The 142,982-nt window shown below is 48.8% G+C and overlaps 1 protein-coding gene across 1 annotated transcript; it reads left to right on the top strand.

The window, feature by feature from the left end:
• Positions 1-32,817: 32,817 nt before the first annotated feature.
• LOC116737825 (glutamate receptor ionotropic, NMDA 2A-like) lies at positions 32,818-120,754 on the top strand. Its single transcript, XM_032591671.1, has 2 exons — positions 32,818-33,242; positions 120,647-120,754. Exons 1-2 carry the CDS (start codon positions 32,829-32,831, stop codon positions 120,752-120,754), a joined length of 522 nt encoding a protein of 173 aa, XP_032447562.1. The 5' UTR covers positions 32,818-32,828.
• Positions 120,755-142,982: the final 22,228 nt, after the last annotated feature.

The following is a 142,982-nucleotide window of genomic DNA, read 5'->3' as shown; positions in this document are numbered from 1 at the left end:
CTGGCTTTTCCAACATTCTTCCAGGTCTCTGATGACATCAATGGAGGAGCTTCAATTAAGTGCTTTCCGTAATCCTTCCCTTGAACATCCTGAAGCTTCTGGTATTTTTCAGCTACTATGGATGGGTTGTTAATTTTTCCAGAGGCTAAGATTGTAAATCCACTTATACGCAAAGGCTGGGGTGTTTTTTTTTTTGAAACCGGAAGTCAGGACCTCGGATCCGGTGGGGTGCTCATTTAAAGAGCCTGAGAGGCAGAGCACTTAAAATTGGACCCATTGACTGATGCATCTGATTTTATATTTGGAATTCTATATTCATTTTCTTCAGGAGGCCCTCCAAATTGTTTCTGCTTCCGGGTCCACCTGAACCTCTTCTTCCAAGATAGGCTGTGGGTTCTCCTGAGTCTCTGGGATTTCCCCACTAAGCTTTCTGAAGTATTAGGGACCCCGAGGTTTCCTGGCTCAACCAGGAATGTGGGATGGGATGTGGGGACAAGCCAACGGTAGCAACAGAGATGTTCAGAGTCATGTGTCCAAGGCCTTCTGGCTAAGAAGTGATGGAGACCCTCCCCAGACTCAGGCAGTCTGACCCAGAGCCTGAACTATTATTCCCCACTGTCACGCTTCTCAAACTTAGTGTACCAAGGACTCACGGGGACCTTGTTAGAATGCAGAGCCTGCTCCGACGGGTGTAAGCTTGTTAGAACGGAGATGCTTGTGTTGTTGATCTGTGACCCACTCTCCGAGAACCATTGATCTAGTGGGTCTTACCCCTGACTGCACACCGAAAGCTTTAAAACACCCGCCACATTGGCCCTGCCCCCCAAATTCTAATTTAACTGGTTTGGGGTGCCACAGCCTGGGCGTCATCCGTGTAAAAGCTCCCTGAGTGAATCTAGTGTGTAGCAGGGCCGGGAACCACTTTTCTAGTGCTTTTTGTTGAGACTTCGTCTGTTCCAGGATCCTCTTGGGACCCCCGTCCGTCTGCTTTTCTACAGAATGGTTCAGCACCCACCTCTGGGATAGAGACCAGACTGGGGAGGACTCAGGGTCTCCTCCTAACCCTGCCCTGGGCTGGTTGGCTGGACCAGAGATGCTGTGAGTAGCACGGCAGTGGGGAGCAGGCAGGTGTTAGGCTAAATCTGGCACGCATACCACACGGAGAGGAACAGTGGTCCCCCGGGGGGCCAAGAGACACTTCCAAGCTGCTCTTTGCTGAGATGCTCAACTACTGAGCTGAAAATAGCTTCCATTTTGCTGAGGGAGGCTATTGGGGATTCCCCTCCTGCCAGAGAAGGGGGCAGCGGGGTCCTGGAATCCCAGGGAAGTTGATACCACTAGACTAGGATGTGCCAGCAAGCCCTGGAAAACTGACTGCCTCGGAGGAGGCCGCATAGGGCAGGTTTGCGCATCTCAGCCCCACCGCGGATCCATGGGGGTGAAGGTCATCTGGTCCAGCCGTTTTCAGTGAGTTAGGATGTCACAGGAGATGCTGTTGGGGTGTATTAGTTTCCAGTTGCTGCTATAATAAAGTGACACAAGGTCTGACCGGCTTAACAAAAAAGCACATATTGATCTTATGGTTCTGGGGCTCAGAGCTCTGGTGTGGGTCTCACTTGGCTAAAATCAAGGTGCTCTTTTCTGGGAGCTTCAGGAGGAGAGACTGTCTCCTCATGCTGTCTTCCAGGGGCTACTTGTACTCCTTGACTCATGGCCCCTTCCATCTTCAAAGCCCCCAACAGTGGGGTGAGTTCTCACATATCATCTCTCTGACCTCTTCCAGTTTTAAGGACCTCCTTTGATTAATTGGGTCTACCCAAATCATCCAGAATAATCTTATTTTAGAGTTGGCTGATTAACAACCTTTAATTTCATCTGAAGTCTCATGTCCCTCTTTGCCACATAACAATATATTCATGGGTTCTAAGGATTAGGACATCTTTGGGGGACCGTGATTCTGCCTCATACAGGGAGTTGAGGTGAGATTGAGTTTGGGACCCCCGTGTCCAATCCCTTGCTTCAACTAGATGAGTTCTGTTAAATACGTTTCCATGTAAAATGTCCTCTGAAGAGAGTATTCCAAGGCTAACAGTTTTTTGGCCAGCGGTCTAGTCCCTTACGGCTCCAAAGCAGCACGAATATCCCCGGCAGTCTGCTAAAAATTCAGAATCTCAGCTCTAGCCCAGAACCTGCTGAACCAGAATCTACATTTTAGCATGGGCCTAGGACAATCTACACACACACTGAAGTTTGAGAAGGCCCTGGGGTGGTTCCCAGCAACCATGGCTGCTCATGGACATCACCTAGAGTGTTGGAAAAACATACTGATGCTGGGGCACCTGGGTGGCTCAGTCGGTTAGGCATCTGGCTCTTGGTTTTGGCTCAGGTCATGATCTCACGGTTTGTGGGTTTGAGCCCCACATCAGCCTCTGTGCTGGCAGTGCAGAACATGCTTGGGATTCTGTCTCCCCCTCTGTCGCTGTCCTTCCCCCACTCATGCTGTCTGTCTCTCTCAAAATAAATAAATAAATAACCACACTGATGCCTAGGCCCCACCTGACCCACTAGCCTGGGGTGCGGCCTCTGGGCGTTGGGATTGTTGTGCTCTCCCAGGTGATTTTATTATTTTTTTTTATTTTTTTTTTTTTTAAATTTTTTTTCTTTTTCAACGTTTATTTATTTTTTTGGGACAGAGAGAGACAGAGCATGAACGGGGGAGGGGCAGAGAGAGAGGGAGACACAGAATCGGAAACAGGCTCCAGGCTCCGAGCCATCAGCCCAGAGCCCGACGCGGGGCTCGAACTCACGGACCGCGAGATCGTGACCTGGCTGAAGTCGGACGCTTAACCGACTGCGCCACCCAGGCGCCCCTCCCAGGTGATTTTAACGTGCATCGCGGTTTGGGACTGCCGGGTCTAGTCTAGCTTCCTCCTGGTGCAATACAGGACGTTTCCTACAGAGCAAAACTGACTTGCGCAGGGTCGCCCAGAGGGTTGCTGGCCATCCCAGGAGAGGAGTCAGACACCTGATTTTCTGGATCGAGGACTCCTGCCCCTACCCAGGGAAGCAGAAAGAGTCGTAACAGTATCAGTGACAGTTTGCGGGGGAGGGGGGGAGGCGGAGCCCTTTTCTCCCCCTGCCTCTATCCTTCTTTAGTCTGAATTGTTTTTAATGTCAAGCGTGCTGTAGTTTTTATATACAAAAAATACTAGAGACTGGTCAAGAAACAAATAATAAAGGAAATAATGGCCATTTTTGAAAAACCCACCACGCGCCAGTAACTTCGCATTTTTTTCGGTCGGTCCACATTGGCTCTTGGCAAGGTGGGAGATGATGATTGCCGCATTCTGCACGTTTTGGGAAGGATCTCTGGAGTTCTGTGCTTGAGGCACTGGAGCCTGGGCGACAGCTGAAAACTTGAATGGCCTGGGCCCAGCTCTCGGCTCGGCCCCTGTTACAAGGTGGGAGGCGTGGGTGTGCGGCAGCCCCCAGAGATCTTGTCCCAATTCCCGTTTTCTACCAGCCCACCTGTCACATGCTGTGGCCATCAGCGTAGAACCAGAAACCAGTCACTGTGTATCCCCTGACCAATGTCCTTTCTTCCTTTTCTTTTTCCTCCGGCCTGGGCGGAGGCATGGAGAAACCACCTGCCTTTGCCTTGATTAATCTGGCTCCCGAATATCCTCGTGGCACAAACCGTACATCACAGAGGAAAGCATTGGGGAGCTTCATTATGATTATGAAGTTCTTGAAGTTCAAACCCCCTGCAGCGCACTTACCTGCATGATCGGGTCAGTGGTAAGGATGATCACAGTGATGGTAAGAAATAGCCACCGTGTCCTGAGGTTCACTCCTTGGTCGGCTTTCTTCTTCACCTGTTTGAACTCATTCAAATCTCACAAGTCTGGGGGTGGGGGGGAGCAGTGCAACGCTAGCTCCATTTCACAGATGAGAAAATTAAGGCTGAGAGATTAAGTGGGCTGATGCTTGGGAATGGTCCAGCATGTGGCCACGGGCAAGTGTGCAGTCACAGGTTTCCTCTCGAGCTCTCTCCCCTGTGGCTGTCCAGTCAAATCCCAGAGCTGCACCGGACGACACCTGTAAAGTCCCCTCCACCCAGGGTCCTTACTTGGGGACGCCTTACCCCCTCTGCTTCACCTCAGTTTCCCCTCCTAGGCTCTGTCTTTCTCTCTGAGGTGCTGGGAGGATTCTGTAAATAGTTCCCTCGAGGTGCTGGAGGCACTGGGTGGAGAAACTCACTATAAATATCCGGCATTTATAATTAGTCTTCCTGGCGGCACAGTTCTGCGCGTGGGGGAGGCAAACACCTGCAGGGGCAGAAAGTCAAGATGTGGGGCCCTGGGTGATCTGGAGAGCTGGCTTCTCGGTGCCACCTGGGCTGCAGAGAGCCCGTGGGGAGGGAAGCCCCTCAGAGGAGGACACAGTGGCAGAGGCCCCCTGGTCTTGCTGGAGGCTCAGACGAGAACAGTGGGGGCTGGGATGGGAGCTCCTTGCTCCTTTGCTCCTTGTCTGTGAGCCCTCCTGCAAATGAGTTCCTGTCTCTGAGCCTCAGTTTCCACATCTGTAAGATGGGGATAATATTCGTGCTGTGAAGAATTAAAGGTAACGTACGTGAAGGCCCCAGTACTGGTGCCTAGAGGACATGCTTAATACATTTGAGATTCTTCCTGATTCCTTTGTGTGCTTAGCTGGGCACATGACCCCTGCCTTGCAGATCCCATGGGCCTCTTCTGCTTAAAGACATATCTGAGACTCCCCATTGACAGCAGAGGTCCCCTGTGCCTGCTTCTTATCCAAGTGGTCCTCCTCTGAGCTGAGACTCTCTTGCTCACAGCTGTTCACCTCGAAAGTGTGTCCAGTGTCTTCTGTTTTCTGCCCCGGGGCCTGCTCAGATACTGCCAGTACCAGCTCAAGTTGTGCAAAAGTGCTGAGTAAACAGCCCAGGAGGCACCCATGAACCAGCAGGGAAAGGGAGCCTGTGGACAAACGCACTACCTTCCCTCCTTCGGGAGGAGATTTCTAGAAGGCTCCTTGCTCACTTCTCAGAGGTCCCAACAGCATTTTGAGCTTCTCTTATCCTCACTGATGAATGTGGATGGCTTTCCCTCCCAAATCTTTCCACAGCTTCATTCTTACTTCTTGAAATCACCTCCAAAATAAACCACCTGCACCAAACCCTCGTCTCAGGCTCTGCTTTTGGGCAACCCAATTCACGATATCATCAGGCCTGAAATAAGATCCAAACTCCTGACTGTGGCTGCAGGGCCAGGCATGATGGGATTTTGTCATTCCAATTTCACCCCTAGCACCCTCCCCAGCACCTGCTGCCTTTCAGCCACACTGCCCACGCCCCCCTCCCCCTTGTTAAGTTAATCTTCTTTTAACTTAACAAGTGTTCCCTCCACAGGGCCTTTGCACATGATGTCCCCTCCCACTGGAATGACCTTTCCTCATTCCTGTCTGTGTCAGTCCCTTAAAGAGTATCACTTCCCTTGGCCTCTGATCTCCTGCTGGCTTCAGCCCCCTTTATTCTCTTATGACAACCTGTTTCCTTTCCCTTGTATGGATTTGAACTTGTATATTTGAATGTTTGTTAAATATCCGTCTCCCCTATTAGGCTGCAAACCCCATGTAAATCGGGATGGCCTCTGCCTGGTTCCATACTCTACAGGATCTGGCACAGTTCTTGACGCACGGGAGTAGTTAATAGTTATTGAGTGGAGATGGAATTCGAGTTGGTTGGCTCCCACTCCATGCCAAGCTTTTCCTATTCTGCCAGAGGGCTTTTATGGGAGGGGGGAGGGAGAGGATGCAGGAGTGAGGAGGCAGGAAATTACGCTTTATCCCCATCTCCACTGCTGTCACTTTGCCAGATTCAGAGGATCAGCGGTGACTGAAAGAGACACTCCAGTCTGGACTCGGGCTCCAGGGGGACATATCTGAATGCTTTCCCCATGACCATATTTCCTGCATACTTGGCGCTGTTCTTATCTGAAGCGCGGCTGGGTGTAACTTCCAGGGGCCCAGGAAGACCAATCTTCAGCGTTGGCCTCTGTAAGAACAGGGCCAACTTGCAGCTGGTCTGTGTAACTCTGTGCTTGTCTCCGGAGCCACTGGAGCCATAGACGTGGCCAAGAAGGGATGGGATGTATTAATCAGTGATTTATAGCGCGCTGTCTGAAGTCCAAAACTGCCTGGAGGTGCCCCGGACTAACTTGCTACATAGTTTATTGTAAGAACATAGATGGTCTGCACCTGATTTCAGTTATTAGGCGGGGTAACTCAGCCAGTTTGGGGAGATAAAATGAACAAATGTCTCATTGAAAGTTATGCCTTGGCATCCCTGAGGCAGAGGCCCTCCATACCTGTTCAGGTGATAATGTTCCAGAGATCGAGCTAGGCCTGTGTGAACGAGAGGGGGAACTGCTCATGGATGTTGTGTATCTTCCTCAAGTTGCTCCAAGTTGCCTTACTCTGTCGCTCAGTGCACTTTGCCTACAACGAAACCTTCCATGACTCGTACTGGGTTTTGCGAATCGTTTGTAATTGCTGCAGCCTCTCTTATATGCTGGGTGTTGGCTCCTGGAAATTTCCTCTCTTTACATCGAAATTATAGAATCCTGACATAGCTAACCAAGGAGGGCCCTCAGGACTCTTGGCTCTGGCACCTGTTTCTTATGGAGGAGGAGAAAGAGTCGTGGGGACCCAGCCTGCATCTCAGCGAGGAGGAGAAGGAGCCGTGGGGACCCAGCCTGCATCTCAGGGAGGAGATGATGGAGCCCTGGGGACCCAGCCTGCATCTCAGGGAGAAGAAAGAGCCATGAGGACCCAGCCTGCATCTCAGGGAGGAGGAGAAGGAGCCGTGGGGACCCAGCCTGCATCTCAGGGAGGAGATGATGGAGCCGTGGGGACCCAGCCTGCATCTCAGGGAGGAGATGATGGAGCCGTGGGGACCCAGCCTGCATCTCAGGGAGGAGATGATGGAGCCGTGGGGACCCAGCCTGCATCTCAGGGAGGAGATGATGGAGCCGTGGGGACCCAGCCTGCATCTCAGGGAGGAGATGATGGAGCCGTGGGGACCCAGCCTGCATCTCAGGGAGGAGATGATGGAGCCGTGGGGACCCAGCCTGCATCTCAGGAAGGAGATGATGGAGCCGTGGGGACCCAGCCTGCATCTCAGGGAGGAGATGATGGAGCCGTGGGGACCCAGCCTGCATCTCAGGGAGGAGGAGAAGGAGCCGTGGGGACCTAGCCTGCATGTCAGGGAGAGGATGCCCTGGGGACCCCCCCCCCACCCCTGCCACGTGTTAATTGTATATAATCTCAATCACCAAGCTAGTATACTCTGAGGAAAGAAATGTTGTCTATAACCCCATTATCCAGAGACAATGGCTGACATTACCTTTTAGTCTTTTTTCCCCTCCACATATATATATTTAAACAGTTAACATATTGAATAAGCCATTTTATATCCTACTCTTTACCTCAGTAGTACACTATGAGCATGAGTTGATCTTATAAAAGACTCAGTTTCTTCATTTGTAACATGGAAATAACAGCAATGATAATAACGATAGTAATACCAGAACTTATACGATAGGTTATTGTGGGGGTTAAATGAGATAATGTGTGTAAAAGCCTTCAGCCCAGTGTGTGGTATATATTAAGGGCTCAGCAAAAATTATAATAAAACACTTTAAAATCATAAGTGGCTGCAGAGTAGTCTACTGAGTGAATATGTCATTTTTCATGTAACTACTCCTTTATTAAACCCACAGGTAATAGTTAAGAATCAGGCAATCAAGGTAACCGTCAACCCTGTTTTTCCCACATAGCACCCCGTTACCATCTAGGAAAGCAAAATGTCAGTGTGGAGGCCACCAGAGCCCCTGTGTTTGTTGATAACAATGATCACAACTGCAATACAGTAAGGGGTGTCTTGAGCCCCTTGACCTTATGGCGATGAGACTGTCCTGTCTGCCAGCATCTCGGAGCCCCACGGGGAGCGAGCTCACAAATGCACCGTGACTGTCGGATGTGATGGGGTGGGTCATGCAGGTGTCTGCACAGATGTCTGACAGAGCAGGAGACACAGGATCAAGTCGGCCTGGGGGAGAGGTCAGCAGGGGTGTCCTGGAGCAGGTGCAGAGGTGATGTCGCTCTAGGTTTACTCCTAGTTCAAGCTTCTCTGAAAGCAGAACCCAAGACAAGGATGTGGGTGCAGCTATTGCATTTGGGAGGGGACCCCAGGAGGCAGGAGCGAGGGAGAAGGCAGGGCATGTCTTGGAAGGGAGGAAGCCAGTAAAAAGTGTATCATTGACCTGTGGGCAACGGGGCCTCGGTTGTCTGGGACCCAGAATATACTTGAGGATTGTCCCTCCAGAGCATGGGAGCCTGGGCACTGACAGATGATGGCTGCCGGTTGCACCAGGATGTAACTCCTCTGAGAGTCCAGCCTGCCCTGTGTGCGGGCGGAGACCCAACGGAGTGAGCTTCTGTAGTTGTGGAAAAGTGGAGGGACATGGAGTCCTGAGGAGGTGCGGCTGCAGCCAGAGGTGGTGGTGGAGGGAGGCTGGAGTGGAGGAAGGATCCACGTCAGAGGGAGGAAGAGCCCCTGTGCTGGAGTCCCAAGCCTTTCCACTGCAGCCAGGAAGTTCTCCCTTGTGTCTCCCGTGACTCTGCATTTTCTTCTCGTTCCCCTTCGTGTCAGCCTAAAAGGAGATGCAGGGCAGCTGGGCACGGTCAGACGAAAATGCTAGAAAAGCTGCGGATTCTTGGCCGCCTGACCCCTCCAGGGTCACTTCAGGCTAGACCGGCGCTCAGAGGACCCCTCTCTTTTCTCCTGCTTCTTCTGAATCCAATTACCCATGCCGTGAGCCAAGAACGTGGCCAGATTATTTGCTCCATCGGGTGGCCTGGGGGCTAATGTCTCCCCTGTAATGGTGGCTACAGCTGACATTAATTGAGCCTGTAAATCAGGCTCTGGGCCAGGTGCTCACCTTGACTTAAGTCTAACGACCAGCCCCCTGCTAGATTCTGTTAGCGTTCTGTTTACGGGCGAGGCAGCCGGGACTCAGAGAGGTAGCCATAGTCAGGCACAAGGTGCAACTGGGCTTCAAGCCACAACCACGTCACCTGCCCCCTCCCCTCGAACAGGTACGCATTCATTCGCCTCTTTGGATCGTGTTGTGTGCTCAGTTGCTCAAGGGGGCAGCCCGGGGCCTCACTGGATGTTTGTTCCTTGTGGGCCCTTTGCTAACCTGCCTGATCTTGTGTAGGAAAACCTCTTAGCAAAAGAGTTAGCAAAAATGATAATCAGCAAAAACGGTTGAGGAAACATGATAGTCACAGTAACGTCTGCCTGTCATCCTTGCACCCGTCCAGTCCCCCTTGGACAGAAGAGGAAACTGAGGCTCTGGGAGGTGGAGATACTCCCTGAGCCACGCAGGTGGCAAGCGTGGGAATTGGTTTGGAGCTCAGCCTGTCTGAACGCAAAGCCCATGAGGTTCCCATTGTACATACAGCGTGCCTTCCGGAGCGTGGCCATGAAGTCCAGAAGCACAGGTGAGAATGCCTAACAGATGATTTATTGATGCTAAAATGCATGCCTGAATAACGTGTGCCGCCAGACCTTCTGGCCTCCCTGTGTGTGCCTGGGGGGGGACGGACTGGCAACGACCAAGGTCGCAGGCAACTCTGGGTGGTGAAAATGCTGAGGGCGGTACAGGGGCAGGTCTGCGCACCAAGGTGCTGGGCTTGATCCAAGCGGAGAGCGCGCGTGCGGGTGTGCGGGCAAAGCACATGTGTTTCCTGTGCAACCACAAACCGCCAGGTAGCGAACATTTGGCTCAGAGGACCTCTGAGATGATCCTGCTCCTATGCCATTTTCACGACGGGGCAGTGGAGGCCGGGGTGGCGGAAATGAACGGCGTAAGACCCCGTGCTTTTCTGGGGCGCCACAGGCCCCCCCCCCCGAGTCCTGGCTCTCTGCGCATGCTTGCCATGATGCCTGTGCCCCGTACTGTATCCGTAGAGGTTGCTGGGGGACTCGTGGTGACCTGTGGCTCCTTCTCCGTGGCATCCCTCCCCCACCCCAGGCTGCGGCTCTCTCTGGCTGGTGCCTCCCCCTCTCTGACTAAGAGAACCCCGGAGGCCCCTCTTCTGCCAACCCTCAGCCGCCTCCTCTCCTCTGGAGCCCCCCAGGCCGTGAGCGGTGGCTCCATGGAGAAGCAGGGCCGTGGGCGGGGCGAGCCAGATAATTATAATCTTGGAAGGTTTGAATCTCAGGCTGAGAAGCAGGGAGGCAGTTCTTCCTGCTGGGTTTGGGAGCTGGGTCTGAGTCAGAAACCATCTCCCACAGCCCAGCCTCCTAGAGAGGCTGATCCCAGCCTGCCCTTCCCGCTTCGAGCCCGAGTTGGATCCAATCCGTTTATTTATGTGTGCATGCATTCATTTATGAAACGCTGATTTTGCATTTACTGCATGAGGCCCGCTGTATGGAGCCCGGGGACTGTGGCGATGATGCATGGTGGTGAAGAGGGTCTCCTGTTACTCAGACTCGATGGGTTGGGGTCCAGCAGGACAATTTTTCATGCGTCGTTTAAGCTCTCGGTGCCTTTCTTTGCCCATCTGAGAAATGGGCATTATAAGTATCTCCCTGGTAAGGATTAAGGGAAAGGATACATATAAACCACTAAACACAGTGTCTGAAGCATATTACAAGCATCCAAAATGTTGCTGGTAGTATTTTTAAGAAATTGTATTAAAGAGTTGAATAATGGCCAGTTCCCGCCCTGGAAGCACTCACAGCCGAGAATAGAGATGGCCAAGAGGCTTCATCTCATCTGTCCTCTCTGACTGATAGAGGGTGCTTGGGGTACCGTATTAAAAGAGATGCTGAGAATCAGTTCGGACTCAATAGGAAAAAGAACATGATTGATTAGCAATGTCCATAGTGGGTTTTAGATAAGGGAGGGTTGGCATGTAAGGCTGGGGTCCGCTCTCTCTGTTACCGAGTCAGTCCTGGAGAGGAAAAGAGAAGGGAATGGCAGGGCTAGGAAGAAATTTAGAAGAGCGTATGTGCAGACCTTATCAGGTATTTGAATATTGGAGGGGTCAGGGCTGCCAAAGAGCTGTTCCTAGGCCCATGTTTTTAAACATCCACGAGAGACGGGGGTCCTCCCTGCTGCAGTGTGCCAAGAGCTTTTTGTCGGTTTATACAGGTTTGAATCCTGGCTCTGGTACTCACAGTCTGTGTGTGTGACCTTGGGCAAGCATCAGACGTACCCTAGGTTTCAGCTTCCCCATCTGGAAAATGGGGAGAATGAATGACCCACCTCTTCCAACCCATGCTGGATTCTGGTGAGGATTTAATGAGATAATACACGTTAAGAATTTAGAACAGCACCTGATACATAGTAAACACTCAAAACCTGCTGGTCAGCCATTAATATTTTGTCTGCCTTAAAGAACTAGGGGGTGGGGAGGGGCTTTTCTTCTTTTGTAAACCATTATCAATCAAATAGTTCCCCTCAGTGTGAGCGCTGGAAATAGTCAAGGATTAGGTGGCACAATCAAATTGTTCAAAAATAGAGGATTAGTAGGAAAAAGCTTAATACTTCAAACAATTGATTAATTGCTCAAATAAATTGTGCTAGGTTACACAACATTATATAAAAATGCAATTCCGCTTTTATGAGAAAGCATTAATTCATATACGACCAGAAAAAGATTTGGAAGTCTGGACCCCATGGAGTTAAATGGCAATCATCCCCAAGTAGGTGGGATTGTGGGCGTACCCATTAGAGTTCTTAATAGAAGCCAGCTTGGGCTGATTAAGCAGAAAAGAAGCCTGCAAAAAGTATGTTGGGGAGCCCCAGTCCTGCGGTGAATGTCTCAGCTCTTAGGAGCACGATCTCAACTTGTCTGGTGGCTGGCCCAGAGCCCGGTGCGTGCTGGGAACTCAACCCTGCAACCACCACGATTCCTGAATATAATTGACTCCGCTCTGCACCTGAGGGAGGGCCATGCTTAACAGTCTCTATGACTAAGTGTTCAGTAGAATGCACAACGAAGTCCTTCCGTTCAGGTCTGAGTCTGGTGTTCCAGCTCATGGAGTCCTCAGCTGGGCGGCTCTGCAACCCCGTGCCCTGGGCCCCTGCTCCCGGGCGGGCAGGCTCTTTGGGCCGAGTTCCTGCGGCTTCCCAGTTGGGTGCAGCCTCTCCATAGTCATTAGGGCGCAATGTCCCCCAGCCGTCACTGACCCTTTGGGCCCTTTCTCTCTTCTTGTTGGTTTAGGCTGGCTGTCTTTCGGATCCAATGAGTATCGACCGTCAGACCCCTGTCCTGTCACACAGCACCTTTTCATAGGAAAGTGTTTCGGGGAAAGGGTTTTATGGGGGGTGGTGTCCTATTTGGCACCAGGACGGATCTAGAAATCCTCATGGAGAAGAAGGAGGCTTCCGGCATGAACCTCAAAGGATAGTTGGGGTTTTCACAGACAGGCATGGTGTAGAGAAGAGGGAGGGCAGTGCAGGCCAGAAGAGGGAAGCATGTGATCTGGGGAAAAGGGGTTTTGTTGAAAACAGCTTGGCTGACACAATCACTGGTCTTTTTTTCTGTTCTATCAGCAATGCGCAGGCAAAGTGCCTGACACTCAGTAGGCCTTTAATAAATATTAGATAAAGTAATGAGCGCATGAATTAAGGAATCCATGATTATTCAGTCTGCAGGGCTGGGGCAGGGGAGATCTAAAGCCCAGCTGGGTGGTCCGTACTTACATTTCTAAGGTGGGTAGCCATTGACTTTGGACAACAACAGGCTCCCTGACTGAGTCCTAAATAATGCCAGCTCCTAGCAGTGGTGGGAGGGAAGGAAAGAGAGATCCCTTCTCTTCCTCAGTGAGCTCCTACCGGCCAGCCCTTGGCTCTTGAACAGCCCCCAAGCGGCCAGGTCTTGATGGGGAAGCCCCTAGGTAGCTGGCTGTTGCCTTCCTTTCTCAGTTTACCTTGTTGTGTTCCTCACTTTGAACCTTCCCAAGAGAGAGAAAAGTGGCCCCTGATGGCTGGGAGCAGGCCGGGCGCTCATAGCTGGGCCTTGGTGGGTGTCGAGCAGAAACGGTTTGACAAATCACCAACATCAGATGAGGCTGCTCTGTGGCCGTGATGGGTCAACACAGAGAAGCAATCACGTCTGAACACAGCCAAAACAGGAACGTTGTCCAAACCGTGGAAGTGGCCGAGCAGCCCCCATCCTGCCTAATATGTGTGACTGCCAGATCTTCCTCAAGGACAGCTGTAGCCTTACTTCCCTACTTCATAGATGACAGTAAGGTACCCAGTTATAGACACTGTATTCTAATGGTTAGAAGCAAGTCGCAGACCCTGGTCACACTCAGGTGAGGGACTGTATGGGGCGTAACACCGTGGGGTAGAGGTGCTGGGGGGCATCTGAAAATTCCACCTACCACAGCAGATCTGGGGTGGGCTTGTGAATCTGCATTTTAGTAATGCCCCCACCCACCATGCTCCCAGTGGTCCAGATACAGGCAGAAAGTGAGGACATGCACAAGAGAGCATACAATGTGGTGGAAAGTAGGTACACTCTGCCTGAGTCCAGATCTCTCCTATGGAACCTGAGGCAAGCTACCTCCACTTTTAAAGTTTCATTACCCCCACTAAAAAAAAAAAAAAAAAAAAAAAAAAAAGAACGGGGCACCTGGGTGGCTCAGTCGGTTAAGCGTCCGACTTCAGCTCAGGTCATGATCTCACAGTCTGGGAGTTTGAGCCCCACGTCGGGCTCTGTGCTGACAGCTCGGAGCCTGGAGCCTGCTTCAGATTCTGTGTCTCCGCCTCTCTCTGCCCCTCCCCTACTTGCGCCTCTGTCTCTCCTCTCTCAAAAGTAAATAAACATTAAAAAATTTTTAAAAAAGGATGCATCATAATAACAATAACTACTTCATAGGGCTGTTTTGAAGATTAAATGAGAGAACAGGTAAAGACTACCCTGGAGTGGAGAAAGCAATGGATAAAAGCACATAGTCCTGTGATGTAATTTTTATTCCCAGCTCAAATTGGCAAATTTGCAAAGGCTCATTTCTTCCCTACACTGCATATCCACTGTCGGTTGGCAGTGGCCTCTCTCCGTGTCCTCTTGACTCTGGGACCTGGCAGATGGAAGAACCTGTCTGTGGAACATTGCCAGTTTTGGGGCGGAGGGGAAAAAAAGACATAGTAAATAGCGTATTGGCTGTTAAATCTGCTGGGAAGTGACATGTCAGTTTCACCTGCCTATGAGTGGCCAAAACAAGTCACGTGGCCACTGCTGAGTTCTCTAGGTTGGAGATCTAAAACTCTTGTAAGAGGTAGTCCAGGATCTCTGGAAAACACCATTAAAATCAACCATGGAAACTTTATAAAATTCATTTTGTGAACAACAACAATATTAACAGTAGCACAGTACAGGCGTGGTTTCATAAGTTAACCCATTTAACCTTCATAACGACGTTGTGAGGGAGGTGCTGTTATCATTCCCATTTTACAGATGGGGCAATTGAGGCCCTGAGCAGTTAAAGTCCCATGCCCAACACTGCAGAACGAGGGGAGCCTCCAGGGCTCGATGGGGAGGGGCAGCGTAGCTGTGATGGAGATGAGGTGGAGGACTGAGATGGAGCCATGGGACAGAATTCCTGCAGAACCAGCTCTGGAGCCATGAGGCTCCTTGGCCCTCAGGCTGCTCCTTAGTGACCTTCCTTTGCACCAGGCTCCGCAGGGCCCCGTCCCTTCCCATAGTTCATAATCAGCTCCCCACTGAAAATCCTGCGTTTAGGGCCTGCTGAACACCATAAAAGTGTCAATTAAGTTGATTTAAAAATGCTTCAGTCTCATTAACAACAAACTGTTAGTGCCGGTGCAGGCAGGCAGGATGGAGAATAAATAAGAATATTAAAAGGCTTCAGGTGTCATTAATTATCAATAATAAATTATTCCCCACCCCTACCCTCTCTCTGGCTGTCAGGGATCCCTTCTTCCCTGGGCAGGAAGACTCATTACTACATGTGTGGGATTTGGCTACTTCACCTTTGGAGAAGGAATGCAAGTCTTGGAGACTCAGGAATCACGGCTCTTGAGACTGCTGTTCCCACGAATCTCAGTTGTTAGCGTTCCTGCCCCAGACTGTCACAGCGCGGGCCACCACCCCGCTGAGTACCTGCCCCTGTTCTGTTTGGTGAATAAATAAATGAGCGGAATTAAAGGTGTGAGCTTCTATCCGTACCTCTGAACAGGAGTCTGGCTCTGCTAATTGCTAGTTGTGCGACCCTGAATAAGTCACTGAACTTCTCTGAGTGTTTTTTCCTCCGTGAAATGGTAATGATACCAGCTGTAGCCACTTCACGGCTTACAAAGATGAAAAGAGGTGTTGTATGTTAGAGCGCTAGGAGACTATTAGTCGTTATCAGTTTCATCACGGCCATTTTCATTATCATAATTTACATCGCACCTTCCTTATCATGACAATTGCAACTTGGTATGCAGAGGAATGGAAAGGTTTTTCTGGTTCATCCCCTCAAAGGAATATTTCAGAGTCGTCAAAAAGGATATTTGCAAAGACATTTTTATAACAGGGGAAAGTGCTTATGTTCTGATAAGTTGAGGAAAAAAGCAGACTGGAGGGTTCTTGTGCTTTGTGACTGCAGTGATGTTAAAACAGAAGCAGGATGGAGATACAGCAAAACATTTTTGGTGATTGTTTTCTTCTAGATTGTAGAGCCATTATTTTCTTCAGTGTAGTTTCTGTAGCTTTTTTTTTTTTTTTACATAAGTATGTTTTGTTTATTATGAAAATTTCTCAGCCTACTCCTAAATAGATAAGTATTAGGAACATATGAACATAAACCCATCACTTAGATTTAGTGATTGTTAATGTTTTGCCATATTTGCTTCATCTTTTTTTTTCTTTGTGGGTGAAATATGTATTTTTTAATTTTTATTTTAATTTTTTATTTCAAGAGAGAGAGAGAGCATGTGCACATAAATAGGGGAGAGGGGCATGGGGCAGGGAGAGAGAGATAGAGAGATAGAGAGAGAGATAGAGAGAGAGAGAGAGAGAGAGAGAGAGAGAGAGAGAGAGAAAGAGAGAGAATAAATCTTAAGCAGGCTCTAAGCATGCTCAGCCTGACATGGAACTCTGTCTCATGACTGTGAGATCATGACCTGACCCCAATTAGGAGTCAGATGCTTAACCAGCTGAACCACCCAGGTGCCCCGGGTGAAATATTTTAAAGTTACTGTCATTATAATACTCTCTTCCTAAATATTTTAGTATGTATCTCTAAAAAAATAAGAATATTTTCCTACCTAACCGTGATAACATGATCACATGTGACAAATCTGATATATAGTCTATATTCAAATTTCCCCAATTGTACTTCACATTTTTTTTAAAGTAGGTTCGTTTGAGCCAGGATCCATTAAGCACTATGGTTTCATTTGGTTGTCCTGTGCCTTAACTCTGTTCAAATCAAGCATAGCACAGTTGTTGCCTTTTTTTTCCATCCCACTGACTGTTGAACAGACCTAGCCGTTTGTTCCCCTGAATGTCTCGACTTCTGCATTAGCTTTTCCATAGTGGTTGCATTGCTTTTCTAATATGAAAATGATATAATACAAAAAATACCCCCTCTGTCCTTCTCAGGCACTGTCCCAACTGTGTAAACAACTACACAGCAATGACATGTGCCCTGTGCACAGAACATGATAAGCCCAAGGCATAAATACTTTTTTCGTGTTAAATCAATCGTTATATAAACGATGAAGATGAGCACACAAGTGAAATAACTTGCCAGGGCCGGCTAGCTGGGCAGACCGGCCCTCCAGCCAGCATGCTTAACCGCCATGCTGCATTAAAAGAACTGAAAGCACTTTAAGCTGAGGAGGAAGGTAGGGAAGCCAACGCTGCCTTCCCTTGGGGATGCTCGGTGACATCTCCCAGGGGTGGACCGTGCCGTGATGCCCATGGAGGGGATGGCGTGCTGTCTGCAATGATTACATCTCTCCTTCAGCCGGAGCTTGGAGCTGTCCTGGACGTTCCCAGGGTTTCCTTCTGCTTCCTTTCCTTTTCTTCCATTCTTAGCAGATTGGAAGGGCTCTAAGAAGCTTGCGCTTTTCCTTGTCTGAGCTTGAGAGTTCCCGAGTCTGCTATTTATAGGCACAGAGACATCAGACCCAGAAAGCAGCCCTCAAGAGAGTCTCCGTAGCTGCCAGAGTAAGGGACACATGGGATTCACCAACTCTTCCATTCCTGGGTCTGCCTTCATGCTCATTCTGGAAAAATCAGGCACAGTGCACAGTGCCTTTTGGGAAAGAACAACCGTTCGGGCACCTGGGTTCTGGACGAGTCTTGCCTTTGCCGTGGACAGGCTGTGTGTCTTTGGCCGTGGCATACAGCTTCCGCACGTCCCGCTGTCCTCCTTCATTAGGTCAGATTTAAAGCTGTCAGTTCTATTTCCTCCGTGAGGTGGTTATAAGGATTATATGGGAATACAAGTGGGAGTACTTTGAAAAGTAATGGTGGAGACATAAGAGGTCCCCTCTAGGGTGCACTATAGGAGCTGCAAATTCAGAGGCACTACCCTGGCTAGCGAGGTGGCAGCGTGTGGTTTCCTGGAGAGCTGTCACCTTCTGACATGACCCTACCCCAGTGCCATGGTTGATTGGTCAAGGTGTTGATGACTTGAGCCAGGCTGGGCCAATGAATCATTGCCTTGGCCTGTTGGCGCTTGGGGAGGGAGCATGGTCAGTCATTCTTCCCTCTGGGTTTGGGTTTAATTTTTTTTTTTTTTAATTTTTTTTTTTTTCAACGCTTATTTATTTTGGGGACAGAGAGAGACAGAGCATGAACGGGGGAGGGGCAGAGAGAGAGGGAGACACAGAATCGGAAACAGGCTCCAGGCTCTGAGCCATCAGCCCAGAGCCCGACGCGGGGCTCGAACTCCCGGACCGCGAGATCGTGACCTGGCTGAAGTCGGACGCTTAACCGACTGCGCCACCCAGGCGCCCCTGGGTTTGGGTTTAAACTGAGGACAGGGACACTGATTCGCTCTCTGACTATAGAGGAAGGCAGGTTGGTGAGGGAGGGTGAATGCAGGGAGCAAGCGAGAGGGAGAGAGGCAGACATGTGAGAGCCAGGTTCTGGCTGTTCTTGGGATCAAGCTGCATTCCTGGGGTTTGATTGTTCAACCCGGTTTTGGCTTCTCCGAGCCAACCATTTCTCTCTCTCTCTCTGCTTAAGTGGTTTTGAAGTTGTCTAAAAGCGTGTCTGAGATACTAGGCAATAGGATCCTCTCAGCAGGCCAAAGAAGGAGAAAGCTAGAGTGTACCCAGAGCTCAGAGATCACCTCCCGGTCCCTCCACCTCATTTTACACCCACCGTCCAGCATTGTTAACCACCTTGGCCCGGGTACGCCAGCGAAGCAGCGAAACCAACACAAGAATCCGGGTCTCGTGACTTTGATCCCAGGGTCTCCTCTGCCTACTTTTTATTTGGACAGCATCTTATCATAAAACATGTGAAAAAATGGCAACTCTTACTATCTACTGAGTATGTACTAAGTTCCTCCCCGTGTTCGGTGGTTCTCACACATTATCTTAATAGCAACCCAGTGAAGAAAATGCCGTTTTTCCCATTTTGCACAGTGGACAACTGATGTCTGCAAAAGTTCAGCAGCTTGCCTGAAGTCACACAGCTAATGAGTCCCAGAGTCAGAACACACACCCGAGTCCTCGTGGATGATCATGGCCCTCTGCCTTGTCTTTGGCTTCCTCCTCTACTGAGAGTGGCAGTGGCCACACACTCCTTGGAGCCTGTGCCTTGCTGAGTCTGTGAGTGAGCTTGAGCAGTCCCAAGAGGTCTGTAATTTCCAGTGTCTCGTGGCTACTGGCATGGGAGTATTGTTCTTGGACTTGTGTTATTTACCCAAGAATCTGCAAGGCTGCTTCTTGCTTAGGTAACAAATGCTTCTGTAAATACGGATGGAAAATTGGCTTTGCTTATTCACAAGTGGGCGAGAGCTGCAGACATTCTTGGGAAAGCCATTGGTGCAAACACATATGGGTGCAAAAGCGGCCCAGGTTTTGCCCATCAAAACCGAGGTAGGAAAAACAAGAACAAAAACCAACTGATATAGAGAAAGGGATTCTTGAAGTTTCTCTGTGAAGGTGGGCTTGGTGTTTATAAACCCTATGGTGGGTGCACTAAGGTGCCTCCCGGGTTCACAGAGGTTGGCCCAGGGCAGTCTGTCCCAAAATATTAACTTCTGATCACCTGTGACAGAACCATCTGGGAGACTAGTTAGAAATGCAGTGTGAGGGGCGCCTGGGTGGCTCAGTCGGTTAGGCGGCCGACTTCGGCTCAGGTCATGATCTTGCGGTCCGTGAGTTCTAGCCCTGCGTCGGGCTCTGGGCTGACGGCTCAGAGCCTGGAGCCTGCTTCATATTCTGTGTCTCCCTCTCTCTGACCCTCCCCTGTTCATGCTCTGTCTCTCCCTGTCTCAAAAGTAAATGTTAAAAAAAAAAAATGCAGTGGGATACACTGCCCCAAATCTGAGCGGCTTAAAACAACATTTTGCCGATGAATCTGCAACTCAAGCGAGGGTCACCACAGTAACCCCTTATCTTTGCTGGGACAGCTCATCTGGGACCTGGAGGGTCCACTTTGGATGTGAATCACTCATACGGCTGGCAGGTTTGTGTGCTGTATCCTTCCAGGGCGGTGGGCTGTGGGCGGTGGTCCGCGGTTCCTCCACGTGGAAGTCTCTCCATTGGATGCTAGGCTTCCTCATAGCATGGAAGGCGTGCTTTACGATAGCGAATGTCCCAAGAGAACTTTGGTTGTGGGACTCCAGTCTTGCCTCCTCTCCCCATGGCCTGGATCCCTCGGCAGCTTTGCCTAATGGACAGAAATGTTCTTTATGCAACTTGGACCCGACCGCTGGACTTGGCGACAATTTATTTTGTGACTTCCCAGTAAAAATGGAGTTCTTTTTTAGGAACAGTGACTCTCGGAAGGCAGAGCTGGGAACTTCATCTGGGGGAGAGGCAGCAGCAAGTAGCAGAGTGAGCACCGAATGGGGAGGCCGGAGACTCCGATTCCAGTCCTAACTGGCTGTGTGACATTGGGCAATAATATTAAGCTCATCCATAATAGTGATAGCCTCTACCTATCGGTCTCTTATTATGTAGCAGGTGCTGTGCTAAAGATATTATGTGTATCACCTGACTTCATCTCAGAAATCCTGCCAGGGAGAGAGGTAAAAATATCCTTCCCATTTTGAGGATGGGGAAACTGAGGCCTCAGGTATGGAGCCACTTGCCCACAGCCAGACAAGTAGAAGGAGATACATCCAAGATTTGGGCCTGGGCAGAGGGGTTCCAGGTCCGTGCTGTTATCACTGTGCTACAGTATGTCGATACTGTATGAATGTCATACAGACATTCATACAAATATGAATGTCATACAGACATTCATACAAATATGAATGCCATACAGACACAGACAGTGGCTACCATTTATTGGACATTTTTTATGTGGCATATACTGTTCCAGCCGCTGTATCCAATATGGCACTTAATCCCCTCAGTGACTCTATGTAGTAGCTATCATATGTCCATTTTCAGTTGAAGAAATCGACCTCTCATATATGTTTTTTTAAGTCTACTCATTTTGGGGGTGGGGGGGAGAGAGAGAGAGAGAGAGAGAGAGAGAGAGAGAGAGAGAGAAAACGAACAAGTGGGGGAGGGGCAGAGAGAGACAGGGGAGAGAGAGGATCCCAAGCAGGCTCTGCACTGCCAGCACAGAGCCCGGCATGGGGCTCGAACTCACAAACTGTGAGGTCATGACCTGAGCCGAAGTCAGATACTTAACCCCCTGAACCACCCAGGCGCCCCGACCTCTCATTCTTTAAATGAGTTATTGTTATCTCTTTCCTCTGCACGGCTGTTTTCTAAGAGCTACCACTTTGAGAAAAAGAGTAAAGGTAGATAGCGGCCCATGGACTCCAGTCATGTGGAGCGGGGGCTGGCCTCTGTCTGTGTCCCTCCCTGTCCCGCCCAGAGAGAAGCTGGGGAGGAGGTGCGGGAGGTGGCCGCACTAGTGTCCCACCTGTACCTTCCCCAGAGGCTGCAGGCACAGGCTGCTTCCTGGGGCTCACCACGCCTGTCTTCCATCGGGCCGGGCCGGGCAGCCTGCCTCCTTGGCACAGTGGGCTCCGGCCTGAGGCTCCTGGGCCCCGTGTGGCTCGGTGAACTGTGTAAGGAAGGGAGACTCTGCCAGCGTGTCCCTGGCCAGCTCCCCTGCGGGCGCCATCTGGGATGCACTGAGCCTGGGAGCCAGGGCCGGCCAATGGCTGCCTCCCCCGCCCTGCGGGCCTCACCTCCCTGAGCACCCACCAGGAGTGTTGAGCTGAGGGAGGGATCTGTCAGAGGACAGATCATCCCAGGGGAACCTCTTCTTTAGGCCCCACAGGGCCCTATCAGGCAATAATAAGCAAGCTAATAACTGACGTTTGTTAAACCCTATGCTAAGTGCGGTGTGTGTGTTGTCTCACTTAATTTACTCCTTACACACACCTACATTTAAGTACTATTATGATCCCCATTTTATACATGAGGAAACTGAGGCACAGAGAGGCTAAGGGACCTACCCATGCTCATGCAGCTTCTAAGTTACAAGAGCCAGACTTCAGATTCTGTTTTTAATGCCTGGCTCACTCATGAGTTCCAGATTCTGATCTTTGCTCGGTCTGTCACTGATGAGTAACATCTTTGCGGTCCCTTACAGTTCTTCTGTGCAATGTGGGGGTAGGACCACGTTTTCAAAATGCATTCATCAGGGGGCGCCTGGGAGGCTCAGTTGGTTAAATGTCTGACTTTGGCTCAGGTCACGATCTCACGGTTCGTGAGTTCGAGCCCCGCATCAGGCTCTGTGCTGACAGCTCAGAGCCTGGAGCCTGCCTTGGACTCTGTGTCTCCCTGTCTCTCTGCCCCTTTCCCTACTTGCACCCTCTCTCTCTCTCTGAAAAATAAATGAAACATTAAAAAAATAATAAAGTTTTGAATTGCATTCATTAGAATGCTGGCATTCTATCAGTAGCTATTTTGGTTGGGGTGGAGTTGGGGCAGGGGCGAGGGAAAGCTGAGGATGAGGACCCGACACCCCCCCCCCCAGCCTCCTACCCCTTTGCATCTTGGGATTGAAGTGCCTCTTTTCCCTGCTTCCTGTAGGAGGGTTATGCATGAGGAATGGCGTGCAGAAGGGGTTCTGCTGCTTAGGATAAGTTTGAGCATTAGCGTTTGCCGATCCAACATTCTTGTCCCCAAAGAGAGGAGGAAAGTAAGCCTCTGAGAGGGGAAGAGACCCATCCGAAGAGGTCCAGCAAATTGGTGATTCAGGCAGAAAATGGAGTGCTTCAAAGTGCAGGTTCTGGGACCTGATGCAGGTGGGTGCAAGCCCTACCTCTGCCTGGCCCTAGAGGTGTCCCTGGCCCTAGGGCAGCTCTCGACTACTACATAACCCCTGTTTTACTACCACTCAGTGCTCCAAGTGGGGTAGTGAGGCCCCAAGTCACTTCTCTGATGAAAGAACTCGGTAACTGGGTCGTCTTTGCTTCCCTTGCTCACCCCCAACCCCAGGCCTTTGGATTTGCCCAGTTAGGTGCAGATGCCAGGGGTACCCAAAGACCATCCCCACCTCCAGGAGTAATTTGTAGTGACTTTCCGTGTGGCAGCCTCTCCTGGAACTCATGCCCCACAGAGACTGTGTTCTTGGGTAGGGAAAGGGCCGTCCCTGTGACAAGAAGACACAGGTAAGAGACTGTGTGTGTCCCGTCATAACTGACCTTCAGCAGTGTGCTTCACGTCTCTAGGCTTCGCGGCCTCACCTTTAAAGAGCAGTGTAGGAGGTTTGATGATCCCCATGGCCCCTGAAGCTTCAAGATGGCATGCTTCAGTGATCCTAGGCACCAGGAAATATGACCTCTCTCCCTGGCATCCAGACTTTTCTCTGAGAAGTCTCCTCCCTACGTGCAGACTCATGAATCAGGCAGAGTCATAATAGACTGAGTCTCCCTCTGTATCTGTGGGGTGAGTGATGAGACTTTTTGAGTATTCCTGGCCTTGGGAAATTGGCCTCAAATGGTGTGGCTGCAGGGTTTTCAAAGCGCTATCCTGAGTGACTGCTCTGGACAACCCAGCCACAGCCAGGTTGAGAGACCTTTAGGTCAGGCCAGAGTCTCCACACAAGGAGGTGGGAGCCTGTAAGGGAAGAGATTTTCTAAAGGAGAGGCCTGCCTTCCGCTGGGCACAGAAAGTGCCCTGTGTGGCTGAGTAGGGAAGGTGTACCCAGGGCAGTTCCTCAGGGGTACGACAGTATGACCTGCGTGGGCACTGCAGGGGTTTGTTCTCATTCCTTCCCTCGGACAGGATGCTGCTGATCTGGCTGGTCAGATTCCGGAACACTCCGGAGCCATATCTTCTAGTGAGCAGCATGTCTGGTTGTTGAGAGATGATGCACGTGTTGGGCTCCTTCTCTCTGAAGCCAAGTAGTTAAAAGGCTCAGATCGTTTCACGATGGAGGACGCCTGACCTTCTCTCTCCCTGTGTCCCGCTCACTTAGGTGCCTTCACCTGCTCGAGGTGAAGACAGTGTGCTCCTCGCTGCCCTTGCACCTCCCTGGCCCACCCTGTCTATGAGGTCACTTGTAGCAAGTCTGTGTGCAGCCCCAGTTAACAGCTCCAACCAATGAAGGAGGAGGGGGTGGATTAATCCCACCCACCCTTCCTCATTCTTTGCCGCCAAGCGGGATAGTCCTGAGGCGTATCTGTGCACTGTCTCCTAGCCGGTCTTCAGCTGGATTGCGACTGAAGTGCCGTATTGGCCACACGCCTTTTATTGGCTTCCTCTTTGCCCACTTCCTCTTTCTGGATCACCTCCCAAATAGACTAAGGTTCTCAAATCCTGGTCTCAGGGTCTGCTTGTGGTATTGTGATTTATAATAAGAAATCTATATTTGGTCTTTGTTCCTGTTTCTGGCACAGAACTCCTAAAACCCTTGGAATTTCCTAAGAGATGAGAGCACCAAGGTGTCTTTTGTTATGCTAATGAGGTGAATTTTGGCTTGCACCTAAGGATGGGGGCTGGTTGTCCAGCCAGTGGAGCCAACCTTGTGATTAGAAGGTTGGAATTTTCAGCCCCATCCCTGCATCTCCGGGGAGGGGAGAGGGAGTGGAAATGTGAACTCAGTCACCAATGGTCAGTGATTTAATCAATCATCCTGTGTAATGAAGAACCCAAAGGACATGTTTGGAGAGTTTCCAGGTGAACCTGTGGAGATGCTGGGAGAGACGGGCATCTGGGGAGGGTGTGGAGGTTTTAGCACCCTTTCCCCATACCTTGCCCTATATATATAATAATCTATATTCCATGTATCTGTATTATGTATGTAATACTATATATGATCTCTTCATCTGATTTGTATCCTTTAATATCCATTGTAGAGGCACCTGGGTAGCTCGGTCGGTTAAGCATCTGCTTTGACTCAGGTCATGATCTCGTGGTTCATGAGTTCAAGCCCTGCATCTGGCTCCGTGCTGACAATTCTCTCTCCCTGTCTGCCACTCCCCCACCTGCACGCTCACGCTCTGCGTGCACTCTTACGCTCTCTCTCTCAAAATAAATAAACTTAAAAAAAATAGTATCCATTGTAATAAGCCAGCAATCTAGTCATTAAACTGGTTTCCTAACTTCTGTAAGCTCCTCTAGCAAATTAATCAACCCCAAGGAAGGCATTGTGGGAACTTCTGATTTATAACCAGTCGGAAGCACAGGAAACAACCTGGACTTCAAACGGGCATCTGAAGTGGAAGGTGGTCTTGTGGGACTGAGCCCTTAACCTGTGGAGTCTGACGGTATCTCCATGTAGGGTCAGATTTGAGTTGAATTTTGGGACACCCACTGGTGTCTAAGAGTTGCTTGCTGATGTGGGCGAAGCCACCCCTTCTCCAACTTTGGAACTGGGTGCATAACCCCTACCGTTCGTGGAAGGATTCACACTAAGACGTCTAACTTATGTGACCTTCACTACAGTGCTGGGGGAGGCAGGGTGATTTTACTCCCATTTTCCTGATGAAGGAACTGAGGCCTTTTCAAAATGTCAAAAATGACTTCTCCCAAAGTGCTAGAATGTACCGTTATTCTCTCCCCAATGGTATGTGTAGGCTCCTGCCTGATACAAGGGCGGACAGTGGGTTGCATTGGGTGAAAACCAGTAAGGTACTAAATCTTTTGTTGCTGTCTTAATTTTAGTTCTCAAGACTAACTGTGGATTTGTTTAGAAAAAGCCTTCCTCCCTGATTAGAACTACTGATATCTGAATGGCTAATGGGAGCAGGAAGGGATTTTTAACCTTTTGGATAAGATATAGGAGAGTTAACTAGCACCTTGGTTGATCCCAAGGTCAAGACCTTCAAAAAAAGTTACAGAATCATTCAACATCAGATATGGAAGGCAGCTCATCATGGCTAGTGTCAGCCTTTATTTAGCAAATGGATAAACTGAGGTCTAAAGAGGAGGCGGTTTTAAATGGAAGTTGGGATCCAAGTAAAGGAGATACATGTCATCAGAGTCAGGTTATGCTAAACTCAGGAATCTATGAGGACTTATTTAGGAATATCACATTGGAACCAACTGTAATCAATGGATGGGGCTACCCAGAACCTAGAACTGAGCAAGCTTAGAATGTTCCACCTAAACTTTGAGAGAAATAGTTCATGAATTGATTAATGACGTCTGCCTTGGCACAGGACAGATGAGTACTGTTTATCTGCTACTATGTAAAATAGGACATCAATAAGTCTGGGACTGTGGATAGCCAAAGAGGTAGAACTCACAGGCTGGAATTTGGAGGGACAGTGAAGCTAGATCACCAGTGACAATCCAAGGACTACCAGTGGTGGCTAGGCTGGTGTTTAGGCTTCTTGGCCACCCTAAATTACTTTTTTACTCTTTCTCTCTCAGGATTGTATTATACTGCTTTGGAATCCCCGTAACCTTGTAGAATGAGAATGCACATGTACTTTGTTTTATACAGTAGACCTATAAAACAAAAATTTTGGATACTACAAATTTTGCCTTCGGTTTAGCTTCATATAGTACTAAAGTTAGTCTCACTTTCTCCATATGCAAAATAAAGGTTTTGGTCAAGGTCTGAAATTCTCATAGGATTTTAACAGCTATTATGTGGAATAACGTAAGTTTCCATGATCAATTTCTTTTGGAATATTGCTGGATTAATTAAAAAAAAAAAAAACATTGTTTTAACCCATGGGACTTCTCAGACCTATAATGTCAGAATTCACGCTAAAGTGACTCGGTACTGGGCGCCTGGGTGGCTCAGTCGGTTAAGCGTCTGACTTTGGCTCAGGTCATGATCTCACAGTTCATGGGTTCGAGCCCCACATTGGGCTCAAAGTGACAGTGCAGAGAATGCTTGAGATTCACTCCCTCCTCTGTCTCTGCCCTTCCCCTCTCATGCTTTCTCTCTCTCTCAAAGTAATAAATAAACTTAAAAAAAATAGCTCCCCAAACTTATTTGAAAACAGAATGCACAATACAGTAGAGTCTCTAAAGGTCTTTCAGCTTCAAAATGCTCCCATTCTTTGCTCCTTTCCCTTGAGAATAGAGGTAGCACTAGAAGCACCATCAGTGATCGGCTTATTTTGCTTCTCTGCTATAGACAAGATTTGGTGGTTGGTTTTTAACCACAGAGTTCAAGTGGCTCAAAGCAAGTGGCAACCAGGGGGGCTCATTTCTTTAGTAAAGCTTTTGAAGATAAATCGATGAGATTGAAAAGAGCGGAAACAATTTGTTCCTTAAGACTAGACTAGGTAATTTCTGTTACTTTGATGTGACTGGCAATAAAACCAATTGGCAAAATTGACTGCAGAACAGTGTGACTAGGGGGCTTTCCCCTCCCCCCCCCCACATAGTCTTTGTCAGCATAGCTGCTATGGAGATTTTTCATCTGAAAGTCGAGTAGCAAAATCCTGCTCAGTGTCCTAACTTCTGTGGAGGGTTTAGCTTTTGCAGTACAGCATCGGGCAAATTGTCATGATCACATGCACACTATATTACAGTTTCCACCTGTATGGTGGGGTTCCAGATGTCTGACCCTAAGTAGTTCTCAACACTGGGGAGATGTCCACCCTGGGGCAGCTGTAGCTGCCTGTGTCTGCAGAGACAGACTATTCCTTCAAATGGGGGACTGCGTTCTTTCTCTATTCAAAAGAGACCATATCAGTTTGATCTACCTTTCTGCAAGTCTGGTCACAAATGACTTCAAAGTCTCCCATACCAATAGTTTTTATCAAAGACTATTTCACGGTCAGCATTGATAGGCAAACATGGAAAGTATGGTGGATTATTAACCAGGGCACCATCAGAATCACCTATGGAATTAAAACAAATAAACATGTCACCCCTGAAGATTTTTTTTTCTTTTTTTTTTCAACGTTTTTTTTTTTTTTATTTTTGGGACAGAGAGAGACAGAGCATGAACAGGGGAGGGGCAGAGAATCGGAAACAGGCTCCAGGCTCTGAGCCATCAGCCCAGAGCCCGACGTGGGGCTCGAACTCACGGACCACGAGATCGTGACCTGGCTGAAGTCGGACGCTTTAACCGACTGCGCCACCCAGGCGCCCCAACCCCCTGAAGATTTTGATGGAGAAGTTATAAAGTGGGCACAACCGCTTGTATTTTAAAAGGCTCCACAGAGGGGCACCTAGGTGGCTCAGTCAGTTAAGGGTGTGACTTCAGCTCAGGTCATGATCTCATGGTTCGTGGGTTTGAGCCCCACATTGGGCTCTGTGCTGACAGCTCAGAGCCTGGAACCTGCTTTGGATTCTTTGTCTCCTCTCTCTCCCCCTCCCCAACTCATGCTCCGTCTCTGAAAAATAAATAAACATTAAAAAATTTTTAAATAAAAAATTTAAAAAAAGCTCCACAGATATAATCCACATGTCCAGCCATCAGAGATGGATACACAAAGTGTGGTTTATTCATACAATGGAAAGCTGCTCACCAACAGCAAAGAAAAAGCTGTTGTTACATGCAGCAACATCAATGAATCTCCCAGACATTAGGTTAAGTGAAAAAAGCCAGTCACCAAAAAATGTACAATGTAGAATCTCTTTGTACGAAGTTTGAAAATAAGCAAAGCTGATAAATGGTGTTAGAAAGAAAAATTGTGGTTTCTAAAAGGGGGATGTGGGATTAACAACAGAGGGCCACAAGGACACTTTCTGAAGGTGATGAAAATATTTTATATCTTGTTTTGGGTGATGGTCTACCCAGATGTGTGTAATTTCAAAACTTGAACTGAATTTTTTAGAGATTTTTTTTCAATTTTTAATTTTTTATTTAATTTTTATTTTTTAATGTTTATTTTTGAGAGAGAGAGAGAGAGAGAGAGAGAGAGAGAGAGAGAGAGAACGAGCAGGGGAAGGGCAGAGAGGGAGACATGACCTGAGCTGAAGTCAGATGCTTAACCGACTGAGCCACCCAGGTGCCCTAAGAGATGTATGTTTTATTGTATATAATTTCCACATCGTTTAAATCAAAGAGCCTAATTTCCCTGTAAGTCTCCAAACCGGGGTTTTGCACCTGTGCCAAAATCCAAGGAATGATCATCTTCACTCAATCTAGCTCAGCCCAGTTACTGCCTCAAGAAATGAAACACTTTTCTATTCTTTGCTGTATGTCATACAACCCACCATTTTCATTTACCTTTCAGAATTTCTTCCGTTCTGTCTTTTGAATAATAAAACTCTAGAGAACTTAACGTACACAGTCCGCTTACTAATGCACCCATAGGTCTCCAGGAACTGTGTACCTTTACTGTTTCCATTTCAGTATTCAGCCTTCTTGGAAAGAGGCCCTTCCTTCCTAGACCACCTTGTAGGGACCTCATGTTTAATGAGCACCTACTGTGTGCTGGACTTTGTTGGCTACTTTACCAAAGCTATCTCGTTTTCTTTTCCAAATAACCCTAAGAAATAGATACTTTTACTGTTCTTCTCTGCTTTTCAGATTAGCGGTTGATAAGGAAAGATAAATATATAGCAAGCCCAAAGGTGATATCAGACTGATAAGTGGAGGATACAGGGTTAGAAAAAACTGTGATTGCAAAACCTCTTATAATTTAAGGCCTCTTTGATTCCAAGGCCTGAGGTAAGGAAAGCAGGGACCTGGGAGTTGGAAGGAGAGATACAGCTGAGTGTAAAAGGGGCAAAGGTGCTCATTTGACAATGTTTTTCATGCTCAGTTGCCAGAATTCAAGCCAGCCAGGCCCCACACACCCAGGCAGTCCCGTGCTCTCTGGCTCACCCCTGCTGGTAGCTTAGAAGTGGCAGCCTCAGGGCGACTTTTGTTATAACTTAGAAAACAAGAAGGAAGCAAGTGGGGGATGTAGAGATGTCTTTACTTTTAGGATTCTGGCTCCCTGAGATCAGAGGAGTGGGTTCCCTTACGGGGGTGGTGAGACACAGGGAGAAGCATTGGAGCAGATTCTGTGGTGTGTGTGTGTGTGTGTGTGTGTGTGTGTGTGTCGGCGCGCCTGTGCGTGGAGGGGGGATTGCTGTACCCAGCGCAAGGCACTGGGGGAGGAGGAAGCGGTAGCAGAGATCTGAATAATTGATTCTTCAGCCGCACCAGACGCTCAGGAGCGGGCGGAGAGCGCGTTTTCAGCACCAGGGACAGCGGCACATCGCCGCAGGCACCCACTTCGCCAGGCAGTCGCCTATCCTGGCCTTGTCGCCGCCGTGCGCCCCGGGAAAGGGTGGCAGTGCTCCGCGCCGCCGCCGCCGAGGGACTGCGGGGTCTGCCTCGGCCCGCCTCCAGGGAGGGCGGCTGCGGGCGGGAGATGCTTTCGCCCACCGGAGCTCCAAGCCTCCCTGGCTGTCGCGGGGGCTGCTGCGTCTAGCCGACTGAGAACAAGTCCCCTAAGTTGACGTGGGGGCGCCCCTGCCTTCCTCCTCCTCTTCCTCCGAGGCGACCGCAGCAGAAGCAAGCCTCAGGAGCCCGGTTTTGCCAGTGCTGTGAACCAGGGTGGCTGGGCGCTCTCCGGACTCCCGTCGGGAAATGGGGAGCTGAACGCCTGGTGGCGAGCTGGCCCCGCAGCGAAGGGCCCAGAGGGAGCTGCCATCCCCCGCCCGCGCCTCTCTCCAGCGGGGACCGCGGGGATCCCCGGCCACACGCGCGCGCGCTCCCACACTCACTCACACACACACTCGCCCTCACGCACACCACCAGCCGGAGCCTGGGCTGCGGAGAGGGCTCCCGGGCGCGCTTGGAGGACCGGGCAGCTGCTGTCCGGAGTGGGGCAGGAAGCCGAGCTCCGGCTTTTGGAGGGAGGCGCCGCGGGGCTAGCCGGAGCATGGGGCTGGGTGAGCGCTGAGAGTCGCGGCCGCAGCCATCAGCCCTGGAGATGACCAGGAGCGGCCACTGCTGAGAACTATGTGGAGAGAGGCTGCGGTGAGTGCTGGCGCGGGACGCGGGGCCTGGGAGGCCCCTTTGGGGGAAAAGATGGTGGGAGGCCTGGATAGGAGGGGGCGGCAGGACCGCAAGAGGGTCGTTGCGTGGGAATGATCGCACCTCCTTCGGGGATCCGGGATCGCGGGAGCCCGAGTCCTTCCCTCCCCCTCTCCTGCCGGCTCATCGCAAACTCAGCCAGCCACCCCCCTCCATTCCCTCCTCTTTCTCTCCCTACCCCCCTCGCTCAGCAGCTCCTGGCCGAACAACTGCCAGCAGCCGGCGCCGGGGAGGTGGTAGGGGGTGAGGGTGGAGATGCCCAGTTAGCTTCTCGTGCGTGGCGAACCTGGGGCTCGGGTTCTCCTGTGCGCCCAGGAGCGGAGCTCTCCATATCGACCACGGGGTCTGAGGATCCGCACAGGGGGTCTTGGGCATGGAGCTTCAGCTCCCCCTCTTCGGTCGAGCCCCCTGTGCGCACAGGGGGCTGTGAGCATTGCAGCCTGCCCCCCAGTTCCCTTTCTCCTGCCCGCGGGCTGACCCAGCCTCTCCGTCTCTTCTCCACCCCGGTAGAGCCCTGCTGCAGAGCCTCCGGCTGGGATAGCCGCCCCCCGTGGGGGCGATGCAGACAGCGCGGGACAGCCAGGGGAGCGCGCGGGGGCCGCAGCATGCGGAAACCCGCTAAACCCGGTGGCTGCTGAGGCGGCCGAGATGCTCGTGCGCGCAGCGCGCCCCACTGCATCCTCGACCTTCTCCGGCTACAGGTACGTCCCAGCGGGAGACCTGGGCTCGGCCGGCCTGGGAAGAGGAAGACTCAACCGGAGAGAGAGCGAGAGCGGGAGAAGGAACAGGAGAGAGAGGGAGAGAGGAAGCGGGAGAGGGATTATCTGTAGCGAGGCGCGGGAGGAGCACCAGGGGGCGCTGCGGCTCCGCGCTCTGCTGTGCTCACCCTAAGAGTGCCTCGGCCAGAACGAGTTCTCCCTAACTTCCCCTGGCTCCAGCAGCGCCGGGCCCGAGGGGCGCGCGCCTGTGCACGCGTGCACGACTGTGCTGGTATTTGCAGGCACGCGCAGTTGTGCACCTGGCGCGATACATGTGTGTGCACCGACTGAGGACGTGTGTGGACTCCGGATGGCCGTGGGCACCGCCACAGCGGCCTGCGGCTGTGCGCAGAACGGCGCGCGTGCCTGTCAGGTTGTGCAGCCCACTACCCACATGCATCTAAGACTTGGTAACAGGACCTGTAGTGGAAAGCCTGGGGAGGGTCTGTACAGGTCGTGTCCGTCGGAGAGGCGCTTAGGAGCCTACCTTTCCCCCCACGCAGTTCCCTGCCAGCTCCCACGCGCCGGCCCACGGGTGGAAGCGCCTGCTCTCCGCTCTGGGATTCTGCATTGCACGCGGCGCGCATGAGAGAGGGCGTGTGTGTGTGTGTGTGTGTGTGTGTGCGCGCGCGCGTGTGTGTGCATGCGTGCGTGTAGGGGGCGGGTCCTGGGGCTCGCTTGCAGTTGAGTGGAAATCGCTTCACTGTACCCCCGCGCGAGGTGGGGGGGGGCCCAATTTCCCCCACGCGCCTGGGGCGCACGGGTGAATGTCTGCACTCCCGTGAACTTGGTGGGGGCCACCCTGCAGGAGAGGAGTGGGGTCTGCAGCGCGTGCCGCGTGGAGCCAGGTCTGTGCTGTACCCGGAGGATTCAGAGGGGGCGGGGTCAGTCATCTAGCACAGCGCGGGAGCAGGGCTGCGGAGTCTCAGCACCGCCTCCGCACGCGGGGGCTGCTTTGTAGTTGGCTCCCTTGAGCAGGGGGCGGGGTCGGTAACTTGGTCTGAACTAGTCGGGTGGGAGAGGGGTGGGTGGAGGTTTTGCTCTGTGCGCCTACGCTCAGGGGCTGTGGTCCACAGCTAACTTGGGGGTGTGGTGGGAAACGTGGGCAGAGTTGGGTATGGAGAGGAGGCTGGAGACAGGGGATGAGACGGAGGCTGGATGCAAAAATGGGTTTAGGGATAGTGATGGAGACTTAGCTCCGATTGGAGTTGTGGATAGAGCTGGGTGGAGGGATGTGGATGGCGGCGGGAATGGGGAAGGGAGTCAGTGACTCTGTCAGCTCGCGCTGGGGATGGGCTGTATACCCGGCTCCTAGAGCAAGGGGCTGGGTCTGTAATCCCTTTCCTCTGGAACCTTTGCTCCCCGCGGCCCTGACTCTCCCTCTCCGCCTTGCAGGGACCGTAAGTGGCGACTATGGGCAGACTGGGTTATTGGACCCTGCTGGTGCTGCCGGCCCTTCTGGTCTGGCGCGGTCCGGCGCAGGGTGCGGCGGCGGAGAAGGGTCCCCCGGCGCTGAACATTGCGGTGCTGCTGGGTCACAGCCACGACGTGACGGAGCGCGAACTGCGAAACCTGTGGGGCCCCGAGCAGGCAGCAGGGTTGCCCCTGGACGTGAACGTGGTGGCCCTGCTGATGAACCGCACGGACCCCAAGAGCCTCATCACACATGTGTGCGACCTCATGTCTGGGGCGCGCATCCATGGCCTTGTGTTTGGGGACGACACCGACCAGGAGGCCGTGGCTCAGATGCTGGATTTTATCTCTTCGCAGACTTTCATCCCCATCCTGGGCATCCACGGGGGCGCATCTATGATCATGGCTGACAAGGTAAGTGGGAGAGGTGATAGGCTGCCAGGCCCCGGGACGGTGCCGATCGTACCACAGCCACCACAGGTCTTGGGGAGCCTCTGGCATCTGTTTTGATCTGAGAGCGGGTCGTGGCCACTGGCTCTGGTGAAAGCCAGGTTTTGCCTTTCCAACCCAGAAATGAGTGGAAACGCTTTCTGCCTTGGTTCTGAGGGACTCAGGCACTTTGGGTATGCCAGGGAGAACTCAGTGAACGCAGATTTGTGAGGAAGTGGTGGAACGCTTGGAGGTTTCCAGATAGTGCACAGAGGTGAGCTTGGGGACACCTGAAACCCTCCAGCTCATATTTCTAGAATGTCACTTTTACCTGATTTGTGGAAAAGTGTCCATTTTCCCCCTTTGCGGTAAGCGACTAAAACTATTTTCAAAAAGCTGAAACGTGGCTATGTTACGGAATAAAACGCATAGTCTTTAGGTAAAGCGCAAAAGGGCAGAGAAATATGCTTCCACAGACTCCGCAGTTGGGGGAAGAGGGGCGGAGAGTTTGAGAAGTCCCGTGCAGGCGCACCGCAGAGCGTTCCTCTAAGGAGTGGGTGCGAGTGGAGACAACTGACTGTAGACCCTGAGTATGGAGGGCCTGGCATTTTCCTACATGTTCCCTGGGTGGGGCTGTCAGGGGCGCCCCGAACGTCAGATGGAGGGGTTGCTTCCCAAGGATGGGTTTTGGTATGAACTTGGATAGTGTCCGAACGAAAAAAGGTGTGCCCACATCTCTTGGTTTAGGATGGGAGAGAAGGTTATTCTGCGAACCATCCGAGAGTGTTGGTTTGGGGAAGAGGAGAGACTTTAAGGTTGGGTGGGATGTTATGAGGGCCTGGTTTGAGGATCAGAGGGGAGAAGCACAGTGAGGAAGGAGAAAAAACTGGAGTCGTGGGTGCACTGTATCTCTAAGCCCCAGGAAGGGCCTCAGATGGGGTCGGAAGCAGGGGGGTGGGGGGGAGAGGGAGCTTGCCCTTGTGTGCTGTGGTCCCCAGTCCCGAGACCTTCTTGGAATGTGTTCCTTAAATAGTGGGAGACATGCTAATGGAACGAACAGACATTTGTCAGAGCACTTTCCTTCTGACGCTCTCAAAGCACTTTTATATTCATCAAATCAGATTCTGCCTCTGCCTCAGCAATTCCCACCAGCTCCTTTGGGAACTGTATTAATTCTTTCAGGTCTCCTGGGCTGCAGCACATTCAGCCGAAGTATACAACCGATGCAGTATCTTATTAAACATTCATTTGAAATGCCTTGCAGTCTAGCAGAATTCCTCCGTGCGGCTGAGCATTTTCCCAGCCACCTCTCTGTTTTGGGGAGCTCCTTTCTGGGATAAAAAAAGACGAAGTAGGGAACAGCTGTGCCCTGCCACCAGTGTATGAACTGGAGAAGGTCTTGGAGTCTCCTAGAGCATCCTGCAACTTTCAGATGAAGTACCTGAGGCATAGCGGTGGGGGGGGGGGTGGCGTGGGCAGTTAAAGACTTGGCTGAGGCCACACAGTGGGTGATGGGACTAGATCTTGGTCTTCGGGTCTCAAGCTGTGATCTCACTTTCCAGCAAATTAAGCTTGTCCTTTAATTTTGTCATCTTAACTTCAGGAGGGTCAAGGAATTAACCTCATTTTATAGGAGATAGTGAGCCATGGAGAGGCGCAGTGAATCAGAGCCCAGGGCTCGTGCGTAAGGACTGACCAGTCGTCTGATGAAGGCATGAATGAGAACTGTAGTTTCTGGCAGGGGGTTGGTGATTTGGGGATCTAAATATCACCCCTGATCCCACCTCCCTTCTGAAGTTTTGACCAAAAAAGCAGCACACGAAAGATAGTACTGCCATGTGGAAAGTGAAATTTATGGATTGACTAGGGCCCAGCACCATCAATGGAGAAATCTGTTGTAATCTGACTTAGAGACGGTGTCTTGAGTCTGGGAGGTCTGATCTGGCAGGTCTGTGGCTCAGGCTCTTACCTGATTTTATCCATCTGACTGTGGGCAAATAAGTAGGAACAGGGAGTGGGCTCAGAGTTGAGCACCCATTTGGTAGATGGCGACCCTGCCCACTGTGAACGCCAGGCTCTGACCAACTGGACCCGCGGCTGCTCCTCCCTTAAAGGGCCGTGAGAAAGGGAGTTGGGAGGGTGTGGGTGGTCATATCCTCGTCTCCTATCAAAGGAAACCACCTTCTGGGGATTGGGCAAGAGTGTGGCCCCACTTCGGAGTAAAGGAGAAAAAGGGAATCCGGAAATGCAAGGGGAAGATAAGAAAGGACGTTTTCAGAGAAGTCCCGTTAAGAGAGAGATTTACGAGGTGGTGTTGGGAGAGGAATGAAAGAGTCCATTGGTTCAAAAATTGTGAAGGGAATTGTCAGGGCTGGCCAAGTTGGTCTTGATGGCAGGGAATCAAAGAAGGGAGCGGAGATAATGTTGGGGTACATGTTGGGCCCCACGCGTGGGATGTGCAGGTGATGTTGGGTGGAGGTGGGTAAAGAGTGGCATTTTGAGAAACCTGAATGTCTTAAAACAAACAAAGAAATAATCTGAGATGGGAACAGCCCTTCCTTCCATATTAGTAGCACATCTCTCTGGCTTGTGCCTTTGCCGCCTGTTTCCTTTGGAGCTGAATGCCGAGTGCAGTTTGTTTGGCTCTGAAGAGGCAGCCATGAGATGCTGCCTAAAACTCCACCTTGCTTGGTTGGATGTGCCAACAGCGTTACGGCCACAAAGTCTGAATCTCCCCAGACTGAACAGGCCTTTCTGTCTCCCCGCTAAGACGATGTTCATTTGGTAAAGCCCAGAACGTACCTGTGTTGTTTTCGCTTCCAAATTGGGAGCATGATAGTTGATAGTGCCCCTGTGGATAAGAATGGTATTTAACTTGATTATCACTTAAATTCAACATGCCCCCCCCCCTCCCATTTTTACCTTTCCCTCAGTCTACCTGACCCGTGTGAGAAAGAACAAAGCCTTCTAATAACTGAAATGTGTTAAGTGGCAGATTTGTGTGATGTTCATTTACAGTAGAGTCGTTAATTTTTGCTTCTATCAGTGGGTGGTCCTGAAATATAATTCAAGTAGAGGTGAAAATAATGTTTGATGTAGATAAAGTTCTAATCTTATCTTGGTTTGGCCACTTTGATCCCCTCCAAATGGAACACAACTCTGGTTGCAGCAGTAGCCCCTAATAAATCAGGCGTATGCATTAGACCTTCATGTTTCTGCTCAATGCCCTCACCTCCTCCTCCCTTTCTATTTCTAGCAAGTCCATGGGGGAAAAGACAAGGCTTAGATTTTAGCTACATCTAGCCATGTCGCTTACTGCGTGGACTTTCTATGTTGTGTCGATCCATACCTCATCTCTTCTACTCGAGTGGAAGTTCCTTGAGGACAGTCTTTTTAACAAGTGTGTTTATGTGTATTTGAAATAATGAAGACTACTCTTCCACAGTTTATAAAAATAATGTCCTTTCACTGGAGAGCGTTTAGAAAATATATTAACCTTTAAAGAAGAAAATAAAGTTCTTCCCTCTAAGTCCTGTCACCAGGAACAGCCAGCCACTGTTGGACATGAGGGTCTCTTTCTTCTAAGCTGTATTCAGTTAGTTATCAGTTCAGGATTAGACTGTATATATGTTTTGTTTTTGTTTTGTTTTTGTACTTTGCACTCTGTGGGCTTTTTTTAGTCATAAGATTCAGGTTTTTCTTTAATTGCGGAAAAATCTCAGCCATTATCTGTTGGCTGTTTGCTGTCCAGTATTTTCTCTGTTCTCTCCGTATGTAGTTTCTCCATGTATCTTAAACATTTTTTTTTCAGTTCTCTCTCTGTGTTATGTTTGAGGAGGTCTCTCCAGTTCTGTACTCCAGTTAACCAACTCTTATTTGTATCTGGTTTATTATTTTGCCTTAACCAGCTCTTTTTATTTGTATCTTGTCTATTATTTTACCTGTCTGTTGAGCTTTTAATTTCAAATGTTCACCCTATTTCCAAGATAAATAATTGGCCCCTTTTTATACCTTCCTGCTTCTTTATTTTATTTTAAAAACCCTCTTTTTACTTTGTGAATGTAAATTCTTCCTCTATCCCTTTGAGGATTAAAATAAAAAATACTGTGAAGTCCTTCTCTGATTGCTCTAGCATCTTTGTTTCTTCAGATATGAATTCTTTCATTTTGCAGATTCTGATCATTGGATGTCCTCATGTGTTCTCTAATGTCTCCTATGTCCTCATGTGTTTTGTTTGTGAACTTATTTTCAAGGTGATTTTATGATACCTTCTGCCCTATGTCTGCAAGGGTATATGTGCTTTTCAACTAGAGCTCATGTCAACAGCTCAACTCAGAGCTCTCTCTCTGCTCTGTATATCCTATGGTGCCCGCTTGGGTCCCAGGCTCATGTAAGTTGCTTCATTTTTGCTCCTTGGCACAGACGGAGGCATCCTTTTTGACTGTGACTCCCGGAAGCATGATTCTGAGTCCAGTTTTGCCTCTAATTCCCTGGGTAGATGTTGGGACCTCTGCTTCCTTGGCTCATATTGGACCCATCCCCCATGAACCATGTGACTTTGAGTCCTGCTTGAGATTGTAGAGTCCCATCTTTTGATTCATTTATTTTTAGAGAGTCCTCTTTATTTTTAATTCGTGATTGCCTTGTCTTATTTCCAAGCAGTATTATGTAAAATTTAAAACATCTAAAGGTTTATCTATAAATTCTGCATCTTAGGAGCAGGGGAGGAATTACTGAGTGTGTTCACTCTGATTTTGACCCAGTTATATTTCACAACCTGCTTTCATTTTTTTTTCAAGCTTGATTATGTATTTGTGGAATTTTCCCTTTAAATCCTATTTAATAAAATAGACTTCTCAAACGTGATTTTAAATGGCTGCGGAGTATTCTGTTTATACCACAGTCATTGTGACTAATATTTCTATTTTCCACCTTTATTAAGGTTTATTTCTGGTTCGCGTGTGTGCTCTTTTCAGCACCTTGTGCTGATCTCGCCCTTTGCGTTTGTTTCTTGGCAAATGTTTGTTGATTGAATGAATCCAGTCCCTGGTTCCAATGCCAGCTTGCTGCAGTTTCCAGATGAACTTAACACACTGTGGTTCAGGGCTTCCCATGCAGTGTTTGTTCCCTACTTGCCGACTGATCTCATAAGTGTGTGTCAGTCTCCTCTTCTTTCTAGTGGGCAGATAATTACTAGCCGTCCTTGGGATTAACAGAAATTGGGGGTGTTGCGTACAAAAGGCCCAGGTAGTTCGGCTGAGTAATAGGTCATCAGCCGGAAGTGGGACTTTCTCTTGTAACCGGGCCCCTCCAGAGTTAGGCTGTGAGTGAGACCCTCAAAGCTCATGGGAAGGGTAGACGTGCACATCAGAATGTTGGTGGAACCCACTCAGCTTCTGCTATGGGGGCTTTGGGTAGTTCCTGAGAGAGTGAGGAGGCCTATCTTGAGCCTTTGCGATGAGGCATATCAGAGGCAATCATCTACTCCTCCTTCCATAAGTCATTGGAGAGGAAAAGGCATCACCCCGAGAGACATGACTCACTTTCCAAGTGACCCTTGGGGGTCATTGGTAATCGCTTGGACTCTTGGCAGCTGTGTTCTGGTGGGTTTGGAAGGTACAGTGTTGATGTTCTTTTTGGTAGCCCCAGGTGGGAAAGGCTTCTGTAGCTGGAGCGATGGAAGGGATCAGGGGGCTGGGAGGGAAGGAGGGAGGCAGAAAGAAAGAGAGGGAGAAAGACATACAAATAGCATCTTGGGTTTGCAGTACAGAATGATGGCTTCTGGTAAGCCCATAGTGAAAACGAGCGGTTATAATGTTGTTAGCTCATGGGTTTTCTTTGTTCTTCACTCCCTGTTTTTTATTCAGATTTGGATTCGTTGCCAGCATTAAAGTTAGGAGACATCACAGTTAAAATTTTTTTTAATGTTTGCTTTTGAGAGAGAGAGAGAGAGAGAGAGAGAGAGTGAGCCTAAGCGGGGGAAGGGCAGAGAGAGAGGGAGACACAGAGTCCGAAGCGGGCTCCAGGCTCCCAGCTGTCAGCACAGAGCCCGACGCGGGGCTCGAACCCGCTGACGATGAGATCGTGACCTGAACCAAAGTTGGACGCTTAACCGACTGAGCCACCCAGGCGCCCCGGAGACCTCACATTTTTAAAAATCCAAATTTCATGCTTCACTGCAAGAATTCAGAAGGCCTGGCATCGTGGGCCCCGCCCTTCCCTTCAGCAGGCAACAGGCGGCTGGAGGTGAATAGCACCCTTACCCTCTTAGGGCTGGCGCTCTTCCCATGTTCAGTCCTCTGCTTGCCCACTTCCCTCATTCATGCTAGAACTTCATCCCTGAAGGCGCTGGGGTTTGAGACCCTGGTGTAGGTGAAGAATATAGCTGGTCTTTATTAAGAAAGCCTTTCCTGGGCACTCCGCTTCTCTCCCAAGGGCTGTTCCTTGGCGAGTGGCAAACTCATGATGTGCATATATCTGTGCTGCTGTGTTTACTGCTGCCATCGCCGATCTCCTGAGCCTTAAATCTTTAAGGACCTTAAATCCTTCTCAACATGGTACTCGAGGAAGCCACTACCAACCAACTTGAGTCAAAAGCCCCCGAAAACCTTGGACAGAGGGTCCGAGGACCTGAGTTCCATTTCCAAATAGCAGTGGGACCCGGAGAAAGGCCCTTCCCCTTTCTGGTCCTTAGGCTTTCCTGTGAAATGACGTTTAGGGTGATACCATCTCTGAGGCCTCTTCCAGCTCTGAAAATTTTACCACCTTCAAGGAAAGACTGGCAAGAGACCTGCCAAATGTGAGCCGTGGTTATCTTTGAGTGGTGGACTCCTGCTATTTCAGTCTTTTTAAAAAATGTCATTATACTGGGGCGCCTGGGTGGCTCAATCGGTTAAGCGGCTGACTTCAGCTCAGGTCGTGATCTCACAGTCTGTGGGTTCGAGCCCCGCATCGGGCTCTGTGCTGACGGCTCAGAGCCCGGAGCCTGCCTCGGATTCTGTGTCTCCCTCTCTCTCTGCCCCTCCCCTGCTCACACTCTGCCTCTCAAAAAATGAGTAAACATTAAAAAAATTTTGTTAAATGTCATTATAGCGTGGTTGATAAATCGAACCTTGAGTTTGGTTGTCTGTGTTTAAATTCAGGCTTTCACTTACCAACTGGCTGATCATGAGAAAGCTTCTTAATGGCTCTGAGTCTCAGTGTCCTCACTGTTTGTTTCTGACCCCAGCCTGGCCTCGATGTCTTTGTTTTTAAAAAGGGGACAGAGGGGCGCCTGGGTGGCGCAGTCGGTTAAGCATCCGACTTCGGCCAGGTCACGATCTCACTGTCCACGAGTTCGAGCCCCGCGTCGGGCTCTGGGCTGATGGCTCAGAGCCTGGAGCCCGTTTCCGACTCTGTGTCTCCCTCTCTCTCTGCCCCTCCCCCGTTCATGCTCTGTCTCTCTCTGTCCCAAAAATAAATAAACGTTAGAAAAAAAAAATTAAAAATTAAAAAGGGGACAGAAAGAGTATGTACTTCATGGAGCCGTAAGATTTAAATGAGATAACAGGTAGCTCAGTGCTTGGCTCGTAATAAATAATTATTACAGGAACACTTTTGTTATTGTGTGTATATCATGTCATTTTTATTTGTGTCCAATGCACTTGCATTTTTTCACCACCAGAAAAAATGATGAAGGGTCGTGTGGCAATGGGATGGTAACCCCTGCAAGAAACGGGGGACGAATCCCACAGAAGTGTTAGAAGTGGAGAGTCCAACATTGAGACGGTTCATATTGCCTTAATATGAACATGAATGGGAATATGAGTTTCCTGGGACAACCAGGGGCTTTTAGTTCTTCGAATTTGCCGTGGGCTTTATCCTGGCAAACTGAAGATCAGATGTGGCCAGGGTGAAAATGACCACCACAGGAGACCGTCTCCGTGAGCCTTGCAGTAAATAACTCCACCGACTGGACTATATATTTGCGCTGGGCTTAGGGCTTTAGGCTGTGGACAGATACAGTCTCTCATTTGGTCTCTGCCAAGGATTAAGTAACTCGGTGACAGCCTGGGGAACCTGGCAGCCCCAAAGGTATTTGATTAGAGAATCCTTATCCACTGTTCTTTTGCTCTTACTGCCTTCTCAAGTTAATGACTGGGACTCCATTAGGGTTAGGGAAGGGGCTTACATTCAAGAGGGACAGTGGATTTTGATGTTAATATTTTGGTTAACTAAATTGATTAAGATGTTGGGTGATGGAATTAAAACTCAGAACTGTCTTTCCGGATTGAAGAGATAGAGTCAGATACTACCGACTACATTGGAGGATATAAGAAGAAATGGCACTTTCTCATAGGAAGGGGGGAGATGTGGCTCCCCAATTTGAGGATGGTTTTCACAAGAGTCATGAACTGCCTACTGGATCAGCCTCATAAATGCGTTAGTATTTTATTTTACTAACAAGCTCTTTAAAATGCCTGCATTTTAATGTCCTTGCTCCCTGTTACCTGACATCCATCCAGATTCACACATTTATGTTAATTGTGTGGTGTCTGAAGCGTTTGAGATCATGATCTCCAGTCACAGGGGTTGTGTTTATTTGCTTGTTTGTTTTGCACTCGATGCTCAGCAGATTCTAAGTAGTGATATGGCTCTTACAAAAAGTGAAGTCCGTATTTCTAGAAATATAATGTCCAAATCAAGAGAGGTGATAGCTGCATTATACCTTTTCTGTTGTTACTGGTGCTTTCAGCTGCAAATAACAGAATGTTTGACTGATGATGGCTTAAACAATTAAGACAGGTAGGTTTTTTTTTGTTTTGTTTTTTTTTTTTTTTTATTTAACAAGGAGTCCCAGATATGATTTAGTGATTCGGTAACCCACCAAGGATTCAGGTCCTTTCCGTTTTTCTATTTTGCCTCTATTTGCTGTTTCCTCTTGGTCACAGGATGGCTGCTTCTGTTCCAGCCATCACATCTTCACATGCCAGCATTTAAAATGGGAAGAAAAAGGAGGGAGAAAAGAAGCTTTCTTCTAGGCCCTCTCCTCTTCTGTTAGAATTGACTTCCCCTTACATTTCATTGGCCAGAACTGGGTCACATGCCTCCCCTTGAACATCACTGATAGAGATTAACAATCAAGATTCTTCGCCAAGAATGGATAATTGCCAATGAAGCAAAATTTGCTTCTGTTAGCAGAAGCATAGGAGAAATGGCTGAGTGGTATAACTGATGATCTCTCCAGCCACACAAACACCATGATCCATGGACTTAGTTTGGCAGGGATCGGGGGTTGGGGGGATAATATTTAAAGACAGATATTGAACAACGACAGTGTGTCCGGAGGAAGGGCCTTCAGGGTTGTGTAGGATCTAAATGACATATGGTAAGATAAGCTTTGGCAATTAGGTCTGTGACTGAAGACCGCAATGGTTTGGAGAATAATGAGCGTCTGTCAGACGTGGCTGAGCTGAAAGTGACTGTCGTCTCTCAGGAGCGGGATCGGGGGAGGGGGGTGGTGTTGGACTCATGGAAAGATTGGATGGGGTCACCTCTGAGGTTCTTTCTAACTCAGAACCTCTGCACCTGTCAAATCCTTGCGGGTTTTTTTTTTGTTTTGTTTTTTTGTTTTTTAAATCCCCAAGTCCTGGTACTTGAGGCCCTTGGATTTGGCTGAAAACCAACATCCTCACTTTCTGCAAGCGTGTGAGTAATTCAGTATAAACTTGCCCGGCTTGGGGGAGGAATTTATGATCCTGGCATCATCACCTCAAATCTCCAAAGGACTTTACATCATCCTGAAGGGTAGACAGTATTTGAAAAGCAGAAAACCTATGTATATATCAACTCACACACACATATACAAATATAAACATAAGTAGGTCAGCCGGCGTCATATTTACTAGTGGGAATGTTTTTGGCTAAGAAGCACAGCTACCAGAGATGATGTTCAGAATAATTGCCAGTGATCTCCAAATGGGGGGGGGGGGGCGGTTTAGAACCGCACCCAGTTAATCATGATTACTTATGAAAGTATATTCACGTTTTTGCACACGTTATTGTAAGAATACGTTCATATTCTAAAGAGAGCCAGAACCCTCTCTGAATTTCCAGTTGCCAAATCTTTCTCTCTTGTCTGCTGTACCCCCTGCATTTTGAGCATTTCCTTAGGGCAGCAGTGGCTCTGGGTGCTCGTCCACTGTTGGGCACGTCCTTTGTTCTTCCTTCACACGTCCCAGGAGGAAACAAAATCCAGAATTGGTTTGCAAAAGCGTTGTCTTTGCGTTCAAATGTTACAGCATTCCATATGATGGAAATGGGTATATTCAAATTATTTATTTATTAGAACTAGAGTAAAAAAAATGCAAGGAATACAATATAGAATTCAGAGAAAGAATGTTTGCTCAATGCATGCATGGAAGGTCCTCACACACGTGCCCCTCTCCGAGGGGGTGACCAGGTCACCGGTTCAAAGAGGAAGAATATGAAATGGGAGTGGAAGTTTGTTTCCATTTGTAACTTTTGCAGGCTATTGGTATGTTAACAAGGATCTTTTCTTCTTAAGTCTCACTGACTTAACAAAAAAGAGGTTTAATCATTTTCCATTGGTCCCCAACTGTGCTTGTTTCTCCAAAACAAAATAAAAATTCACTCTAGAATTTAAGGTGACTTGTGCAAATCACTGACACCTTAAAGCCAGGCCCACATACTCACCCAAGAAATTTAAGACAATTTGGGGTGAGCCGGCTGGGGAGTCATGATCATTTCATACACTAATAGGAGGTATGGAGGGATGCCCATTCCTAAACATGCATTCAATATTATGTGCAATTGTTAGGGGTTCACAGGTCCCCTGAAACTCATTCGTAGACCTCCTTGGAATTTATTTATTTATTGGTTTATTGGTTTATAAATATGTTCATTCTTCAAACGTTTATGGAGCCTGTATCCTGTCCCAAAATGTTCTGTAGATATATCAGTGATCAGATTTGCTCTGATGTGCATCTAGCTGGAGGAGACTGGCAATTAAAGCCCAGAGTGGTGCGTCTGTGATTGGGGTAGCTCCAGGGGGGCTGGGAAACATAGCAGAGGGGCACCTCATCCAGAGGCGTGAGGGTGGGAGCTTGTCAGAGAAGGTGCTAGAAGGTCAAATCTGGGCTCGATTTGCATTCGAGAACTCCTGGCCACAAGAGGCTGGCATCCCATGTGTCTGCCCCTGCAGGTCACATCTGTGGCTGCAGAGGACAAGCCGCAGAGAGGAGAGGAGGCTGGCTCACGGAGGCCCAGGTGCCGGCCTACAGTCTAGGCCTTTCCTTCCCCTTAACGTGTTCCACCGAGCTGCCAGGCTTGAGTGTGGTTTTGGTAGCTCCTGAATTTTCCTCTGGATGGCAGTTCTCACAATCAAAACATTGAGCTTTTTGCCGATCTCTGTTTTGTTGTCACAAATGGCTGAATGTCTCCTGCTGTATCTTGCCTCTTCCAAATTAGGAAACTGTAGCCAGAAAGAGTGAGTGGCATTTGAAATCCCTGTCATCTTGCATGTCTGTAGTCCTCGGGCTGAAAAACAACAACATATTTTCTAGGCGAACTGTTTTAAAGCTAAGATATTTGTAGGGCTGAGGAACGTGGTTTTGGGTGACTCGGGTGAATAGAGCCACAGCACGGGAAGAGGGGACAGGATGTGGAGCTCTAGAAACGACCCGCTGGCCGCGGCTCTGGTGCTCGGTGATAGGCATGGTTTCTGCCAGCGGGATTCTGAAAAAGGCAGCCCCTGGGTGAAGGCCGAGCTTCACGGTCCAGTTGCACTTTGGTTGATGGCTGTTGATTTTGCCTTGGCTAATTGGTGCTTTTTGTTTCTGTTGGTGTTTCCTTATTTTCTTCGTTCCTTTGTGACACCCTTTGGTAGCCTTCAAAGAAATCCTTTTACTGTGAAGAATTTCAAACACGTCCCGAAGTAGAGACAATAGCGTGAGCCCTCACGTCCCCGTCACCTGGCTTTGACGCATGACCGTTCTGGTTTCACGTCCAGCCCCACAGCTGGATCGTTTTATTTTTAAAAATTTTTTTTTCAACGTTTTTTATTTATTTTTGGGACAGAGAGAGACAGAGCATGAACGGGGGAGGGGCAGAGAGAGAGGGAGACACAGAATCGGAAACAGGCTCCAGGCTCCGAGCCATCAGCCCAGAGCCCGACACGGGGCTCGAACTCCCGGACCGCGAGATCGTGACCTGGCTGAAGTCGGACGCTCAACCGACTGTGCCACCCAGGCGCCCCAGCTGGATCGTTTTAAAGCGAATCCCAGATGTTGTTCTATTTCACCTACAAATACGTCAGCGTATATCTCCAAAGGATGAGGATTTTACAGACTGTTAAAAGACAGAACCTCAGCTGGGGTGCCCGCGTAGTGCTGTCGTTTGGGCTCAGGTCCTGATGTCACGGTTCGTGGGTCCAGCCTCATATCGCGCTCCGTGCTGACAATGCGGACCCTGCTTGGGATTCTCTCTCTCCTTGCCCTGCTTGCTTCCTCTCTCTGAAAATAAATAAACGTTAAAAAACCCCACAACTCTTAAAAAAAAAAACAAAACAAACTTTAGCTAACATAAAAGTAATCTAACAAGTGTGCAATTTAGAGGACGTGAGTGATTGAAAGACGTATAAAGAAAATAAAAATCACCTTGGACGTCACAGCTACCGTTGCCATTTTTGTGGATTTCCTTCTAGTTGTTTTTTTTTTCTTCTTCTAGTCTTCTTTGCCTGCTGTACAAACACAGGTACATATCGGTTACATAATTTCATGTCTAGCTTCTAATTTACTTTACATTCTATCACTAGCATTGCACATTATTTGTAAGCGTTCTTACCTACCACCTTTTCCATTCTGTGGACACATCATGATTTCCTTGATGATTTAGCTTTCTACACATTCATTGCCGTTAAACACAACGCCTCAGCTCAAGAGCTTTATAATGAAACGTCTCAGTTGCAGATTCCTGGTTTTTCACATTCATTGCCGTTAAACACAACGCCTCAGCTCAAGAGCTTTATAATGAAACGTCTGAGTTGCAGATTCCTGGTTTTGAATTGATTCCTACGTCTGAAATCGCCGGGTCACTGTGCGCGAAGAATTTTAAGGTGCATGATACATGCTGCTAATTGGTTTCCAGAAGGATTGGACCACTGGACACTTCGGATAGCTATGTGAAAGTAGCTCCCTCACCTAACTCTGGCCCACACTTGAAACAAAAGTCATTCTAATTGGTTCCGTGAAAATGTCATCCCATTATTTTAATTTGCATCTCTTTTACGGCACCTGCTGCCGAATGCATCTTAATTTAGTCAGACTTTTATATCCCTAGGTGTTGCACATCTTAACCTGTTTGATATTTCTCATTGTGTGAATGGAAAGCGTCAGAAAATGATGGATTCCAATAGAAAGTACGGTAAAATAATTTGAATTTCTAAAAAATAATAAATATTTTGAAGCCTGGCAGGGAGTTGTGCGATTATTCATTCTTAGTCACTAGGCATTGCTCAACCATTGTGTCTGTATCAGCGTCGCTTCAAGAATTGCTTTAAAATGTGAGATTTCCCAGCAGAGAATTATTTTGTGGGATTTGACTGTTGTGGTATGCCAGGAGAAAAGATAGAGAACCTTGTCGTGGTGGGCCTGGGATGTGCTCATGTCACGGGCTTTGTGGTGAGCAGTAGGGATGCGGTGCTATGGTTTGCTCCTTTCTCTAGTAGAGCAAAGACAGGGTGACAATGTGACGGTAACTGCCCTGTGATCCGAAAGGGATATTGTGTGGGCGGCACGTCATCACTGTTCTTTCCCGTGGCAGGGATGAGGGAAGTGAAATGGATCTTAAAGGAAAGTAGAAGGGATTTAGGATTGACATTAACAGGCGTGGGGGGAATCTCCAACATATTTATCAATATAGAATGATCCTTATTACAGCCTGGATGTTTGTCCCCCCATCGCCCACCCCATCCTGTGTCGAGATCCTAACGCTAATGGCATGGTATTGGGAGGGGAGTATTGGGGGGTTTGGTGAGGGTGGAACTCTCATGAATGGGATAAGTGCCCTGATAAAGGAGAGCCCACAGAGCTCCCTCGCCCTTCCCACCATGTGAGGTCCCGGCGAGAAGACAGCCATCCGTGAACTGGGAAGTGGACTGTCCTCAGACACCGAATCTGCCGGTGCCTTGATCTTGGACTTTCAGCCTCTGGAACCCTGAGAAACAAATGTGTGTTGCTAATAATCCCCCCCCCCCGCCCCGTGCCCAGTCTGTGGCCTTCTGTCACAACTGAGACAATCACGACCGACCAGAGCAGGTGCCCCCGGAGCCCCTGTTGGGTCAGGTGTCAGTCCTCTGGTGCTGGTTATGAGAAGGTAGAGGCTTCCTGGGGCAGAGGGACTTGAGGACCCTGGAGACTGTGGCCCTTAACTGTCAAAACCAAAGCGTTTTGACGTATCAGCAACCAGAACGGTTGTGCCCTCGTGTATCAGCTGGACTAGATAGGACTGAGATCTCTTGCGTCTTTCGTGCCAAAGCGTGTGCCGTGGGTTTCTGGAGGAACCGTCCAGAACGTGGCGGAGGATGGCTCTTTCCTCTGCCATAGGTCAGCTGTGCCCTGAGATGGGGAGGTGGGGCTGGAAACATGTTGACGCTCCCGTCCTAAAACGCGGAGCAGAAATGTGCTTCGTTAGCTTCCGCCCCTGAGCCCGGCCCTTTCCCTTTCTCCGCTGTGAAACTGCCAGGCCCTTCCCCACAAGCTCGCCTCCCTCCCAGGCAGGGAGCCGAAAGCCGGCTTTTGTCCCCAGTCCCTGCCCCCTTTTCCTCCCAGCCAGACCTTCCCCAGAAACTTCTGTCTTCACTGGGGGGGATGAAAGGGTCTGTTTCAGTCTCTGGTTTTGGGGTGCGACGTGGCCATTTGCCGAAGCAAAAAATAACCTTGTAACTCAGTGGAAATACTCGGCAACCTAAATGAGCTTCGTCAAAGACGGACCCTGGGGGGCGCCTGGGCGGCTCAGGCCATTGAGTGTCTGACTCTTGGTTTTGGCTCAGGTCGAGATCCGGGGGTCGAGGTATGGAGCCCTGCGTTGGCCTCCGTGCTGAGGGTGGCGCCTGCTTGGGATTCTCTCTCTCTCTCTCTCTCATCTCTCTCTCCTCTCTCTCGTCTCTCTCTCTCTCTCCCCCCTCTCCCCCTCTCCCCCTCTCCTTCTCTCTCCCTCTCTCTCCCTCTCACCCTGCCCCCCGCCGCCATCTCTCCTTCCCTCTCTCTCCCACTCCCTCCTTCTCCCCCTCTCCCCAGCTCCCTTTCTCCCTCTCTCTCCCTCTCTCTCCCTCTCTCTCCCTCTCTCTCCCTCTGTCTCCCTCTGTCTCCCTCTGTCTCCCTCTCTCTCCCTCTCTCTCCCTCTCTCTCCCTCTCTCTCCCTCTCTCTCCCTCTCCCCCTCTCTCCCCCTCTCTCCCCCTCCTCTCCTCTCCTCTCTCCCCCTCTCTGCCCCTCTGTCTCCCCCCTCTCTCCCCCACTCTTCCCCCCTCTTTCCCTCTCTCCTCCCCTCCCCCTCTCTCCCCCTCTCCCCCCTCTTTACCCCTCTTTCCCCCCTCTCTCCCCTCTCTCCCCCTCTCCCCCTCTCCCCCTCTCCTCCCTCCCTGTCTCTCCCTCCCTCTCCCTCCCTCTTTCCCTCTCTCTCCCTCTCCCCCCTCTCCCCCCTCTCCCCCCTCTCTCTCCCCCCTCTCTCTCCCCCCTCTCTCTCCCCCCTCTCTCTCCCCCCTCTCTCTCCCCCCTCTCTCTCCTCCCTCTCTCTCCTCCCTCTCTCTCCTCCCTCTCTCTCCCCCCTCTGTCTCCCCCCCTCTCCCCTTCTCTCCCTCTCTCCTCCTCTCCCCCCTCTTCCCCCCTTTCCCTCTCTCTCCCCCTCTCCCCCTCTCTCCCCCCTCTCCCCCCCTCTCTCCCCTCTCTCCCCCTCTCTCCCTCTCTCTCTCCCTCTCCTCCCCTCCCCCCTCCCCCTCTCCCCCCTTCTTTCCCCATCTGTCGCCTCTCTCCCCCTCTCCCCCCCTCTTTCCCCATCTCTCGCCTCTCTCCCCCCTCTCCCCCCTCTCCCCGTCTCTCCCCGTCTCTCCCCGTCTCTCCTCGTCTCTCCTCGTCTCTCCCCGTCTCTCCCTGTCTCTCCATCCCTCTCCCTCCCTCTCTTTCCCTCTCTCTCCCTCTCCCCCCTTCTCCCCCCTCTCTCCCCCTCTCTCCCCCTCTCTCCCCCTCTCTCCCCCTCTCTCCCCCTCTCTCCTCCTCTCTCCTCCCCTCCCCCCTCTCTCTTCCCCTTCTTCCTTCCCCTTCTCTCTTCCCCCTCTCTCTCCCTCTGTCTCCCTCTCTCCCCCTTCCCCCCTCCCCCTGTCTCTCCCCCTCCATCTCTCTCCCTCTCTCACCCTCTACCTCTCTTTCCCTCTCCCTCTTTCCCTGTCTACCCCTCTCTCCCTGCTCATGTGCACACACTGTCTCTAGAAAAAAAAGAAAAAGAACTTCCAGAGGAGGGCCATGGATGCCCTAGTGGGATCATGTGCTTATTTGCTGGTAGTATCTCTGGCTTCCTTCTGTCCTTCAGAATGAGAAATTCTCCATTCTCAGACTGGTGCATAGAGGTTTTCAAATTCTCATAGTTTTCAGGGGGAAAGGGGCATGTCTCCCACTTCATCTAAGGGTGGGAGGAGCCTGGAATATGTTGGAGTTTATCGTTTTCGAGGTTACGCACTGAATTGTGTCGCCCTAAAAGTCTTAACCCCCAGCGACTCAGAATGTGACTGTATCTGGAGATGGATGTCTTCAAAGAGGTAAGGAGGTAAAATGAGGTCCTAATTTACATGAAAACGGGCCCTAATATGATATGACTTGTGTCCTTCTAAGAAGAGATTAGGACCCAGACAGGTACAGAGAAAAGACGTGTAAGGATCACAGGGAGAACACGGCCATTCGCAGGGCAAGGAGAGCGGCCACGGCAGAAACCAGCCTGCTGACACTTTGGTCTTGGGCTTCCAGCCTTCAGAGCTGCGCTCTGTTACAGCGGCCCCAGCAACTCTGTTACAGCGGCCCCAGCAAACCGGTTTGGAGAGGCTGGGAGGTAGCTCATTCCAAGGCTCCTCAGTGCCCCTCATCTCCTGAGCTGGGAGGGCTTAGGTGCCCAGACCCCAGACCCCCATCTGTGCTAAAACTGACTTTCCCCTCATCACGATGGGGCTTCTGTGCTGGCACCAGGGCTCCTGCGTGAGGAACTGAGTCCTTCTTCATCTTGGAATCCTTCCTGGAACGCGTCTAGGACGTCCAGGTTCAGTGCTTCCCAAAAACTTTTACTCTGAGAGCCTTAGGGGCTGTGACACACAGAATAATGGCCCTCCCAAGACGTCCCAGTCCCTGGACCCAAGAATACATTGCCTTGTATGGCAGAAGGGACTTTGCGAATAGGATGCGGTCAAGGATCTTCCAACTTGAGGACATTCTCTTGGATCATCGTGTGGGGCCCGTGGAATCGTGGGGATCCTTGGAAGAGCCAGAGAAGGAGAGGTGATGACAGAGCAGAGGGCGGGTGATTTGCTGTGAAGGTGGAGGCAGTGTCCACGAGCCAAGGCACACAGGTGGCCCCAGCAGCTGGGAAAGGCCAGGAAACAGATCCTCCACCGGAATCTCCAGAGGAAACACTGCCCCGTCGAGACCTTGATTTTCGTCCAGGGGGGCCCATTCCAGACTTTGGAACCCTGGAGCTGTAAGGGGACACATCTGTGTCGCTTTAAGCCACTAAGTTTGTGGTGATTTGTTGGAATCCTGTACAGTGGAGAGTCTGGTACGCATGTGTGGACGGCAGGCTGTGGCCCAGGTGGCCTTCTCACTGCACTTGACCTTGGAGATTCATGCAGGTGATGAATCCCATCCCATGGTGTAACTCTGTTGGTATTAAGGCCAAAATAATTTGAAAATGGCCTACCAGATACACGGGTCAGTTTTTCCCTTCACCAAATAGTCGAGCAAAATGATACTCCAGGAAACTCCTGTATTCATTCCCTGCACCTGCTGGGCTGTGCCTGCCTCAGTTTGAGAGTGTGTGCCTTGAATCCAGATAGCTCAAAACCTGGCTCCCGAACGTACCGGCTCTTTGTCTGTGGACAAGTCACTTCACCATTCTGAGCCTCAACTTCTTAGCTATCAAATGGGTTAATAGTAACCTCTGTCTTGCGACAACCTCCTGTGCTCGTTCGTGAAGACCAATAATTAGCTGTGAGAAGCATTTATAGCACATTGCTTGGCCCCTAAAGCAGAACGTGCTCTAATACGAATCTTTTCTGTATATCAACACTTGGCATCTTGCAACAGCGTGATGCAGTAGGTTTCATTATTTTGGCCTGTGTGTGAGTCCACAGGTGGAGCCAGGATCGGAACCCGGCGAGTCTGGCCTTCTGGCGGGGTTTCTTAAACTCACACTCGTGACGTGTTGGCTGGGTAGTCTCTTGTTGTGGAAGCTGTTCTGTACGTTGTAGGACGGTTAGCACCCCTGGCCTCCACCCACTGGATTCCAGTAGCATCGCCCCACCCCCAGTTGTGACAGTCCCAAATGTCTCCAGACGCTGATGAATGTTCCCTGCGGGTTGCATTCATTCCTGGTGGAGAACCATGGTTCCAGGGTTTGAGGTCTGGTCTCTATGTGATCCTGGGGACACAGCGGGTGCTTAATAAGTAAAGTCATTGTTACACTTGGGGTTCCACGCTTCATAAAACCTTTGAAGCTTGGACCAGACAAGTGTCAGTCAATGTGCCTGTCTCTTTCTCTAGTGGAATCTACTCCCTTATTTGGGGGCTGGTGTCAAGACCAAGAGAGACGCTTTGCACGAGGGTGTTAACACTTTGGCTCCTCCGGCAACTGAGAAATGCTGAGACACAGTGCGTAAGGGCACGGAGCAGTTTGCAAAAGACACAGATGCTTGTGCACATAGGCGCTTAATATTCTTTTGAGAAGGATGATTCACGTAGCTCACACATGGCCTTACGGGGAGTTGTCGGAACGATTACTCTGCCTCTCCACCAAATTCTTTATGAACACTTTCTCCATCACTCTTGGACTTGGATGAGGGCGGGGGGGGGGTGGGCGGAGAACCAAGAAATTCAGGATACCTGGGGAAGAGAAAAAAACAATAACGAGCTTTCTGTAAATTTGGGCATCTCTCCAAAATAGATTGAGATCAGATTTTATTTCTTAAACGAACCTGTTAACTTTTATGGTTGATTTTGGTGAGCGCAATTGGTTGGAAGAACTCATTAAAGCAGCCAAGATCTCTGGTTCATCCGCACATGGTAAGGATTTTGTTCCCTGACCGTACGTTCCCCCTCCAAGCAAAGAATACGAATCATCGGCTGCACGGTGACAACATCAGAGATCTAGATAGATCTCTGATCCCACCTGTTACCAGGAATCCTGCTTAGAATGCAGGTTGTAACGAGGCCCCTTCAGGCGGCCTTCTCTTTCATTCCCAAAGCTGTGTCTGGTGTCCTGGCTGGGGCGGAAGTAGTTCCGCTGGACCTAGGCTTGCCCACGTCTCATCCACCATTCACCTGCTGTTGGTGCACTCTTCCATGTGGCGTGTGCTCCCAGTCACTTGGTTTGTGAGCCCTGTACCCACTTATATTTAGGACTCTGTCTTTCCCCGTTCCCAGGACCCAGGACACTGGTTTGGGGCAGGGTGAGTACTCAATAGATATTTAAATAAAATAGCAGGTAAGTCGGAAGGGCTAGGGCCAGGACTAGGCTGGTTTCCCACGGCTGCTGTATCAACTTAGCACAGACCTGGTGGTGTCCAAAAACAATGCATTTTCGTCCTCTTAGAGCTCCAGAGGGCAAATCTGGAGTCAGGTTCACTGTGCCGAAATCAGCAAGGCTGTGTTCCCTCTGGAGGCTCTGTGGGAGAATCTGTTTCCTGGCTTTTCCCAGCATCCCACTCCTTGGCTTGTGGCCCCTTCCTCCACCTTCAAAGCCAGAAGCATCTTGCCTCGCTTGTCACATCTCCTGTAAGGACCCTTGTGATTACACTTAGGTCTCACTCAAATATCCGCGATAGTCTCCCCAGCCCACGATCCTTGTTTTATTTTATAAGTGAATAGACATTGATGTATGTATGTATGTGTGTATGTGTGTATGTAGGCTCCACCCCCAACTTAGGGCTTGAACTCAAGACCCTGAGATCAAGAGTCACGTGCTTTGGGGCACCCGGGTGGCTCAGTTGGTTAAGTGTCTGATTCTTGATTTTCGCTCAGGTCATGATCTCACAGACATGACATCGAGCCCGGTGTTGGGTTCTGCACTGGGTGCGGAGCCTGCTTGGGAGTTTCTCTCGCTCTCCCTCTGCCCCTCCCCTGCTCGTGCTCTCACCCCTGCTCTAAAAAAAAAAAAAAGAAAAAGTCACACACTTTACTGACTGAGCCAGCCAGGCCCCCACCCCCAAGACCTGTAATTTAATCATACCTGCAAAAACCCTGTTGCCACTTAAGGTAACATTTAAGAATTCCGGAGATTAGGGCCTGGGTATCTTGGGGGCCATGGTTTAGTGGACCACAGGGGCCATTATAACCGACTCACCGTAGAGGCATGGCAAGATTGTGTTAACCAGTGTCATTTATGTCACCATGCTGGTAGGATGAGTTTGGGTGGGCAGGCTTGGCAAACTCTGGGCCTCAGTTTCCTCATTTGCCAGTGAAGAGGTGGGACTGAGTGCCCTTCCAGCTTTAACATCTTGCCTTCTCTGGGGGAATTCTGTGAGGTCAGAACAGCAGGTCATATTGGTCGCATTTGGGGGCGTTGAGTTAGGCAGGCCTGGGATGGCCTCTGCAAGTCAACATTCTATCATTCTGTCAAAAAGGAGTTTTACATATATGAAATCATACACTGATAGTATATCTTCTTCCTTTCTTTCTCCTCTCTGGACCTTACCTTTCCTCATCTTTAGAGTGGGGTTGTGATTGGCTAAGCCACCCCCCCCCCTTGACAATGGGGCGTCTGCTGCTTCTTGGGGGTCAGGAATCACTCCATCGTGGCTGATGACAGTCTGCCTTCTCTCTGCTCAGGAGGGCCTGTGCCCCAGTGTAGGAGAGGCAGGGCCTTCCTCAAAGCATCCCTGGCAGCTTCCCTTCCCCAGATGTGGTCTTACGTGGCTGGAGCTGCTTAGATGCCCAGTCCACACCTGTAGTCCCCACCTCTCGCCCTGGGTTACGTTCCATCCCCCTGGTTGCTTGAGGGGGGGCTTCTCCCCTTGATGTAACGTAGAACACCCTACGCAGTGATCCACGAGCCACAGGCCACACCTGAGCCACTGAGCCACAAGTGTCTCAAACCAAACCTGCCTAGAACCTCTTACTCAGTTCCGTCTCTGTGTCAGTGATGTCCCTGCTGTTGGAGTCACCTGTTCTCAGAAGGGGAAGGAAGGGTGGACGTCCGTTGAGCTCCTAGATGTGCAGGCACCATGCTGCTGGCAGGGACTGGAGGAGTGCCGCCTTCACCGTGTGGAAGGCAGGGAAACCCAGGGGGTACCAGCCACTGGCTCTTGGCCACGCAGCTAGGAGGTAACAGAGCTGGGACTTGAGCTCGGGTCTCTTGACTCCACGGCCTGTGTTTTTTATCCCCCCCCAGAGCTTCTTAAGCTTCAGTCCTTCCCCACCTTCACGAGTTTTTGACCCTTTTGACTATTGTTTCTTAAATTGTGGTAAAGTACACATAACATAAAATAGGTCATTTTAACCACTATAGAGTGAACAGTTCATTGGTGCTTAGCACATTCATACCGTTGTGTGACCTTCCCCTCTCTCTAGTCCCAGAACATCTTCCTTGTTCCACAGGGGCCCCGTAACCATGAAGGAGTCATGCCCCCACTTCCTTCCCTGCAGCCCCGGCATCTGCTGGACTTTCTGTCTCTGTGGATTTACCTGTTCCAGGTGGAAAGGAATGGAATCCTGTAAGACGTGTTGGGTCTGGCATCTTCCATTGAGTGTGATGTTTTCAAGGTTCATCCGTGTTATAGCAAGTGATTTATTCCCTTTTATGGCTGAATACTCTTCTATTGTGGGGATAGACCACATTTAGTGTGTCCATTCACCCCTCACTGGACACGTGTGTTGTTTCTACCATGTGGCGATCGTCAATCGTGCCGCTATGCATGTTAGCATAACTTTCTTCTTTGAAAACCTCCTCTCAATTATTTGGATATATTATCCAGGAGTGAGTTGGGGGTCACATGGCTATGTTGAATTTATTGGGGATTGACTTTTTTTTCTTTCCTTTTTTTCCTCCCACAGCGCTTTGGTTACATATTAAAATAAATATATTGAAAAAGGAAATGCTATATCATCACTAAAAAAATAGAAACCAGATTCACTTGGGGCACCTGGCTAGCTCATTTAGTAGAGTACGTGACTCTTGATCTCAGGGTTGTAAGGTCGAGTTCCAAGTTGGGTATAGAGATTATTTAAAAGAAAATAAAATCTTGGGGGGGGGGGAGAAAAAGAAACCAGTTTCCTTTGCCATTAATAGATGGCAACAGTTAACTTACAAATAAAATCATGCAAATTAAAAAAAAACTCAAAAATGAAAATGGAAATACAACAGTGCTATTAAAATATAACTAGGTGCTATTTCCTTCCAAGGCTCAGCATATTACACGCTCCTTAAAAAGGAAATTAGGAAGTGTTAGAAAGGTATTGAAGCTCCAAAATGAGACTTTCTTATCAACGAATTAGAAGGATGGAAAGAGAATCAGGGTGTGGGGCACCTGGGTGGCTCAGCTGGTTAAGAGTCTGACTTTGGCTCAGGTCGTGATCTCATGGTTCGTGGGTTCGAGCCCCGCGTCGGGCTCTGTGCTGACAGCTCAGGGCCTGGAGCCTGCTTCCAATTCTGTGTCTCCCTCTCTCTCTGCCCCTCCCCTGCTTGCGCTTTGTTGCTCTCTCTCTCAAAAATAAATAGGCATTAAAAAAAAGAAAGAGAATCAGGGCTTTTTACCTAGTATGCTTTAATATTACTGCGTGCCTTGTCTATGTAGGACAGAAGCATTTCTGCTACCATCTCTGGCCCTCTGGTTCTGTCCATTCTTCCACTCCCCAACTCCTCACGACCTCCCTCAGTCTCTGTGTCACCAGGTCCTTATCACCTCTCACTCAGATCCTGACTTGAGTCTTCTAATTTCCTTCACCATCAGTCACCACTCGCATCACAAAAGGGGGTTTGGAGCATATTACTTTCGACTCAGTGATATCTCCATTATTTCTGGGATGAAGTCTAAACCCTTAGCCAGGTGCCCAAGAATCACCACACTCTGCTCCCCATCACCTTCCAGTTCTTTCCACCTCCCAGTGTTGTCCTCATCACGTGAACTAGAGCTTGGCATGCTGTTCTGTGTTGCCGAGTGGCTCCCCCCTTCACCTGCGTTCCTGTCGGTTGACCTAACTCCCAGGGGCTCCTATGAAGATCAAATGAGGTAGGGCATACAGAGATGGTGAATCCTTTGAAAAGAAGTACAAATGCAAAACGCGTCACTGCTGGTCCTGCTTTCTCTGCAGTCCTTAGGTTTCTCATCGTCAGGGGCTCCAAGCTGCCTTTTCGTCCCCTTAATTTCGAAACAGTTGTCTTCCCTGTGTCATGTGCCCTCCATATCTTTCATGTCTCGTGGCACACAGCACGGCCTCCCCACGTGGGTGAACATACTCCTTTTCTTTGTCCTTGCTGTAGCCATCTCCGTCCGTCCCCAGTGCCTAGTACCTGCAGTTTGAAAGAGCGAATCTGTGCCCGCCTGTGAGAGAGCATCCCGTCTCCTAGACCAGGAGTGGAGGAAGCTGCCGCTGTCTGGCTCCATCGTCTTTCCTGCTTCTTCTTCCTCTGTTAGCTGCACCTTTGAATGTGCTTCCTCTAATGGGGAGTGACGATTTAATCGTTTGGGCTTTAAAAATGTATCCTCTGCTACGCCGCTGACCACATGTAATGTGCAGGCAGCCCAGCCCCATGGCGTGATTGCCTCCCTCTCTCTCTTTGCCTCGGAAGATTTGGGTGGAGCCGCAGAGCGGCTGATCCTGTGAGTGACAGGAGTGTTGAAACTCACCTGCCCTGGGGGACCCGGGCACCTCTGGGGAGGAAGGAGGCAGGAATGCATGCAGGTGCAGAGGCCCCCCGCTCTGACTGCAAAACTTAGGCTAGACCATCCCTTTTGTTGTCTGGGGTCTCTTCCACTTAAAGTAGATTTTTTGCATGGTTATTCACTCTCTTTGCTTCTTTTCAAGTCTTTTGAGCCTTTGAGCTCTTTCAGTGGGAAAGGTGGGTCCTTAGACCTTTCCACCCAACACCATAATCACTGATGGTATCAGAGTCACATTATCGAACATAATAATCGGCAGGGTCCATAGAGAGCATGTATTTAGCTGAGTGGTTATGCAGATGTGGAAGACGGGGCTCAGAGAGGTCCAGGGACTTGCTGAAAGGCACCCTTCTTCCTGAGTCCCAGCCCACGAGCCTCCTGGCCCATCAGATGTTGATTAATGGTGCTGTTGAAAGGGCCCACAAGGACATCCTTTTCCTGTGATAGGGGATAGTGAGAAAATCTCTTCTTGCCGTAAACTCGTCGCTTACCCCACATCGCTTTCAGATAAAATGTAAACCTCTGGCCACACGAATCCTCTCTCCCTGATTTCTGACCTTTGCCTACGTCTCCAGCCTCTGCTCAGTTCTCTCCCCCTTTTGCAATTTGCTGTAGTCCTGCATTTCCCAAAGAGAGTTCTGGAAGCTGTTCCCTCCAGAGAAGAGGTTAAACCAGAATAAGGTTAGGGGATCCTGAATGTCTTGAAACTCTTGGACCTTTACAGTACATTTTGGCCCACTCAAGGCTCTGAGAGGTCCTACGCTTTTAAACTGTGTTTGACGTGTTTCCTACATCGATTTGATCGCAAAAGTCCCCTTTTGTTTCTCATCCAGTGTTTGTTGTCGGTGGTTTGATAAAAGATAACAGGAACTCTTGCTCTGGTGGTGTCAGGACTCTGGGCGTCTTCCACGATGTCTGGCACTTGTGTTGCTGCTTCTGCGTCGTTCCAAACTCATCTCAGAAGGCAGGCCCTTTGGGAAAACATGTGCTGCTAAGCCCGTGGGATGAGGTGTGTTTGCTGTGCTGTTGGGCTTTTGTAGCTTCTGCAGGTGATGTTCTCACTGAGGGTAGGAGCCACATGTTACCTATTTCTGTTCATTCACTCACGGAGTCATTCCCTAAATTCGTATTGTGACTTCTGTGTCCAGGAACACTGCTGAAGATCCTGGGGTTCCTGGGGGAACAGAGTCCTTTCCCTCAGAGAGCTTACATCCAAGGAGACGAATAGATACTGTTAGATTTTGGTAAGAGTTAAGATAGAAGCCGGGAAAGAGACAGAGGGTGACAGGAGATGCCCTTTGACTTAGGGATTTCAGAAAAGCTGAGTCAGCTAGGATGTGTTAGGTTTTGCTGCAGAAACAACGGTCCCCACATCTCAACGGCTTATAATAGCCATGGCCTGGTGCTCATTTATGCAGCACACCCACGAAGGGACAGTGAGCTCTGCTCCATATCCCTTCGCTTGGGGACCCAGGTGAGCAGGGCCTAGGCCACATGGAGTGTGGCCAGTTGTCATGACGGAGGAGAAAGGGGGTAGCGAGTCCCATACTGGCTCCTAAGGGCTCATGTTTGGCTGGCCACAACTGACTAAAGGGCGGAGGAAAGCGCTGTCCTCCTTGTGCCTGGAAAGAAGAAACTGTAGTGGATGGTGGATGGCAGTAATGAGCACACAGAAACCCTCTCTGCTAGGAGACTGTGTGGGCAGGCACCTTAATGAGAGAGGAAGGAGCCAGGTGAGCCCTGGGAGAGGGGCATTTTCCTGGTGGAGGAAACTGCACGTACAAAGACCGATCCTTCACCCCTCAGCACAGGGTTTAGCACTGAGCAGGTAAGCAGACAATGTTTGTTGAATGACTGTTTTGAATTCCTGGACTTCCTCCATTCGTGAGATCTTGTTTTTCTAGCTGCCCAAGTGACAGAGGTGAGTGCATGCTTCGGGGAACAGCACATCTAACCAGCCCAAACAAGGATTGCTTGATACTGGGAGGCTCTCACCTAAAAGACTTACAGTCAGTTAATTGAACTTGTCTCTGGCTGCATGATTTATTTTCACCTGTCCTTTGACCAAGGGGCTTTTCATTCAGGGATCTTAGATTTTAGCCATGAAACAAGAAACATGTGAAGTCACTCTAACCATGTAATGTTTACTAAATGCATACAAAAAAGAAAGCAAGTATTTATCCATGTGTATACCTGATGAGTTTATCATGTTTGTAGTGACTCTGTCTGTCCAGAAGACCTGTTACCCACCCCAGAAGGGCAGGGGTGTGTCTGTCTCCTTCATTGAGTGTCCTCAGCACCTAGAATAGTGTCTGGCAAGGGATGGACCACCAGTGTATCCAGTACCTGTGGACTGGTTGGCTGAGGGAAGAGGATGCCATGCATCTTTCAGGGTTTGGGTATGGAGAGAGCTCTGACTTTAGCGCCATGGCCTGTCGATTGGCAAAATGGATTTGACTCAAGGAAGAGCGAATTTATCTGGGAAAGGCAATGGTGAGCTGAACACCAAATCAAGGAGGATGATGCAGCTTGAGAACAATTAGCTGAGGCCACAGGGAAAGGAACTGTGAGAGCTTCTGGGGAGGAAGAACACGCTTGATGGATGAGTAGAATTTCAGTTGTGGAGCTTCAGGAGCTACACGTTGGATCCATGGCGTTTGACCATAATTATGTCCATATTAAGTGCTGACGTTGGCAAAAATAAGCATTTCCCTGGCTTATCCAGCCAGAGAACAGCATGAATAAAGATGTAGGTGGCCTCACACTGGTCAGAGTGGCTAAAATGAGCAAATCAGGAGACTATAGATGCTGGCGAGGATGTGGAGAAACGGGAACCCTCTTGCACTGTTGGAGTAATGCAAACTAGTGCAGCCACTCTGGGAAACAGTGTGGAGGTTCCTCAAAAAAACTAAAAATAGATCTTCCCTGTGACCCAGTAATAGCACTGCTAGGAATTGACCAAAGGGATACAGGAGTGCTGATGCATAGGGGCACTTGTACCCCAATGTTTACAGCAGCACTTTCAACAATAGCCAAATGATGGAAAGAGACTAAATGTCCATCCACTGATGAATGGATAAAGAAGTTGTGGTTTATATACACAACAGAATACTACATGGCAGTGAGAAAGAATGAAATATGGCCCTTTGTAGCAACGTGGATGGAACTGAAGAATGTTATGCTAAGTGAAATAAGTCAGGCAGAGAAAGACAGATACCATATGTTTTCACTCATATGTGGATCCTGAGAAACTTAACAGAAGATCATGGGGGATGGGAAGGGGAAAAAAAGTTACAGAGAGGGAAGGAAGCAAACCATAAGAGACTCTTAAAAACTGACAACAAACAGGTTTGGTGGGGGTCCCACTTCTGGACAAGTGGGAAAGTGGGTGATGGGCATTGAGGAGGGCACGTGTTGGGATGAGCCCTGGGTGTTGTATGGAAACCAATTTGACGATAAATTATATATTAAAATAAAGAAAAAAGATGCAGGTGGCCAAGTATACCATGTGTATGGCGAACCGCATGTAGATGGTTGTGGTTGGAGCATGGTGTCTTTTCATCTTACCCCTAAGTCTTCTTGACTTTGATGCTCATTTGGGGCAAGTGGAAATGGCACCAGCCATGTTCCTGGATCTTCCAGGTGTCTTGATTTTCTCCTGATAGCTTGCTCAGTCCTGTAGGCCTGTCTACTCAGACCACCACTGTACCAGCTTCCCTGGTGGCCACTGCCAGAGAGAGGCTGCCTGAGACAGGCTCATTTGGGCACATGGTGACTCCTTCTTAGGATGAGTGACAGGTGCAGCATCTCTGTTGGCATGACGCTAAGTCAGCAGAAGGTTCTGAGTATGTAGGCTCAGCATTTATCTTCCTGCTGGCTTGAATGAATGTCTCACCTGCAGCTTCCTTGAGAAAAGCTTTAGTGTCTGATGAGAAGGGTTGGGGGTCAGATCAAGGGTGGGCAGTCTTGGTGACTTTGAGGGCTTTTTTTTTTTAACGTGTTGGTATAGCTACCTGGAGAACCTTTAATGCCTTGAACTCAGAGGCTTTGGGGAGGCCTCTATGTTAGTGGATTTGGAAGCTTTTGAAAAGCTGAATTTATTAGACCAACACAGGATGGGAATGGCTGTTAATAATTATGATAAAGAGGAAAGTTTCAGTTGTCCAGTGGATATCAGTGAAAGTGGAGGCTGATGATATTGGCCCAACATTGATCTTGCAGAAAATGTCCAGATTTCCTGCAGGTAAGGGATGTTCTAGGAAAACAGCTCCAAAACATTTGAATCAGGTCCCTAGGGAGCCCAAGAGTTTGGGGACAATACATCTATACCTTGAAGTCACATTTGATTTTCATGCCTCATCATTTCCTTTTGTGTTATGCTTCGGTGCCTTGGTTCAAGTTGTTTCCAGTGTCTAGAATGCCCCCCCCCACCCAATCGGCAAACTCACTTGTAAGCATATTCTTTGGCCAGGGAAAGCGAGGTTAGAGTTTTCTGGGTGGCTTTGTCAGTTAAGTGTCCGACTCTTGATTTTTTTTTTTTTTAATATATGAAACTTATTGTCAAATTGGTTTCCATACAACACCCAGTGCTCATCCCAAAAGATGCCCTCTTCAATACCTATCATCTACCCTCCCCCGACTCTTGATTTTGGCTCAGGTATGATGTCACCGTTTGTGAGTTTGAGTCCTGCATTGGGCTTGGTGCTGACAGTGTGGAGCCTGCTTGGGATTCTCTCTCTCTCTCTCTCTCTCTCTCTCTCTCTCTCTCTCTTCCCCTCTCCTTCTTTCTGTCACTCAAAATAAACAAACTTAAAAAAACATATTAAAAAAAAAGAAAAGAGGGGTTAGCTCATAAAATTGAGAGGCAGAAGGGGCAGGGCCAAGGTAGCCCCTGAAGTTAGGGGAACAAAAACCACTCAAAACCCACACACCCCTCCCTCCCAAACCTGTGTCTCAGATCTTGACCAGGAAGGGCCTTTAATAGATTCACCAAGATGGCAGATGGCAAGAGGGAAGAGTCCCCAAAGGCATTCATGGGAGTGATGGCTGCTATGCTGCCAAAGAAATTAACATATGAACATTTCACCATCTTTCAGGCCCCAGCTCAGTGATCGTCTCCTCATGGAAGTTTTCTCTGACTTCTCCAGGCAGAGTTCCTTCAACATGTATCATTCAACACATAAGTTCAAAGCAACCAGGTGCAGCGATAAACAAGATAGATAAGGCCCCTGCCAACAGGGAATTTACTTTCTAGTGGGGAAGATAGATCATAAAGGAATGAATAACCATCTAAGATGAATTCAGGTAGCCATAAGTGCTAGGCATGGAAACAAAGCAGGGTAAGGTGAGAGACGGAATACCGGGGATAGGTGAGGTGCAGGATTTTAGATACACTGACCAGGGAAGGTCTCTTCCAGGAAGTGACATCTCAGTAGAGACCAGCGTAGGGGGGGCGGGGGTGTTGTGTGATCTGAGGGTGGCAGCAAGTGTCCTGCCCCTGGGGTGGCAGTGGGTAGGCTTGGCACTTTCAGGGAACAGGCCCCCAGGTGACTGGAGCAGAGTAAGCAGATGGCAGGTGGGTGGAGACAAGTTCTGAGAGGTGGGCGGAGGCAGCTCCCATGGGACTTGTGGGCCAGGAAGAGAGGTTTGGATTTTATTCCAAGGGCAATGGGAAGCCATCGGAGGAATTTGAACAAAGGGGTAACATAACCTAATTTATGTTTTCTCACAATTAGTCTGGCTGCTGTGTTGACAGTAGAAGGGGACAAAGGGGACAAGAGGGGCACCAGGGAGGCCAGTTGGGAGGGGATTGGAGTAATCTGGGCGGGAGACTAGGCTGGGCAGAGTTACTTGGGCTGGTGGTTACTCCGTGCTGGTGGGCGTGGTGAGAATCAGATTTGGGATATGCTTGGAAGGTAGACAGCTCTTACTTGCTAACTCGTTGGATGTGAGGAGTAAGAGAGCGAGATCAAGGATGAGGGACAAAGAGGGACCCGTAGGGTTTTTGCTCAGCAAACTTTTTGATTCAGGGGTCATTTCAGATTTACAGAAAGTTTGCAAAAGTAATACAGTATCAGTAGGCCCTTCACCCAGTCTTCCCTTCCCAGTTTTAATGTGGTTAACATGGTGGGTGGAGTTGCTGTTTATTGAGATGGTGGGGGGGAGATGTAGAGAAGATGGGGTGTCTCTAGTTCTGCTTTGCCCCTATTATCATGTCGTTTTTACATCCAAGTCGAGACAGATGTCAAATAAATTGGCTGGATGTGTGAATCTGAAAGTCAGGAGAGAGCCTGGGTGGTAGACATTCCTGTAGGCATCTACATGGTATTTAATGTCACGGAACTCTCTACTCATACATTTCATAATTTCTTTTTTCTTTTTTAAGTTTATTTACTTATTTGGTGAGAGAGCCTGGGAGGGGCAGAGAGAGAGGGAGAGAAAGAATCCCAAGCAGGCTCCACACTGTCAGCATGGGGCCCAACGCAGGGCTCGATCTCACACACTATGAGATTATGACCTGAGCTGAAATCAAGAGTTGAACGCTTAACCGACTGGGCCACACAGGTGCCCCTATTTCATAATTTCTATAGTGAGAAATTCATTTCAAAATGGAGTCAATTTTGGGACCCCTGGATTGCTTAGTCAATTGAGCTTCCAACTTCAGCTCAGGTCGTGATCTCACAATTTGTGAGTTCGAGCCTCTCATTGGGCCTGCTGTTGTCAGCGCAGAGCCTGCTTTGGGTCCTCTGTCCCCTCACTCCCCCACTTGTGTGCACTCTCTCTCTCTCTCTCTTTCAAAAATAAATATTAAAAAAATGAAGTCAATTTAAACAAAAATAATGAAATTAAATAATAATTTAGACCAGGGGTCAGCACACTTTTCTTTAAGGGCCAAATTGAAAATATTGTAGTCTTTGTGGACCATACAGTCTCTTTTGCAATGACTCAACTCTGAGGTGTAGAGAAAGCAGTCTAGACAATATCTAAATGAACGGGCATGGCTGGGCTCTAATGAAACTTTATTTACAAAAAACAGGGTGGTGGACCACATTTGGCCCTTAGGCTGTAAACTCTTAGGTGCTTCCCATGTTGAGAGGTCAGGAGGATATGGAAGAATCAGCAAGAAGCCTGAACCAATTGGGGGCCAGTGAGTCACCGAAAGGAAGGGTCCGCAGGGTCAGATGTCGGGTGGGATCCACAGCATGGAGGTGCAGAGCCCTTAATGACAGACTTTGAGCAGCGTGGTGGTGACCAGTCCTGCCTGGAATTGGTAGGGGAGAGAATGGTAGATGAAAGAGTGGAGGTGGTTGCTATAGACAACTAGGACCAATTTTGCTATAAAAGAGAACAGAGAAACAGACTTATCCAGAGGTGGGCATGAGACCAAATAAGGGCTTTTGTTTCTGTTTTTAAGGTAGAAGCCATGTTTGTGTTTCAGCACTGATCTCTCCCCTGTGCTGCAGCCACACGCTGCACACGCTTCTATAACTGAATCTTTCACATGGCCATTTGTTTAAAATCTGTGTCTTCTTTGAGAGCTGGGTTTCTCGGTCTTGGTGCCTTTGTATTTTGGGCTGGATAATTCTTTGCTGAGGGGGCCGTTCTGGCACTGTGGCATGTTTAGAAGCATCTTTGGCTTCTACCCACTAGATGACGATAGCCCCCCCTCAGCTGGTTATGATAACCAAAAATGTGTCGCGACATCGCCACGTACCTCCGGGGAATGCCATTGTTCCTAGTTGAGAACCTCTGAGTCACAAGGTGAGCTCTGGGAGGGCAGGGACTCAATGCATTCTGCTTGGTCGCTCTGGTTCCCACTCCTGTGCCTGGTGCATATTAACAGCTCAGCAAGTATTTTGTTGAGTGAGTGGTGTTTTGATTGTCTGATATCAAAGCCACATCATACCTGGCTGATCTAATGGGGAAGAAATGGAGGTGTACGGGAAAGAGTTCAGCACGTCTGATCTTTGCTGGGGATCCACGTTTTGAGATGACACCCGAGAGGGCTGCGTAGACATCATCATGGGGACAGCCACATCCTGCTGTCATTTCTCTTGCACTTTCTGGACTATTGAGGTCTCTCGCCTCATGCCTCCTTCAGCACCTGGGGAGTGCCACTGTCATGTAGTCTCTCCAGAAGCAAGTGGACATCAGAGATGGGGAAACTCTTCATCTCAAGTGTGATTATTTACTGTGAGCTCTAGTATTCAAGCTGGTGCCTTGAAACCCCCCTGGGGTCACCTCGCCAACATCTGTCCTTCACCTCTGGACAGAAACCCAAAGGTGAACAGCCTTTTGGAGCCAGAACAATAATAATGTTAATAACCCTCACTCTGCAATAGCTGTAGCAATTTAAACTCCGTCGGGGAGCCTTTATTCCCACGCTGGTTAGACACAGTGGAGGGATATCTGTGGGCTGGCCTCAGCAGGAGCCGGAGATGACAAGGAATGCATTAAATACCTCCCCTTTCACCATCCCCTGATGGTGTCACGATGTGATGTCCTCTATAAAATGTTGGATGGATGGATGGATGGATGGGTGGGTGGATATACTTCTCTGCTCCCGCCTTATCCCCATTTCCGTTCCATCTGTGTCCCTGCCTAGCACAGGGCCTGGCTGGTTGTTGCCTCTCAGACTGAATCGGTAAGAACTTGCTACCCTAAAGGAAGGAGTCTCAGGGTCCCAAGAATTGGGCACTTTTCTCCCTCTTACAGCCTTTTCTAGACTGCTTTCATGATTTTTGCCATATCAGTGTATCACCTTATCAAAGATCTGTACACCGTGACCCGCCCCCGTTTTGGTAATAAAGTTTTACCGGAACAGAATGGCACCCATCCATGAATATGGTGTGCACAGCCGCTCTCGCGGAACCTCGCTGTTGGTAGTTGTCACAGAGTCTGTATGACTCCCAAAGCCTAAAAAATATTTACTATTTGGCCTTTTACTGAAAAGCGTACTGACCCCTGGCCTACATTATTTTTTAACCAACTTGTTCTTTAAATTGAGTCGATCTTTAGATTATTATGGAAATTATCAAACACAAAAGAGTAGAGAGAAAATACAATGAACCCTCATGGACATTCAATGCAGCTTTAAACTCATGGTTAATTTTATTTTCTTAATATTCTATCTTCCTCAGTACCACCACCTCGATTATTTTAAAGCACATTCCAGGGATTATTGCCACTTTATTACAAAATTTCAGTATATGTTTTAAAAGATAAGGGCTCCATTCATTGAATATAAACATAATTTTGTTATTACATTTAACAAGGTAATAAATCCCTAATACCATCAATTACCCATAAATTGCCTCAATGTTTTTAAACATAAATACCCACTGAAGCTTCATTCCAAGCAACAATTTGCTTGGAATTATGGTCTGAAAGTGCCATTTATAATTTTTTTCTCACACACATTAGACGAACTCCTGAATTATTAAACACTTGGGAGGAAAATGTATCCATGTACCCTCAGGTTGGAACACGCCATGTTAACGGAGGCGCTTGGCAGGAAGTTGTGTTGACTCTCTTCTTCGCTCGTGTGAAGGGTCTCAGCCTGCCCTCGTTTTCACCAGGCCGACAGAGCCAGCCAGTGCCTGGAGCGAACACCAGGGACATGCCAACCAACCACAAAATCTGAGGGAACAACAGTTTCACAGTCACCTTCACCAGCCCCACACAATTTACAATACAATTAAGACCGACAGATCGAATTGGATAAACAGAAAATAGAATTAAGGTAATCTATCCTAAGTGTACCAAATTCCTGTAATGAGTTGCTTTCAGCAGTTGTGGAAACATATAATTACCAAACAAATTACATGTTATTTTTATCTAAGAAGCTAATTAAGTGTTCTGTGTAAATTATTATGTGGTGGCACAGGGATCCAAGTTGTATTAAGTACCTAATTGGAAAAGGGACGAGACCCGAGGATTTTACATGGGAACATGATGGAGGACATCATGGCAAGGGGGCCCGATTCCGAGGCAAGGGTTGTGTGCACCGGGGAGGGAACTGGAGAGTGTTGGGATGTCTAGGGTGGGTTGAACTTGAGCCTGGGTGGCTGAGGTAAGGTGGGTCTCTTGCCTTTGTGGAGCCCCGAGTCCTTACTGTTCACTTGTTTTTAAAACTTGCTCCCCTTTCTAAACTTAAGCGTTGGTGTTCCGTTTGTTCAGGTGACTGGGACTCCGGGCTCTGTCTTCTCTGTCCCACTTACTTTGTTCTCGACTCATTGTGATGCCATAAATCTTCCAGTTTCTCACTGTGGGCTTGTGCCCTTCCACTTCCTGGAATGTGTGGAAATGGGCATTTGCGGGTGTACCTATCTTCCTTCTGTCTCTCGGAACAAGTAGCCGGGAAGGATTTTGCAGTGGAGCTGGGAGCCGCAGCCAGCCCCCCAGACACATGCCTGTTGAGTGTTAGAGTAGGGACGGACACATGTCCTATTTGAGGCAGGGAAGAGAGGGTGGAAAGCACTCTGAACTGGGATCAACAGATGGGATTTATTGCCCCCGTCCTGCCCTTGGTGAGCTGTGATCTTCTGCAAGGCACCGCTCCCCTCTCTGCCCTGGGATCTCATCTGTAAAATGTGGAAAACAGCCCGTGGCCTGTTTACCTCATAGAGCTGCTTTCAGAGTCACATGCCAGAATGCAAATGAACATTATCTGTAAAATCTAAATCTCAGTACAAAAAAAAAAAAAAATCCGCTTTGGCGGTTATTAACCGCTGGCAGCTGTACAAAGTCAGACGAGGTGGGTGATGTACCTGAAAATACCAGGAATCATCTTCTAGCCTGGCTAGATCCCCATGCCATTGGCCTCTCCCATTTCTCAGCTTGGCTTTTCTCTGTGTTGGCTTAATTCCCAGGGAATACCCTTCCCCCCAACTCTCAGTGTAGCGAGATGGTTGCCAGTCTCTGGACCCTCATTCCACCGATAAAATGACTCAGAGAAACTACAGAGTGCAGAGAGTTTTCTTCATGGTAACTCCATCCACAGACCCAGGGCAAACTCTGATTGGACTCCTCTGCATCATGTGACCATCCCTGAGCCAGTCACTGTGACCAAGGGACAGAGTGCACAGATTGGCCAGGGGCAGCCTCAGTTCTGCCAGGCCTTATGAATATTCAGACAGCCATGGATCTCTCTTTCTCATCGACTGAGCTCCAGGAGTTACAGATGGTTGCCTGCAGATGTGTTTGTTTTGCTCATGCCGGAGTCTTAAAATATGTCAAGACAGTTCACCGAAAAATCTGAATCTGGAGTTTCTGCCGAAAACTCAAAAGATCTGGAAACACGCAGCCTGAATTTCCTCATGGCAGCGTCTGATGTGAGCAAAAAACTGGCTGCCTCCTTTAGCTGGGGCTTGCCCCTCCAAGTTTACCGTAATCGTTATCTGTTGTTACACGTGGACAGGTTAGATCGCTCATATCTCATGTCTGGGTTCCAGGGTACTTGAATTTGTTATGCCGGACACAGACCACATCAGCATTTTTCTAAACTTTCATGTTAAACATAACTGGGGGGTGCTTTTTAAACACGCAGCTTCTGGGGTATCCCCCATCCCACCCATTTTGACTCAGTGGGTTTGCAGAGGCTGGATGTTTGCCTTAAAAATTTTTTTTAATGCTTATTTATTTTTGAAAGAGAGAGTGCACAAACAGGGAAAGAGCAGAGAGAGAGGGAGACCCAGAATCTGAAGCAGCTCCAGGCTCTGAGCTGTCAGCACAGAGCCCAACACGGGGCTCGAACTCACAAACTGCGAGATCATGACCTGAGCTGAAGGCAGATGATCAATCGACTGAGCCACCCAGGTGCCCCTGGATATTTGCTTTTTTAATGACGTAGTCCCAGAAGTTTTGAGGGGGCACTTGGGTGGCTCAGTCAGTTGAGCGTCCGACTCTTGATTTTGGCTCAGGTCATGATCTCACAGTGCATAAGATCAAGGCCCACTTCTGGCTCTATGCTGACAGCACAGAGCCTGCTTTGGATTTTCTCTCTCCCTGTCTGTATGCTCTTTTCCCTCCTCTCTCTCTCAAATAAATAAACTTAAAAACAAATAAAAGATAGTTTGGAAACACGGGACTAAGTAATATCTAAATCACGCTATTCGGAGTGGGACCAGTGGCCCCGCAGGGTCTGTATTTCCTGGGGTATCTTGTTTAAGTCACAAATGTCAGCCCTACCCGACACAACCAGAATCGGCATTTGAACAGCAGAGTACGTTGGCTTTTGATTTGACCTCTTTTCTGTTTTCATTTTAGTAAGTTCCTCACCAGCCTTCCTTGCCCCGGACCTCTTCAGAAGAGTCCGTGTCTCCTGCCTTTGGGGGTGGGGGGGGGGAGGCGAGTAGAGACCTGTCCCACCCCTAGGGGATGCTCACCCCGACCTCCCGCCACTCAGAGACGACCTGGAAAGGTGCTCTGTGAATCTAAAGAGAAGAATCTAAACAGCTGGAGCTCTTGCCTCGTTAGAGAAGGCAGACTTGACCCCCAGGTCCTCCGACTGTGTGCAGACTCCAGGCCCCGGGCCTGTCTCATGATCTGTTTTGGCACAGGCTCTGCATCGTCTCCATCAATTGTTCTGAAGCATTTCACACACGACTGGGCTTAGGCAATTTGGCCAGGCCCGTCCTGTTCTTTTTCAGTTTTCCTAATTGCGAGGCTTTCTGTTTCCCCGGCGGAGAACTTCCATATGAAGAATTCTGAAATCTAGGCACTGCCAGCCCTGAGCTGATAATGTTCTTTTCTCAGCTCTCATTCATTCAGCGCATTCTGGTAATGACGGCATACCAATACTAATGATAATGGTGATATTTGGCACGTCCTGGAAATGTGTTATGTGCCAGGCATTGTACCAAGTGCTGTAAATATCTCATTTAACCCTCAAAACAACTGTGTGATGCTGTCAGTATTCGTAGCCCCATTTGGCAGGTGACACAACTGAGGCTGGTCAATGTGAAACAGAGCACCCAAACCACCGCTAAGTGGTTGGACCTGGACCCAGACCCAGCTGTCTCTGACTTGTGAGTCAGAGAGGGGCACACCATGTCATACACGAACATGAGTCCAACTGGATGAAGGGGACTCACTGTTCAGGAAACATTATCTACAGTCTTTATTTTTTTTAATTTTGAAAGCGTGTTTCTTTATTTTGAGAGAGAGAAAGAGTGCAAGCAGAGGAGGGGCAGAGAGAGAGAGAGAGAGAGAGAGAGAGGGAGAGAGAGAATCGCAAGCAGGCCCCACACTGTCAGTGTGGAGCCCGGCGTGGGGCTCGAACTTATGAACCGCGAGATCATGACCTGAGCCAAAATCAAGAGTCGGATGCTTACCCGACTGAGCCACCCCCATTATCAAGGCGCCCCCATTATCAACAGTCTTTAAGTCTTGCTCCTGCCACGGGGATGGTGCTGGGCCCTCTTTGGTGATGACAAAACCGGGGTCTGGGGTTGATACGGTCAGAAACCGGCAGAGCCAGATTTGGCCTCTGGTTTCTTGCTCTACATCCAGCCCCTTCCCAGCACCTCGGGCTGTACAGGGGAGGGAGGGGAGGGAAGCAGCCAATGACAGGCAGGGGTCTGCGGGTAAGTCCGCCAGGCCTTTGCCTCTTAAGTGGCATGACCGAGATGTAGATATTTTATGCTCGGGTCAAAATGTCCCCACTGGTAATAAGGTACAGTTGCCCGGAGTTTGCTTTAAAAAACATCACTAATTGTTTCTTTCTCCTTCCCTTTGTCACATCTGTGTGCCCGCCCCTACCAGTGTTTTCTGGGATCATTTCTCAGATGTCTCAAATCTCTGTCTCAGTGTCTCCTGCTGGGAGAAGTCAACGTACGACAGGTTGTAAAAGCAATGGAATTAAATGCTGTATGTAAAGTGCTTAGCACAGTAACTTGGCACAAGGTAAATGGTACCTCGCTGTCATCGCCATCACCACGGTCACGGTCATGATCATCGTCATCAATCCTCATCATTCTGAAGGTAGAATGAGCTCATTCTCTCAAGGCATTTGCGCTGACAGATAAGTTCGTCCGAAATTACGAAGAAAAATGTGATAGAAAAGGTCACCCAGCAGTATGCTGCAAAGTATTGAAATCGTTGCTTTTTTTTTTAAGGAGGCAGTTTATTAATTATTAATCAGTATTTGTAACCTTCAGTCCTTGTGCAGCACCACAGATAGCAGGTCTCCAATGGAGTATGATTAGTCAGATGCTTTCTGCATCCTAATTTGGTCATTCTGAGTTCCCATTTTGATTTTCTTGGAAGGGGAACTGGTTTCGTTAGAACCTAGTTGCAAAGGAGCCTCATCTTGGTAGTTGCTGTTGCTCTTCGAGCTTGTATTCCTTGTCGTGGGCCAGAGAGAATTACTCTCGCATTTTTATTGTTTTAGCTTTTACCTGTTGAAGAGGTGGGATTGTAGGGTCTGTGCTGTGGGTTGTAATGCTCCAGTGTTTGCCATACTGGCTTCCCAACAGTTATAAGATGATGCGTCTGCCGGGAGGGAGGGACGAGGAGTCTTTAAAACTGGTGGGGTTGGGGGCGCCTGGGTGGCGCAGTCGGTTAAGTGTCCGACTTCAGCCAGGTCACGATCTCGCGGTCCGTGAGTTCGAGCCCCGCGTCAGGCTCTGGGCTGATGGCTCGGAGCCTGGAGCCTGTTTCCGATTCTGTGTCTCCCTCTCTCTCTGCCCCTCCCCCATTCATGCTCTGTCTCTCTCTCTCCCAAAAATCAATAAACGTTGAAAAAAAAAATTAAAAAAAAAAAACTGGTGGGGTTGGGTGCTGGAGCAGGAGAGATAGGGTGATAAAAAGTAGTGATAAAGGAAGCCCATTTGCCCGTGAACGTACCCATTTGACTTATGTGTGCTTACTCTGGACCTCGGCTCTCAGGGAGAGGATGTAGAAATGAAGGACAGGCTGGCTTTTTTTTTCTTTTTTAATTTTTTTTAATGTTTATTTATTTTTGAGAGACAGAGACAGAGAGTGAGCAGGGGAGGGGCAGAGAGAGAGAGAGAGAGGGAGACACAGAATCGGAAGCAGGCTCCAGGCTCCGAGCTGTCAGCACAGAGCCCGACTCGGGGCACAAACCCATGAACCGTGAGATCATGACCTGAGCCGAAGTCGGACGCCTAACCGACAGAGCCACCCAGGCACCCCCGGAGAGGCTGTCTTGAGGGTTAAGAACACAGCGTGATGAATATAACACGTGTTTGATGGGTATTCTGCATCCGTCTGCTGCATCGACTTGGCTAGGCTACATTTACAGTTATTCAGTCAAACACTAATCCAGGTGTGGCTGTAAAGGTGTTTTGCAGATGTGGTGAAAGGCTACCATCAGTTGGCTCTAGGGGAGATGATCCGAGATAATCCGGGCGGGCTTGATTCAGTCGCTTGAGTGGAGCTGAGGCTTCCCCGGAGGGATTCCACTGAGCATAGAAGCTTCAGCTCCTGTCCTAGGGTTCCAGCCTGCTCTACAGATTTCAGACATGTCTACCCATTCTCCTCAATTATGCGAGCAAAGTCCTTGTAATAAATCTCCTCATATACATCTCCCATCGGTCTGTTTCTCCGACTGAACCATGACTCATACAGATTTGGGTTCCAGGAGCAGGGTGTTTCTGTAACAAATATCTACAAGAGTGAAGTGGCCTTGGAATCGGACAGTGGACAGAGCCTGGAAGAATTCTGAGTCCCATCATAGGAAACCCCTAGGTTTCCTTGAGCATACTGTTAGTAGAAATAGGGGTGCTAATAACTCTGGTATTAAGGATTCCAAAGGAACTGAGGCATCATAGAGAAAAATGTATCACCTCAGAGAATACCTAAATCCTCAAGAACAGAATGTTCATAGAGATATGGCTGTTACAGAAGGCACTACCAGTGAGGGCTCGCTAAGATGGAAATGATGAACATGTTTTGGAAACTGGAGGAAAGGGGATGCTTCTTACATAGTGGCAGAAAATTTAGCTGAATTGTGTCCTACGGTTCCATGGGAATCTGAACATTGAGAACATGAGCAGGGGAGAGGCAGAGAAGGAGAGAGAGAATCCCATTGTAAAGCAATGAACTTGGATAGTTAGCCGAGGAGATTTCTGAGCAAAGTGTTGAAGGTACAGCCCGATTTCTTCTTGCTGCTTTTAGGAAAATGTGAGAGGAAGGAGATAGATTGAGAGAAAAACTGGTAAGGCAGAAAGGCTGACTTGGGAAATTCCCCATCTATCCAAGTGGTAAAAGATGCTAAAATTAGGAGACTCACTGCCCGGAAAGGCAGTCCGGAGAGAAAGCCAAGGGTGTGGCTAGATAACATTTCCTTGAGTGCCTGGAAAGAATCAAGAAGTCACAGTATTCAGACGCCTGGGTGGCTCATTCGGTTGGGTTTCCGACTCTTGATTTCGGCTGAGGTCATGATGTCACCGTTTGTGGGTTCGAGCCCTGCATCGGACTTTGCACTGACAGCATGGAGCCCGCTTGGGATTCTCTCTCTCGTTCTGTCTCTGCCTCTCCCCTGCTCATGTTCTCTCTCTCTCTCTCTCTCTCTCCCTCTCTCTCTCAGAGTAAACAAAGTTAAAATAAGTAACAGTATTTGATCATACAGAGGGATCATTAAAGAGACCAGGTGTGCGTGACTCCTGAACCCCTCAGTCATCTACTCAGCAGCCAGGATAGAGATGGAATTATCTAGGAAAGATAGAGGCAGAGCTCTTGTCTGATGCAATGAGTCCCTGTGGGATACACAGGAGACCCGCAAGGTTCTTGAAATTTCACATCTGCGGAAACATGGCCAACTTTGACTGAAGGAAACAGAGGATGAGAGAAAGAAGGCCACGCGCTCTCCAAGTTCTACAGGCTGGAAACAGACTGCTAAAAATACTAGGGCTGCAACACAAGCCACCCCTCATGGAAAAGGAAGGCAAACTCTTTGCCTGTCTGGATTTCCAAATGGCTCAGGTGTGGTAACAAGTGTCTTCTTTCCAACGCTTTTGTTGTCGTTCTGGTTTTGGTTTTTGTTCGGGTCAGGAATGCCTGTAGCTGGGCTCCTATGCCTGCCCCACAAGTGGATGTTGGGAACAGAGGGGTACCTGGCCTTGTCGTTTCATATCGTGCCCCAGGGTGGCGTATACCCAGAGTCTCCTACTTCCACCTGAGCAAGATGAATGGATGAGATTTAAAATGAGACTCTGAGTTGGTGCTGGAACAGGTTGAAACTTTCGGGGGTGGGGCAGATGTGCTCTATGTGTAAGCCACTTGTGACCCATTTGGGGCACACAGTGGACTGTGGTAGACAGAATCACAGGCCCCCGAAGATATCCACCTTCCAATCCCAGAAACTTGAGAACAGATCCTCTTTGATGGCAGAGAGACTTTGACAACATGAGTAAGTGAAGACTCTTCCCACTTTGAAATGGGAAGCGTACCCTGGCTATCCGGGTGGGCCCCGTGTAGTCACTGTGTGACCGTGAAGACAGAAGCCTTGAGAGTTTGGAGAGCTTGCCTCAAACGGTGGAGCCCGTAAGCCGTGGGCCAGGGGTTTAACCCCATGTCCAACTGATCCCAGTGTTTATGGACTAGGTCCCGAATGATAGATGCTGAGGGCCACCAGGGGCACACACAGCGATGCCAGAGAGCCGTGAAGACGAAGTTCACTGGAGGCTTTACCCAGGGTGTGTGTGGTGCTCAGTGGAAAGTGCTAGAACAGATGTTTAAGGGCACTGAAGGCCCATCACCTTGCTCACATCCAGCTTTGCCACTTTTACTGGCCAGGTGAGCTTTCACCTCTCTGGCCTCAGTCTCTCCTCACCTCTAAATGGGGATGCTAGTTGCATCTTTCTTACGAGGATGTGGGGCTTAAAAGAGAACGACGTGGGTCAAATGCTTAGCACAGTGCCTGGCACATAATTCACATCAACGATAGTAGTAATAGCAATGACAAAACAACCAAATTGTATGATAACAGTGGTGAATTACTCCCCTGTTACAGAATTCTAGGCGAAGTGACAATGGGGGGAAAGGACACAGGATCCCTGGCGGATAAGAGGTACAAGCATGTTACAAGCAAAGAGGAAGATGGGCTCTCCAAGCCTTTGCAAATGCCACGTTCCCCACGGACCGCCCTTCTCTGCTGCTTACTTGGCTACTCTGTTTGGGAGTTCTCATTTCTGTATTCCAGAGCCCCTTCTCCTGGGAAGTCTTCCCTGACTTGGCTGGAATAGATGCCCTTCTCCTGTGGGCTTGGTACTCTGGTATTGGCGGTAGGCTTGGCACCTCCCCCAGGGGCCTGGAAACTTCCTGAGGGTAGAGCTTCCCTCAGTCTCTCCTATATTGCTGTGTCCTGGGGGATTTTTGTTTTTTTAATTGAACGAAAGACAAGATGAGACCTAAGCTATGCCAGGGAGGGCCCCTCGCCTTCCAGCTTCCCGTGGATTTCCCCTGAGCTGGTTTGCTTTTCCTTTTGTGACGAGAGCACCCCTGGGAGAGGCGTGGACGCAGGACCTGCAGAGATGAGGCTGGTTGCCCATGGCCCCTTCACCACGACGGCCCGCTCTATCCGTGTTCCCGGCCTCATTAAAACCTGTTCTCCGCCAGCCTCAGTGTTTAATATTTATCGATCGCCCACAGCGTGCAGGCTGGTCAATAAGTGAGCTTGGGAGCCTCTCTCCCAGCCTTCCCCATCTGCCCCTCAGGCTCCTTCCATCCCCCAGCGCTTGCAACCTTGTAGACATGCCTTGATTTTTTTTGTTACGTAATTAATTTTTTACTGGGCGCGTTTCTAACCGACATCCCAGCTGTGGAGATACAGTCTCTGAAGTTCCATTTTATTTGTCTCCTGAGCCTTGAGGGAACTGGTTTAGCAGTCCCCTTGCTGTCTGTTCCTCAGTCCCCACACTTCTTGGGAAGGCTGATGAGCGGGAAGAGCCCACGTCTGGCTCTGAGTTCCAGCTTCCCCGGCAGGCAACGGGCAGCGGTGGTGGCAGCAGCTGCCTGTGTTAATAGCATCTCTATTAGCATAATCCTTTGACCCCCCCCAGCGGTTTGCTTTCCCTGGGATCTCTGCCAGAGCCACGCTGCTCCCGAACCTCCTTAATGAAGATGTGACCGTGGGTGGCAGGAGACAGGAAGTCAGAGGAGAAGGGAGAAGAGGAGAGTCCCTTGAGTTATCTCCCTGTTACTCAACATTGTTGAATTGGATCCTCACCGTCCCGTCATGTGATGTTTGGACGCTGGGAGGGGAGTTAAATATAGAATTCCTCCTTTTGGCATTTCAGAAGGTTTATATAATGTCCTGTTCCTTTTGACAGCGGGGGAGGAGTGGGGGGGAGGAAGCGGATAGGATGGTTCGGAAGATGGGTCTGTGTCCAGAGCTCCATTCAAAGCAAAGTCTACTCAGCAGCCTGACCCATCTGCCTACTCAGGGGATGTTCGGTGAATCATGTTTGCAAAGACGCAGGTGCCCTTCTGAGCCTAAGGATCTGCTCAGCTCGAAAATTCTATTAATTCTATGATTCTCCAAGTAGCCTTCACGAGAGTGGGTGCCGAAAATAGATCAGCCACGTGGCATGCCCTGAATTTGCCTGGGTTACCGATTTGATTTCTTCCTTCAAGGCCTCTCTGAACCTGGCTTGGACATTCGGTTTGCTTTGCCATTTGAATTTTGCCCTGGAGGCCCGTGGGCCCGAGTTCAAACCCTGCCTCCATTGTGTCCGGGCTGTGTGGCCTTGAACGAGTCTCTTGGCTTTTCTGAGTCTCATTTTCTCATTTAGTCTGTCCCCAGATGTATGCCTCCCTCTATCTTTCCTATCTGAGTGAACGACCTCACTTCCCATTAAGCTGTTCAAGCTACAAACCGGGAGTCTTCTTTGATTTGTCTCTCCCTCTTACAGGCTACATCCAAGTCATCAGGAAGTGCGGCTAGGTCTGCCTTCAAAACATAGCCATGAAGCATCTCTCCATCTGTACTGCAACTCTGTAAGCCACCATCGATGACAGCAACCTCTTCAGGGGTCTCTGCTTCCAGCCTCAATACCCTATGGTCAATACATGACGTAGCTGACTGTGTGATTAAGAACAACAACAAAATCCCTAAGTCTGATCATATTAACTTACTAAAACTTTGCTGCAGCTTTCCATGTAGGAATGAAAATCAGTTCTTTGCCGTGGCCTAGAGAGCTTGCCATAATCTCCTGATCACATAGCAGACCTTCTTCTAGAAGGTATCCTTTCCTCTGTTCCTTCTTCCTTTTCCTGAAACAGTGCTAACACCTACCTCAGGGCCTTTGCACTTGATGTTTCCTCTGCCGGGGATCTTGGCTAGCTTCTTCTCATCCTTCAAGTTTGATCTGAAACGTTGCTGCTTCCAACAGGCATTTCTTGATCAGTCAAGTTCAAGTTGCTTCCTCCTTCAGCATTACTATAACATCAGCTCCATTTTTTTCCACAGCATAGGTCTACCTGTTTATACTTTATATTTATAATAATATTATAAACATTATTCTGTTTATATTTTTATCTGACTCCTTCTATTAGAATGTGTGTCCTTTGTACTTATTTTGGTTATCTCTGTATCCTTTAAGAAGAGAGTTTGCCCATAGTAGGTGCTTAGTAAATATCTTTTAAACAAATAGGTGCAGAGTGAACTTGGGGAGGAGATAAAAGTATACACATATGTAGGTTTTGAAAGTGCCGTGGTAAGAAATGCTGTGTTCACAGCTGGGAGCCAGACTTTCCATGGCTTGCCAGCGGCCTCGGGCCTGTCCTGGATCGTATTCTCCTCCCAAGAAACTTTCCTGCCTCTTGTTGAAGAAAAATTCTGCAACTTCTCAGCTACCTCATGGGCCATTGCATCTGTTCTGCATCTGTGTCTTAGCAGACTAGCTTGGCACATGGTGCCTTTTAGAGACATTTAGCACGTAAAGATATTTATAAAGGAGGAATTCTCATCTACTTTTGCCCAGTCATCTGTCAGAGAGAGGGGGAGCGGTGAACAGCTACTCATGATTCCTTCTCTTGCCTGGAGGGTGCTGCCCATCTTGGTCCGGGAAGGGTGGGGCACAGGGGAACAGTCTGCATTTCCAAGGCTGGTTTTAATGAATGAAGCATCCGTAATAGTGGCTTTGTGAGTCTCGACTTTCTATGCGTTGGGCCTGCCCTTTATGGTTCACATTTTCCAGAAGAGTTATTATTGCAGCTCCTGTCTTCAGAATGTCCTTAGGAGTGGAACTGTAAAGTTGGAGGAGGGGGGTGGGGCACAGTCTCCCAAACCACCCTCATTTCTGGTACAAGTTCCAAGTTTGGGACTCCCCAAGAACACCCATGGCATCAACAATTCACTGGATGCTCACAGAACTCCCTGGAAGCTGTTACACCCAAGGATATGTTTTATTATAGCTAAGGATTCAGACTAAAATTGACCAAGGGGCAGAGTCCAGGAAGGTTCCAAATGTGGAGCCTCCATTTGACTGTTGCCCAAGGAGTCATGCATAGTGCTACTTCCCCAGCAAAGAAATGTGACAATAAGCGTGCAGTGTTGCCAACCAGGGAAGCGTGCCTGAGCCTTCACCCTCAGGGTATGGACTCAGAACGGTTGACAACCCACATGGCTAATCTCAGACTCCAGTTGAGTCCTTACTAGGGGACTCAGTGCCCCCACCCTAAATCACGTTGTTAGACTCTCCAGTGTGAGCCAAGACTTTGGAAGACAAAAACACTCCTATTAGCCATGACGTCCCAAGGGTTGAGTGAAAAGTTAGGGAATGACCAGATCTCCTTTTGGGCAAGGTTCAATTCTTGACTATGCAAAAGCGAAACCTGATGTTCCTGGTGTAGACTTGTGCAGATGGCAATGGGGCTAGCCCTTTTCTTGTTCTAACGCTTGACAAGATCCATCGATTCCCCAAATGTATATGGATTGTGAGCCACGAGCCTGGCTCTTTGCTAGTTGCTAGGGATACCGTGGTGAAAGACATAGTTCAAGCCATCAAAGGCTGGGGAGACAGATGGGTAAACAGGCAATTATACTCGTACATAATTATACACTTATGGTGCTAGAAATGATTCTAAAAGTTCTTAGTGGAGGGGTGTCTATTCCAGCCTGGTTGATGGTGAAGGCTTTCTAAAAGTTGTGATGGTTAAGCTGAGGTTGGACAGATGACTGGAAGGTGGCCAACCCCGGGTGGTGTATGGGGGTGGAAGGTGGTGTTTAGGTAGAGGAAGATCACCTACAAAGGTACGGGGATGGGAAAGCATGTGATGGGCACGAGGAGCGCTCCGTTTTTATTTTGGGGGATGCCACAGCTCACAGGTGATTCATATTCGGCACATGGTCAGTAAACACCATCGAAGCTTCTTCCATCTTGAACCAGCTCAGTTGGATTAGGAAACCAACGCAATGGGGTTTCTGTGAGGGATTCTTGGTCCTGTTGTTGTTAGGCTGTCTTCTAGACAATAAGGAATGGAGGTGAGTGAAAGGGGTTGAGGGAGGCCAGCGATGTGAGCTGTGGTTTTCATTGACTCTAAGGCTTCTCCAAGTCATCAGGGAACTGTCCCTGGTCTACGGTGACCTCAGGACTTCAGACTGTGACTAGGAAGTTTCCCAGATCTGGTCGCAGCCTCCACAGAAGAAGAAAAAGAGTAGACTGGTGCTGTGGGCCACAGTGTTGCTTATGAAAGCAAAGGGTTTCTGAGATATTTTGGGCATAGGAGCAGGTGATTCATGGGGATTCTAACACTGTATTTCAAAGACAGAGAATGTGCTTTTTTTGTGGGGGGGAATTAGATGGCTGCTTTGGGGTTCTTTCAGAGAGTTCAAGAAATACCAAAAAAAAATCAATAGAAACCAACAAACAGGAGGGGAAAAAGTTTGCAGTATTGGCCAAAGGGTTAGTATTGTTTATACAAAAAGATTACTTACAAATTAAGAAAGGGGCGAATGTGCCAAATGAAAAACAGGCCAGGAAAATTAATACATGGCTAGAGAATAAAAACACAAAGGTTAATAACCCCTCAGAGGAAATGTTAAGGCCCGCTAATAATGGAAGATTTTCTAAACGAAACATCGAAGTCCATCTGTGAACACAAAAGTGTGGTTAAGAGGGGCGCTGTGTTAGGGGGCCTGGGTGGCTCGGTTGCTTGAGCGTCTGACTTCAGCTCAGGTCATGACCTCACGGTTGATGAGTTCGAGCCCCACGAGGGGCTCTGTGCTGACAGCTCAGAGCCTGGAGCCTGCTTCGGATTCTGTGTCTCCCTCTCTCTCTGCCCCTCTCCACTCACTCTCTGTCTCTCTCTCTCTCTCTCAAAAATAAACATTAAAAAAATTTAAAAAAGAGGGGCGCTGTGTTATGTTTACAACGAAAGGAAAGCAAAATCGTAAGCAAGTGACATGAGGCCCTGGGAAGGGGTTTTCTCCCCGCCTCCCTACTTCATTTTGGCGGGAAGCGGGGCAGGGGACGGAGGTCTGGGCTCCCCTGCTCTGTGGTTTGGCCGCTTCCCGTGCCCTCCTTTTGTCTCCCACCAGTTGCCCGCTGGTTCCCTGGCAGGTGTTTGTGTGTCAGACCTCCTTCCGTTCTCAGTGGGCAAGAACTCTCTGCACTCCTGTGAGGCGAGGACAGGGAAAGACTCCCCTTTGAGCATCCTTGTCCCCCAGCCTTTTCCCGCAGGACGCCAGAGCTTCTGTGCAGAGGAGGAAGCACCCCCCACCCCCGCCCCAGGGTGCCTGAGACATCGCCATAGTGGTAAAGCAGCCCCTCTGCCTTTGACGACCCTGCATCAGGTAGACCGACCTAGGGCTGAGCTAAACAGCCGGGGCCCAAGGGACCCCCGGGGGAGCCCCGCTTCCTTCCGGCTGCTCGAGGCACAGGGATTAGATCTTAGCTCCTTCGCTTTGCTCTCGGCTTTCCGAGTCACTGGAGGAGAATCTCTGCAGCTCCCTGTCAATGTCTGGGATTTGTGTAATTGAGGAGGCTGCCAGGGCAATTTACGTCGGGATTTGCTTCCTCCTCGGGAGCGCAGGGCCCGCGATGGAGGGGTGGTCAGCGGCGTGTTTGCTCAGAACCTTCTCCCGCAGGCTCTCGCCTCGCAAACCAGCATTTGGGGCCGCTCTGTCCAGCGCCTCCCGGGACTTCTGCGTGTGCTTTGCTTCTCCTGTTCTTTTGGCAGTGAATGCAGAGGGCTTTCCGAAGTCCCGTGCCAGGGTGGCGTCCCCAGGGTCAAGGACTTTGCATTTCCAGGAGGAGGAGGCAGAGGCTTTTTGGAAGACCAGTCCGGACAACCATGGTTTCAGGCCACTGTCCGTGGGACTTGACTCTTGTGGTGCTCAGTCTGTGGGTTTGTGGGACAGATGTGTGGCATTCTCCTGTTTAAAACCTGCCTTAGGCTCTGTTTCCTACCGTTCTCCTCCGCCTTTCTAACCCCAGGGCCCTTGCACTCACTGTTCCCTCTGCCTAGAATGCTCTTCCTCTGCTTTGCACCTGATTGGTTCCTTCCCATCCTTCAAGAATCATCCTTCCCTTGTCTTGTTTCAAGGTCCATTCCTCAGAAGGGCCCTCCATGGCAGTTCTGTTAACTGCTCTCCTAGGAGCCCTGCCGTCACGGGCTGTTCTACAACTTTAACTCTCGCCTGTTTCCTCTACGTGGTTCTTTGTCCTCCGTGACGTGGGCACTCTGTGAGGGTGCGGCCTCTGCCTCGTTCACCCCGGGATGTCTGCTAGAGTAGCTGGCACATGGGCCAACTTGAAATTATTATGAATGACTGGATAACTCTCCAGGAAAACCATCGTGAGTATATCATTCCTGCCTTCGCCCAGCTCCATCACACCGGGGCCACAGGGAAAAGCCACTCACATCCGCTCATTTCGGTGCTCCTGTATCTGAGGTCACAGAAACGCTCTGTGCCCAACACCAAGCAGTCCTGGCCCCGTCGGTCATTCTGGACAGGTTGGCGAATAGCCTCTGCCTGCCCTGGATGGACCGAGTTACCCGGGCTGCGTCGCCAATAATGCCGGCTTCCTCTCCTGTTTGCCGTCATGCATATGGGGTTCTGGTGGCAGCGTATTACAGACTTCATTCACTGAATGTCTGCTGTATGTGGGGGGGGGGGGATACACTTGGCATCGTTATCCCTGCTCCTCTTGGCGTCCCCGTATGGTGGGTTTTACCATCCGCATGGAACAGGTGACGAAATAGAAGCTGGGGCACCCGGGTGGCTCAGTTAAACACCTGACTCTTGATTTCGGCTCAGGTCATGATCTCACAGTCGTGAGATCGAGCTCCACTGTGAGTGTGGAGCCTGTGTAAGTTTCTCTCCCTCTCCCTCTGCCTCTTCCCTGCTCTCTCTCTCTCAAAAAAAGAAGGGGGAAAAAAAAAGGAAATAGAAGATGTCAGAGGTTCTTTTGCACACGTTGTTGCTGGGCTCCAAAGCCCACGTTCTTTCTCCGCTCTGCAGTGTGGCTTTGGGAAGACGTGTACATACGCAAACACATACTCTGGCAACACCTTACTTTTCAAGAAGACTGAGCTGGTGGATAGAGTCGTGGGGGTCAGAAACTTCCGATTTCACGTCCTCTCCCTCTGGGACTCTACCGATTTCTTCCGGCCAGGAAGGAGGGGACCCAAGGGAACTGCACGAAGGTACTGGAGTGGCAACAGCGCACGTCTTGGAAGCTTACTGTGGGCCACACGCGGTGTTGAGCGCTTTATACGTATTGCCTCATTAGATCTTCACGGCAACTCTATTTTTGCTATTATTTTGAGCACCATGCTGCCAGTGAGGAAAAGGGGGAAAAGGAAGGTTCAAGAAGGTGAGTAGCAGAGGCTGGCTGTCAGGCCAGGCGATCTGATTTCAGAGCTTGAGGGCTCAACCGCCATGTACCTCCTAAGTAGCGGAGTTCCGCCTCCCAGGCCCTTACCCCTCAGGATATGATCCGTGGGCCAGCAGCCCTGGGAGCGTGTTAGAGATGCCCGATCTCAGGCCTTGCCCTGGAACACCTGGGTAGGAATCTGCATGTTGGCTAGTCCCCCGGTGGTGATCCGTGTGCCGCTGAAGTCTTGAGAGGCTCTGCTCCAGAGGCCGTGCAAATGTGAAGCAAATGTGTCCTCAATGGAGTCAAAAGCTGGGGGTTTAGGGGGTGTGGGTTGTCGGAGACAGCCCGTGAGTTCAGGATCTTACAAATTATGGCATTAATGAGCAGTCGCCTCCTTTGCTCGAGGGATGAGTCATAACAAATTAATTTCGTGCCTTCAACAAAAATAAAAGCCAGTTGAACTTGCAAAGTTGATCCAAGGCTTAAAAAAAAATAAATAAGAGGAGGCTGCTGTCGTCTGCAGGACACTATTGACACAGTCTTACATCCAGGTCACCAGGGAGCCCCTGAACTAGGATTGCTGCAGGCTGATTTTTGGCACACGGTATCTCCATGGACCAGAGAGGTAACTGTCGCATCAGGTCCGCCTGTGACTCACACATCTGCAAAGGTGGTGAGCACAAAAGGAGTCTTTGATCCCAGAGGAACGGCTCTATCTTATTGTGTTGGGGGAAATACTTTGGTTTCCTTCTTTGATTCAAAACATGGGCATTGTGAGCTGTAGATTTAATCACCATCACTGGACAGTCTCTGAGCTTTTTCATTAGGGCCTTGTAGATGCACCCTGAGACACCCGCACCTTTACAGACAAGGAGAGGTTTTTGGGTTTTTTTTTAATCGTTTCCAGTCTATAAATGCCCCGTGGGCTGTGAGGCCGCGTGAACTTTACCAGAGGTGTATGTGGTCATGCTCGAGTCAGGGATGAGTGGTTGTGCAGAAGATGATTCATGTCATGTACCTCTGAGGCGTCTTACTTTGGGGGAGGGGATATGCTGACCGTGCGTCGGTGTCTCTAAGGTTGGCCAGCCAGCGGGGGACCCCAGGAGGGTCAGTGCCGTTTTCACATTACTTTGCGATTTCCTTTCATCTTGCCGAGTTACCTGTAGCAGGTTACTCACCAAATTCGTTTTTAAACATTTTAATGCTCTTCATTTTTTTTTTTTAGGGACAAAAAGAGCCTTTTAGGAAATAAGCATCAGGAAACTAATCAAAGCAGAAACTTTCTGGGAGGAGCCCGACAGCAGCATGTCTTTAACGACCTTCAGGAAGATCACATGCTCTAGGCAGTTACAGGATTGGGGAGAAAATAGCTTGTTCTGAATAACGTAACCTGCTGCAGTGTTCCTTTACTTTGCAGAGGCCCCCCGCACCCCCCGCCCCTGTAGCTTCTTTCCCAAGAATCTCCTGAAAGAGATTTCACTTGGATTACGATTCCTCCAGCTTTAACAAACTGCAAAAGGGGACAGCCAGTGCTAAAAAGGGGACCTTTTGAACAGAGCCAGGTTTCCTCTGAGTTTCTTGGCTCTGGCTGCAGGAGGGGCGTAATGCGTTCTGACTTGGGGCCAAATATTATTAGGGAGTTTTGCTGCTTAAGTTCTTGAGTACAGGTGCAGCTGGAAAAAAAAGAACATATTTATCAATAGGTTACCAATTTCACAGCGGGTAGTGCCCAGGAAGAAAAGGCATTGAATGAATGGCAGCCGGACTCATGCTGCAGGGTGAATGAAACTCCTTTGGCATGAAGCCTGCGGAGAGGGTATTCAGGAGCCTGGAAAACAACCTTTAACTTTGTTTTAATGAAACCACCGCTTCCCTCTTGTTTGCAGGGCCCTAGGAGACTTTATGCACATTCTACTTTTTCTTCCCCCCCCTTTCTTTTTGCCTGATGTGTTCCCATGACTTGACACCTTTCACATTGAGTCCGATTCGCCAAAGCCAGTGCTGTGTTCAAGTGTCAGAAGTTTTAACATTTGCTTACCTCCTTTCCCCGGGAAAACAGGTTTCTCTTCATGTTTGCCTGGATGCTCTGCTGTGAGTCATAGTTTAGAGAAACCCCCGCATTCCTGGGCAGTGAAAGAAACCTCAACTCAGGCAGAGTGGCTTGGAAACTGATGCGCAGCTGGCCCCAGCCAGTGCCGCACTTGTGTCGGTGTTCTGGCAGTCCATGAGCTTGTGGCTTTGTGTCCCCGAGCTTCTAGAGAGCTGCCTGATTTCCATGGTCACGGGGACCCGGAACAAGACGTGTGGACAAGAACCCCGGCTGGACGCTGTTGTGACTCCAGAGGAGGAAGCGAGCTGTGGGGTAGCCTGAGTGTCGTCCCAAGAAGCCCGTCGTCTTCTCCTTCTGTGCTGTGGAGCCTGGCCACCAAACTTCCTGATCCTCTAAGAAAGGTGTCTTTCCTACTCTCTGTGAATGAAAACGTGCTCACAAACGCCACGTCGGCAATGCAACCATCAGCTTCGCTGAAGGGTCCCAGCAGCGTTTCACTAACCTGGAGACCGGTTATCCAGCACCGTGGGCTCACATGAAAACCCACAAAGCAAGATGAGAAAGGGGAAAACAATCTTAAATGGTGGACAACCGTCTTAAGCTCTGGGAACTTTACTCAAAGGAGAATCCTCTGACTTGACACACAATTCCAACAGAGGATTGGAAGTCCCACATTTTAAAAAATATTTATTTACTTATTGTTGAGGGGCAGGGAGGGGCAGAGAGGGAGAGAGAGAGAGAAAGAATCCCATGCAGGCTCCACACTCTCAGCGCGGAGCCCAATGCGGGGCCCGAACTCACAAACCGTTGGGATCATGACCTGAGCCAAAATCAAGAGTCTGGTGCTTAACCGACTGAGCCACCCAGGTGCCCCTTGAGCACCACGTTTTAAGTCCCCTACAGTAGGGGCTACAAACTCAGAAAAATTAAAGGAAACAGCCGAGAACTGTGCGTGAAAAGAGGCCAGTCAACTGATTAGTGCTACATGGGAATATGGGTCCACCATTGTCAGCTCTTCCAATTTTCCAGGGAAATACTGGCAAGTGGGATTTTTAAATGAAATACCCATACACACACACACACACACACACATTTCAAAACAAAACAGTTTTGAAAACAGTGTTCAGGCCTGATAGGTTGGGGGCCTGACGTCACGCTATCAGAGGAGGCATGGATTCTCCACGTTGTTGGTGTCGAGTTGACTTGACTCTAGTAGGATGCTTTCATTTGTGATTCCTTGGTTGAATCACCAGAGTTTGGAGCAGAGGTCTGGGTTTTGCTTGGGAAATACTTGCTGGAGACATCGATGGCTGCATCACCATTTGCAGAAGTCGCTTTTATTTTGGTTAAGTGGGCAGTGTTTTTTAGCTCCCCCGAACAAACTCACCGTGGACGTCCAGGGATCCATATGGCTGGGGCCCGGGGACTGCTGGGGACACAGAGGCTACACCCTCCCCCTTCCCCATGTGTTTACACAGTCACCTCTCAAAGGCTCAAAGGTTAGGATTCCTCTGTGGGCGACTGGCCTGTGGCATCCTCTTTTGGCTCTTCTTCCTTTGGCTCATCTCGTCCAGACAGGACCTTCCAAGTCTGGAGCTCTCTTGGCTTTGCATACCTCTACCTTGTTGGGCAGATAAAAAATAACCCGTTCACGCCTCTCTCAGGTATGCAAGCAGGTCTCCCACCGTGGGGGCTTTCCCAGGAGCACAATTCAGCAACAGTATGCGGGGCACAGTGACCTTGGGTCCTGCCGTATGGTTTTACGAAGGGTCGAATCGCCTCTTCTCAAGATCACGAGATGGTCTTTTAAAGAAGTTACAAATGATACTCATTGATTTATTTTATTTTCATCTGATCCCAAGAATGTCACGTGCTCATTGTTTGGGAAGTACAGAATAAATGAAAATTGTCAAAAATCCTGCCGTACGTGTTAAACATTCCTTTCTAAATATGTGTTGTTGGTGTGCACCTGTATGTGTTTTAGTCTGTTCAGGCCGCCATGACTGGAATACCATAAACTGGCTGGCTTCTAAACAACAAACACTTACACTTCATAGTTGGAGCCTGGGAAGTCCAAGATCATGGCGCTGACAGAGTCGGTGTCTGGTGAGGGCATGCCTCCTTGATGATGGCGGTCTAGTCCTCCTGTCGTCACACGGCAGAGGGACAGGTCATTTCCCTGGGGCATCTTTTCTAAGCGCACTCTCCCATTCATGAGAGCTCTGCCCTTTCGATCTGGGCACCTCTCACGCACCTCCCCTCCCAACTGGCTAGGTTTTCAACATACCATTTGGGGGGACAGAAACATTCAGTCTGTGGCAATGTGTACGTATGCGAGTGTGTGTTTATATACATCTATAAACATATGTAAACGTGTAGCAGTAATTGAGAATAATTCATTCACAAAGTTTGTGTCTGCCTTTTTCACTTACTATTAAATTCTCTGTAAGCATCGTTTTTAATGCCTGCCTAAGGCCATATCCTCACACTGCTATTCAACCACTTATCCAGTGTTGGATGTCTTGGCTGTTTTCATGGAAACTTTCACTAAATATGAATAATACTGTCACAAACATCTCTGTGCATAAATCTTTATATATCTCATTATTTTCTCGACATGGATTCCTTATAGAAATGGGATCAAATTCATCTCTTGAGAATGCCTCAACCATCTAACTTCTGTTAAATCCAATCATTTCTTCTTATAAGAGCTGAAGTGAGAGTACTCTTAAGCTCTCCTTGGTCAACTGTTCAAGCCCGTAAACTAGTTTTTCTTGTTTTTCTCTCTAGATTGAATAGGTAAAGAGTGGTTACTGTAAAACACAAAGCCCTGAACATCAGGAACTTAGCCCGGTAGAAATTTATTTCTTATTCACCGGAAGTCTGATGTGGGTGTTTATGTTCAGAGGGCAGTGTTTTGTTTTGTTTTGTCAAGTGGTAAGTTAGGGACTCCGTTCCATTTTCTGTCTCTGCCTGCTTTACCATATGTGGTTTCTGGGGCTACTGGGCTCATCTACATGGAGTATGGCACGGATGGAGCACAGGAGGTTTTATAAGGACCCTGTGTGCCCAAGAGGGAAAAGTGGGTTTTGTGATCACTTACACAGACTCTGCTACACAATTTCTTCTTATTTCCAACATCTAGTCCCTGTTGGTTTTGTCTTCAAAGTATCCCTTGACTCAACCATCTCAGCCTATATTCATGGGATTAACCCACTTGGTGGTGATATATTTTTAGATTTGATCTGCTGATATTTGGTGGAGCATTTTTGCATCTGTGTTCGTGAGGGATATCGGGCTCCAGTTTTCTTACCAAGGCTTTGTCTGGCCTTGCATTCAGGGTAACGGTAGCTTCATAGAATGAATTGGGGAGTGTAACACTCCCTCCTGGTTTATGAAATAATTTGTGTAGGATTGGGTTTTTCTCCCCCTTGAAGTGTTTGATAAAAATTCATCAGGAAAGACATCTGGGATTGAAGTTTTCTTTGTGCGAAGGCTCTAAATTATGAATAATTTGATGTTTAAACTTGATCTAGGGCTGTTCAGATTTTCTGTTTCTTCTTGGGATAGTTTTGGTAATTTACATTTGGGATAATATGATTTATATTTTAATGTGTATTTATTTTTGAGAGAAAGAGAGAGAACGTACATGTGCAGAAGGGGCAGAGAGAGAAAGAGAATCCCAAGCAGGCTCAGCACAGAGCCTGATGTTAGGCTCAAACTCACAAACCCTGAGATCATGACCTGAGCCAAAGTCGGATGCTTAACTGACTGAGCCATTCAGGTGCCCCAAATTTTGTAAATTTTTAGTAAATTTTTATTTATTTATTTTGAGACAGAGAGAGAAAGAGAGAGAGAGAGAATGAATGAATGACTGGGGGAGGGGCAGAAAGAGAGAGGGAGACACAGAATCCAAAGCAGGCTCCAGGCTTTGAGCTGTTAGCACAGAGCCCAACATGGGACTCGAACCCACAAACTATGAGATCATGATCTGAGCTGAAGTCAGAAGCTCAATTGACTGAGCCACCCAGGCGCCCCAGAAATATATTTTTGGTTTTTAACTCCATTCCTGGCACAGAGCTCCTAAAACCCTTGAAATTATCTACGTGTTAAGTGTTATAAATGTATCCTTAGTTATGTTAATCAGGTGGCTTTTGGAAAGCTAGAGACGGGCGAAGGTGGGGTGGTTGCCATTGGAGCCAGCCTTGTGATTGGAGGGCTGGAACTTTCAGCCCCACCCCCTCCAACTTCTGGGGAGGGACAAGAGGGATGGAGGTTGAATCAGTCATCAAGGGCCAGTGATTTAACCAGTCATGTCTGTGTAATGAAGCCTCTGTAAAAACACAAAAGACCTTCTGGGAGATTGCAGGAGAGGCGTGCCAGGAGAGGGCAGGGAAGTTCGGCAGCCCTTCCCCAGATCTTGCTCTATGCTTCTTTCTCTTTTATCTGGCTGTTCCTGAGCTGCATCCTTTGTAACAAACTGGCAATCTAGTAAGTAAACTGTTTTTCTGAGTTCGGGAGCCTGTCCAGCAAGTTAATCAAAGCAGGGAGGATGTTATGGGAACCACTGATTTATGGTTGGTTGGTTCAAAGCACATGTGACAACCTGGACTTACGACCCGTCTCAAGGGGGTAGGGGGGCAATGGTGTGGGACTGAGACCTTTACCTATGGGATCTGATGCAGTCTGTGGGTAGACACAGGTGAAACTGAGTTGAAGTTGAGTTGAATTCTGAGACACCCTACTGGTGACCGAGAATTGCTTGTTGGAATGGTTCCACCCACCCATCCCCCCCTTCCCCATCCCGCTCAAACACATTGAAATTTGTCTCAGAACACCAAAAGAGTGTCTTTCCGGGAATTTGTCCATTTCATCTAGGCTGTCAGAGTATTCTAAGTTGTTCATGATATTCCTTGGCTATACTTTTAATATCCAAAAGGTCTGTAGTGATGTCCCCTATTTTATTTTTGCTACTGTCTTCTTTTTCTTGTCCAATCTAAGTGTATCAGTTTTACTGTTTTTCCAAGAACCATCTTTGGGTTTCATTGGTGTTTTTCTGCTATTTTTTAGTTACTTCTCTGCCTAAATGTCTTCTCAGAAGGATGTTTCCATTCTGCCTAAAGTGGCATGTGTAATTATTTTTTATTTGTTCATCATCTGTTCATTGTGTACCTTCCTTGCTGTTATATAATTTTTAGGTATTTGTGAACAGTAATATTTCTACCCAACATGCTAATGTGCCTTGCAGATTTCCAGGGACACAAGGCAGTTTCTGAATGTGTTGGAATAGCACTATTTACAGTGATTAAGAGTGTATGCTCTAGAATTTGTCAATCTGGACTTGAATCTTGGCTCTACAATTCACTAGATGTGTGACCTTAGTTTGGTCAACTCCACTGGGCCTCAGTTTTTGTATCTGAAAAATGGAAATATAATCGTGCTTATCTCACAGGGTTGTGGGAAATGTATGAGTTCATGTGTATTCAGCACGGGTACCTGGTATACAGTAAGAGCTTAATAAATGGCAAGCTGCCTTTTTTTATTTACAGCTCTTTGAGAAGCATCTTGCAGAATAAAGTTACATGGAAAACATTTGGGGAAATTGATTTTTGCCCTGAATGTTTATGATTTTGACAAAAATGGCTTGAGATCCTCTGAATCATTGCTGCTTAAAGCTTGTAACTGAGGGAAGCCCAGCTGAGCTTCCAGAATGTGCCAGTGGGGTGTGGCTTAGGGATCTCATGAAACCTGTGACAAGCCACAGGTACAGTTATTCCCATCTTACAGGAAGCTGATGCCAAGAATTTTGCACCATGGCACAGGTTACAAATGTTGTGAATCACCAAGTCCTTTCCTGTGGATTCTGTTCCCTCCCAAGATAAGTGCTGTGCCGTGTGGGCAGCCAAGAGTACTGGCTGTGATCTGGAGGTCTGAGGTGTGACGTCTGTCTCTGCCAGCTTGCCAGCTGTGTGACCCTGGAGGCAATTACTTTCTCTTCTTTGACATGATTTCATACACATGGGCGCCTGGGTGGCTCAGTTGGTTCAGCATCTGACTTCAGCTCAGGTCATGATCTCATGGTTCTTGGGTTTGAGCCCCACGTCGGGCTCTGTGCTGACAGCTCAGAGCCTGGAGCCTGCTTCAGATCCTGTGTCTCCCTCTCTCTCTGCCCCTCTCTGCTTGTGCGCGCTCTCTCTCTCAAAAATAAATAAACATTAAAAAATTAAAAATAAATAAAATGATTTCATACACAGAATACTTAGCAATGGGGTTGTCGGGAGACCTGCATGAGACCCACATGAGCCCCTCGCCCATGGTCGGTGTGTATGGAGTGCTTCCTCAGACTTCATCTCCCAGCACATCAGTTCTTCCCATCAGAAGGTCAGTGTCGTGTGTTTTGCCCATCTCTGTATCCTTACCACCTAGAACAGTGTGGTCAGATCAGCAGGCTCTCAGAAGTACTTGTGAAATGGATTCTTCCTGTTTTTTTTTTTTTTGAGTTTATTTTATTTGCTTTGAGAGAGAGAGAGAGAGAGAGAGAGAGAGAGGTGGCAGAAGCAGAGAGAATTCCAAGAAGACTCCACACTGTCAGACATGGGGCTCAAACTCACGAACTGTGAGATCATGACCTGAGCTGTAATCAAGAGTCAGACAGTTAACCGACTGAGCCACCCAGCCGCCCCCTCCTTGTTTATTAAGCCTGTGCTCTGACTTCAGTGCCCTGAAGCCCAGCAGGTGGACAGTAGCCTCAGAATCTAGCCCCTGGTTATCTTCCCTGGCACCTGTTTATCTCAGGTGAGCTGCTCATTTTGCTCTCAAGAATCTTCTAGACTGCTGGGACCCCTGTGGAGGGCCAGGAACTTGGGGATGTTGCGAACACCAGGAGAACAGCAGTTCTTTTGCACAGGAGTGTGCCCATCTTCCTCCAGCCCGGGTTTGCAAATTCCAGACATAGCACCATGGCTGTTCGCTAACCTGGCCTGGCAGGAGCCCCGGCATTTATTCCGAGGCTGCAGGACTCAGTGATAAAAAGTAAAAACAGACCCAGCAGGATCCTGTAAGCACCCTTCATGCAACCACGCGCCGTGAACTTAAGCTTGGCTCTTGGCAGTTTCCATAGCAGAGCTGAGGAAAGAGGTTGTACAGGTCATGTTCTCAGATAAGGGGGCCGGGGTGCTGCTGCTGTTCGTACTCCGTGGTCTCCTTTGGTGCAAGCGGACCCATACTCCTGTTCTCCCCCGTCTTCCTACATTCACATGTCTTGTCACCTAGTAGAAGGAGCAGGGGATAGAAACAGTGCTGTGTAGACTTGTGGACCCAGCCCTTCCAAATGCAGAAAGAACTTCCCTCTGTGGGTTTAGGATTGCAGCACACAATGCTTGGTTGGACCTCCCTTCCGTAGCAAAGTCTGGTCTCCGTCATCTACCTGCCCCCGCCCCCTGGCACCAAGCTGTCTACCTTCATGATGTTACTTTAGGGGTAGAGTTTTGTGGATTTGAAGCCAGCTGATCTGGCTTCAACCAGGCCAACCCACCTGGATGCCCAACCCACTGAGCCACCAGACGACCCCCCATCCTGCCCCCCAGTTTTTTAACAGGAGTTAAAAAAAAAAGAAAACCCCAACCCAGAAAACTTCCCATTAATTTCTTTCTCTAGGACGCTTGTCATCTTGGATGTCTTAGGTGGGGATGTATGCTTGCCACAGTGTCCGTGCCAGAGTTCTGGGGGTGCAAGTCTTTCCCCATTCATAATTTCATGTGTACTAGGCGGCTATAGGAGAAACTTTAATGCAATGGCCTGCTATATAACTCTTAGCTTGCTTGATTTATTTAGGAATGTCATAAGGAGTTCCTATGCCATTAAAATTATCTACGTTTGTCACGGCCACCACGTGCTCCTTCTTGTGGCTGGGTTCATATGCATTTAACTTACCCACCCCTCATTGTAATTTTTAAATGTGGTTTCCTTCTGTTTGTATATTTTTGTTGTTTATTTACTTACTTAAAGTTTATTTGTTTTGATGGCGGGGGGGGAGCACCAGCAGGGGAGGGGCAGAGAGAGAGCGCGGGAGACAGAGAATCCCAAGCAGGCTCCATGCCATCAGCACAGAGCCCGCTGCGGGGCTGGAGGTCACAAACCCCTGAGATCACAACCTGAGCTGAAACCAAGAGTCAGAGGCTTAACTGACTGAGCACCCAGGGCCCCAGTCAGTATGTATCTCTATTAACGTTGGGTCAGCTGGTCCTACCCCCCCACCCCCTCCGGCCTGGGATGACTGATGCCTCGCAACCCAAAGTTCTTCTGGCTCTGAAGTGACCCTTAGGCTTCCCCTCTCAGTACAGGCTTAACTTTGGAGGGTTTTGGCAGCTTCACTAAAAGGCAAGGCTTTTCCTTTCTGGGGGACTGGCTTCAGGTTTTCACTGTCATCATCAGCATTGCTGGGTGACGATCTCTAGGCCTTTTGTCAAGGTTCCAGAACCTTCCTCTGGTGAACCAACTTCTTCGGGCTTCACCTACAGAAAAGATTTAGGATGAACCCTATCTCCTTTGGGACCATGACTGAAGGCCCCAGACCCAGGGCAGCGCTGCATTAATCTTGGTGGAGAAGACCAAAGACTTTTTTGGCAATTAATTAAAAGTTTACCTCAGGCTCTTAGACCTGCTCTGCGCTCCCGTAACACTTAGCGCGTGTCTCTCTTATGCTGTTTATCCCACTGTGCTGCTTTCCCATTTTATCTCATTTTGGCTTGCCCATCAGGCTTCCTCATAGACTCTGAGCTCCCTGCACCTGTACACACAGTTGAGTCTGCAGTGTTGACTTGCCAGGGGGCTGAGGGATCCTTTTATTGATTTTTAAGGTTGGGTTTTTATTTATTTATACATATTCTTTGCACTTTTCCTCCAGGGAATCGGGCCTCCGTGTAGAGACTTGGCATTGTCGTGCGGGTGACCGATTCTAGTAATTGGAGAAATATATATACACACGTATACACACAGGGGACAGCATTTGTCCCTACAACCAAAATCGTGTGCACGGAAGCTCCCCAAATAAAAGAATGCGTTTCATCAGATGAGAATGAAGTGACACAGGAGAAGGAATGTGGCTTGTGTGTTTATTATTTAGTTATTTTAGGAAACCATTTATCCCGCTGGCGTGGATGGGATTCCTGTGACATTCGGGGCCCTCTGCGAGGCACCCGGGGACACCAGGGTTGAAAATGCTGTGTTCTCCTGCGCACGCAGCTCTCGCATCTGAAGTCGTTCATGTAGCACATGGTTGTGGAGTGCTTACCACTGTTTGAGTGGCGGGGGTACGTCCCTCAACAAGCCGGCAAGAACACACTGACTCTCACCCACGGTAGGAACAGAATGATGAAGGTACGAGCATTGCCGTCATGCCAGGTTCTTGGCAAAAGGACAAAGCGGAATACAAATCCTCCAACAGCAATGCAAACAAACATGATGTTCTGGGTCCTCTCCCCGCTTGTCCTTTCGTACGCATCTCCCGCCCTCCTGCTTTCTCGGAGTTGGGAGAGGATGGGGGAGAGAGGGTTTCTTTAGGCGCGATGAAAAGTGAACATCATGTCTGGTAAGATTGCTTTGGGTCCTGAGGTGGGAATATAAATTGTTCATGGCTGTGTCTGAACCATGGTCGTGTCTATATACATAGGCGGGTTTGAACTCAACTTTCTTACCCAGCTGGTGTACTTTTGATGGGATTGATTCACGCTTTTTTCCTCCATCTGCTGTAGCTGTATTTTTTGACTTTGTTACCCCTGTTCGTCCTGTTACTCACCACCTGTCTTGTACAGTGCAAGGTGCTACCCATGACGTATCAGGCTTTATTGAATTTCCAGTCTCATTGGAGAGAAACACCACATAATGAATGATGCAACAGATTATTTAATTGTAACTACCATATTGCAGTGCGTGGGAATTTCAGGCTGCTGTTTGGGGGTATGGTTTCAGGGTAGTAGAAGGTACTGCTCAGGGAAGGCTTCTCTAAGGATGTGATGTTTGAACCACTTCTGAAGAGTTCTGAGGGGTTAGCTAGGTAAAGACAAGGTTTAGAGGAGAGAGTGGCAGAGGAGCCGAGCATTGCAGCATGTGCAAAGGCCCTCTGGTCGGGAGGCCTATCACCCCGTTAAAGAGCTGCAAGAAGGTCATTGTGATGATGCTGATGATGAAGGGATAGGAGTAGAGGGAATGGAATGATTCCAGGCCATGGAGGGTAGGTAAGCGGGCTCCTTTGCAGAGATCCATGCAGCTTTTTATTTAGGCAGGAAAGATACACAATCACATTTTGGTTCTTTAAAAAAAAATTTTTAGTTAATTTTTTTTTTTTTTTTTACATTTTCATTCTTTAAAAGAGCTCTCTGGTTGCTGGGTAGGGAATGAATTATAGGGACAACCACGCAAGTGGGAAGAGAGGCTAGGACGTTACTGAGCTTGTCCAGCTGAGAGATTACAGGGAGTAGGACGAAGAGAGAAAAGAGAAGAGTGGATTGATGGGTAGGAATGATACATAGGAGGTCTAGTGATTGGGCTTGGGTGTGAGGGAAACGAAGGAGGCAAGAGCCCCAGAGTTTCAGCTTGGGCACGTGGTGGGGTGGTGGGGCCATGTACCGGAGCGGGGGTTGTTAGTTCGAAGAGAAGAAAATGGTTTTTTTTTCTTGCACGTGCTGCATTGGAAGAGGCTGCAGGGGATCCTGATGGAGATGTTGGGGAAGCAGTCTAGAGCTGGGTGGCACACGAGTGTTCTGGAAGCTTCACCGGAGGTAGATACAGTCATGCTAGAAGGGATGAGAAGAAGGTCGTGGGCTGAGCCTTGATGATAACCAGTACAGAACAAAGATTGAGTTTCTTCACCATCTTAAGGCCAGTCCTTCTCTTAGGCCACAGGATTAGAACCAGCAGAGATCTGTGAAATGAGTGAACAAACAAATGAATGAATGAATTTAATAGTTTCTTCAAACTGGTTAGTATTGAGAATTGTTGTTTTTATTCTTGCTTGGTCCTACAGGGGGAATAAAAAATTCCTTTGCTTCTGCCTAATATATTACAGATTTCAAAGCCCCTTCACAAATAAGTTTTCTTTGGCTGTGCTCATTTCTGGGTTCTGTATTTTAAGGTTGGTGATAAACTGAGCTTGTTAAAAGGAAAATGTCTGGGGGGGGGGGGGTGGTGAGCAGTGCCTGAAATGGTTTCCTGGGAACATCAAAGGAAGGATAAATGTGTGTGTTTCTGGGAGTGGAGAAAGAAGGGGGAGAAGATTCGGTAGCTTGTGTATAGATTATTTGAAGGGCTAGAGATGTATTCTGCCGTGCTCTAGAATCTAAAGAAGTGGAACCCAGACGAGTTAGGATCTGGCTCCAAAACCTATAGAGAAGAGCAGTGGGTGGGGTCATTAAGTTTAGAGTTCTTTGTCACTGGAAGATCATCAGGCTGATTGGGCATAATGAGCGTATGTCACAGGCTCTGGTGGGTATTCTTGTGTTGGGTTTCACTTGCATACGTGTAACCTTGCCTCAGGTTCTGTAAGTCTTAGGACTTCTGGCAACAGTCCCATTGTATAAATAGGTATTGCTTCAGCTGCCTAAACTACTATTTCCTTCTACCCCCCACCCTCCCAAATTCTAGAACCGTGGCCATAGAATTTCAAGGAGGAGGATTCTGGAGGTTAGTTAATGCCCTTGACTGTTAGTATTATGTACTGTTGTGATTCTCTTTGGATCTATTCTGGTCTCACTTAGGATGGCTGAAATGATTGATCACCGCCCTTCAGAGACTCCTATATTTTCTGCTCCGCAAAACGTCTACAGGTTGCATTCCGACTTGTGCAAGGAGAGCCCTCCCCATCCCCACATGTGCTGTTTCTTTCGGCAGTGGTAACCCAGAGGCTATGATATTTTGGCTCACCTGGCTTGAGCCGTAGCCTTGTTAAGACTAGATGTTCATCTTTGGACAAGTCTACATCCCTGCATCCTCCGTTTCTCCATCCTTAAAAAACTGTAGCACTTCGGAGTGAGAATGGGTCTCCCATTTGAGAGTGTAAGAGAAATTATTACATAGCATCTCTTCCACTGGTCTGTGAGCTTCTTGAGGTCGAGGATCGCCCATTTCTTTCTTTCCACTGTGTAGAATAGCGTGTGGCTCAGAGCAGACAATAAATGTTTGTCAAATGATGCTGCAACCAAAGCACCCCTGTATGTCTGCGTGTGGGTGACTATTTCGGAGAATGAGTGACGTCCCAAAAGGAAAGAGCTCTAGGACCATGGAGGCAGGATGGTAAATGTAGTCTTTGATTCCAGAGAGACCTAAGTTTGAATCCTAACTCTGCTACTTCCTAGCTCTGTGACCTCAAGCAAGTGACTTCACCTCTCTGAGCCTCTGGGTCCTCATTGAAAGAAAATGAGCGATAGGATTACCAAGGACAGGAAGTTCCTGGCATCAGCGGATGAGTTAATTATGTGAATACCTCACTCTGCACTAGAAATATACCAGTTGCTCCAAAAATACTAGTTGCTAATATTATCTTTAAGATTACCACCCTGTTTCCAGTTTTGCCTGTTACCTTTGCCTTCTCGAAGGTGGCTTGATGTCCTAGAAATTGAGTCTAGACTAAACTTGGCATGGATCCCCCTAAACCTGCCAAACTATCCCCCAAATTATACCAACAACAGTCCCCTCTTAGAGTGGCGCTACATTCCAGCAGGAGATTTGGAAGTTCTGTTAGGGATGGGGGTACAATATGCATATATATTTTTTCCCTCTCTCCGTCTGATTTCTTTTCGCCTGAGACTCATCTTCAAGGCAGGGAGAGGTGAATTAGACGGACATCTTTGGATTTTCCGTGCTGAAAGATTAGGCTTTGGTCCCAGGTTTATAATTAGTATCCAGACTAACGGATTGAGAGGTATTGGCCAGAAAGGGAGAACTGCCTAATCCCAGCCCTAAATGACCCCTGGGATCCTGGCCAAAAGCAGGGAACCTCAACGTCTGCTATTACTCAGAAGGCTTCCTGGCAATTTGAGCCAACTTAGTTAATGAGACCGTTCTCTTTTACAGCTCTTGGAGCTTTTAATCCTTTGAGTGAGCAGACAGCACTCAGTTACTTATCTCACCTGGGTCTCTTCTGTGTCTCTTCATGTGGGTAGTGGTTAGTTTCTCTTCTCCCCAAGGTGCGTGCCCGTTGGCTCCTCCAGGAGGCAGAGGCTGAGTCAGAGTCAGGAGAGCAAGAGGTGTGTTGGGAGGAGGCAGAGGGACATTACATGCCTGTGGAAAATAAAATGAGGGAGGGAGCAAGCAGGACTGGGCAAGGGGGAGACCCAGATGCAGATCTGACGGAGCCTCAGCCGACCCAACAGAAAACTCTGGAGCCGAGATCACCCACGGGGGGGTCCTGCACTGGGGAGAAGTGGCCCAGCCCCCCTGCCCCCCACTGTGCTCAGGCACTGGCCCCGGGTGGAGCGTGGCCAAAGCAGAAACCATCTGGAAGGCGCTCTCATTGGAGGCTGAGTGAACTGTGCTCCTCCAGCCGAGCAAGGCATTCTGGAAGGCAGATCTGAGGGGAACCTCCCTGGAAGCCACACCTGGAGGCCAGCATGTCTGTGATGGATAAACTCAAAAGATGAGGGAGGCTGGCTGAGGGCCACCATCTGGGCCATTCAAGTCCATTCCCTCCACAGATAGCTACTCACTTCCTGGATGCAGGTCATCCTGGTGGGTAGTCTGCTTTGCTGTCTATACGGTGAATCCCACAGGGACCTTGCCTTCGAAGAACAGAAAGCCTCACAGATGACATGAGACGTGTGGACAGACAGTCACCGAAAGCATAATGGACAAGGTTCTTACAAGAGGTGCAGAGAGGAATGTCCCTGTAACAGTCGCTGTCACTTAATGAGTCCTGTCGATGGGCCAGCTGCCACAGGGCATCTCCTGTCATTAGGAGATGTGGGTGTGGTTATTCCCACTTTACAGATGGGGAAATGGAGGGTGGAGAGAAGTGACTGCACTGACCTCGCACCCCCCGTACAAATACTTGTCTCCGTCTCCACCATCACCCCTTCTTCCCCACAGCCGCCCCCCAGTGCCTCTTGCTGGAACCACTGCTCGTCCTTAGCCTGCTGTCCCATGTGCATGCTGGCTCCCCTCTCGCGTCCCCCTGTCCACTGAAGCCAGGGGATCTTTCCAAAGGCAAACCTGTCATTCGCTCCTCTGCTTACACCCCTTTGATGGCTCCCTTGCCGTGGTGATTGGAGCAAACTTGGTCTCCGTGGGCTTCCAGGCACTGCGTGGTGGGGCTCAGCTCTTCCCCCGGCCGCATCTCTCCCCTGCTCGCTTGCTGTCTGCACAGGTCATATTGGCCTTGCAGTTCCCCCCACGGTCCCCTGCTCCTTTCTGACACAGGCCCTTTGCACCTGGCCTTCCTTCTGCAATCCCTCCTTGAGGAGCAAATTCCTTTCGTGTGCCTTAATAGCACTCTCTACAATTTCTAGTGTTCCATACACGTTGGTGAATTATTTGACCAGCTCCTGTCTCCCTGTGCTCTAAGCTCCAGAGGGATATAGAATTATCCATTTGTCTTTACCGTCGTATCAGGCACACCCAGCACGCTGTTCTGTCCATAGCAGGTGCTCACGAGCTCCGTGGAGAGGGTAGATGTTTTGGTACTGGTGCTGGAACTGAGAACGTTCTGACTTCACCGCCATGGGAAAGCCAGAGTCCCTTCATGTGGTACCGAGAGAGGGTCCTGATGGCATTCTGCAGCAAGTAGTCCCGGAATCCGGCCTTTGAAGCCAGTTACTTCGTTGTGTCTCTTGGCCTTAGTAAACAGGTCAGCAAATCAGCACCTTAGAGATAGCAGGACTGGGAAGCAGAGAATGACCCATCCGACTCTTGGAAGAAAACAGCTCCGGCTAGCAGCAGGCACCTGCTTCCCTGTTTTCCTTGAGTTGGGGGGCACCGGTGAGCTAGGGAGGGGCGTGGGAGGGAGAGAGGGAGGACAACATCCTCTTTCCTTTTCTGAGTTATTTGTTTCCCCTGGTGCTGAATCCAGGCGAAGCACTCCGGAGACAGGGCCTTGAATTTGGAGCTCTGGTGATTTGCATTTAATTACTGAGAATGTTTCTCTCTTTTAGAATTGTAATGCTGCTCCGAGCATTAAAAGAAGTTCCCATTGGAATGAAAACACCAAAAGCTTTAGAGTACGTATCTTTTATCCTGAATGTGTGTGGCATCATCTCAAAATAGGTAGTTGATTTTCATAATGGTTTTGCAATTACCCATAATGATGCCCTTTATAAGGCTTTAAGGTCAAGGAGGAAATCTTTGGTCAGATGCACAAGGTAGGGAGAATTTTAGAAACGTCTTTGCTTTCATCCAAATTCCTGTAGAGGGGGGAGTTTAAGAGAGAAGTGTGGAAAGCCAGTCTGCAGTTTAAGGATCTGACCACACGTATCCTGTCTCCACCGCTGCTCACCTATGGCTCTAACGAATCTGGGGTCCTCTCACAGTGGCCGACTTGGTCAGGGTCCTTTTCCAGCCCCCAAGTTTCAGGGACCAGAAGGAGGGACAAAAATAGGTTCCGCTGGCCCCTCTAGTGGAATGGGTACTCCTGGCTGGGGGCTCTGTTCCTTCTCTGAAGCCATGCCTCTGATGCATGGCATCATGGGAGGATGCCATCTTGGAGACACAGGATCACGCATGTGGTTTGAACATTCGCAGGGAAGAGGCCCCCGGGTCCTCCTCCTCTCACATTTCCAACTTCAGACATCTCCAGTTATTTGTGTAATGTGTGCTTTAAATCACTTGCTTTTAAATTTAAGTACATGTATTTTTAAAAAAAGCAACTTGGCATCAGAGCCATGCATGGTAAATCAGTTTCACTTCCCACAAATACAAAGTAAGCACAAAAATAAATACAACAAAGACCAAACATGCTTTTCATTTCTAGCTGGAGACTGCTGCCTGCCTAGGGCTGTGAGCCCGAGGCCTGGTTTCTGTTCGGAAGGGGGATCAGCAAGTATTGGAGGGTGCCCGGGACTTTTTCCTCCACGTTTTCAGAAGGGTTGAAACAGACTTGAAAGGGAGCACCTTTCTCACCGTGTGATTTGATGTTATTTAATTCTGTATCCTTGTACTACCTAAAAACCATCCCAATTAGCCCTGGTGTTACAGCCTCACACTTGGAGAAGGGTTCTAGCCTTTTCCAGCAGACAGCCCCAAATCAGTTCATTCTATAGACTGTTTGTTTGTTTCCAAGGCAGGCTCAGGGGGTCTGCCATGAGCATGATGGCGAGTTTGTTTCCAAGAGTCAGGGGTCGTTGTAGCAGGGTGGTGTATGGGGGGCAGACCAACAGGGGAAATAAAAGAGATGGGGGTCTCTAGCGTGGACCGGAGGGTATCTGGCGTGGGTTGGAATAGCAGAGGCTAAATCCACGATCACACTGTTGTCCCTGGACTTTGTCCTCTGGGAGAGAGTTGGGAAAGGTGATCTGGGGCTTGGGGTCTACTCTGGTTTAAAACTTTTCTGAGCGACTTTATCTCTTCCCACTGGGTCTAGACCTTTGCTGTCTGTAGACCAGCAGTATCAGCATCGTCTGAGAGCTTGTTAGAAATGCACAATCTGGGGATTCCCCACCAAGATCTCTTGAGTCACTGTCTGCACTCTAACACTCTGCATAGGTGATTTGTGCAAATGTTACGGTTGAGCCTGGACGCCCATGATCGTGGCATCACTATTCACAGTAGCCAAGGGATAGAAGCAACCCCAGTGCTGGATAAATACAGTGTGGTATATGCAGACAATGGAATATGATTCAGCCTTAAAAAAGGAAAGAAACTATGTTGCATGCCGCAATATGGATCAACCATGAGGACGTTATGCTAAGTGAAATAACCCAATCGCAAAGAGGCCAACACCAGATGATTCCACTTAGATGAGGTGTCTCAAGTTGTCTCATTCCTAGAAACAGAAAGTAGGACAGTGGGGGGCCGTGGGGAGAGGAAAATGGGGAGCTGTGTGATGGGCACAGGGTTTCAGTTTCACGAGATGAATGAATTCCAGAGCCCTGTTGCACAACACTGTAAATACATTTAACACTATGGAACTATACATTTAAAAATGTTAAGATAGTAAATTTTATCTTATGTAGTCGTTTTCTTCTTTTTAGCCACAGTGAAAGGTTAAAACAAATTAAAAAGGTAAAGAGGATTATAGTCCGTCACCTTAAAGATAATTGAGAAAGCGTGTAGACTGTGGTTCTCAGGCTTTGCCGAGCAAAAGAACCCTCTGGAGACTTGTTAAAACAAATTTGCTGGGGCGCCTGGGGGGCTCAGCCCGTTAAGCATCCAACTTCAGCTCGGGTCACGATCTCATGGTTCGTGGGTTCAAGCCCCGCATCGGGCTTTGTGCTGACAGTGTGGATGTTCTTTCTCCTGTCTCTGCCCCTCCCCCCCACCTCGAAAATAAACAGCAAAAAAAAAAAAAAAAAAAATTTTTTTTTAAATTTTTTATTGAAAAAACCCAAACTTGCTGGTCCACCTCTTCGGGGCCTGATTCATCAGTTGTCACTGGGGCCCAAGGATTTGCATTTCTAGCAGGGCCCCCTGCTGCTGGCTGGGGGCTGTAGTGCAAGCCACGCTGAAGGAGACTGTTCACCTGGGTGTGCCCTGCTCTAGAGAAGGTCGGAATGGAAGTGTCCTCCGTGACCTGTAGGAGTTCTCAACCCAGGAGGCACTTTACAAGCACCTGGGGAAGTTAAACAAGGCAAATGAAAGCATGTACGTGGGCGCCTTGGCCCCACACGCAGTGACTCTGATTCTGTGAGTCTGGGATGGGACCTGGACCTATGTATTTTCTTACACTGTGTATTTTGATGTAATTCAGGTGTACAGAAAAGTTGGAAGAAGAGTAGAAAGAACTCCTATGTACCCTTGAGCAGATTCGCCCCGTTTACATTTTGCCCTGTTTCCCTCACGCATTTCGGCAGGCAGATCGCTGAAGTGATGCGCTGGCCTCGTGTTGGGGGCACGTGACGTCCGCCGGCCCCAATGTTGGTGGAAATCGTTTGGGTTACTTGGTTCAGGCAGTGTTTGCAGTCTTCACCGCGAAGTTACCGTTTTCCTCTTTGTAATTTGCACGTGGTGTGCAGGGAGGTGAGGTGATACTGGGTGCACACCGGTTCCCCACCGTGTTTTTTTGCTCACGAGTTTTAACATCCACTGATGTTTTCTAAATACATCGTTCCTTCTCTTCATTGGTGGGTAGTCTGCAAAAAGGAAGAGTTTCTTCATTTATTTGTATCAGTATGGACCTAGGATTCTTAATTTTTTCCATGGGCAGTAGTCTGCTACTATCATTATTTATTTTTATGCTTAAATTTTCCCAGATTTGGCCAATCAGCCCCTCTTCAGCCTGGTGTGTGTGTGTGTGTGTGTGTGTGTGTGTGTGCGCACGCACGCACGCACGCACTTAGAGATAGAGTGTGACGGAGGAGGGGCAGAGAAGGAGGACTCACAGAATCTGAAGCAGGTTCCAGGCTCCGAGCTGTCAGCACAGAGCCCGACACAGGTCTCGAACTCACAAACTGCAAGATCATGGTCTAAGCTGAAACCAAGAGTCGAACACTTAACCGACTGAGCCACCCAGGCGACCCTGGCTCTATTACTAGCTTAGTCAGCTAGGCCCGCCATAAGAGAGCACCTGAGACTGGGTGGCTTCAACAACAGAAATTTATCTTTTATAGTTACAGACGCTGGAAGTCTAAGATTAGGGTTCTCGTGTGGTTAGAGTCTGGTGTGCTGTGTGTTCACATGGCCTTTCCTTGGTACATGAACTTGTGCGTGGACAGCAGTAAAGGGGTGGCAGGAGGGAGAAAGAGGGAAAGAGGGGAAAAACATCGTCCTATCCTAACAAAGCCACCCCTCCTGTCAGATTAGGACCTACCCTTATGACATCATTTAACCTTAATTCTACCTCCGAAGAGCCGTGTCTCTCAATACAGTCACGTTGGAGGTTAGGGCTTCAAGAGATGAGTTTGGGGGGCACAGTTCAGTTCACACCATTCCCTGTGGCTTTCTGCATACTTACTTTCTGGAACAACAAGAGTTTCAGGCTCGTCTTGTACTTTCCTTGCATTAACCCTGGAGTCAGCAATCAGCGATTTCTCCAAGTGTCTAGGTTCCTTTTTAAAAAATACGTTCCCCAGGTGGGAATAAAACGCAGCCCGAATTGAGAACTCTAGTTCTAAAGCAGCTCCCTCCTATACACCCACAGTGAGTGTGTTGGGGAGGAAGCTGAGACCAGGAGGCACTCGCTTAAAGTCCCATAGCAGGCAGGTGGCAGAACTGAGCCCAGGACCCTTATCTCCTGGCTCCCGGGTCCCTGCTTGTTGAAAATCAAACCCTGCTGCCCCCTGTTTTCTGTGTAAGTGTCTCACTCTTTCAGGCGTGTGACTCATTTGCTCTGTCATAGGTTAATGTGCCAAATGCTGTGGGGGAGGTACTAACAGAGAGCATGACTGGGTCTCTGATTATGATATGTTTCCCTCATAACGCTTGTCACAGTGCTGAGTGGAGAGTCACTTCTTGTTACAGCCTGATTTGTACCCACCCCCAACCCCCCAATTTGTATGTTGAAATCCTAATCCCTTGGACTTCAGAATGTGACTGTATTTGGAGACAGCGTCTTTAAAGAGGCCATTCAGGGGCGCCTGGGTGGCTCAGTCGGTTAAGCATCTGACTCTTGATTTCGGCTCAGGTTGTAATCTCGCAGTTTGTGGGTTCAAGCCCTGGGTCAGGCTCTGTGCTCACGGTGCAGAGCCTGCTTGGGATTCTCTGTCCCTCTCTCTCTGCCCTTCCCCTGCTTCCCTCTCTCAAAATAAATAAACATTAAAAAGAATTACAGAGTAATTCAGTTAAAATGAAGTTATGAGGCTGGCCCTAATCTATGAGTGGTGTCCTTTTAAGAAGCAGAATTAGGACATAGATGTGTGCAGACGAAAGACCATGTAAGGACACAGCACGAAGGCAGTCACCTTCTAGGCAAATAGAGGTGAGGTGGGCTTCCACCATAGATCGTGGATGACACATCAGTTCTCTTCTTTGGGCCACCTTCTTCATTTTTTAAAAGTTTTTTTTAGTGTTTATTTATTTTTGAGAGAGAGAGAGAGAGATTGACAGAGTGTGAGCAGGGGAGGGGCAGAGAGAGGGAGAGACACAGAATCCGAAACAGGCCCCAAGCTCTGAGCTGTCAGCACAGAGCCCGACACGGGGCTCAAAGTCCCAATTCATGAGGTAGTGACCTGAGCCGAAGTTGGACGCTCAACTGACTGAGCCACCCGGGTGCCCCCGCATTCTCCATTTTTCAAAGGAGAGAAACCAAGCTACGTGAGCTCTATGGGGATGTCTTGGTCAGTGGTCCCTAGGACCGTCCCCTCCCTGGGCATCCCCCCCAAGCAAAAGCCACACTGTAACAAAGTATACTGGTTAACTCTTGCCGCGTAAGAAACCACCCTGAAATTCAGTGTCTGAAGATAGGAATTGGCTGTTATCGCTTGTATACCTGTGGGTTGGCAGGAATTGGCTGATCTCGGCTGGGCTCAGCTCCTCTGTGGGTGCTGGGCTTAGGGCTGCCCAGGTGTGTTTGTTCTGTGGCTGAGACCAAGAAGGCAGGGGCTGGCTCTCTGGGGAAATTCCTCTTGATCGTAATTGGGACTTAAGAGAAGAAGCAGAAGCGTGCAAGGTCTCCTAAGGCCCAGGCTTGGATCCAACAAATGGTCACTCCTGCCTCCCTCCAGTGGCCACACCAAGTCACGTGACAAAACCCAAAGTAAAGGGGTAGGGAACACACCCTGCCTTCTCCTTTAGTGGAAGGACCACAGAATCACATGACATGGGATCCATGCATCTATCGCAAGGAGTGAAGAATTGGGCTGAGAATATAATCTTCCACAAAAGCCTCCCCCATTTTGCTTTTTTGGTTGCTGGGGTGTCCCCTAAAATAACCAGAGACTGTAGGTCTTAAATATAAAGCTAGCTGATGCCACATGATTATAACACAGCCACTTGAGTTAAGGTGCCAGTGCTGTGTGGCAAACGGGGGAGTGACACTGAATTTTAGCTGTGTACTTTTAGAAGCTATCGATGCCCACCCCTTCCTGCAAGTCAGGGATGAACTCAGGGGTCCAGTGAGGGGGAAGACGAGATGAAAAACAGGACACCCGCCCCCCATGATGTGCCTCGGATAGTTGAGTTCTGACCAGGCAAGGAAAAAAGGATATCCTTTCTTCCAGGACCTGTAGGCTGGGAACATATCCTACCTAAAGCATCTTAAGTCTGCCATTGTAACATAGTGACCCCGCCAGCAAGGGAAGGAAACTGTAACTCTCAGTTCCACTTGCTTTTTTTTTTCTTTCCTGGTCTCAGAAGGGTAGGAGGTAGTGTTAAAAATTACTTATAAATAGGGTGCCCGGGTGGCTCAGTCAGGTAAGCATCTGATTTCGGCTCAGGTCATGATCTCATGGTTCGTGAGTTCAAGCCCCATGTCAGGCTCCCTGCTGACAGCACAGAGCCTGATTCAGGTCCTCTGTTCCCCTCTTTCTCTGGCCTGCTCACACACACTCTCTCTGCCTCTCTTTCTCTCAAAAATAAATGAACACTAAGAAAAAACTACTTACAGTTTCCTCACATCTTGAAATTTCCTGCCTCTGAGTACAAGAGGTCCTGGGCTTACAGAAAGTGTGTTCAGAGTTACTTTCTGCCTGATGCCTATACATTTTACCACCTTGCTGTGTGATCTTGGGCAAGTCACTTAATCTTATGCTCCCAATTTCCTCATCTGTAAAAGGGGAATAAAATACAACTGACCTCAGGGTTGTTATGAGCATGAATTAGATAATATAGAGAGAGTGCTTAGAGCACTGGCCTGACACATAGTAAGCAGTTATTAAGAATTACTTATCATTAAACGACAAATCATTGAGAGAGAAAAAAAATCTCGGATTCTCTTCTTGGAACTGCGAAGTTATTTTATCTGATAAAGGAGGATTCCTCCTGTTCTGATATTTCCGAGAAGAGAGAATTTACCAAGCTTGACTCTTGATATCTGCTCAGGTCATGATCTCACGGTTAATGGGTTCAAGTCCCGAATCAGGCCCTGCACTGGCCGTGCAGAGCCTGCTTGAGATTCTTTCTCTCTCTGCCCCTCCCCTGCTTGTGCGCTCTCTCTCTCTCTTTCTCTCAAAATGAGTAAACATTAAAGAAAGGAGAAAATTATATAAAAAAAAACAAAACAAAAAACCTCTTCCTAACTATTGTTCGGGGAGGATTATTCAGAGAGAAAGAGGTTAGAACTTCTCCAACTTTACAGACTCCTCCTCTGACTAAAGTCTCCTACCGCTTGTTGAAACGAGCAGATTGGGGTTTATGGTAAACCACAGAGAAGACTAGATTATTGGGGGAGGGGGTTGGGCAGGGGGCGGTTAATTACCTTCTCTCTTTTCACACATCCAGTGCTGTACAATTTACAAATCATGAAATACACTCTTCGTAAATTCCATGAATTTTTAGTAAATCTACACATTTTTGCAACCATCTCTACGAGGGAGTTTTAGAGCATTTTTTATCACCCGTCCAAAATTCCCCCAAGCCTGTTCATAGTCAATTATTGCTTCCCACCCCCAGGCCACCACCGATCTGCTTTCTGTCTCTCTAGATTTGCCTTTCCTGGACATTTCACATAAATGGAGTCACACAGGATGTAGTCTCTCCAGTCTGGCTTCTTTGGCTTAGGATAACGTTTTTGAGGTTAATCCACGTCTGTTGCCGAATATTCTTCCATTGTATGGATATACAACACTTTGTGTATCCTTTCATCGGCCCCTGAGCATTTGTGTTGCTTCCTGCTTCCCTCTTTCTGTGTTGTCAGTAACAGTCGTACAAGCGTTCACACACTAGTATTTGTGTGGACAGTTTTAATTTCTGTTGGGTGGATATCTAGAGTGGAAACTGCCACTGTTTTCCCAAGTGGCCTTTCCCCATTTCACATCTGCATTCATTTCCTCGCCAATACTGGTCTTTTTATTATAGCCTTTCTGCTGAATATGAATTGGGATCTCAGGGTGGTTTTAATTCTCATTGCCCTAATGGAGAATCACCAGAGGACCTTGTCACGTGCTTGTTAGCCACTTGTAGGTCCTCCTTGGTGAAGTACCCATTAACTCCTTTAACCATTTTTCAATTGAGTTGTTTGTTTTCGTTATTATTGGGTTGTACGGGTTCTTTATATATCCTTGATACAAGTGCTTTATCACATATATATATGATTTGAAAATATTTTCCCCTAGTCCTCTGGTATGTCTTCATTTCTTAATGATGTCTTTTGGAGTGCCAAGGTTTTTAATTTTAGTGAAGTTGAATGGAACTTTATCCATTTTTTTTCTTTTATGGCTTATAAAATAATGGTACTGTGTCTAAGAAGTCATTGCCCAACCCAAAGTTATGAAGATTTTCTCTAGTTTTTTTTTTCCTAAAGGCTCTATAGTTTTAGCTCCTACATTGATGTCTATGATCCATTTTGACTTACTATTTATGTGTGGTTTGAGATACGGCATTAGGTTCACTCTGTTACATATGGATACTGAATTTTCCCAGCATCGTTTGCTGAAAAGACTGTTCTCTCCCTACTGAATTGTCTTGGCATCTTTGTCAAGAATCATTTGACATAAATTTAAGAGTTTATTTCTGAACTTTTATTTATGTACAGATCTACATGTCTGTCCTTTATTTTATTTTCATTGATTTATTTATTTTTTAATGTTTATTTTTGAGAGACAGAGACAGAGCATGAGCAAAGGAGGGAGGGCAGAGAGAGGGAGACACAATCCGAAGCAGGCTCCAGGCTCTGAGCCATCAGCAGGGCCCAACGTGGGGCTCAAACCCCATGAACCATGAGATCGTGACCTGAGCCGAAGTCAGACACTTAACCGACTGAGCCACCAGGCGCGCCGATGTCTATCCTTAATTTAACACCACACTTGGTTGAACTATTGTAGCTTGATATTAAGTCTGAAATTGGGGGATGTGAAGTCTTCCAGCATTGTTCTCCTACCTCATAAGTAGTTTGACTCTTCTGTCTTTTACATTCACCTTTGAATTTTAGAATCCGTTTGTCAATTTTGACAAGTCTGCTGGTGGAATGTTGATGGACATTGTATTGGATCTAATAGTCTCCCAATTCATGACCGTGAATTGTCTTTCCTTCTATTGAGACTTTCTCTGATTCTCTTAGAGAATGCTTTGCCATCATCTGGGTACAAATCTTGTGCTTCTTTTGTTAACTTTGTCCCTAAGTATTTTATTCATTTGGATGCTACTATGAATGAGCGTGTTTTCTGAATTTTATTTCTAGTATTTGTTCACTGGTTCAACTTGTATTTGGTGGATTCTTTACGATTTTCTATATATGGTATTATGTCACCTGTGAATAAAGACAAGGTTTTACTTCCTTTCTTATCCTGAAGCTTTAGTTAATCAAACATTATTTATTTAATTACTAGTTAATTATTATTAACTAATATTAACTAATTATTAAATAAATAATATTTATTTAGTCAATTAAATATTATTTATTTGAGTGTGGTTTTGTCTGTGGATTTTTTTGTAGAAACCCCTTATCAGTTTGAGAATGTATCGTTCCTAGTTTTTTAAAGTTTATTTTTCAAAACTTTTTATTTTAGAGAGAGACAGGGAGTGTGAGTGGGGGAGAGGGGCAGAAGGAGAGAAAATGAGAATCTTAAGCAGGCTTCACCTTCTGCGTGGAGTCAGATGTGGGGGCTCAGTCCCACAGCCCTGGGATTATGACCTGAGCTGAAATCAAGAGCTGGATGTTCAACCGACTGAGCCACCCAGGCGCCCCTCTTCCTTTTTTTTTTTTTTTTTTTGAGGGTTTTTACTATAAATGGTTGTAGGATTTTGTTAAATTCTTTTTCTGAATCTATGAAGATGGTGACGAGGCTTTTAAAAAATTCTATTCATATGATGTGTTACATTAATTGAATTTCAGATATTTAACAAACTTTGCATTCTTAGGATAAATCCAGCTTGGTCATGGTATATAATCCTTTTTAATATATACTGAATTCAGTTTGCTAGTATCTCGTTAAAGATTTTTGCATCTGTGTTCATGAGAGTTATTGGGCTGTGGTTTTCCTTTATTGTCCACATTTGGCTTTGATATCAGGTAACACAGCCCTCATAAGTAAGTTGGGAAGTGTGTCCTCTTCTATTTTCTGAATGAGTTTGTGAAAGATTGGTATTATGTATTCTCTAAATAACTGATAGAATTTAGCAGTGAAGCCATCGAGGCTTAGGCTTTTCTGAGAAATTCTTAGTTACTAATTCAATTTCTTTACTTGCTATAGGTCTATTAAAATATTATATTTCTTCTTGAGCTGGTTTTTATAATTTGTGTCTTCTAAGGAATGTGTCTAAGTTGTTAACTTTGTGGCCATAACGTTGTTCATCATATTCCCTTTTAATCCATTTGACTTCTGTATGGCTGGTGGCGATGTCTCCTTTCATTCCAGATTTTAGTAATTTGAAGTCTTTTCCTATTTTCTCGGTCAGTCTAGTTTAAGTATATTTCAAAAGAATAACTTTTATGGAAAAGAGTGAAGACAGGCCTGTGTGCGAATTATGAGCTATCATCGAGTGGAATAGTTGCATCATGGGAGTCCCAGAAGGAGAAGACGAGAGAGAAAGAGGCAGAAAACTTGATGGAAGAAATCATAGCTGAAAACTTCCCAAATCTTGGGAGAGATATGGATGTCCAGGTATATGAAGGTCGAAGGACCCCAAGCAAGATCAACCCAAAGAGATCACCCCAAGACATAGTACAGTCAGAATGTGAGAATCTCCATATTACCCAAAGCGATAATTTGAAATACCTACTAAATATGGCATTTTCACAGAAAGAGTGGCAAAAAAGTCCTAAGTTTCACGTAGAACTTTATTGTCCGACTTGAACTCCACGTTCCTGCTCTAGAGAAAAGGCGAGTTTGTGGTGCTGTAGGGCCTTCTCCACCTCACTGGGGGGGTAATGGTCTCTGCCTCTTGCCCTCACTTCTTCCAGCTCCCTTCATTTTTATTTGAAGGCTTCCTCTGCCGTTTATTTAATCTTATTTGCTTGCAGCTATTGGAGATTGCTCCCCCGGTGTCTGTTGGGGGCTGGGGATGGGTAGGATAAAATGGAGCATCATCACCTCCTTAGAGAAGAATCTCCTAGATCATTTACTGTGTCGTATACCCTCGTAGTACCATGTACTTCTTGGTAACGCTTAATGAGAGCTACACTTTTTAAATACTAATTAGTACAGTTGCTTGATTAATTTATGTCACTCCCAAGGGATCATCAGCTTCATAGGGGTAGTATTTGCTTTCACTCACCATTTTTGTCCCTCGCGCCTGGTACAGTGCCTCACAAAATGGAAATCAGACAAGTCCTGTACATATATTAATATATTTAATCACTACTGTACCTCACTGGGATAGTCCACATCCCATTTTGTAGTTGAGAAAACTGAAGCATGGAGAGAGAAAGAGAGAGGGAGGTTATGTCACTCAAAGTCACACAGACAATAGTTGATGGCATTTAGAAACTTCTCAATAAATATTTATTTTAAAAAAAAAATTTTTTTTTCAACGTTTATTTATTTTTGGGACAGAGAGAGACAGAGCTGAACGGGGGAGGGGCAGAGAGAGAGGGAGGCACAGAATCGGAAACAGGCTCCAGGCTCTGAGCCATCAGCCCAGAGCCCGACGCGGGGCTCGAACTCACGGACCGCAAGATCGTGACCTGGCTGAAGTCGGACGCTTAACCGACTGCGCCACCCAGGCGCCCCAATAAATATTTATTTAAAAAATGGATGGCTCAGTCATTTAAACATCCAACTCTTAATTCTGGCTCACGTCATGATCTCATGGTTCATGAGTTCAAGCCTTGCATCAGGCTCTGTGCTGACAGCCGGAGCCTGCTTGGGATTCTGTCTCTCTCCCTATCTCCCTGCTCCTCCCTCCCTCCCTCTCTCTCTCTTTCTCAAAAATAAATAAACTTAAAAAATTTTTTTAATGTTCATTTTTGACAGAGAGAGACAGAGCACGAGTGGGAGAGGGGCAGAGAGAGAGGGAGACACAGAACCCAAAGCAGGGTCAGCAGAGAGCCTGATGTGGAGCTCCAACCCATGAACTGCAGGATCGTGACCTGCGCTGAATTTGGATGCTCAACCGACTGAGCTACCCAGGCACCCCTAAAATAAATAAGTTAAAACAGTAAATGAAAAGTGGATGGAGAAATAAAAAACAAGGAATGGATGAAGTGATTCCTTTGTTAGTAGTTGGGAATGGTGGCCTCTACAGAGTGTTGAGTTGCCTTTTTTGGTGGGAGGATGAGATTACAGGTTATGGAGAAGTCTGGGGCATCTGTTAGGACTCTAATGCTGTGGCTTCAGACTGGAGTAAAGGTGAGGGTTGGAAGGCAGTGGTGGGAAGCCATTCCCACACCAAGCTGAGTAGGTGGGAGCCAAAGATAGCATATCCCTTGAGTAGAAACTCCCCCAGGAAAGAGCAGTTCCTCTGAAATCAGACACAGAAATTGGCTGGTGGCATCTAACACCGAAGAACTGCATGTTCCCTTATCTTACAGCAGAGCAGGAATTACCCCGGGTCCCAGGGAGGGGTGGAATTTTCTCTTTGCCATCCTCACAGACAGCCCAAGTGCAGAGTGAAGACCTAGCCATGGCCAGTCCCCTTACACACCTCTTGATTCATGCTTCTTGTGCGTCATAGCCTGTTGGTCTAGGATAGAAAGTTGCCCTGTGGCATTTTTACCCATCGGGACTCAGTGATACTTGACGCGCTAGGATGGCAATTTCCATGCCGAAGCTTAGGCATTCTGTTTCAGGATTGCCACATGAATTTCTCAACCTGAGTCCCTCTCCCAGGGTTCCTGAGCCCGGGACGTGTGAACCATCTATAGTTGTCTGCGTCGTTGTGTCTTAAGGGAGAGTGTCCAGAACTGTCATTAGTTTCTCAACAAGAGACTTTGGCGATAGGTGACGTCTCCAAAGGGTAAAGAACCAGTGGTGGCAATATGGATAATGGTCAAAATAAGTGGCCTTTTTTGAGTGCGTAGAAAATCCCGGATATGTGGTAAGTGTATCAGGTACATTATCTCATTTAATCATTGTGTCAGTTTAAGTTTATTTATGCTGCAGTAACAAACAGCTCCCAAATGTCAGCGGCTTACAGAACAAGATTTATTTGTTGCCCACAGGTTATGTTGGGTTAGTTGTGGCTCTGTTTCATTCAAATCTTAGAGCCAGGACTCAGGCTGAACAAGGAGCCCTGTCTGGGTCAGCCCTAGTCTCCTCGCATAGGAAAATGAGAGGCATTAGACCGTGAGATGGATCTTAAGGGTTCTTCTTGGAAGTGGCACACATCACTTCTCCCAGCTCCAGGGCTGACATCGGGAGGCACTCTAGCTGCTCGCACAGAGGGATCCTGCAGAGAGGGCCATGGATATTTGAACAATAACGTCACCTACTGAACTCTTCACAAAAATCAATGAGGTAGCTGGTGTCGATTATCACTATCGTTCCCTTTTTACAGATGAGGAAACAGAGGCTCAGACGGAGTACATCTTTCTCTCGTGTTGTGTAATTATTAAGTGGTGGATCCTGGATTTGAGTAGACCCAGTGTGACCCCAGAGCCTGTGGCTTTAACCTCTGCATTACATTGACTGCCGCTGCCAGAGCGACAGCAGCCTTCTCTCTCCCCTCTCCTCCTCCCTCTCTCCCTCGCTCCCTCTCTCCAGCTCAGGTCAATCCAAACAAACCAGTCTCTTAAAGCTTCATCAGTCTCTGACAGTGCACTTCCCTAGCTGCTTTCCACGTTTTCCTGGTCCCCAGCCTCGAGACTCCTTCTGGAGTGTCCAGCTAGGCGTTGTTTGGCAGTGTGCCTGTCCGCTAAGAGCTTACCGTTCGCGCCGTGGAGGGGATGTGCTGGGTATTTTTAGATCTCGGCAGCCTTGCAATGCCGCTTGCTCTTCCCTGTGGTCCCTGGATTAACCCGGGAGTGGCATATGCCCACGCTTTGCCCGCCTGGTCCTGGTACACAGTCCTCTGTGCTTTTGGGAAAACAGATTGTCCCAGGTAGATATGTAGCCAGGTTTTTTTTTCCCCCCTGCTTCCCTCCTCCTTGGAGCTGCTCCTCCCCCTTGTATGTTGTAGCTTCTCCTGAGGACCCACCGTGATTTTGCAGCTGCTTCTGAGCCGGCTGAGATAGTGGGATTTGCTCACTTGCAGTTGAGTCTGGCCAGGAAGCTGCTGGTTCTTGCCACAGACATCTTCTCTCTTTGCAGCTTCGCCTACCCTCCTGGGCAGGCGGGATGCACCCTCCCTCCCCAGGAGAATGAGGATTCAGAAGGCTCAGGGAGTGGTGATTTCCTCTAGTATCATTGCTCCTCCAGACTCGTCCACAAGTATCAAACACTCTCATGGTGGCAGTGTCACTGCGAGGCATGGGGCTTTGGTTTGCTTATTGTCAAAAGCTCCAGATAAGGACCAGCAACACTGCAGCTCGTGGCATAGGTTGTGGATCTCCATGGCAAGGGAAGCTGGGGAGGTGCCTGCAAAGGTCCTTGGGATAGCTGCAGCACTAGCCCGGGTGTGATCCAATTCAAGAAACTCTTCCTGAGTGCCTACTCTGTGCAAAATAGAGTTTTGCTTTGTGTAGAGGTTACAGCATTTCAGAAGATACCTGGGAGCAGATAAGCACATCCCTCAACACCTGGGCATTATATTTGCAGGATGTGATAGACATTAGCTTTTAACTCCTCCCTCCCTCCTTCCTCCCTCCCCCCTCCCTCCTTCCTCCTTCCTCCTTCCTCCTTCCTTCCTTCCTCCTTCCTTCCTTCCTCCTTCCTCCTTCCTCCTTCCTTCCTTCCTCCTTCCTCCTTCCTCCTTCCTTCTTTCTTCCTTCTTCCTTCCTTCCTTCCTTCTTCCCTCCCTCCTTCCTTCTTTCTTCCTTCTTCCTTCCTTCCCTCCTTCCTTCCTCCTCCCTCCCTCCCTCCTTCCTCCTTCCCTCCTTCCTTCTTCCTCCCTCCCTCCTTACTTCTTTCTTCCTTCTTTCCTTCCTTCCTTCTTCCTTCCTCCCTCCCTCCTTCTTTCTTCCTTCTTCCTCCCTTCCTCCTTCCCCTTCTTCCTTCCTCCTTCCTCCCTCCCTCCTTCCTTCTTTCTTCCCTCCCTTCCTCCTTCCTTCCTTCTTCCTTCCTTCTTCCTTCCTCCCTCCCTCCTTCTTTCTTTCTTCCCTCCCTTCCTCCTTCCTTCTTCCTCCTTCCTCCTCCTTCCTTCCTCCCTCCCTCCCTCCCTCCCTCCTTCCTTCTTCCTTCCTCCCTCCTTCCTTCTTTCTTCCTCCCTTCCTCCTTCCTTCTTTCCTTCCTTCCTTCCTCCTCCCTCCTTCCTTCCTTCCTTCCTTCTTCCTTCCTCCTTCCTCCTTTCTCCCTCCCTTCCTTCCTTCCTTCCTTCTTCCTTCCTCCTTCCTCTCCCTCCCCTTCCTTCCTCCTTCCTCCTTCCTTCCTCCTTCCTCCCTCCCTCCTTCCTTCTTTCTTCCTTCTTCCTTCCTTCCTTCTTCCTTCCTCCCTCCCTCCTTCCTTCTCCTTCCTCCTTCCTTCTTCCTCCCTCCCTCCCTCCTTCCTTCTTTCTTCTTCTTCCTTCTTCCTTCCTTCCCTTCCTTCCTCCTTCCTTCCTCCTTCCTCCCTCCCTCCTTCCTTCTTCCTTCCTTCCTTCCTTCCTTCCTTCCTTCCTTCCTTCCTTCCTCCTTCCTTCCTCCTCCCTCCCTCCTTCCTTCTTTCTTTCTTCCCTCCCTTCCTCCTTCCTTCCTTCCTTCCTTCCTCCTTCCTCCCTCCTTCCTTCTTTCTTCCCTCCCTCCCTTCCTCCTTCCTTCTTCCTTTTTTCCTTCCTTCCTCCCTTCCTCCTTCCTTCCTTCCTTCCTTCCTTCCTTCCTTCCTTCCTTCCTTCCTCCCTCCTTCCTTCTTTCTTCCTCCCTTCCTCCTTCCTTCTTTCTTCCTTCCTTCCTTCCTTCCTTCCTTCCTTCCTTCCTTCCTTCCTTCCTTCCTTCTCCGCCTGCCTGCCTGCCTGCCAGTGTTGTGGTTAAGAGCATAAACTTTGGAGCCATACTGCCTGACTCAAAATCCTTACTCTAACTCCCTGGCTGTTTGGCAGGACAAGTGACTGAATCCCCCCATGCTTCAGCTGATAACAGTACCCTGCTCACAGAGTTGTTGTTTATAGAGCTCATCTACAAAAGGCACTGAGAGCAGATCCTGATGCGAAGAAACACTATCGATGTGTCGACTCCTCCTCCTTCTCTTCCTCCTGTCATTCATTCGCTTAGCAGATTATTTAGTGAGCCTCTACTATAGGCCAAGTGCTGACCTGGGTCCTCATCACAGACCAATGAGCCATATGCAGACACTTGCCCCCGTGGAGCTTATAGTTCAGACGACAGAGGCAGAGAATAAATAAATATATAACGCATCAGCCAGCGATTAAGTCTTGGAAGAAATGTGCACAAGAGATACCCGTCAGACTCTAGGAAAGTCAGAGGAGGGAGGGATTAACTCCTAGTGAGCAGAGGCTGCGGAAAGCCCCCCAGAGGGGGTGACGGTGGCCGAGATGAGGACTTAATCCTGTGAGGCCCACACAGCCTCCAGTCTCACATGAGAGTTCACTGGGACGTTGAAATGTTCTCCTCAGAAGCTGTGTTGGTCACCTCCTTTTTTTCCTCGCCTCCTGTAAACAGGGATTCTAAGTGAGATCGGGACCCAGGGCTTATTTCTGGATTTAATGATGTTGGTGTTGGGTCCAGAGTTCCGGAAGGTCTTTGTCCCAGCCTCTGATTCCCGGAGAGGATGCACCAGCTTGGGGTGGGCCCTACTGACAACACGAGAAGGGCTTGCTCTGTGCAGGGGACTGTGCTGGGCCCCACGCATCAGGACCTGGGGAGAAGGGAAGGGCCGATGCCTGCTTTGCACGTTAGCGGCCCATGCGATATTTTGTACTAAGTGCTCAGTAGATAACAGAAATATTCACTGAGTGCTTACTATATGCCGCAGACATGTCACCAGCCTGTAAGGGCTTGATGTGTGTCTGCTTACCTAATTTTTACAGCTGATGTGCTATCCATCAAACAGATAGGGAAACCGAACGCGGGCTGTCCTAGGATAGCTGGAGAAAGAGTCAGAGAGGGCTTCCTGGAGACAGTGATTGAAGCGTGTCTAGCGGCTGTCCAGGTGGGAAAAGGGGAGCCAAGGAGGGCATTGTAAGGAGGGCACTGCAAGCAGAAGCAGCTTGCTGAGAGAGCTTGGGGAGCCTGCAGGACAGAAGGTAGACCCGGAAGTGAGGAAAGGTGGGGGTGGAGAGGTGGGCACGGTGGGGCGCAAGGCCCTGTAGGCCTTGCTCCATCCTTTGGATTTTCATCTTGATGGCACTGAGTAACCATGCAAGTAATTTCTGGAACGGAAGTGTCCCACGATCAAACTGGCTCCGCACAAAGGTCACCGCTTAAACCCCGTGACCAGCAGGTTAGCACTTAATTAAATGCCGTCTCACGCACTCCACCCCACCTCCCGGCAGCCAGCCTGCCCTTCCCACATGCACAGGCACCTGTTTTGGGGTCCCGGGGCGAGAAGGCTCGACACAGGGAGTGTTGGGGTCTTGCACACCTGTCAGAGATTTGCACACTCAGAGCTCGTCCTCTTTTGCATCATCGCCTCTAGCGCCTGCAAATGCCAAATGGTGGGAGTTTCTTCTTGGCTGAAGTTGTTGTTTTTTTAGGTTTGAGACTCCAGTGTTTCCTTTGAAAAACGTATTTTCTCTCTCTCTGTCTCTCAAAGAGCAACTTGTTCCTCCTAGGGCTAACAAAGTCCTCTTAACTCTTAGGGGAAGCTTGTCTATTCCTGGTGGATCAAGTCAGCCCGGGGCGCCTGTGTTAGCCTTTAATTTTCAAAAGGAGCACCACAGGTAAAGGAAATGGGCCAGTGAGGTTTTGAAGTCCTTTCTGTTTTATTGTTATTGAAGGAGGCCCGCGGAGGGGAATGTTTGCTGTCAGCCATTGCCTCATTTTGGTACCACTGACATCATCCCACGTTGGCCTCTTTAGAAAGTGCTGGTGCCCAGCTGGTGTATTGGTCACCTATTGCCCTGGAACGAATTGCCCCGCCTTGGTGGGTTCACACCTACTTCGTATTTCACAGATTTTGTGTCAGGAGCCTGGGCGTGGCTTGGCTGTGTTCTCCGCTCAGGGCTGCAGTCCGTGTGTTGGTGGGGCCACACGGTCTGGCCTGGGGCTTGGGGTCTTTGCCGGGCTTGCAAGGTGGCTGGCAGGTGGCAGGATTCATTTCCTTGCAGCTTTAGAGCTCAGAGAGGCTTCTTTGGTTCAAAAGCAGGATTGGGGGGAGGAGAGGGAAAGCGTAAGCCCTCTTTGAAAGCACTGGCCTGGGGAGGTCAGGCCCACCTAGGTTACTCTCCCTTCCTGGCATCTGTAGCTCCCTTCGCCTTTGTCATATGAGGTAACATAGTCACGGGAGTGATCCCCCGTCATATTCCCAGGTGCCGAGCACACTCAAGGGGAGGAGACCCCGTGAGGGTGGTGGGTCATGGGTGGTCATCTTGGAGTTTCTGCCTGCAAGAGCGGGTAACCTAAGTCTCAGACTCTATTCTATTCTTCCCGAACTTTGGATTAAGCGCGTGGCTTGGACAACAGCTGTTTCGTAAAGCCCTCTCGTAGGTTGCATCATCAGAGAAGGTGGAGTGTGACATACGATGTTCTGGAGTTTTGAGATACGGGGGAAATGGAAACCGCAGATGCAGAAGAGGCATCCCTGGTTTCCAGAGCAGGTCAAGGCCACCTGTTTCTAGTGGGCTTTGTCAGAACTGATTTCTCTGCTGGAGACAACAGAGCAGTGACCTCGTAACCCTGTGGCAAGACGAGGGGTCTGGGAGTTGACGGGTTCCAGAGGTGAAGTTGACCTCCGCCTCCCGACTCCAGGTCTGTTTCTGTGGGTGCCCCTGAGCGTGCTGTTTCTGTCCATACATCTCAGCTTCCCACTCTGAAAGGTGAGGGGGTAGGGTAAGAGGGGTCTCAGGTTCCTACTCGTGTCCGTGTCACTTCCGTGGTGTGACCCAGGTCCGGAGCTTGCACATTCGGGGCATGTCGTATTTAAGAAGCAGGTGCACGTATGCGGAGAGATATGGGCGAGCACCTCTCAGGTATGTTGCCCTTCGAAATTAACCAGTCCCGGCTGGACGCTTTGTCTTCATGAAGGCGGAGACCCTCTCTAGGCAGGGAAAAGTTCTCTTTGTGTTGACAAGTGTCCTCGGTTGTATTCGGAAATGGCGGAGTGGAGTGTCGGCCCAGGGGCCCCCTGGGGTTCACGGGCTTGCTTTCTTAATGCCTCGATCGCACTTTTAATCAGAACAAATCTGGAGCATTTCTCTTCCGTGCTTGTTCCTGCCATTTCCAGCCACTCGACGCTTTTTCATAACAAAGTGACAGTTTGATGGAATGTGGTTTTAATTAAGCTGCTTTCCACTTGGAACAACTTTCCGGGAGCATATGTAAGGAGCACAACTTCAGAAGTGCCACCGGAGGCTGACTTCAGAGACGCTCACCAGGCAGTTTGGGAAGAACAAAGGACACCAGGAAAGTGGGACTCATCGTGGTGTGCCACCTCCCAGTCCGTCCCAGGTCCCAGCCTGCTGTCCCTTGTAAGGAGTGCGTGAAGCCTCAAGGGGGGTGGGGTTGCCTGGCGCTGAACCCAGGACCAGGCTCACGGAATGTCAGGGAACTGCCCCATAGTGGCTATTTATGTCACTGGATTTTTAAGCCATTCATGACACGTCCCTCTCTTCACGGTTGGGACACTGCAAAAACAAAATGAAGTAAGACCCCAGTTATTCCGCCTCCAGTCACAACTCAGTTTTATGAGCAACGGTGAACTCTGCGTAAAAGACCTTCCAAGAACTCCGAGTCCCCCAGGGAAGTGAGGACCTTCACAGGATAGAAGCCGCATGACAGGGATTCACAAATGGCTACTCGGGCCCGGAGGGTGGAGATGTGGCTGGGCACCCACTTTACCAGCTGTTCGGAGGACTGTGGTGTATATATAATGGGGGAACAGTATGTCACAGTCCCGCGTTTGGCCTCCTTGGGGTGGGCATTTGCCTGGTGAGGGGGTCCCTGGCGTTGCCTGGAAACAGTGCAAGGATGCGGGCAGGGGTGGTATTGTTTTTAGCAGCATCGGATCAGAGCCCCCCCACCCCCACCCTCCACTTCGTGTTCTGGTGCTCTGTGGCCTATAGATCTGCCCTGATAGATGGCTGCTGCTGCTGCGGAGAATCCATCAAGCCTTTACCCTGCACATGACTCACCTCCCTGTGGCAGGCGCGGCGCTCAGCTTCCAAGAATAGCCTAGCCCGAGGGATCCAAGCTCGGAATCCCTTCCAACTTTCAGGGCTCTGAAGTTCGGCGCCCACAGAGGTCGGTGCTTAGGTAACGGGTGCAGATGGCTTGGTGTTTGCAGAGACAGTGGCTAATAACCATCTCCCTTCCACCTTTCTTTCCTGTCAGTTGCAGGAACGCAAAAATTCCAGGCCAGATCACATTGCTTACAGAGGGAAACCTTGATGGTCAGGCTGGCCTGATGGTGCATTTCAGTGGCTTAAGAGATAAGGTAATCAGGAAGTCCCTCATTCACTTATTTGTTGTTCTTCAACAAATATTTGCTGACCGCCTTGTGAGTAAGAAGCACAACAAGAAAATCAATGGGGGGAATCGCGCAGAGGTTGAATCAGATCTAAGCGCTTAGCCCTGTACATACTCTTTGTATTGAATCCTGGCAACCAGGCAGGGGCGTGATAAAAATAATAGCTGACATTATTGAGCACTTACTACATGCTGTGTTTTAAGCACTTCACTTGAATTAACTAGATCAATCTTCACATGGTTCAAGGAGTTGGGTGCCATTAGGAACCTCGTTTGCTATTTAAGAACCACAGGAATAGGGTACAGAGGGTAACTTGCTCAAGCTCATATAGCTGCTAGGTAGCTGTGTCCGGGTACTGAACCTGGGGTTCTCTGATACGAACCACGTAAGCATCACGATGCTTATGCCATTCTGGCATCACCATGGTCTTCTGTCATTTCTTTCCAGAAGTCTCTGACCCCAGGGGCTTCCCTCCTCCTTGAAACATTGAGTTTCTCAACTCTTTTGCAGGCCTTCTCAGAGCATCTGCTAAGCTCTCCCATCTCACTCTGTCCGTCAACACTTCATTTCCTTCATAACCTTTATCATATTGTGACGTCCGCACGTTTGCTTTAATCCACTGTCCCTCCCCTCCCGTCCCCGCGAGAATTGAAGTTCCCAGAGGCATGGACATTGTGTGCCTTAATTATCTTTACATCTGCAGCCCTGCGGTGGAGCCTGGCCCATAACAGGTCCTCAGTAAATGGCTACTGGGCAGTCAGGGAGGGGCACAGGTACAGACCACATTTCAGGCACCATGAATGCCTTGTCGTTAGAAATGACCAAGCTGTGAGCGTGAGGCTGTGTGGTCATTGTTAATGCTGTCGTTAGCCACGGCTGGGGAAGAGAGAGGGCACTGGAGACTCCAAAGGCACAATGGAACATGACGGAACATGTGGGATTGCAGTGCAGAACCAGCGTCATGGGAGTCTGTCAGTGGCACCTCTCCCTAGGGTGATAGGAGGGGACTCCGTCAGCCCACCGCAAGGTGGGTTGATAGGTTTCTGTGGCTGCTGCAGGCAGAGAGAGGGAGCAGTCCCGTCTGTGGCGGTGCCTCCGCAGGGCATAGTGACGGAACAGAGAAACGGGGGGTCCAGGCTGCCTTCTCCCTAAGGACATAACTTCAGGACCTGGGGACCCATCCAGTGCTCGGAGAATCTTTGGTGCTGATCGCTGCCGTCCCTCACAGCACCTTATTTTGCAGCCCTCTGTTTTGGTTTCTTCTTTTAACGCCTTACATCGTCTGTCACTAGTACATGCTAGAAACAGGACTTTGTTCTAGAACATTCTGTGGGGCGCCTGGGTGGCTCAGTCGGGTTAAATGCTGGACTTCAGTGCAGGTCATGATCTCATGGTCCATGGGTTCGAGTCCTGTGTAGGGCTCTGTGCTGACAGCTCAGAGCCTGGAGCCTGCTTCAGATTCTGTGACTCCCTCTCTCTCTGCCCCTGCCCTGCTTGCACTCTCTCTCTCTCTCTCTCCTCAAAAATAAGTAGACGTTAAAAAAAATTTAGAACATCCTCGAACATGGCCACTGAGCCTCACTTTGTTCCTCTGTGAAATGGGGATTGAGCTGACTGGTGGTGCTGCCATGGGGATTAGATAGGGCTGGCCGTTTCTCCAACACCATTTGGGACACTCGGCCGGTAAAAGTTCTGAGGTGCCCGTCCCATGCTACTGACGAGAACAAATCAACATCTTACGTCGAATGAAGATGTTTCAGGTACTGGAATAAGCTCATTAAGATTTAAAGTCTGCAATTGTAACGGCTTTACTGAGGCACAGTTGTCCAACTTTGCAAGTGTTGACACACACGTGCCCCTAGGAAACCATCACTTGTGATTTAATCAAGCCTCATCACATCCCCCTGGTGCCGATGAGGAAAACAGGGGCTTAGGGGATACACGTGTCTTCTCCTGGATCCCACGGCAGCCAGGGGCAGAGCTGTCCTATCTGGGCCCATTCCTGGCCACTGTGTGCACTGCCCGCCCCCCCCCATAGCGGATGTCCCTGTTAGTGATGCTGAGCAGGTGTGGTTGCTCACACCTGCTTGGAGGTCTGGAGCGCCGAAGGGCAGAACAACCGGAGTCATGTCAGTTGGTCCCCTTAGCCACGGTGCTATGACCTGCAAGCCTGAAACCGTGTCCCTGAGCTCACTTCCCAATGAGCAGGCTACTCTGTGAGGGGAGAGGATGGCCTCAGCAAGCCAGGCCGCCGAGAGCGACGCCTTCCAGCTTTTCCGGTGGGTAATAGGCCTGCTGGTGCGTCTGAACACCGTAGATCGATTCCAGTCCCCTCAACGCAGTGACACATGGGAATGTTTGGGAAAACCTTACGGGTGTTACCAGACGTGGCATCCCAGTTCCGGAGCCTCAGAACGCTGGATTCCAGAGGTCCCCGAAACTGCAAAGGCATGAGACCTGGTGCCCATCCAGCTGCTTCCCTTCTCTCCCAGACCCTGGGCGTGTTCTTCAGCTCAGACTCTGGAGAGCTTTGGATGCGTTCCTGAGACTCGATGCACTGGTTAGGCTGCTGTTTTTCCCCAAAGTATCTTTTGTCTATCTCCTCGACTTAATCCATGCAGCCATGCTGCCTGGTTAATCCCCACTTTGCTAGCTTCATGACCATGGACAAGCTCCTCAGTCTCTGGGCCCTCCATTTCATCAGTGAGGATCGTAACAACACTGACCCCGCGTGTGTGTTACATGCACTAACTATGGCATCGCACAGACAGATGCTTAGTACGGTGTCAGGAGCAGAGCAAAGCCCCAGGATACGTTTGCCGCCGTTATTGTTTGTGTCGGTGGTTGTTTGTTATTAATACCACACGTTTGTCCAGCTGGTACCTCTTCTTGCCTCCTCCTCCTCCCCCTCCTCCCCCTCCATGTGACTATTACATTGTTTGCCCTTCAAGGTGTTAACTTTTCCAGAAGACTCCTCTGACATGACTCACCCTTGGGTTGGGAACTCTTCTGATGCCCATTCATTCTCTCCGCCAACAAATGTTTATTGAGCAGCTACTATGTGCTGGGGAAAGGAACAAGGTGGGCACAAATCCTGCTGTGATGATGCCTCCCTTCTTGAGGGGGAAGAGGCAGAAAATAAATAAGACCGATGAGTAAAATCATGTAGTTTAAAAAGTTATAATTGCTATGGAGAAAAAAAATGAACCAGGGAGGAGGTTTGGGATCATGTCCCAGGTTAGGGTCTTTACAGGGTGATTATTGATAGTCTCAGAAACATCTTAGTTTGGACAATTACATGTTCACCTTAGAGACAAGGAATGTCAGACATGAGGCTGCAGTTTTAAAATATGATGTCAAGGAAGATGATATCTGAATAGAGACTCCAAAGAGGTGAGGGAGTACACTGTTCACAAGAGCATTCTGAGAAGTGAAACAGCACGTGGCAAAGGCCCTGAGGTGGGGGGGGGGCATTTCAGGTGTGTTTGAGACCATTCAGGCCAGGATCGCTTGGGAGAGGAAATGATGCAGAAGGGTAGTTGGAGGCCAGCTGGATTGTAGAGGACCTTGTGGGATGGGGTGAGGTCTTGCCTGGGGAACCACTGCAGGGTTTGGGGCCTATAAGGGAGGTGGGCGATTGTGGCTGCTCTGTCGGTATTAGATTGCAGTAGGGCAAAAGTGGGAACAGAATGCTCATCTGGGGAGAGGTGAGATGGCATCACCAGGCTGCTAGTGGCTGTGCTGAGTGCTGGGTGCATTTGCTGTGGATGGGATGCAAGCTGCCCGAGGAAGGGAGGAGTCGGAGACGCTCTGAAGTGTCTGGCCTGAGCAACTGAGGCGGGGCTCAGAGACCGATGACAGACGGACAACAGACCGACCATAGTCCTCTCAACTCCACTCTCCCAGACTCACACGTTGTGTTTGTTCTGTGCCCGCAGCTCTTTCTCCTCCAGACCACGGGCACAGTGAGAGCATGTGTCTTTTCCTTTTGTCTTTCTCAGAGCGATACCCCAAAGAATGTTCCAGATGGGCTGTGACATGAATATAGTTTGAAACCAAATTTGCACCAAACGCATCTCTCACCCAGGGAAGATCTAGGTCCTGGCTCTTGGGGCAGCCACCAACACCTGTTCTTTGCAGAGCGGAAAGACCCCCCCCCCCCCAAGTCCCCACCTTTGTCGCTGCACACGAACTTGGACCGTGGCTCGCAGTTCTGTGGGGCGGGTGCAGCAGATGTTGCTTCACGGACACACTCCTGTGGATGGCTTTCGGGTCCCAGCCCACCTCCACGGCCCACCGGATCCCGCCGGGAGGTACTCCTGCAAAGTTTCACGGTGCCCAACGGCGGAGCGGGTGGATACAAACAAACAGCGGGAGAGACTTCCTCCCGGTGACTAAGAGCCAGGCCTGTGGGCGTGGGATCCTCCCCCCACTTTGCTAACTGACGTCCCAAGTGCAGAGCTGGGACAGTCCGTGGTCTCTTCTGCTCTGTGTGCCAGCGTGAGCAGCCTCCGGAGTTTTCTGCGCCTTCTCAGGGCAGCGCACCGGGCACCTGTTTTGCCTTTGCACGTGGGTCTTGGGACGGACTTCTTCATGTTGTTTGAATTCTCACACTGTCCTTCTAGAAGCACGGTGGCTAAGAACAGTTTCTGGAGTCCCTCTGCCTTCATGCAGAGCCTAGATCTGCACATGCTGGCCTCGGGACCCGAGACTGGTCTCGTCATCTCTCTGGTTCTCGCTTTCCTCGCCCGATTGCGGGTGGTTGTGAAAATAACAATCGCCAGCCTTACTAGATGCTTACTGTGTGCCAGGTACTGGGCACTAATGTTTCCCGCAATATACAGAATAGGAACTGAGGCATGGGGAGATGAAGACGGCCAGTGTAATGTCCTACAGCCAGCAAGGTCAGGGCTGAGGGCTTTTTTTTTTTTTTTTTCGGTCCAATTTTTTATGGTAGTAAAATATACAGAACGTAAAACTTACCGTCTTAACCATTTTATGTGTAAAGTTCCAAGGTATCCAGTATATCGTGTTGCTGTGCAACCACCCCCACCAGCCGTCCATAGCCATTCTTCATCCTGCAGACCCGAAGCTCTGTGCCCGTTACACACACTCACTCCCCATTTCCCCTCCCTCCGGTCCCCTGCACACTGCCCACCTACCTACAGTCTTCCTTTCTTGTCTTGTCTTGTCTTGTCTTGTCTTGTCTTTGTTTTCTTTCTTCTTTTCTTTTCTTTCTTTTCTTTCTTTTCCTCCTTCCTTCCTTCCTTCCTTCCTTCCTTCCTTCCTTCCTTCCTTCCTTCCTTCCTTCCTTCCTTCCCTCCCCATTTCTCCCACACCCTAGCTTCTGGTAAACCACCATTTTTACTCTCTGTCACAGTGAATTTAGCTTTTATTATTATTATTAATTTTTTTTTTTTTTTAGATTTTCATCTATAAGCAATATGTGTCTTTTTGTGTCTGGCTTATTCCACTTAGAATAATTTCCTCCAGGTTCACCCATGTTGTTGCAAATGGCATGATTTCCCCTCTTTTAAGGTCTAAATAATATTCCATTTTCTTTACCCACTCCTCCATCGACAGCCACTCTGCCTATCTCTGTATCTTGGCTCTTGTGGATAATGCTAAGGTGGATGCGGGGGTGCACCACCCTCATCACCACAATGTTGAGCATCTTTTCTTTTCTTTTTTAAGTTTATTTATTTATTTTGAGAGGGAGAGAGAGAGAATCCCAAGCAGGTTCCACACTGCCAGTGTAGAGCCCAATGCGGGATTTGAACCCACAAACCATGAGATCGTGACCTGAGATGAAATCAAGAGTTGGACACTTAATTGACTGAGCCACTCAGGTGCCCTTGGGCATCTGTCTTCTCATGAGCTATTTGTATTTTGCCTTTGAGAAAAGGTCTATTGAATTCCTTTGCCTGTTTTTTAATTGGATCGTTTGTCTTTTTCTTATTGAGTTGTAAGAGTTCTTTATATGTTCTGGATAATAGACTCTTAGCAGATATACGATTTTCAGATATGTCCTTCCATTCTGTGGGTTGTCTTTTCACTTCTTGATAGTACCCTTTGCAGAAAATTTTAGTTTGGATGAAGCATGCCTAGTATTGTTTATGATCCATTTCCCCCTGTGGTCCCCCTCCTTTTTTTGTCTTCAGACAGCAGCTTGGGAGTTTGTTAGTGCAATATTAGTTCTGGGGTGAGGAAGACCAGCCCTCTGTGCTTTGCCAGACCCCAGACTCAGGATGACACGGGTCAAGAGACCCTCGAGGCTAGCGCTTCTTGGCCTCCGTCACCTCCCCGGCTTCAGAATCCTTTTCCCAGACCAACCCTGCATGACATCATTGTGGGAGGAGGCAGCCCCTCGAGTCTTTGGAAGCACCTGTCTGAACGTTTTGTCTGTTTCCCTTGGGCCATGCGTGTGAGCCCCTCAACTCTCATCCTCCCTGGGTGTCGGGAGTGCTCAGCCATATGGGGTCTCGTCCCTGCGTTCCTCAGTCCTTCCTTGTATCTGCCACAGCTCATTTTTTCTCTGCGTCCCCAAGGCTCCGTGATGGAGACCAGCTGCAGACTCGGCCTGTGCTCGAGTCTCGGGGGCCCCGAGCTCCAGTGTGTGTTAGGACTGTCCGGCACACTTGTAAACGTGCAGGTTCCTGAGCCATTCCCCACAAACGCTGAATCTCAATTTCTTAGGGGAGGACCCAGGGATGGGCGTGTTTGACCAGACCCCCGGGCAACTCAGATGTTGGGGCTCCACAGGCCACATTCTTGAGAGGCCCCACCCTGGTCCAGAAGGCTACCCACTCAAATGTGTCCCTGAGACCCCAGAGAGGGTAAGCCTAGTGGTTCTTGAACTTGGCCGCATATTAGAATCACCTGGGGAAACTTAAAACCTCTCTACAGCCAGGCCACAGCATGGACCAGTCAAATCAGAATCTCTGAGTATGGGACCCAGACATCATAGTTTTTAAAGCTCCCTGGGTGGTTTCCAGGGTGCGACTAAGGCTGAGAATCAGAGGTTATACAACCGGCCTCAACCGCAGCCCATAAAATTTTATGTGCTATTTTCCTTTGCTAAGCCCTCTAACCCCCCTCAGGTAAGCTGGACTCTGCAATTTACTCTTCCCTTTACCCATGCTGCAATTTACCCTGTCCCTCGTGCTGCATATGGAGGGTGCAGAACTGGGGGAGAGGGAGTGTGCACACGTCTCCAAGTTCCTACAACAGTGGGGTTGGCCGGCCGCACAGGGCATCACTTGACACACCTTTGCCTGTTATCATGATGATGCTAGACTGACCTGGACTTTGTGAGGGGGCCACTGATATCCCCAGCCCCCAGATAAAGGGATTGTCACCTTCTGATCACTAACCCGTGGCACCATGGTCTTTCTGGGGATTGTTCTACAAAGTGGTCGAAGTGTGGGCTTTGGAGTCAGGCCTCCTGGTTTGAAGTTTTGCTCTACTTGCTCAGGGGGGTAAAATAGTGGTCCTCCCTGAGCCTCTGTGTCCTCATCTGTGCAGTGGGGACATGTAAAAGTACTGAAGAATTGTCCTAAGTAGATGAATGGATAAAGAGAGTGTTGTATAAACATACAATGGAATAACAGCCTTAAAAAAAAAAAAAGGAAATGTTGCAATGGGCCAACTTGGATGAACCCGGAGGATTGTTATGCTAAGTGAGACAAACCAGTCACAAACACTGCGTGATTCCAGTTATATGGAGTATCTAAAATAGTCGAGTCAGGGGCACCTGGGTGGCTCAGTCCATTGGGTGTGCAAGTTCAGCTTAGGTCGTGATCTCATGGTTGGTGAGTTCAAACTTTGTGTGGAATCTGTGCAGACAGCTCAGAGCCTGGAGCTTCAGATTCTGTGTCTCCCTCTGTCTCTGCCCCTCCACCCCCAACAAAGATAAATAAGCATTGAACAATATAAAATAAAATAGGGGTGCCTGGGTGGCTTAGGTTGGTTCAGCATCCGACTTTGGCTCAGGTCATGATCTTGCCAATCCTGAGTTCAAGCCCCGTATTGGGCTCTGTGCTGACAGCTCAGAGCCTGGAGTCTGTTTTGGATTCTGTGTCTCCTTCTCTCTCTCTCTCTCTCCCCTCTCCTCTCTCTCTCTGCCCCTCCTCTGCTTTCACTTTGTCGCTCCCTCTCTCTCAAAAATAAACAGTAAAAAAAATTTTTTTAATAAAATAGATTTTTATTCTATCGAAGTCATAGATTGAGAGTGGAATGATGGTTGCCAGGAGCTGGGATAAGGGGAAGATGGGGAGTTACTCATCAATGGGAATAAAGTTTCAGTTAAGCAGGTGAATACGTTCTACCTGCAGCCGGTGATCCTATGCTGTGTAGTTAAAGTGTCTTAAGAGAGTAGGTCTCATGTGAAGTCTGCTTTCCACAATAAAATAAAATTAAACATAAGCAAACAAACTAATAAATGTGATTAAGTTTCCAGAAAGCAAGAAAGAAAAAATGAAAGAAAAGAAGTGCCTGAAGATGAACAAAGGGGATCCATGTAAAATATTTAGCCCCATGGCTGATGTCAACTCCCATTCTTTCTCTAGGGTTACCTTCCAAGTAGCTGCGTTGACAGGTAGGGCAAGGTGCTTAGGACCGTGCCAGCAACAGAAACAGTGGCTGGGTACCTCATCCAGAATGATCGCAGGGGTCGTTGATCTACAGGCTTGGTAGATCCCTCTCGTTTACTACTGCCCCACCCTGCCTGGTGACACTGTCATCGGCCCTCTATTTAACACCTTCCCAAGTTCCAGTCAGCCCCTCCCTGAAGGCACAGCTTGTGATAACACTGTGGACTTCCGACCTTGACCTCCTAGTGCACTTGAAGTTACGCTCTGTGTAATGTCCACATTGTGAGGAGGGGCTGTTCATGTCGAGGCAACCAGAAGAGACACATGCCCTTCTTCTTGGGGAGACCCATGCCTCATCTGGTCAGATTCCAACGACCCTGCTTGACTATATTGTAGTTACAGAGTGTAGACCCCTTATGGTTCTCCCCTCACCTCCCCTGGCTCTGGGTCCAAGTGACTGACAACGGCATGTGCTCCCGGAGCTGGTAAATTTCCAGCACTGCATTTCTACTCATGTAAGTTTTAGAGTATCTCCACCTGTACGGATCTGCCGTGATTATGCTTTTACAAAACCTCTGACCACAGATCCTGATTCTCCCTGTAGACCGTGTGCCTGGCATGGTTGTTTCATGTACAGTCAGTTCAGCTGATTTCCCAGTTCCAACGTGCTACATTTCCCCTTCTGATCGATAACTGCCCGTCGCTTCACACCAGGCAAGTGTTGGATAGATGACAGTGTTCACTTGGGGAGGACATGGAATCCCCACGATGTCCATGCCCCGGCTCGCAGGGACACCCACGTTGATGTCAGCGCTCCCCCAGACGCAGAGGAGGACAGACCCAAAGGACTGAAGGGAGCTGACTTCTTAGAGGGGGAAACAGCCCTGGGAAAAACAAATGAAGGAAAGAGGGCACTTGGAACGTGTCCTTCTTGTTAGGGCCCAGATGGTCCTGCGTGTGAGGCAGCCTGCAGAGCTGCTAACGCACAGCCCAGCAATTTGAGGCCAGTTCACGAATCTCAGATCGGAGCCACGGAGGGCCAGACGGAGCAGGGGGAAGAGAAGGACCTGCTTAAAATTTACTGCCTGGGAAATCTGATGATTAGTGGTTAGACAACACAAGAGGGGGAAATTCGTAAATCTCTCCATGTCACCAGATCCTGGGCCCCAGACGGTGCTTAGAGTTTAAGAACAAATCATCTCAGGCCACGCCCGGTAGCATTTTTTACCATAATTACAACACCTGACATACAGGAACGTTATAGATGGCTGGCTTCCGAGCTGTAGCCCAGCGCTTCTCAGACTTGAATATGCTCAGGAATCTGGGATCTGGTTCCAATGCAGATTCTGGTTCAGCAGGTCTGAGATGGAGTCCAGACTCCGCATTTGTAAGGAGCTCCCAGGAGATGCGGGTGCTGCTGGTCCGTGGATCATACCAGGAGTAGTGAGGCTTACGGGAATGTTTGGTAAACAGATGCAGGGGCCTGAGTTGGAGGCATTTCCTGGTGGCAGGGAAGCAGCTGGGGTACCCAGAAAGCATTGCCGCGTCTCTGGGGCCCTTGTCAGGAGAGGGCTGGGGGACCGCCTCTAGCCGAGCGTGAAGAGTCAGGCTCTCTGGCTATCTGTCAGGAAGAAGTTGCTCTTGAAATCCCAGGGCTGCTGGGAGTTGAGAACATTGCCATTGAGCTTAGGGAAAGAGAGGAGAGGGGATAGGGGATAGTCAGGGAGGGGGGAGAGGAGAGGGTGGTCAGGGAAGAGAGAGCAGGGGTGGTCAGGGAGGAGGGAGAGTAGGGGAGGGTCAAGGAGGAGAGGAAGGGTGATAAGGGAGGAGGGAGAGAAGGGGGGGTCCAGAGAGGAGAGAGAGGAGAGGGTGGTAAGGGAAGAGGGAGAGCAGGGGTGGTCAGGGAGTAGAGGAGTAGGGGAGGGTCAAAGAGGAGGGAGAGGAGGGGTGGTCAGGGAGGAGGGAGAGGAGAGGGTGGTCAGGGAGGAGGGGAGAGGAGGGGGTGGTCAGGGAGGGGAGAGGAGGGGGTTCAGGGAGGAAGGAGAGGAGAGGGGGTCAGGGAGGAGGGAGGGAGGGGGTGGTCAGGGAGGAGGAGGGAGAGGGGGTGGTCAGGGAGGAAGGAGAGAGGGGAGGGATAAGGAGGAGGGAGAAGAGAGGGTGAAGGGAAGAGGAGAGGAGGGGGTGGTCAGGGAGGAGGCAACCCATAGATACTGTTCTGATGGTCTTCCTATTCCCGCCTCCAACTCTTTGTTCTCAAGTTTTTTTCTTGCTCAATAATTGCACCCACCATTCATCCAGCTTGCGTAAGCCGGAGATGTGGGAGCGTCCTTTTTTTGCTGCTGGGAAAGGCAGTCCTGCCTGGTTTGCACTGCTCCTGCATGGCTGCGTAAGAGTGGCCTTGGGCCTGGAACATTTCTTGCAACGAGATAAAGAGCCCTTACAGCCTATGCTGGGCTTGTCTCCTTGCTTGGGTGATCTTCCTCTTCTGGGCTTGATGTGCACTTCTTAGTTCTGCTTATGCATGTGTGTCGTTTGCCGCCCGGCCACCCCCCACTGCTATATTTGTTCCCAGTGGGGAGGGATTGGATCTGTTCCTGCAGCCTGAAGTGGGGTATATGCAGCCACACAGCAGCATCGGCTCTGGCGTGGATCCCTGGCCGTGGGGATTGACATATTGCAAGGGGATTGGATCTTTACATTCTCTTTCTCCTCTTGCTGTAAGTAAATACTGGACCATTTGAACACATTTCAAAAATGTATCTCAAATTCCTCCCCATCTCCCCTGCCACCACCACCATATCCACTTCCCTGACCTCTGGTGTCACCTTCCACCTGGTCTCCCTGTTCCCACCTCCATCCCTCTCCACTCGGTCTTTCCCACTGCAGTCAGGTCACTGCCCTCTTTGATAGCCTCCAGAGGCTTCTCACTACATCTTGGCTGGAATCCAGGTGCCTCCTCATTGACCTTCACAGCCCCACCCTTCTTACCCCTCTCCCCTTTGCCAGCTGTGCTCCGCCACACTGGCTCTCTGCCAGTTCCCAACACACCCTTGTGTTCTTAGAGTCTTCGCATATTCTGTTCCCTCAGCCTAGAACCAGCAAAAATACATACCTACATACATACATGAAAATTTTAAAAAATAAAATCAAGTATCTCTTTTCACTGTTAGCTCCTGCTGCCTTCAGCTCTCTGGTGTCCTTTTCCTCAGAGAGGCTTCCCTGACCTCCCTAGAGGTGATGCGTCTCTTAACACCTGTATTTTCCTTCATGGCGTTAACCAGAAGTTTGGTTTCGGCATCATCGATTGCCTCCTTCCCCTGCTTGGGTGTTTCCTTCCACGAGGGCAGGGATCCTGCCTTGCTTGTCTACTGTCGAAATGCCCAGGTCTATACTCATAGTAGATGTTCAACACATATTGATTAAAGGAGGGTGTGAATTAATGAACAATAAGCTTTGGGAAGGCAGGGCAGGGCTGAGTGCATGAAAGAGGCTCATGGTCATTGAAGCGCCTACTTGTGGCGTGGATTACACCTCTCCTCTCTCATTTACTCTCCCCCACTGGTTGCTGTCATGTTCATCTGTGGCCCAGAGACTTAGAGCAGCTTACCCAAGTTACACAGCCTGTGAGCAGCACAGCTGGCTTGCACCTGCCTTATTCTCAGCCTAGGGTTTCTGACCTTGACATTACAACATTTAGGTGCGCGTCGTTCTTTGCTGTAGGGTGCAAGAGGTGGCTGTCCTGTGCATTGTAGGACATTTAGCAGAGTCCCTGGGTTCCACCCTATCAGTGCTGGTAGCACCCTTCAACTTAGGATGCCCAAATTGTCTCCAGATACTGCCAAACGCCCCTTGGGGGCCAAACTAACCCCGGGTGAGGACCACTAGCTCAGCCCGTGGATAATTTCGGCCTCTCACAAGCCCCCTACTTCGATCCCTGCCTGTCCCCGTCCACTGTGTTTCTTGTGGGCTCTTCCTCCTCCCCCTCATTTCCCGCAGTCTTTCCCGCGCAGCCCTCTGGGAATGCAGCAAATGGATGGTGTGTTCCAAGTGTTGCAATAAACATTTGCTTTTCTGGTTTATTTAACATCAGCCCTGTGTTGAGAAGCTTGTGTCATTGGCATGGACACTAACAGACTGTGTAGAAAATGTGCAATATATTTTTTTTCCTTTGCCTAAATGGCACGTCTAATTGTTTAGCATGAGATAAACCCGTGTGTTTATGAGGAGATAACTTGTCAAAACACACTCGTGGCTGCACCGCTGGGACAGCCTAGCCTCCCAGCCTTTCTTCATTCAAAGACGAGTGTGAATTTGTCTTGGACATTTTATGTGGAATTAAGGTAAGAATTTATTTCCTGCCTTTTGGGGGGCAGATAAAAGCCCCCTATGCAAGGGTCTTTTGAAGCCAAGAGACGAAGCTTCAGAACAAGGTCCAAATGCAAGTGTCCTATTAAGTCCAAGGGATGAAGAAAGGCATAGAAAAGGAGTGTGTATGCCAGAGAGAGAATGTGTGTGAGTTTCTAGCCAGGGGATCCAGTGAGAGAGAGGTCTCCCTAGGTCTCCCTTCCACGCACCCATCCATGCGTTTGTCCATCTATTCTCCGTCCATCCATCCGTCCTCAGCATGCATCTGTCTCTCTGTCCATCTATTCATCTACCAAATATATAATGCTCATGCATCCACCTACCAATCTACCCATCCATTCCTTCCTTCCATCCATCCATCCTTCCATCCATCCATCCTTCCATCCATTCTTCCTTCTTCTTCCTCTCCTCTCCTCTCCTCTCCTCTCCCTTCCCTTCCTTCCTTCCATCCTTCTGTCTATTCTTCCATCCATCTTATCCACCCACCTACCCATCTATCCTTCCTTCCTTCCTTCCTTCTATCCATCCATGCACCCATCCATCCATGCATTGTCCAGCTATTCTTCCGTCCATCCATCCGTCCTCGCATACAGCTGTCTCTCTGTCCATCTATGCATCTACCAAATATATATGCTAGGGAGTGTGGTGGTGCTGGAGCTGGGCACAAATTTGTTCCCACTCTCTAGGTATATTTTGTGGAAGACATACAAGTCAGCACTTACTACATTACAACACAGTCCTGTCAAATGGTGGGATAGAGGGAAGCATAGGGACTAGGGTAGTCAGGGGAAGGGGTCAAGGCCCAGTCTTGGGGAAATCAGGGAAAACTTCCGGGAAGGGGTAAACTGAGGGTTCCCCAGGGGTCCTCATCCTTCCTTGTAGCTGCAGGAAATGCCTTGAGTAGAGAGTTGCTCACTTTCAGCAGACCACTTAGAAGGGGGCAGAGAGCAAGCTGTCTGAAACTCACTGCTGTTATTGCCAGTGTCCTCAGAGCTTCCTGAATGCCATGCTTAGCCACAGGGGATCTGGTTTAGCCCTCACAGCTTCCCTATGAGGTCAGCACTACCAACAGGTAAAACTGAGGCCTCGAGAGGTGGAGATGACTGTACTTACCTTTCAGGGTTATTATCACAATTAGGGGCATGTATTTAAAGTCTCTGGTGCCCAATACGTGCTTCATATTATTATTATTACCTGCGTGGATTTCTTCTGCTAACATAGGAAACTGTCCCTTGGTTGCTGAGCATAGCTTGTTCACCCTCTTCTTCCTTTTATGAGATCAAAGCTTCCCTCTTTATACTCTTCAGGAAGCAACCTGAGGGTCTATAGGCTAAAGTTTTGTTTTTTACTGATTTTCTTGCGGGTCCTGAGCCATCCCTGTGAGTGTCCGATGACGGTCATTGGTTTTAGAACACCCCCTCTCCAGCCTTGATTGATTGTGATCTGCTTTGGTCCATTCCTGACTTGAGGCTTGTTTTTTTGGTTTGCTGAGTGGGTATTTTGGTGAGGGCCACTTTCCCCCATCATCTTGGAACTCGGAGTGGGAGGTAAAGAGGAAGAGCCCTGGAATGTGTTCCCCCCCGACTTCTCTGCCAAAATCTGGAGGTTGTTTCAGGCCTTCCCAGTACCTTTTAACCATTTTAGTAATTTTTAAGCGTACAATTCAGTGGCATTAAGTACACTCACTGTGGTACCACCATCCGTCTCCAGAACCTTCTGTCTTGGAAAACTGAAACTCTGTATTAAACAAGTCTCCATTCCCTCCCCCTGGCTGCCACCATTTTACTTTCTGTGCCCATGAATCTGATGACTCCAGGTGCCTCATATAAGTGGAATCATACACTATTTGTCCTTTTGTGACTGACTGCACTTAGCATAATGTCTTCCAGGTCCATCCATGTTGTGGGATGTGATGGGATTTCTTTGTTTTTTAAGGCTGAATAATATTCCACTGGATGGATAGACCACATTGTGTTTATCCAGTCATCAGTTGATGGCCATCGGGGTTGTTTGCACCTTACGGCTATGTGAGTAGTGTGCTACAATGGGCTGATTTTATTAATCAGTGTTACAGCTGACATTTGCTCCGTGCCTACTGTGTGCACACACATTCTCTCGTTTGATCCTTACTCCCACGTGAGAATGACCTGGAGGCTTAACCTGGTCTGGCCACTTGTCTCAAGGACTCGAGGTGATAGATCCTGGGTGGGAACACCAGTCTCTTTGTGGCTCATCACTTATTTTTTTTTATGTTACAGAGAGAGAGAGAGAGAGAAAGAGAGAGGGAGGGAGGCAGGGAAGGGAAGAGGGAGAGAGAATCTTAAGCAGGCTCTGTGCTCAGTGTAGAGCCCGATGTGAAGTTTGATCTCACGATCCTGGGTTCATGACCTGAGCTGAAATCAAGAGTTGTATGCTCAACCAACTGAGCCACCCAGGTGCCCCATGTGGCTCATCCTTTTTATAAGCAGAATAAGCAACTGTGAGAGAGGTGTTATTCAGTGGAGAAAATGCGACGGCCCATAGTTTTGACTCTGCTGACGATGCCGCCCCCCGCCCCCCCCGTATTTGCACAGCACACATCTTCCTTCAACATACCATTTTTACTCGGCAAATGTTGGCTAACCTTGACGCTCTCTGCCACTCCTTTCCTCTCTCCTTTTTTATGGCAGGGAGATAAATAAGTTGGTGATCTCTTTGGAAGAAGGACATGATGAGACAGACAGGATCAGAATCTGGGGAGGACCCCGGGGGCCGCTTGTGAGCTAGCATTCAGCAAACCCTCCCCAGAAGTGCAGTGTAGCAGAAGTAAAGACCCCTGAGAGGCACAGAGAGGGAGACACATCCCAGACCTCGAAGGCTGTCAAGCTCCCGCTTTGACACTGGGAGGTATGAAATCCTGCGGCAGGACAGGGTGTCCTCTGCTTTCTAGAGCCTGAAGGACGTTTCCATTCAGCTTCTTAGATGGGTGGGCACATGAGGGCTATAGAAGGTGTTGGGAGGACAGGAGAATTGATTTCCTGGCCGTTGAAGTTAGGATGTCTCAATCCATTTCCAAGAGGTGTCTCAAGAAACAGGCTTTACGGAATGGGCAGGTCGCTTTCAGCATGCTGTATGCTCTTGCTTTGGGCCAAAGTTCCAGTAAATGGTGCATCCAACTCTTTTCCAGTTTAGTGTTCTACTTGGTGGCCAATGAAATCTTCCATCAGTACTGACACTGTTGAAAACATGCTGTCCACCACGCCCCACACTGGGTGCTGCTTCCTATCCATGATCCCCCTGAACTCTTTTAAACCCTAGGAGGTAGAGGCTATTAAATGAACTTCTAAACTATCTAAACGAACCTTAAATGAACTTTGGGGGTGGGTGGATCCTGAAAGCCACCTTGGAGAGGCGGCAGTGATGGAGAAAGAAACCGTGATTCGAACAAGGAGCCCTAAATAGAAAGTCATAAGGGTAGACACTGTGAGTTGTGGGTGCGTTGTTTTGCTAACTGGTTGTGTCTCATGTGGGTACCTCCACACAGCAGGCTTCCAGGTGGGTAGCAGCAGGCATATTTATTTAAAATGAAGCACAGAACTTAACTGGCTTGCTTGAGTTCACAGTTGCACCCGAGATCTGTTACGCTCTTGCTTTGTGTAAGACGCTGTGTGGAGAGCCTCCTTATATGTTACACAATTGGTCAGCCATGGGCGCTGGTCAGTTTGAATGGATGCACTGACCAGATGAATGGATTCCAGCCATCCAACACCTGGCTGGATATCCGTTCTGCCCCAAAGCAGTGGAGATTTTCCCCTGCTTTAGTCTCTGGAGTCAAAAAAGAGACTGAGTGAGACACCTGGGTAGTTCAGTCAGTTAAACCACCGACTCAAGTCATGATCTCATGGTTTGTGGGCTCAAGCCCCACATCAGGCTCTGTGAAGACAGTGTGGAGCCTGCTTGGAATTCTCTCTCTCTACCTCTCTCTCTGCCCTTCCCCTGCTCACACACTCTCTCTCTTTCAAACTAAGTAAATGAACTTAAAACAAAAACAAAATAAAACAAAAAAAACGAAACCAGAGACTGAGCAAGAGTCAGAGAATAGCACCGTTAGCAAAGATTTTCAGTTGAGACCATCCTGGGGTGCTGATTGTAGGAACTGCTGAACATTGAACATTGACCTGACTTGATATGTTTTAGTCACAATGTCAATTATCTTGAAAATTTCAAATAACGTTGGCGAAAGATGCAAATAACAAATGTGTACAAGATGAATGAATGAATGAATGATGAATGAAGAAAAGGGACTATCTGTATATACAAAGTATATATTCTATATAAAATAGAGTATTATTCAACCTTAAAAAAAAAAGAAGGAAATCTTGTCATTTGTGATAGCATCAATGAACCTGGAGGATATTACACTAAGTGAAATAAGCCAGTCATTGGAAGGACAAATATTGTGTGATTCCACTCATAGAAGGTACCTAAAATTGTCAAACTCATAGAAGCAGAGAATAGAACCATGGTTATCAGGGGCCAAGAGGAGGGAAAACTGGGGACTTGTCCAATTGGTATGAAGTTTCAGTTCTGCAAGACAAATTCGTTTTAGAGATACAGTGCCTGTGGTCCACAGATCCGTATTATGCACTTAACACGAGGTCTGTCCTCTTCACTTGTTAGTCTTCTTACCATAAACAAAACAAACTTGCACAGGAACACATAGAAATGCAAGGTTTTTTCCTATGCCAGTTACCTTGACATTGTGGTGGTGGTTCTACAGGTATATCCATATATCCAAACGTCAAATTCTGTGCTCTCATTTTGGACAGTTTGTTGTAGATTCAATTAAATCTCAGGAAAGCTGTTGAAAACCTATTGAAAATGTATCAAAGGGGCATGGGTTATAAAAGCTTGAGAAACAACGCATGTAAAGGCATGAACAGTAGAAATAAGCATTGGTTTGTTGTAGGTTTGGGGGTGACACAGAGCAAACCATTCATTTTTTTTTCCCGGTTGATACCTAAGGTCCTTGCTGAAAACGTTAGAGGACTCTGTTGCAGGGCCTTGGGGATCAGGCCAGGCTTTAGTCCCCAGAAAGTGAGATGAAAAGAGGCTGTTTGGGAAGTTGTTCTGATGCATGAAGGTGGGCAAGGCAGGGGAAGTGCCTGGGACGCACCGAGGAGCATAGAATGCCTACCGGGGCAGAGCTCGTGGCTAGTGGGGGGGTTGTTGTGGAAACAGAAAAATCAGTCCCAGCTTCTCAAGGAATTTCTGTTCTAGTGGGAGAAACAAAACGCTCACCAACGAAGTTAGTTTAGTTCTACAGTATCGATTGAGAGTCGAGCTGGGTTAGCAGAGCTCTCTCCTTGAGAAGTACTTGAGAATCACTGCCAAGTGACAGATGAGTGTGAGTCTAATGACACAGGACACAACAATCCCATGCATATTGCTTTGAGACACAGAACCCCAGAATGCTAGGAATGCTCTAATTAGGAAAGGCTTCCAGGGTGAAGCGACTGTGGGGTCAGGAATACAGCGGCCTCTTTCTCTCAGAGTCTGAGGAGGGGGGTTTGTTCCATTTCCAGCCTGGTTTTGGCCGTGCAAGAAAGAAGGCTCCCATATGTGTAGAAATTTCCAATGTTTTCACCACCAAATGCAGTTCTTATTTTGGCCTCTGTGCAACATTCTGCTTTGAAGGATTGTTTCTCCTAATCAAATCTTCTCTAACTTGCCATCCAGATTCTTCTAATTTGCTTGCAGCTGATGTGTTCATTCAACAAATATTCACTGGACAATGAGCCAGTTGAATTAGGTCTGGTGGCTTATGGTAGAAAACACCAATTACAGTGGCTTAAGTGAGACAGAATTTTATTTTATTCTGCATAAAGGAAACCTGTCGACAGCTCACTCAATTCCTGTAAGGTGGCTACACAGTGAGGAGGGTAAGTTCCTTCTCTCCTGTTGTTCCTTACTGGATAGCTTCTATTCCCAAGGCTACTTCATGCTTCATATAGTTGCCAGAGCTCCAAGCCATGAGGTCTACATTTCAGACAGAGAAAAGAGGAAAAAGAGGCTGTCTTTTAATGGAGTCCCCCAGGAGCTGCCTCCACTCACTACTTATCTTACACCTTACTTGACAGAATGTAGTTCTATGGCAAAACTGAGCTATAAGGGAACCTGAAAAACATAGAGATGTAGGCTTTATTCTGGGTAGCTCTTAAGTCCAGGTGAGACTTGGGATTCTAACAGTAAGAAAGAAGAGAATAGATTTTTTGGGTGGGAAGCTAGTATTTGCTGTCACAGGCACCAGACTCTGTACTAGGCGTGGCCATGCAGGATAGTGATTTGCTCACATTCTGTTTGAGCCTGATGGTTTTCAAACTTTGGTGTGGGCCAGAATCATCCGGAGGGGTCGCAAAAATACGTTCCAGATGTCACCCTTGGCATTTATGAATCATTAGGTTTGGAGGTGAGAGACTGAGGATGTGCAGTTTTAGCAAGTTCTAGATGCTGCCGATGCTGCTGATCTGGGGACCACATGGATACGATGACTTAGGTCACAGGGCGGCAGCCTGTGGTCCATGGGTCAAATCCAGCTGTGTTTGTAATAAATTTTGTTGAAACACAGCCACACCCCTTTATTTGCCATTGTCTAGGGTGCTTTCCTACTCCAACAATGGCAGAGTTGAGAGTTCGCTCAAAGAGCCAAAGAATTTACTATTTGACCCCCTCCAGGAGGGTTTGCAGACCCCCGCCTTGGGTAGAAGGGGATTCTCACGATCCATGAGGAAGTGGTATATCAACAGAGAAGTGTTGTAAGCATGGGACCCAGGTTCCTGTCCTATGCCACTGATTTTCAGTGTGGGACTTTGGTCAGGGCCGTTACCCCTGTCTGGACCTCAGTTTCCTCACTTAGAGAATGGGGGGCACTGAGCAGCTGGCTTCAGAAGCCCCTTGCAGAACTTCCTTGACTTCAGCAGAGAAGCTGGTTTTATGGCTTTACAGGATGACAGGCACGGGCTGAATGCCTTCCATTCAGGGCTGGGTTGGAGCTCTCTTTGTGTTCTGCTCATGAAGGTGTCCCCGTCCCCACTTTTGGAGGCAACACTTACCTTCTTCGCTTTTTGGTTGGCGCCTGGCGTTTGTGGGAGCTGACGCTTCTCAGTTCCTACTTTCCCCAGCCCCTTTCCACATGTTCTCTTCATCGCTGTGATTTTTGGTGCCTTCGCCTATGCTAACCTCCGCCGAGTCAGAGTTGATGATGACAAATATCATATGACACCACCTCTCTGTGCCCCATTGTTATTTCACTCTGGCTTTGAGAGTGTTTCAGAGAGCAACAGGGAAAAGGTCTCCTTCAGATGGCACCCAGTCAACCAAAAGGAGACACCTGGTTGACTGCCTGTAAAGCAGAGTGCGTGAGCGGAAATGAGTATATAGAGAGATTTCTCTTCCTTTGGGTTTTGGTCAGCACCGTGGGCAGCTTCCTGCATCGGTTAGGAGTTGTGTTTGCCAGTGGGCAGGTCTGGAAGTCGGTGGCTAAAACAAAATAGAAGCTTACTTCCTTCTAGCTTATAGCAGCCTGGGATAGGTGGTTCCGGCTGGCATGGTGGCTTGGTGGCTTCCCAGTGTCATCATAGATCAGGGCCCCCCTCCGTATTTCTGTTGCATTCTGGGGCAAGTGGTTTACATCATCGAAGTTGCTTCTTGGTCCCAAATGGCTGTTGGAGTCCACAGCCTTTTGTCAGGACGATGCGTGTCATTTAATTTCTTTAATTCCACGAGTCTTCATTAGCTCCTGGAGAATCTTAAAATTCCTTTTTTCTGTTATTCAGACCCTCCATGGACTGTTGCATAAGCTCCTTTGTGAAATTATTACTCACTTCTGACCTTAATGTTCCCAAGAATATTTTTTTTTTCTGTCTTGCCCATTACCTCCAAAACGTATCTTCAAACGGCCCATGTTTTTCTATCTCCGCCACCAGGGCAAGCCACGGCTAACTGCACCCTGCACTTGCACGGCCCCGAGAGTGAGTGCTTCCTTGAATTCTGTACCCGTGATGCCTCCCTCGCCTCAGCCCCAGCCCCAACCCAAGCCACATTGCCTGTCACTGGATGAATACAAGTGTCTCTGAGCCAGTGACTCCTGCCAGTCATGTTTCTCCCTCTACCATCCACTCCACTTTGCAGCCAAAGAAATATTTGAAAACAATACGATCAGGTCCTCTTATTCCTCTGCTTGACCTTGGCGGTTACCCACTGCCCTGCACGTGCAACCCAAACCTGTTTCCATGGTCTTCGAGGTCCCGCTGATCTGTCTTTGCTTTCACCTCCTGCCTGTCCTAGTGCCGTCTTCACTGCAGCCGGACGAGCCTTCTTCCTGTGCCTCAGAACCCACGCTCCTCTCCTGTCGTGGGGCCCTTGTGTTGTGCAGTCTTCTCCGCCTGCCGGTTGCCCAGGCTCTGGTGTGGCTGAAGCCTCATGGGTTCTCCCGCCAACTGTATGCCCTCTCCCCAGCGCGGTGTATCTCGGCCATGTCACCTGTGGTCTCCCTTCCCAGAACTTACCACGGTCTGTAGCCATCTTGTGTATCTACCTGTATCTTGACTGTTTCCACCTCCTAGAATATAACCTTCCGAGGGCAGAGACCACGTCTGTCTTCTTGTACCAGTGTGTTCCTAGTGCGTAAGCACATTGTCAAGCATGTCCTAAGCTCTTGGGACTTGGGGAACGAATGAGTGGAGAAACGATTGGGTCACTGAATAAATATTTAAACGCGTCATTGGGGGTTCTTAACCTGGGGTCCAGGGGTCCCCAAGGGGCCTGTGGATAGAATTCAGTGATCTGTGAGCCTGGATGTGGGGAAAACTACCTATTGCCACTCACCTGGAACTGAGAATTCCCTTTTGTTTCATTGTGAGTGGTACCAACAAACCCCCGTGATAGTGTTACCACCATGATAGTAGCCACAAACCATAGTTGTGATTTTTTTTTCAC

The sequence above is a fragment of the Lynx canadensis genome, chromosome E3, assembly GCF_007474595.2.
Source record: "Lynx canadensis isolate LIC74 chromosome E3, mLynCan4.pri.v2, whole genome shotgun sequence".
In the NCBI taxonomy this organism is placed as follows: Eukaryota; Metazoa; Chordata; class Mammalia; order Carnivora; family Felidae; genus Lynx; species Lynx canadensis.
The sequence above is the reverse complement of the archived record's forward strand: the minus strand, read 5'-3'. Positions and strand labels throughout refer to the sequence as shown.

Coding starts and splice junctions, on each gene's coding strand:
- LOC116737825 (XM_032591671.1), top strand. CDS start 32,829: ATGGGCAGACTGGGTTATTGGACCCTGCTGGTGCTGCCGGCCCTTCTG. Junction 33,243..120,646: donor CTATGATCATGGCTGACAAG/GTAAGTGGGAGA, acceptor TGTGGCCTATAG/ATCTGCCCTGATAGATGGCT.